The following is a 144179-nucleotide window of genomic DNA, read 5'->3' on the forward strand; positions in this document are numbered from 1 at the left end:
ACATGTGGGATGGGGGGCTGGGGAGTTGGGGGGGAGGGGGGAGGTATACTGTGATTCTTGGTGGTGGAATACGTGCACTGGTGAAGGGATGGGTGTTCGAGCATTGTATAACTGAGACTTAAACCTGAAAGCTTTGCAACTTTCTTTCCACATAGTGATTCAATATTAGAATAAATTTAAAAAATAAATTAAAAAAACGGAAGACTAACAAATCTTCTGGAACTTTGTATAGGTGAAATAAAAATCAAGAGTTCTGTTGCTGACTCTGAAAATTATCTTTTATTTCTTCTGAATTTTACTTTATCTCTAATATCTTAACAATACACTGATTCATGTCTCCGTTATATGCTGCTATGATTATAAAGTCTTTTTATAATCATATTAAAATCATATCTTATAAGTTGTTATAATTATGCTTATAAGTTATAAGATATAGTATCATTATTAGCCAGCCTTGATTGGTAGACCTTGGAGAGAAACATAAAAATTTCCTTCGATGGAAGCAAAATAAACCACACAATGCACTTTACCATAGTTTAAGATATTAGTCTGGAGTAACTGGTAAAGTATCATAAAATTCTATGGTTGTTTTGATTTGGTGAATAAATATTTGTTATAGAAAGAGCTAATAGGTTATTTCCTGATGTAAGTTAATAACTACATAATTCTTTATATTTATTCTTTTTGGTTGCAATTTAGTACATCACTAAAGAGGAAATTCAGAATATGTTTGTGACCTGACACAAGACCATTATCATCTGCTCTTGGATTCCTATAATAATGAGTTATTTCACAGCCTACAATAATTTCACAGTATTATCTCCTCATGTTTATGCTAAAAGATGTGCAGTTTCTTTAATGTGATATGCATTCTTGCTTTCAGCACCCCAATCTTTATTCCTTAAATTCATGCCATTTTTTAATTTGTAGCTCAAAATATAAATCTTACTTCCACTAGCAACTTTGAAAACCACGACTGTAGCTGAAAGAAATAAAAGGTTTATTATCCAAACAAAAAAAGTTATTTTGTCATATAGATAAAGTGAAAGATTAAGACACTTGGAGATTTATTTTGAGGTTTCTTTCTGTGAGTTTAGAGGAAACTAAAAAACAATAAACTAGGTTGACATTGGTGGAGGGAAGTTGACACTGGTGGTGGGACTGATATTCGAACATTGTGTGGCTGAATTTCTATTATGACTAACTCTGTAAATCATGGTGTCTTAGTGAAAAAAAGTAAGCTATTTGGACAATATAATTCAAATGGTATATTTATTGAGGACTCTACTTGGAATTCTCAGCCAAGAAGGCAGGTAATTCAATATGAGGACAGGAGGATGCTAGCAGAAACCCAAGCATCTCAGGGTTGCTTCTACTGCTGCTAGGGATATTGTGGTGCTGTCTGTTGAAATGGGGTCAGTGCATTCAAAGCACATGCCTTAACCCCTGTACTATCTCCCTACCACCTCTGGAAATTTTATAATTCCTAAAAAGTTTCATTGTATGTATTATATTATTGTTCATTTCATGTGGTCACTTTAAGCCTTATGTAAAAGTTTCCTGAGGAATTTGGCTTCTCTATACCCATATTATTTTGTTGTCTGAAGACCCTGGGTAATTTCCTCTGCTTTGACAGAAGTTCATTGATCAATGACCTTCATTGTCATTTATAATTCCGATCACTTATTCTTCAGGGGATCACTTTTGATTATGTATTTTATTATAGGTTATACTGGGAGGAAATAGTACTTCACAAACTCAAGACCTGGAGAGTTGATAATAACATGAGCATCATCACCAAAGCATCTCTATATTCCTCAGAAACACACGGAATACAAGGGAAAAAGAAATAGAAGACTTCTTTTAAAAGAATAAGTATTTTTGTTAGCACTTTTGTTTATTAATTTTACAAAGTAGTGCATAATACAAACTTCATACTGGTCATTCACTTAATCTGTGACACATAGCCATTAAACTAGCTTTGTATATAATGAAATAACCCTGCACATGGAAAATCACCCCCATTAAAGGTAGAAAAAAACAATTTTTTTTCCCCCCACCTCCCCAGCCCCTCACCCTGCATGTGTAACTGGTAAATTTCTTTCTTTTTTTTTTTTTTAATTTTATTGAATCACCATGTGGAGGGTTACATAGTTCTCAGGATTATGTCGGTTATACAGTTCTCAAACACCCTTCACTTCACCAGTGCCCATCTTCCATCACCAACCCCCCCAGTATACCTGCCGCCCCCTCCCACCTCCCCAGTCCCAACCCTTGCACATGATATGTTTCACTTCGTTTACGCCTTATTTCGATTACATTCCATGTTTCAACACACAACTCACTACCGTTGTTGGGGTTTCCCCCAAAAAAGAAAAGCAGTCCTATTGCCAAGGAGGCATTGGATAGTTCTCCATTGCTAAGAATATAGAGATATTAAGTCCCGCTGTTTGTTACATAGTTTTTCTTTTTCCCCCTTGCCCCGCGCCACCGAGTTCACGCCTCTTTTAGTAATCGCCACGCTGCCTGACAAGGGAAAAAGAAACCGAAAAGGATGGTTATTTCCCGTCATCAGCAGGCGTGGGGCTCTGGCTTAGTTGATAGACTTGTAGAGTATCTGCAAGCAGTCTCTGGAACCGACGGTCTTGCGCTGGTGTCGGCTCCGGCTCGAGATTCCACCAGCGTCCCGCTGTTCCTTGTACATAATTTTTCCCCTTATATCCCATTCCCACGCCACCAGGTCTGTTTGCTTAATGGACATCACACTGTAGTTGATGACACACCGCGTTTCTTCCCAAGAAAGAAGAAAATTTCTTCTCAGCCGGCATGGGGATATAGCTTAGTTCAGTCTAGTGAGATGGCTACCACTTTGATTGCCTTCAATATTTCAGCAACAGACTTACTATTAGGATCTCCCACAAAAGTCCGCCCCATTAGAAAGGAACCATTACATATTGCTCATACTAAGATGACATTAAGTTGCGCGGCCGCGGCAGCGGCCGCGCGGTTTTGGGTTTCTGTATAAAGTCCAGGGAAAGTACAACCAGAAATAACATCACTATAAACTTTTACCCTTTTATGGTGCTCATAAGATGGAGAAACCTAGAGAGAGGCTCGGCGTCTCCGTTTTGCGCTCAGGAAAACCGCGGCCCCCGCGCTGTGCTCAGGAGGGAGGAGTTGAGAGAGAGACAGGTTAAAAGAATTGGGGGATGCCCGGGTCCCACAGCTTCAGCACGCCGTGGGGTCTCTGGTCCCATGCCGGAATTAGTTCAGTGGGCTGCTTGGGGTCCGAGGGCGCTCCCTCGGGCCCCTCCATCATGCTCCTTCCACAGCCGGGTCCCGAAAAAAACAATTATTCAGCTTTATGGTTCATAATCTCCCATCTCAACTCCTGTTCCTCTCTCCCTCTCACATAAAATTATTTACCTCAGGGGCCAGAATGATAGGACAGCGATTGAGTCACTTGTCTGTTATATGGCTGACCCAGTTATGCACCCCATATGTCTCCCAGACCTACCAGGTCTAATGGAGTGTTCCTTAAGTCCAGAGCCAAGAATAAGCCATGAACATAGCAACATTGCAGGTATGGAAAAAATACAAACACACACATACACACAACACACACACATACACCACATGCACACCACACACACAGAACACATACACACAATAACTCAAATTGTTTACCTCAAAACCTATGTTCTCTGTAAATACTATAGTGGATGAAAAAAGCTTCAACCCCAATAAAGATTTTAACTGAATTATTTAAAGAACATAGATTTTATGAAGAACTCCACCAGGGTAGAAAGTCCTTCACATGTCCATAGCAAAAGACCCTTTTACCCAAAGAGATCTTGAAAAAAATGATCTCTAAAACCAGATTTGCAAAACACAAGCTCACATACTCTTACCTATGGATTAAGCCGCACCCCGTCTATTCATAGGGTGTAACTTTTCCTCTTAGTTTTATGACATATCCCAAAATGGGGTGTTAGATTCCATCATTTTATTTGATAGAGTTATTTTTTCCATTCTTATTTTGTATTTCCCAAATAAATCTATATATCTTTTAAAAGGTCACTAAATTTATACAAGATAGAAGTTTGACTCAGAACAAACTTTCTCAAAAAAGAAATCTGAATAGCTAAAAGACACATGAGACAGCCGCGCATGACACGGCCCCTCTGCTCCTTAAAGACTATGATCCGGGAGGGCTACTAACCCATTTTGGCACCCAGAGACTTATAGAAATGCATCTAGATTGTGAGCTGAGCTCTGACCCCATGCCACCTGGGGAGGGGGAGGATTTTCTCTCCCAATGCTTTTTTTCTACGGGGAAGATGGCAGCAGTAGCAGCACCAGCGCCCACGTGGCGTCCACCATTTTCTAGAACTCACAACCCAGAGGTACTTGCTTGTTGTGACATGGCGCTCAAGAGATCATGGGATGGGGGTGCTACTGACAGGCCCTCGGCCCAGATGAGATCCAGAGCAGCCACACATGACACGGCCCCTCTGCTCCTTAAAGACTATGATCTGGGAGGGCTACTAACCCATTTTGGCACCCAGAGACTTATAGAAATGAATCTAGACTGTAAACTGAGCTAAAACAATAGAAATCCAAAACCTATACTCCTATAATCTTTATTCTCAGCAATGGAAAACAAACTATCAAATGATGCCTTTTCAGCAGGTTTTATTGCTTGGGTAAAATTCCAAATAATAATAGTTCTCTGTTGAAATATTGAATGTATCCAAAATATAGAGAGAATAAAGTGAAGAACATTGGCCATTCAGGTGCAGTGAGTGGGGTGGGTGGGAGGGGGTATATTGGGGTTCTTGGTGGGGGAACAGGGTCACTGGTGAAGGGATGGGGGTTTGATCATTATATGACTGAGACTTAAACCTGAAAGCTTTGTAATTTTTGTCACGGTGATTCAATAAAATAAAATTAAAAATAAAATAAATAAAAGACACATGAGAAAATGCTCTACATCACTAATTATCAGGGAGATGCAGATGAAAACAACAATGAGATCTCATTTCACACCACAGAGGCTGGCCCATATCCAAAAGAACAAAAGCAAAAGTGTTGGCACAGATGTGGGGAGAAAGGAACTCTCCTTCACTGCTGGTGGGAATGCCAACTGGTTCAGCCCTTTTGGAAAACAATATGGACGATTCTCAAAAAATTAAAAATTGAGCTCCCATTTGACCCAGCAATACCACTTCTGGGAATATATCCCAGAGAGGCAAAAAGGTATAGTAGAAATGACATCTGCATTTGTATGTTCATTGCAGCACTGTTTACAATAGCCGAACTCTGGAAAAAACAGAGTGCCCAAAAACAAATGACTGGTTAAAGAAACTTTGGTACATCTACACTATGGAATACTATGCAGCTATTAGAAAAGATGAAGTCATAAAATTTGCTTTTAGGTGGATCAACATGTAAAATATCATGTTAAGTGAAATGAGTCAGAAAGAGAGGAACAGACATAGAAATATTGCACTCATCTGTGGAATATAAAGTAACAGAATGGGAGACTTACACCCAAGAGTAGTAGAGATAAGAACCAGGAGATCTGTCCTACTGTTTGGAAACTGGCCTCACATGCTGGGGGGAAAGGCAGCTGAGATAGAGCTGAGATAGAGAAGGGATCACCAAGTAGAGGATGTTGGGAGGACCCATTCAGGTTGAAAGCTTCATGCCAAAAGTAGACTATAGACCAAACATGATGGCCACTCAATACCTCTATTGCAAACTAAAACATCCAAAAAGAGAGAGAACAAAAGGATCTTCTTAGTCCCATCAGGAAAGATTATTTAGCCAGGAGTAATCCCTGAGGACCACCAAATGTGATTTATCCTCCCCAACACTACATGATAAAGTAAAGACTATGGCCAGAGAGTTAGGGTTGGGGTAAGGGACTTGACTTAAACATAGAAACCCTAATTGGATATTCTGCACCATATATGATCCCCTGAGCACTATCTAGATGATCTCTGAGCACAGAGCTCTATGCACAGCAGGGTGTGTCCCTCACCAAATACAAAATAAACTAAAAAAGCAAAGCAAAATAAAAAAAACATCACCAATATAAAATTCAATACCAGTGAAACTACTCTTCAAAGTGAAGAAATAAAGACTTTCTTAGAAAAATCAAAAATATAGTTGTCAGGGGTATGGTACCAACAGCAGGTGAACCTGTACCCGTGGAGCAAGTGCATCAGCAACTTGATGGTACCTTCAGGCTTCCTGATAAATTGTCACTGTGCCTACGGTCAGACCCCAACAACTTAGGACCATTTTACCAAGAACTCAAATCTCAAAAATTTAGGTATGTGGGAGCCACACCCACAAACCACCTCCAGCTCAGTTATAGAAGCCCATTTATTGGCCTTATTTCAGAGACCCATAGATAAATCTAGAAAGAGATCAAAAGCCATAGTTAATCTTGACCCGCACATGGCTGAACAGACTGGTGTAAATAGGAGGGGGTGAATTGGCCTGGTTTCCACCCAAGCAGAGCCCTCAGTAGTCTATTGCTTCCACAATCCAAAATCACTGCCATATCCCCAGCCTGACTTCACTATCTCAAGACGGACCTCACCAAGATAAAATCTGCTGAAAATTCTGGTATCCAGGTTTTGTGATGGAAATCTCCAGATTTTTTCAGTGTTGGGGTGGGCTACCTCCCCCCACTTCCCAATACACATGGAAGCACTGGCAGTCAACCCCGCGAACCAACTCCAGCACCACCCTGTAAGCTCTACTGTCCGCCTTGCTTCAGAGACCCATAAATAAATCTCAAAAGAGATCAAAAGCTGCAGAAAAGCTTGGGCCCATGCATGGCTGAACAGACTGGGTCAAATTGAAGGGGGCAGGTTGTACTGTGCCTGCCCAAGCAGAGCCCCTGGCAGCCACTTGCTTCCACAGTCCAAAATTGCTGCCATTCCCCAACCCTGACTCCGCTGTCTCAGAATGGACCTCACCAAGGTATAATCTGCTGAAAATTTTGTAATGTGGATCTTAGCGCACCAATAGCCCTGGCCCAGAGAAACAGTAATGAGTCCCAGAAGACAGAACAGTGCCAGGGATCTCTCCAGGCCCCATACTGAGCCAATGTCACTAGGGGCACCCCAGATGGAGCAGGTGCAGTCTCCCCATTTACTCCAGATGAAATCTTGGTGACCAAGAGCTTCCACAAGCAAGGCCCAGGTATGCGGGTTCCAGGACTGTTTCTTCAGGCCGCATGGGGGCAGAGGACCTGGACTGTCCCTCTCCAGATCTCTCTCGCCCAGCACACTGGCTGTTATGCCCACAATTTGCCTTTGGGTACCACCTTAGAGCACCGACAGCCTGGTCCATAGACACAGTAGTGAGTCCTGGAAGACACCACAGCACCAGAGATCTCTCTGGGCCCCATATTAGGCCAATATAACTGAGGCACCACAGATGGAGCAAGTGCAGTCTCCCCGCCAATTCCAGCTAGAATCCTGGTGACCAAGAGCTTCCACAAGCAAGGGTTCCAGGACTGAATCTCCTGGCTGCATGGCGGTAGAGGACCTGGGCTGTCCCTCTCTGGGTCCCAGCCCGCCCAGCAGATGGCTATCCTGCCCATAAATTGCCTCTGGGCACCATCTTAGTGCACCAACAGCCCTGGCCCAGAGACTCCCAACTGATCTTAAAATGGTTAGCGCCATACAGAGATGTCTCTGGAACCCAGCCATTTATAATCTAGAAATTTACAATTGTGACCATGTGAGCTCTCATGATATTCAAAATGAGTAATGGGGTTCCCGCCGGGGCCGGTGCTCGGCTCCGGCCGGGTTTAAGCCCGGGTGCCCATGCCTCTGCACAGACAGTGGATGTGGAACGAGCGGGAACCAGAGACAATTTAGGATTTGGGGTTCCAGCAAGTGCTTGCACCCATGTATGGAGACTGTGAATTAAGCTTTTGCCCCACGCTGGCTAACGGAGGAAATATCCTTCCTTCTTGGTCTCTCTCCCCTCTGGGAGAAGACGTGGTGTCCGACATTTTGTGGGTCCTTTGAGAAGGTATGAACTTTTGGCACGGGAAAAAAAAAAGTGCTTTGAACTTAAAACAGCTGCGGGATACCTGGGCAGTCCCCACCGGGGCCGGTGCTCGGCTCTGGCCGGGTTTCAGCCCGGGTGCCCATGCCTCTGCACAGCCAGTGGATGTGGAACGAGCAGGAACCAGAGACAATTTAGGATTTGGGGTTCCAGAAAGTGCTTGCACCCATGTATAGAGACTGTGAACTAAGATTTTGCTACATGCTGGTCCAGGAAGGGAAATGATTCATTTTCCAACTTAAATCTCCGCGGACTTAATTACTATAATACAGAAATTGTAAACCGCGCGTCCGCTACCACGGCCTCGCGACATTTTATCTCTTCATTCTCATCAGTGGAAAACTTATTATCAAATATTTCCTTGTTAATAGAGCTGTACTCTTGGGGGATAAATTCGAACAAAAATAGTGAGTCTGTTTTGAAACTCTAACAACAATAGTGAGTTGTGTGTTGAAATCTGAAATGTAATCAAGGTAAAGAGAAAAGGAAGTGAAATTATCACTCACGCACGGGGGGTGTTGGGGGGTGAGGGGTGGGATGATACTGTTTTTTTTGTTTTTGCTTTTGTTTTTGTTTTGTTTTTGTTTTTATTGGTGGTGGAATATGGCACTGGTGAAGGGATGGGTGTTTGAGCATTGTATAACGGAGATATAAGCCTGAGAACTTTGTAACTTTCCACTTGGTGATTCAATAAAATAAATTTAAAAAAATGAGTAATGGAAAATAAATTATCTAGCGTCTGTTAGCACAGCGGTTAGGGTGTTTGCCTTGCAAGCGGCCAACCTGGGTTCAATTCCTCCATCCCTCTTGGAGATCCCAGGAAGCTATTGAGAGTATCCTGCCTGCACAGCAGAGCCTGGCAAGCTACCTGTGGAGTATTCTATATGCCAAAAAGGGTAACAACAAGTCTCACAATGAAGACGTTACTGGTGCCCACTCGAGCAGATAGATGAACAATGGGACGACAATGTGACAGTGCGACAGTGTCTGCCCCTGTCAGATAGGCATGAATGGTGGTGGGAAATTTCAAGCAAAACTTAATGCCCAAAATTATAGAGAATATTGGGAACATTGTCTGCAATAAAAACAGGGTGAGGATGGGGATGTGGGTGGTGGAAAATGTGCACTGGTGGAGGGATGAGTGTTCCATCATTGTATGGCTGAATCTCAAACAAGAAAGCTTTGCAACTCTATCTGGCGGTGGTACAATTTAAAAAAAAAAAGGCAATATGGAGCTCATGACAATTCAATCAGCTTAACCAATGGCTGGACAAATAGCAGTATTTCTATATTATTTAAAAAAAGAAACAGAGTTGTAACTGAATTGCCAGTTTAACAAAAACCCCAGGCAAAGGGCTGGAGTGATGCTACAAAGGGAAACCACTCAGGGGTGGCCACAGTCTGATCAGCATATCATTCCCTGATCACTGGCAGGAATCATCCTGAGCACAGAGCTGAGGACACCATCAGATATGGCTCCAACTCACACGGAGCTTCCTTAGAAAATGGAAAATCACATAGATTAGAAAATTAGAGCTTCAATTCAAACTATGATCCCACTTATATATTATATGGAGAAATAAAAATTATGAAATTAATATAATGAAAATTTTTAATTGGTAGATATTTTTTCTACATGAAGAAAAGTGTCCATAGATTGGGTAAGTATTTTTAAAGGGCTGTTTGTATGGAGGCTATAGAACAGGTATTTCAATGTTAAACTTGGTGTTTGTTTATACACGAATTGACTTTTAATAGTGCACACTTGGGACATCATCATCCTCCCGTTGATCATCGATTTTCTCGAGTGGTTTCAGTAACATCTCCATTTGTCCTAGCCTGTAGACTTCAGCAGCCTCTCTTTACTCGTCCTTCCCAATAGTGCTGCATTGGAGGCTCTTTCAGGGTCAGGGGAATGAGACCCATCATTGTTACTGGTTTTGGCATATGAATACACGAGGAGCTTGCCAGGCTCTGCCATGTGGGCAGGATACTCTCAGTAGCTTGCTGGGTTCTCCTAGAGGGAGAACTAGACAATAAGAGGTCAAAGGGTAAACATGGCTGCTCTCTTCCAGGATTGTTGTTTTTATAGTCTTCAAATCTGAATCAGTTGATGGGATTACCTGGCCTGGGGGCAGTTTGTGGGTGTGACCACTTAGCTACTGGAAAATGGGGGATCTGGGTGGAGGAAGCCCAGTCATTATCCAAACAGACTTGGAGAGCTCAGCCCCGGGTCCTGCACACCTGGGTTTCTTTGCAGGTTCCTTCATGCGTGAGGTTCATCCAAGCATGTGGAGAGAGGCCTTGAGCATGGCTGTGGCTAGGTTCTGGAGATCTTCAGCTGCCAGGAAACTCAATCGCCCCCCTCAGAAGGGATCCTGGTGTGAAGACAGTCTGCCTAGGCTCACACATAGGAATCACCTTTTTGTACTTCAAATGTAGCTGGAAAAAATAAAATAAAGTAAAGGAGAGTAAGCTACCTGACAATTGAGAAACCAGCCAAACACTATTCAATACAATTCATCACTATCAATATAAACAATAAGTCTATTTTAAAGTTCTGAGCATTGCTATGGCATGATGATACTGAATAATAAACATCAGACAAGTCTCAGTAGAGGGGGACATCTTATACTGTGCACACAACCTGACGAGCATATTTCAAAAATATCAAGATACTTAAAAATAAAGACAATTTGAGAAACTTTTAGTACGGAAGCACTCTGAAAATATGACAAATAAATGTGATAAGATATCCAAGATAGGATCTAGATTAGAAATAGAAGATTAGATACAAGTAAAGAATATCTGAATAAAGTACTGATTTGTAATAATGTGTTAATATTGTTTAATTAATTGTGACAAATATATTATAATGGGTATGGACCATTACTATTATATATGTTCATATGGTAAACTGGTTTCAGGACTCTGGAAAATCATTGTCCCATCAGGATAATCTTTTTAAAAACCAAAAATAAACATTTTTAATGTTTAAAATGTTTAAAATTATTGAAATAAAAATAATTGGTGGAAAAAAATAATTGGTGTAGGGATATGTAAACTGGTGAAAAGATTGATCTTGGAATATTATATGGCTAATATCTGGTTATCAACAGCCTCAGAACCACGTATCTCATGGTGATTTAATAAAATTATAAGTAAATAAAATAATCCTAAATTTTTAATAAAATAAAATAAGTAGGACATAATTTCTGACAGATCTTAGGCTATAGTTGACACATATTGAAAACTGTCACTGTCGCTGTCATCGCATTGTTCACCTATTTACTTGAGCGGGAACCAGTAACGTCTCTATTACACTCAGCCCTGAGATTTTAGCAGCCTCTCCTTACTCGTCTTTCCCAACGATTGGAGGCTTTTTCAGGGTCAAGGGAATGAGACCCTTCATTAATGTTTTTGGAATATTGAATACACCATGGGTAGCTTGCCAGGCTCTCCAAGAGGTACATATATATCTTTTACTGTATTTGGTATATGCATACGCCAAGGGGAACTTGCAAGGCTCTCCTGTGCAGGCAATAGACTCTTGGTAGCTTGTCAGTTTCTCCAAGAAGGAGAACAAGGCTATTAGATGTAGGGAGCTTCTTAGAGCTTAGTCTTATAGTCTCTGGATGTTGGCCATTGGTGGGATTACATGGCACTGGGGATAGTTTGTGGGTGTGGCTGCCAAGCTACTGGAAAATGGGGGATCTGGGTGCAGAAGGCTCAGCCCCAATCCGAGCAGGCTTGGAGATCTCAGCCCTGGGTCCCGCACACCTGGGTTTCTCTGCCTGTCCCTTCATGCGTGACGCTCAGTCTGAACTTGTGGAGAGGGGCCTCCACAAGCCGTGGCTGTGGCTGGGTTCATGAAACATGTTCATGAAATGTTCAATGTTCAAAAAACGTTGTAAATATTTTTTATAGTATATATTTCTGCTACTCAAAGAACAAAATAAACAAAATATTTATTTTTTGCTTTGGACGCTGGGAGAAGGAGCAGCCCGCAGCCCCTGCACCAGGACAGGCCATCCCTGGGCCAGCACTGAGATGTCTCTGGGCCCAGGAGCTGGCACCCCCTGGCGGCGGTAATGAAATCAGCACCCTCAGCAGACAGTGCCAAACCCGCACGGAAGCAGTGTCTGCTCTCATTGCGATTCCTGCTGAGCCACCAAACTTAGGGGGTCGGGGATACCGACTCCAGTTCAGAGACCCGCGAACCTTGTCTCCCACGTGGCACAGGCTGCGGGCCCGGCGCCCCCTCGGCGGCCTCTGGGCCAGTCCCGTTGCTTGCTGGGCCTCAGCCGGGGATGGTCCTGCCGGACTGTGCAGCCCGGGCCTGGGGAAAGCACCCGCCGCGTTTGCTGGTCCACCCCAGTGACACGCTGTCGCTGATAAACGGGCTGGCGAGGCCGGAGCCCAGGGTGGATCTCCAGGGAACGGCCACTCACCGTCCCCTGGGACATCTCCAAAGAGCCCACAAGGATCCAGGAAGCAGCGAGAACATTGAAGCTGAGCCCCCGAAAGAGCCCCGAGATCTGCTTCCAAATGCCACGTCCAAGAAGACCCCTGTTCCCGGTCCTCTTGTACCCTCTATACTGTGACCTCTGAGGCAACATGGTCACTAGGGACAAGAGAGGAGGCAGGTGGTCGGGCCTGGGCAGGGGAGGGGGCAAGTGGTCCGCGCCTGGCAGGGGAGGGGGCAGGAGAGGGCAAGCTACTTTGCTGCAAAAGAGATGGATATTCTCATGCATGTTCACCAGTTCCGGCACTTTCTATGGAAGAATGAGATGGTGTAATAGTAACTGCTGGAGTCTGTGAGGGGACCAGGTGGGGGTCAGCATGGGGTGTGTCTCTGAGAGGTTACACTTGAGGTGCACAAATTAGAGACAGCAGGGAGAGAAAAAGGAAGTTATTGAATGCTACATTCCTGCCAATTTCCATTTATTTGATGGTTAAAGAGGGAAGGAAGGAAGGAAGGAAGGAAGGAAGGAAGGAAGGAAGGAAGGAAGGAAGGAAGGAAGGAAGGAAGGAAGGAAGGAAGGAAGGAAGGAAGGAAGGGAGGAAGGGAGGAAGGAAGGGAGGAAGGGAGGAAGGAAGGAAGGAAGGAAGGAAAGAAGGAAGGAAGGAAGGAAGGAAGGAAGGAAGGAAGGAAGGAAGGAGGGAGAGAAGGGAGGAAGGATGGAAGGAAGGAAGGAAGGAGGAAAGGAAGGAAGGAAGGAAGGAAGGAAGGAAGGAAGGAAGGAAGGAAGGAAGGAAGGAAGGAAGGGAGGGAGGAAGGGAGGAAGGAAAGAAGGGAGGAAGGGAAGAAGGAAGGAAGGAAGGAAGGAAGGCAGGAAGGAAGGAAGGAAGGAAGGAAGGAAGGGAGGAAGGGAGGGAGGAGGAAAGGAAGGAAGGAAGGAAGGAAGGAAGGAAGGAAGGAAGGAAGGAAGGAAGGAAGGAAGGAAGGGAGGAAGGGAGGAAGGAGGGAGGGAGGGAAGGGAGGAAGGGAGGAAGGAAGGAAGGAAAGAAGGAAGGAAGGAAGGAAGGAAGGAAGGAAGGAAGGAAGGAAGGGAGGAAAGAAGGGAGGAAGGGAAGAAGGAAGGAAGGAAGGCAGGAAGGAAGGAAGGCAGGCAGGAAGGAAGGAAGGAAGGAAGGAAGGAAGGAAGGAAGGAAGGAAGGGAGGAAGGGAGGAAGGGAGGGAGGAAGGGAGGAAGGGAAGAGAGAGGGAGAGAGAGAGAGAGAGAGTCATTCTGTGTTCTGGCCGCTGGGCTAAGCAGATGATCTCCTCTAGTCCTTGAATGAGGACTATTATTATCCCCTCTTTACAGATAAGGAAGTCAGGCTCAGAGAGGCCAATGTGCCCAAGGTTGCACAGCCTGCAGGCTGCATAGTGCCACCCCTGGCTCCGGCACCCTTTCAAAGGACCAAGGGCAGCCTGATAGGGTGGGCGCTGCAGCCGAGGAAGCCCTCCCTTGTAAGGCAGATGTCTGTCTTTCTGTGGCTACACATGGTCATCACTGCCCGTGTCCTCTTCCAAGATCTCTCCAGAAGAAACCAGCCGTCCCCCAGTACCTCTGCTGCCCCTCCCCTAGGCAACCTGGCATTTTCCCCCCAGAAGTACTAAAGAATTCAGTCCTCTCTCATGCTCTCAGAGGCCCAGGTACACTCCGCCCAGCTGTGAATTTCCGGGGTCCACTGGCCTTCTTGACAGGCACCCGAGGACACTTCCGTAATGGGACCTTTTGCCACCACCCCACTGACAGGACATTGTCCTCATATCCCCCGCTGGAGGACTCTTAGAGGCCAGCCTCAGGGGGGATATCTGGATGTAGGGGGCTTTCGCGGTAGATTCTGATGAGTGAAATCTTGCCAAGACAAAACCACCTTCTGCACCTCTTTATTCTATGGGGAGGGGGGCACCCAGAGGCAGTGCTAACAGAGCATTGAAAATCAACTCCCTTCTCCCATCCACTTATATCGTGAAAGGATAGAGAAAGGGGAAACAAACATCAGAGGTGGGGATCAGGACAGAGAGACAATGCACACAGCCAAATGTGAATAAAAAGCAACACTTCAGAAACTAGCAAAGTATACGAGGAAATATTAATTAAAAGATTCTTAAACACTTTTGATAAGCATCTGTGTATGCATGTGTGCATATTTCTGTGGAGTTGCATGTGGATTTTATGTTATTCAGATGAATAAGAATATTTTTCTATCAAATTTGGGAAATAATCCAAGTGATGAATCTCATTTTTAGAATATAAGGAAATGAATGAAGAAAGGATGCATTGATCAAGATTAATCGTTTTTGTACTGTTTTGTTCTTGGGCCATTTTGGATGATGCTCAGGGCTTACTTCTGGATCTGTGCTCGGGAATCACTCCTGGTAGGCCTGGGGGAGTATATGGGATTGCGTGCTGGGATCAAACCCAGTCAGCCACGTGAAACTACTCCCTTCCCCCCTCCACTTGTACTGTCTGTCTAGTTTAAAGATTAATCTTGAAATATAAATGTCAGTACCATTTTAGAGTACTGGCTTATGAATTAAAGCCACAGACCTGTATAAAGATGAATTAATAACAATCTGAATAATAATGCTGAAAGTAACATGTGAGCACTCATATTTACAATGCCACTTATTCTTTATAGTTTATAAGCTGCTAAGATGTAAGCAAGAGGGATTAAACAATTTAAATACAGTAAAAGGTACAAATTTTTTATTTGGAATGTGAAGATTTGACTATTGACTTGGTAAAAACCTTAAGTTCTGTCAACTACAAAACACAAGTATCTGTCAAATGCTTTCTAAGGATTAACAATAACAATGATAAGAAATTTAAAATACTGGAAAAGAAGACAATACATATAAATTATATTTTCCTATAGGCTGGAGCAATATCCCAGCAGGTAGGGCATTTGCCTTGTATGAACGACCCGGGTTCAATTTCTCCACCCCTCTTGGAGAGCCCAGCAAGCTACCAAGAATACTCGCCCACATGGCAGAGCCTGGCAAGCTACCCGTGGCATATTCGATATGCCAAAAACAGTAACATGTTTCACAATGGAAACGTTACTGGTGCTTGCTCAAGCAAATCGATTAACAACAGGAGGACAGTGCTACAGTGCTACAGTAATATTTATGTCTAGGTGTCTTGTATAAAGGATCAATTGAAAGCAAAAGCAGAGATCATTGCCCTGGCAAGAATACTCAATTTTATTTTTACTTCCTCTTCCTGCAATAAGCCTCCACACTAAAAATTCTTTGCATATATTTATTTAAGCATTCAACTTTCTGGTAGCACATTCATTTTCTTTACATACAATGCAGTACCTTTCATATATTTAACCACACATCAGTTTTAACTGCTAAACAGTTGTTACTTTAGTAAGCAATGACCTCTTTAGAACTTAAATATTTCCTGTGATATATATCCAAGAGTAGATTAGAGGTCAGAGAACAATGTACATGACTTTCAGCTAAATAATTCTACCTTATGCTACAAAATAACTTAAGCAACTTAAAATTCCACTAAAATACAATAAAATCCTCACATCCTAATTCATATTTTCTATTACCTAACCTAGAATCTGTACCAGTATTATGTGCATAAATTATCATATTGTTATTTTGATTTGCATTTGTGCAATTGCTGGGTTCAATCACATTTTCAAATACGTTTTAGACATGTCCTTTACTTTGAGCTCCGAGTGATACTAGGCAACTGATAACTGATATTGACACCGAAACTGATACTTATACTGAGTTTAATGCAAATACACAAGTTAGCGATGTTTCTGGTCCCTGTGGTATGATTACCTGGGCAATCCATGCCCTAGCAGTAATTGAGATTTCCAGTGCCATATCCAGTAATGTTAGATGGGGCCTCCAGGGCTGCAACAGGTATGCTCCGGGGACCATGTGATGTCAGAGTCAGAACCTGGGTGGAGTATATGCCTAGAATTAGGGTTAATCACTGTATCACCTTCCTTTCTTTCCTTTCTCTAGTCAAGTTACTAAATATTTCCCCAGCTTTTCTTGGTATTAGCAGGAGCTTTTTAAAAAATAAGATTTTTTTTGTATACCAATTATATACACTTCAAATAGTTTATCTCATTCTGCTATCTGTCAGTTAATTTAATATAGTTCTTCTGTCCATTGTGGAATAAACATTATTAATGTTTCATACATAAAATCTGACAGTTCTCTGAGTAATGATGGGTAGTTTGTCAAGTCTTAAGATTTTTTCCCCAAGTTTGTAAAATAATAAATAAATGTGTAAAACCCAAATAAAATCTTTTATCTTTCTTGAAATAAAGGCCAACTAGAAACTGAATTTAAGCAAATTAGAGAATTAAACAATACAGTAGACATTAGAATACCATTATATATCTTGATTTTCTAGGAGTGTCTGTACCAATCTTTTTCTATATAATTTTAGTGCTATTTAAAGCCAGTATCTGGGAACAATGCAAGTGCCCAATGACAGATGAATGTGGGGAAAAAATCATGTTATATATAAAAAATGTAACCACGGCTTATTCGATATGGCAAAAACAGTAACAACAAGTCTCACAATGGAGACGTTACTGGTGCCTGCTCGAGCAAATCGATGAGCAACGGGATGACAGTAACAGTGAATATTATTCAACTATAAAAGGAAAAAATCTTTAAGGTAGTTATAATTTAATTAGAATTGGAGACCGTAGTTTTAAACAAAATAAGTGAGAGGGCGATGGTCAAATACTGGATGGTATCACCATGAGTAGAGTACAAAGAAGCAAATTAAGTTATACAATGGCTAATGGAAAACTCCTGATACCCTGTTTATAGATCTGAACCTGCCATGGTCAGAGCTGAGGGAAGCAAAGAAATCACTCGCCTAGGACTGGAAGTGGAGAGATACTGGCACTTTATCATCACTATGGCATAGTAACGTTCATCATCATCATCATCATCCTGTTGATCCTCGAATTTCTCAAGCAGTCTCAGTAACATCTCTATTTGTCTAAGCCCTGAGATTTTAGAAACGTCTCTCTACTCGTCCTTCCAACGATGCTGTACTGGAGGCTCTTTCAGGGTCAGGTGACATTATATGTTGAAAACCTAAATTTCACTACTCCTGGCAATCATGGTACTTTGATATATACTAAGAGTCATCGTGTTTGTGGGCACAAGACTTCATTGTGGGTCCAAACAATATTCTAAAATTAAATCATGGAACTAATTTCACAACTTTTAAATATATTGAAAAAAATTTAAATGGTTTCTGTCAAATGTATAATTTAAATTTGATGTTCAATGGCAAGTTACACTACATGAAGAAATTCTATATGAAATTCCAAACCTACTGCTCGTTTCAATATGATCACTATGTTAAAGACATTAACTCTCTAAATTAATATAATTTATTCTAAGTGGAAGAAGAAAAACAAAAATACTTATTAATTCATTTTTAAGATGGTATGGACTACAATGTCACTTTTATATTTAGTAAACCATTACTAGATTTACTTACCTGATGCTTCTACTGTCTCTTTAATCAATTATCAAATCCCCAAATACTGTTTGTTTGCAAGTTGTATTATTTATTACAATTATCTATTTCTATTCCAGTACTATGCTCTTGTTATTTTTATTTTTAAATAAAAAATATATATCTTATTTTATGCTTTAACATCTGCTGGAGTTGACTAGTATCTTTGACTTTTCTTTTTCAGAATAGAAATTGCTATCATTAAGTATATTCTTTCCTTTGACCTCTAGAATTGGATTTTTCTCAAATGTCCAAAATATCTTAAATGGAATTTGATATGTACAACATGGAATTTGTAGATTAACTTGGAAACTCTAAATTCTTATTAATGTTTCTTTTATATTTAAATGCTTTATACACATGACTAATTATTCAAATAATGTTTTATCTGCATGCACAAATATTTTAATGGGAATACTATGGAGATTATTTTTCCATAAAATCTTAAATATTCTTGATCAGTCTGATAATCTATAATTGCCTCTATATCTTAGTCCTAGTTTTTCATATATAGCCTTTGCCATACCATCTTCTATATGTATATATATATATATTTACATATATGGAGTACATGCATATCATTTATATACTTGTAGCCAGTGCTAATTTTCCCCAAAGAAATTTTAGATTTGTCTATGATGGTTTGAGCTCGGCCTTCTATGACTTGGAATTGAGACTCCTGATTGAAATAGCACTGATAAATTACAGATTGTTGGTGGGCATCATTTTATATTTGTTATCTCATGTCTCTTACTGCTTCCAACTATTCTCTATTGTCCAGTTCCTTCCTAATTCTCCAGAACTCAATTCTCCAGAACATAAGGCATCACGTGGGTTACAAAGGTCCTTTCCTCTTTATATTCTTTCCAACAGTCTGTCCAACATCCTTAATGATTGAGACTGACTTTGCCCTTTCTTTTTAGATTATTATTTGTCTTTGATTTTTAATTTTATTTCATTCAAAATATTTTGAAAAAAATCTAATTGTTAATATCAGAAAAATTGTATCCTAATAAAGACACCTCATAGTCAGTTTATAGTCAGTGTGAAACTTCAGAAGATACAAATACTATTTAACAAGTACAATGAGAAATATTTCTGGGCTATGCTGTTTTCAGGTAAGCACAGTTCTGCATGTATGCATATAGCCTAAATGTTCAATGATCCCAAGTATTTTTATCTTATAGCTTCTATGTTAATTTTTGGTAAAATCTGAGCACACTTAGTTTATGAAACATATGCATTATTTGTTTTATTTTTCCTTATGCAATATTGTGACATTGCAATATGGCTATGTAATTCTATAAAAGAGGCAAAGGTTTATTCATCAAACTGTTTAAGTTCAGGACAGAATTAAGGTAAATGACAAGGATGTAAATGCCAAGCCCAGGTCATTTAAGCTCAGACATTAACCCTGCAAATCTCCAAATTCTAATTAGCTTTCTCTTTAACCTCATTTTGCTTCACTTTCCAATTTTCAGTATGTTAAATTTCAAGCTGTTAATGGGATAAAATTGCTTCTGCCTTTGTTTTCAATATATGTCATTTCAAAATCTAATATCTGAAAAGTGTCCAAGGGGAAATTTCATCAGTTACACTACACTATTAATGGAAAAATTATTAAGGTTCTCTAATATATATAATACACAGTAATAATACATTAGTAATTTTTGCTTTTTGTTCATTTTTTTACATTTGGAAAAGTATATTTAATACATGATGAATTTAAGAACACAACAATAGATTCTGTAATTACACAATCTGAAATATTTTTAACTTAAAGACTTGTAAATTAAACTTGTATTAAAGTGTGTACATACACTTGCTTACTGTGGTTTAACTAAATCAATGGGAAAATGATAACTATACTAGTTTTTTAGTAAATTAAAAAATTCATATTCATAATAGTTATTGCAATTTTCAGTTTGTATAATTTTGTTTTATACTTATCAATTATCTGCATTGTAAATATTCTCATTAGTAAGAACAGTACTCCAGATTTTGGATCAACACTGGTTATCATTATTTTTATAATCCTACTTAATAGAACATATGTTATTTTTTACTTTGGATATTATGAGTTTCAGTAGTTGTGAAAAATGCTTTTTATTTATTTTTTTAGCAAAGAAGAGACAATAAGTTTTGAAAGGTGGCTTCATAGTTCAGGGAAAATTAATTTGGTTTTGTTATTTTAGTTTATTTGCTTTACTCGAAAGTCCCTTTTTAACTGGTGAGTCCAAAGTGTCAGGTCTGTAAGCACAGAAAGAGCTTTACGAGGTGTGTGTATCGCCTGCATCACATAGATCAATGAGCTGTTTTATCTGCCTTGGTACAATCTCTTCTAAAGCCAGTCACTAAAGCTGCAGTCATAACCCCTGAAATGTATGGGTAAATACTGCTCCTTTATTGGAAATGTGTAACTTCTCATTCTCTTTTCTCAACAGACTCTTAAGGGCAAAATATGTAAAATGAACAAATTCTTGGCCTCCTTTACTTAGAAAACATTAAAACGTGGCCCTGATATCAAGATTTCTTCTCATGGCTCTCTAAGTTGGTTCCTAAGTTATGCACTGCTCCTTGTAAAGAATGTTTTCAAAAGAAATTTATTTAACTAACTGGCAATCAAGTTTTCTTCCCATGTGGTATTCCATTTCGACCACAGAAAGGCAACAGATACGACACATCTCATTTCTGAGATTATGTACAAATAAATTTCTATTCATTTTCTTTCACATAGTAATTAATATTAGTGAACAATTAATCCAGTTATTTCCTCTATGCTGAATAGTCTCAAGAGGATGTCTTATTTGTCTTTCCTTGTAGAATAGAATAGCTGTTTTATAATATTCAATCTGTTTTATAATATTCAATCATTTCCACACACAAAAAAAGGACAAATTATTGACTCAGTAGAAGCTTTTGTTTTGTTTTCTTTTATTTTGCAAAACTGGGACAAACTAGATAAAAAATTATTCTTTTTTACCATGAACGATAAAATTAAGGTAAATAATTGTGTTTTTCAGGGTTTGCCATACTTGATTCAATACTACTGGAAAAGAATCATAGGTTTGCAGAACGTAAGCAATTTAAAATCATTCTGAGAGCTTTCCTTCTTTTTCTTTTTTTCCATTATAAAGTTCTTTTTAAGCTTCCCATACAGATTTTAAAACTCATCATTTGTTTTGACCACTGCTGAAGGAACAGCAAATGAATGATTTTCTTCCTATTCTGAAATATTGTAGCTTTTTGGTCAATAACATTTTGATTTTCTTATACCTATATTTCAGAATTTTCTTACAACATTTTTAATTATTAAATATGATATAAAATATTAACAACATTTTTACATATTTTGCTTCTAGTAAGGATATAAGTGAAAGATCAAGAAATATATAGGCTGTACCATAGTTATATCATGGTTTTAGTAAAAGAATTCAAGATATTGGGAATGAAAGCAAAATAATTCATTCCTTGTTAGATAGATTTCCATTATAATTTTTGGATTTTTATTTTTAAAATTCTTAAATATGGCATTACTTACACAAAGTAGAATATTAGGAAAGGAATTGGTGTTTCTATTCAACATATCTGTAGTTTTATAGTTATTCATCATAGGAGACCCTCAATTTTCTCTCATTTGTTCTTTGTCTACCTATATTGCACTGTCCCAACGATCTGATTTTTTTTCTCAGGGGAATAAAAGCTTGCTAGAGAAGTTTTAATATCATACTATTAACCAAGCAATTTTGATAACTACTAAGTACATTTTAGTTGCATAGTGTTTACAAAAAAAGTTAAATTTTACTCTAATTTCATAAAATTTAAAAATTCCATAGTTTTATTATGAAATTTACATTGTGGAAAAGAGACCACTTTTGTGATCCAAATTTGATGAAAATGTGGATTCAACTAATACTAAAAATTATTTGCTGTTCTGTTGTTATTTTATCATTCAACCTCTGGAGTTCAATTTTTAAAACTGAAAAATAAAAACAATGAAAGGAACTGAGATATCATTAAAGCAAGTTGGGCACTTGCCTTGCATGCAATCCCCTGGCTGAGTCCTTGGCACTGCATATGTTACCCGGAGCATTGCCCAGACCTACCCGTAGACAGCTGTTAAAACCAGGGGTAGGTAGGAGGAACTGAAGAATTTCTGGAAAAAGCTACAAATTTCTCAATGAATGAACTTTAGTCTATTTAGTCTCAACATAAAACTTAAAATATATGCCATATAGCAAGTATCCTCTTCCCTCCACACATTTCAACATCATTGTTTCAACAATGATTTTTCCCTTAAAAAAATTTTGTTTCAAAAGTATTTCAGTGAACCATCACCAGTCTAAAAAAGTAATGTAAATTTCCTTCCACATTTAAACCATCAAAAATAACGAATATATTATTACCAAGAGTATTGAGCCCGCATGGCAGAGCATGGCAAGCTACCCGTGCATATTGGATATGCCAAAAACAGTAACAATAAGTCTCTCAGTGAGAGACGTTACTGGTGCCCGCTCCAACAAATCAATGAGCAATGGAATGACAGTGATTATTGCCCCATTTTTCTCTCCTCTTATTGCACTGAATATATCCTTAAACAGATTGTGCTACCCGATAAACTTGAGTTGTTAAATAGGTTGTGCTACCTATACCAACCATTTCATTATTCCTTAATTAAACTCTTACATCACTTCCTCCACATTTGCTCTTGTTTCCATTCTTTTCAATTATGTCTTTCATAAATAACAGCAGATATATTCCTTAAAAATATTTCAGATGAGAGACCTTCTATCTCCTTCATAGCAATGGTCAAGCCCTTATCCTGAGCTAACTCTTCAGCCACATCTAATTCCAAATAACTTTCTTGCTGTTCTCCTGCTATGTTTAATTCACTTATCCTTTTACTGAAAAGAAGCTAAACAGTTTTTCTTCAACACAGTATGTGTGCCTCTGTTTTATTCTCATAGCTTTTTATTAACATTTCTATTGAAAACACTTTCCAAATTATCTTTATGTTATGTCACTTCTCACCTTAGTCTCTCTAATTCAAGTATCAACTTATCAGAAAAATATTTCAAAGATACACCATCTAAAATATTACACAGTTTACTGTCCCATGACATTTTATACAGCACAAAGACAGATACACAGAAACACACACACACACATCTATTCACTAATGGATAATTTTTGGAGGAAATATTATTACAGGCACACTACTTTATTTTATGTTCCACTTCAATATAAATTAAAATGCTTATACATAGGTTAATTTTATACTTCCTTATACATTTTATACTTCCTAAAACTATAAAATAATAGTTCTGTACTTACAGACAAAATAATTTAAAGCAGTTTTAATTTTATAACTATTAGTTTAATCAATATAATGTGTCAAAACTGTGTTTTAGATTTAATTTATTCTGCACTTATTTACCTATTTACCCTACACTTAATAAGATAGTGAGAGGAAAGGTGACATTTAAAATATCTCTCAAAATTTACAATGAAAGGACCATATGACCTATGTTCCTACATAGATGGAAGCAAAAAAGATACCTCAGAGTAAATAAGATACTATGAATAAAGGGCCAGACCTATAGTACCGCAGCTAGTGTGTTTTTTTCTTTTTTTTATAAGAAGCAGACCTCCAGGAGTGATTTCTGAGTGCAGAGTCAGGAGTAATCCCAGATCATTGCTAGGTGTGGCTCCCAAGCAAACAAAAGTACTATGAATAAAGTTTAGAAACAACAAGCTGGGGAATTAGTCTTATGAAGTTTGAATCTATTAAAAGTATTAGATATAATTAAAAGTTTGTTTATCATAACTGAGGAAAATAAATATCATTGAATATGTGACTAATTCTAAAGATATACAACAGACAAATTTTATAAAAGCAAAGTATAATATCTAAAAATGAAAGAATATTGTAATAAACTCAATTCATAGTATTTATACCAGACACAAGTTAAAAAGGAAAATCATTCATAAGCAGGAAATTAGATACAATTGTGAACCTATAACAAAGCAGCTAAAAGCTAAAAGCTCTTCATCAGTAGTCGAGCCTTCCATATGATTGTTTTTGATTGTTGAATTTAGTTGACTTCTATGTTATTTTTTCACCTAAGTTAGACTTAATACTATGGTAAGATACAATTTTCACAAATGTTCTTTTATGGAAGTATTTTTGAAAATTCCTTTTGCTGATTGATTGTGACAAGCAATATAAAACAAATTAATGTAAGTCTGGTTATGGGCAGTCTTCAGGAATGGCTTGGAAAACGGAAACAATGGTGGAGGGAAGGTCACTTCAGTGGTGCAATTGGTGTTGGGGCATCAAAAGCCTGTAACCACTGTATTATGAAAAACTGTAAACCATGCTGTTTAAATAAAGTAAAGAATAATTTAAAAATAAGTTAAAGATGAGTTGATGGCTTAAAGGGATTAAACTTTGGTGATAAAACTATGGCTGGAGTGATAGCACAGCAGGTAGGGCGTTTGCCTTGCATGCTACTGATCCAGGTTCGATTTTTCCATCCCTCTCGGAGAGCCCGGCAAGCTACTGAAAGTATCTTGCCCACATGGTAGAGCCTGGCAAGTTACCCATGGTGTATTTGATATGCCAAAATAAACAGTAATAAGTCTCACAATAGAGATGTTACTGGTGCCCGCTCGAGCAAATCGATGAGCAATGGGATGACAGTGATACAGTGATACAATGATAAAACTATTATATATTAAAGTTCAAGCATTAACATCAAATATAAAAATATTTTATTTCCTTATCAATGTGGTTCATTAAATGAATTGGATCCATTTATTAGCCACTACAAATGACGATGCTTAAATTAATTTTTATCACTTCAATGATGTTCTATAAACAGACCCTCAGCTAACAACCTTTTCCAGACATCAGTCTTCAGCAAACTAAGTTGCTTTCAATTTAAAGAACATACTCTTTTATGAAGAAACTGTCCAAGATAATTTTTGTTTACATGTAATAAGACATATAATTCATAGTTTCAGTTTTATAAATTGAATTTAGGATAATCTTCTGTTGACATTTTAGCTTGTTGTAAATAAACATGGAAAATTTATACTTCCAGACCCACAATATTTCAAAGCAAAACTTAATAAGCTAAGCCATTTTCCCATTTTCCTGTTTGTTTTTGGTCCACACCCAGCAGTGGTAAAGATTTACTCCCTACTCTAAACTTAGGGATCACTCCTGATATAAACCATTTTAAATCTTACTAAAAGTGGGTGTCTGAAATGGATTTCTCATTGCAATCTAATTATACCATCAATGTTGTATGTTCCTCTCCATCAGGAAAATACTTAGGCATGTCTTTTTCTATTAATCCCTATTAAGAAATGATCATATTTTTTAAGCACCAAGCTTTACAATACAATTAAAGATAATGGTTTAAAACTTCACAACACAATTTACTCTGGCAGAGTGTCATCTCACTCAACAGATTACATTCTCCTATATGGTCAACTTATTTCTGTAGACCAGTTCTCAGATTCAGTAGCCTTTAGTTATTGTTATTTGGTTACTGTGTTTCTTTATATCCAGCATAAGGTAGAGATCATTTTGGATTTTTCCTCTCTTTTTATCTTTATTCAGATGACTTTATCCACATTTATAAACATGGCAGCACATTGTATGATTATGGTTTTTATTACCTAAGAAGTATTCCATTTTATCTATTGACCACAGTTTATTTTACCCAGTCACCTGTTCTTGGACACATAGATAATCTCCAGGGTCAATTTATTGTGGGTAGTGGTACAATAAACTTAGGGCAAAAAAACTGCAAATGTCTTCTTTAAGTTGAGTTTTTAGATTTGGGATATAAATGCCAAGAAGTGGAATTTCTTGGTCATATAGAAGATCAGTTCTTAGATTTTTGAGAACTATCCATATCATTTTCAAAAAAATGTTGAACCTGTGGATATTTTTGCTGGCAATGGATGAGGTTTATTTTATTCCTGTGTCCACACCTGTGCTGGATGTTTTAGTTCCTTGTGATGTGTGCAAGTTTCACTAATGTGAGGGGTTTTCTCATTCTTTTGATTTGCCTTTCCTCTTTGTTAAGGAACAGATAGCATTTTTGTCATGTACCATCTGCATGTCTTTTGTGCGAAAGTTCTGTTTATATCATTTTTTTTCTTTTTTCTTTTTGGGTCACACCTGGTGATGCACAGGGGTTACTTTTGACTCTGCGCCTCTGCACTCAGGAATTACTCCTGGCGGTGCTCAGGGGACAATATGGGATGTTGGGAATCGAACCCTGGTCGGCAGAATGCAAGGCAAGAGCCCTACCCACTGAGCTATTGCTCCAGCCCCTCTGTTTATATCTTGTCCCAAATTTTTGTTGGGGTTAGTTGTTTTTTTTTTCTTTTTTACTTACAAGTTCTTTATATATCTTTACTGTTTACTCTTTGTCAAATGAGCGGTGGGGAAATATGTCTACCAATTTTGGGGGTGTCTTTTTTTGTTTTGTTTTTAATTAATTTTTATTAAAACACTATGATATACACAGTTTTTCATTATACAGTTGTTTCAAGCATTTACTGTTCCAACACCACCAGTGTCACCTTTATTGAACCAGTGTCCCCAGTTTCCCTCCCAATCCCAACCTGCCCCCTTAGAAACATAACAGATTTACTTTATATTTCTCATTCCAACAAAATTGGGGGTGTCTTTTAAGGACTTTCTTTAGATCCTTCTTAGAGATATACATTCTCTCTTGAGTGATCAGCAACTGAATGAGGGTGATTTTACATGACAGTAGGGTATAATCACATAGCTTAACTGGGTGAAGGGAATTTAGCAGAATTGAACATGTTTGAGTTTCTGTCACTATCTTATTTCTGCCTTCGTTCACACACCCTTCATCCTGCATTGGAGTATCACTCTTTTTTTTTTCCTTACCATGTGATGTGTTCAACCGAAGCACCCACAGCTGGTACTGATCAGACCCAGCCAAATACTCAAAACTTGCATCAGTGAAGCAAGACCTGGGGTCATACTTTCTTGGCAAAACTCACTAAACATTTTTTCCACATAAAATTACTTACAGATTCATCTAGTTACAAGTAAATTTTTTTTTGCCTGAATAAGATCCAAAGAAATTTGTGTGGCTCTGGAAGTTCCCTTCAAAAATTAATTAAGGACTCAACTCATGTTATTAAAAATATGGTGTAAAATAAGTAGTTATAGAAAGGGAAACTTGAAGATTCACAAAGAGCAACTATATATTTTGATAAATTTAAAAAGAAAATGAACTTGGGAATTGGAAGTCTATCATAATTCAGGGTCATGGCCCAGAATTCATAAAAAATAGAAATGTCTATTTTTCTCATTTGTAATAAAGTTTATCATGTATTTAATTGTAGATTTTACTTTTTACTTTTCCTACTACTCTTATGGGAAAACTGAAAAAAAATTCTTTCTTTTTTTTTTTTTTTTCGCATTTTGGGTAACACCTGGCAATGCACAGCGGTTACTCCTGACTCTTCACTCAGGAATTATTCCTGGTGGTGCTCAGGGGACCATATGGGATGCTGGGTTTCAAACCCGGGTCTGCCGCGTGCAAGGCAAACGCCCTACCCGCTGTGTTATTGCTCCAGCCCCTGTTCTATTTTTTTCATGACAGTACATATTATTGAGATACAGATCATTGGCAAGAAATATTAGTTTGGCTGGGCAAAGGTAAGTTCAATGCTGAGACATTTTCAATAATTGTTTCTGCACAAAACTGCAAAAACAACTGTATGCCTTTTAACTATTAGGATAGTAATAATTCACGGAAAACTAGCATTTGATACATTTGTCAGATACTTTATTTATTGTTCCAGAGCAAACAAATCATGTTCACTTACTTTAGACATAAGCAAAAAAATTGTGAAAACTGTTTCAAAATTAAAGTTTAAAATCAGACAATTTGTCTTTTCATTGTTTCAACAGGTTGCTTGGTCTCTTCCTGGGAATGCTTGACCATTTTTCCTGTGCATTGCTCCCCTGTATCTCTTGTTGCTTATTTTGTCCTTAAAAAATTATAATTAGAGACCTTACTGGTGCCCACTCCAGCAAATAGATGAACAACAAGACAATAGTGCTACAGTGCTACTATTGGAATCTATCTTTTAGAGAAGGTACTATGCTTCTGCCTTTTTAAAAATCAGTGCCTGGGGTATTGTAATTGCTCTATAAATGTATGGACACAAAATCATTTGTTTACAACAACCAAGATCATGAAAAGAATACACATACAAAAAATGATGTCAATTAAGCTTAAGGTATTTTATTTATTTAGAATCTTTTCTCTGAAACTACATAAATCTGATGGGTTTGAATAAAATGTATCAAAGATTTCTGTGAACTGACTATCCTTGACAGGTACTGAATATTTTTTCTTTTGATCCAAAAGAGGAATAAACTGAGAACAACTACTTAGATATTCTTTAGGCAGTTCCTAAATTAATGCTGACTCACAGAAGGTATCACAGAAGATACTCAGAAATAAAATTGAAAAAATGGAAGGTGAAAGGGGAATGATGAAATTGGCTAATAAATGTACTGCTGTGTTTATTTAGGGTATACTTAGTTCTTATGTGATTGTAATTTGGTATGGAATTTTATTTTTGACATAGGCATCCTGTCTTACATAATTCTCAGAAATGTGTCAAAAAATATTCCTAGTTCACATTCCTTTTTGGTTCAGTTCAAGAACTTATTTCTACTCCTCAAGCTAAAGGCTCCGTATAATATCCAGTAAAACAACAGCGAGTGACATTTGCCATCTAATTTAAATCGTTTTATATTAAAAAAATTCCCAGATGCTCACAGTAACAAAAGATGGTTGGTGAATGTCAATTAGGAATTTTAAGAAGCAAAATAATCGTATTCACATTTTACTGACCTTGATGTTATAAATGTCCACAATTGGTAACAGCCTCTGAATCCGAGTCATTGCTAATCAGTAGTCAGGCATGAACCTCGGACATATCCATTTAAGACTAATATTCTAGCCTTCATAAGCAACTTTAACAGAGTTTACCCTGCCAGTAATTTTTGCTCACGGTGTATTTACATTATCAAAATTCAATTTTTAAAAACAAATTTGAAGGTTTGGAATCCCATAACTTTGAAAAGGGGCCACACCTGATGCTGCTCGGGGCTAACTCCTTTCTCTGCCCCCAAAGATTGCTCCGGGGACCATATAGATATAGGGAATCCAACCAAGGCTGACACACTCTCTCTCTCTTTGCTCTGTCATTACAAAACCATTTTCAGTTTTACAGTTGTAAACTTTATTGGCGTGTGCCCGGATGTTGTTGAGCAGCTGGCAGAACAGGACCCTATCGCAGAGAGTCTGTGCCAGCTTGAGCACCTGTGCCGAGTCCCTGGTCACCCCGTGGTTGGCTGACAGCACCCCACAATGGATGAGCCACTGCACACACTGCTGCCACAGTTCTATGATCGAAGGTGCTGAAACTTCTCCCAGCCAAGGCAGGCAGTGATGCTGTGGTCGATACCACAGTTTCTCTGTGCCTTTCCAATGCCATTCTGCCTGAATCTTGCAAAACAGTCTTTGATGTCCATTAGGAATCACGTGTACAGTTCCAGCAGGGATAACTCGTGGAGTTCCATGCCTGGTGTGCTGAGACGAGCGTTGTCTAAGGCAAGGTGGTGAGCTGGGTTTGGGAAAGTGAAAGGGTTTTGAATGGCATTGGCGCCATCTTGTCTCTAATGAAATATGGTGTGGTAATTATGGAAAATGAGTAGGGAGTGTTTTATGATGCTTTGGGAATATGTTCACTCATAACATGAAGCTTGGGCCGAGTGTGTGGAGAGCAGCCTGGAGCTCACAGACGATTGAGTTGTGGAGGTCAGCTGCTGGGGCTGGGTCTCTTGGGGCAGGGCGGGCTCTCACCTGTTCCCCTCTGGGGCACCCCAAGTGAAAACAGCCTAGTGCGGAATCCGGTTGCATGGGCATGGGGGCCCCATTCCATGCTCCCTTCCGGGAGAAACAGCCACCTCCTGGAGGTGCCTGTGACCCACCGCTAGTTTCACTCAGGTGGAAAATGCTCTCACCGACACCATTAGCAAAGCTCTCTGCCAGCTGCTAAACAACCTCCAGGTGCACTCCATCAACCTCAAGGAGATCAAGCTAAGGCTGCAGATATCCCAGGTGCTTCCCAGAGACACAGGCAGGTGCTTATTTGTCAGTGTGCAGATCGTTACAACATGCCAGTAGACCAAAAGCTTACATTCAGTAGACTGGGAACACCTGTAAAGGCAATCAGAGACTGCGCCAAAAGCCTCCATCCCTATCAGAGAACCCGGCAAGCTACTCAGAGTATCCCACCCATAGGGTAGAGTCTGGCAAGCTACCCGTGTTGTACTCAATATGCCAAAAATAGTAACAACAATGGTCCTCATTCCCATGATCCTGAAAGAGCTCCCAAAATACCATTGGGCTACACTAGCATGCGACAGGGACATGTCGCATGCTAGTGGAGATGTTACTGACACCCACTCAAGCAAATCAATGAACAACGGGATGACAGTGATACAGTGAAACTTTATTGAGAGCAACGATTTCATTTCCATTTTAATATCACTTATTTTCCAATTCACTTTTTTTTACATTTAACTATCTTTAGTACTTGTTTACAAATTATCAAGCAGTTCATTGCACACAGATGAAATGACTTAAAAATACATTAATTGAATCAAATGGAATGAATGCTACAATTCTGTCACAGCTATTACATGTTACTAGATTTTCTGCTAAATGACTGATTATACGAGATAGCCATATTTCTTTCTTAAACTCAACCTTACTTTTTTATCTAAGAAGTCTCATGTAGTATATTGTCACATGAGTATTTTTAATCTAGAATTTTGCTGATGCAATTGATTTCATTATCCCTCTAAATCACTAGATTTCTAAAACATGTTGCTGTCATAAATCACCTACCTCTCTCAAGTCTTTTCTCTTCCCATTGTAGGAAAATCTTGAGAAATTCTGAATTCTGTTAAAATTTTGAGAAAATCATGAGAAATTATGTTAAAAATTGTGCTAAGTAAAAACTGTAATTTGGCTACAAAGATGGTATTTATTGCCTTCATTATAGTTTCTCAAAAAAATAAAAAGACAGAACTGTTTAAGCAATGTTACAAGAAAATTGAAAGATGATGTAATTGTGACAATTTTAACATTTTATTATCCTTATTTTATTTTTATTACTAAATTTTAAGCATATCTGAGAATAAGTTGTGATAAAATAATTTCTTAGGATTATTAACTAGCAATGTGTCTCATAGTATATATGCAAAAGGAAAATCAGTAAGAACCATAATACATCTCAGATATATAAAAGTTTCTAATGTATTCAAATGATACTAACAAAATGAAATGAGCTAACTATAATTTAATTTCAGAACATGCATAGCTTCTTTTGTGCTTTAATAGAACATTAATATGCTAGAATATTATGCAACATCTCATGTGACTTTAAAAATGAGCTTCAGAGTCTAAAAGGTATTCAACTGATCTTTCAGATATATAGTGAATATGTTTTAATAGCAGAAGTAATAATACATAACCAAATCAAAAACATATTATCTATTCTCTTATTTCTATCATAGGAGTCAGCGCCAAGGTATTATGCTTTCATTTATTCATCGCAACTTTCTTTATAAATCCAATACAGCATCAGTTTTTCTCTGGATCAGTCCTGATGACTCTGATGCAGTTCACTGCCCCCAGAGTTGGAAGAGTGTGAAAATCTTGATTTGGTAAACAACTTGAGCTTTTGATCTGAAAATAAATAGCTTCCAGGGAAATAGGAACACAATATATTTTATTTTCCTGGCTAAGTCTGTCTCTCTTTTTTTTTTCCCTGGGAAACTCTAACTGCATACAAATCACTTTCCTCCAAGCTGTGAGAGCACCTAGCAGGTGACTCATATACAGTCAAGAAAGTATTTCTTTTCTACAGGTACAGTGTTGCTTGGCAGTGCTCCATTAAGAGTCTGATGCTCCAGGGGCCAGAAAGATAGTACAGTGGGTTGGGCATTTCATTTCATGCATTTGACCCTTGTTAGATGCCAACACTAGCTATAATAAAGAAGCGATTTACTATATAAGATAGGAGCGGTTTCTGTGACCAGACCCAGAAGTAAGAAAGGACTGCCTCTGATTGGACCTCCAAACAAACAAAGAAAAAAAAAAACCAAGCAAATGATAAGCTCTGATGGTCCTCACAATGGTTGCTGTTCAAGTGCTAAATATCTCTTTGTGATAAACAAAATGCTTCTTATGGGAGAATTCTATATCAGTTTAGGGTAGTAGTGCTACAAAAGACTGAAGAAATTTCTTTTTTTCTATGTAAAACTTGTTAAATAGATGAAACACTGTTTAGGTCCAAATATCTCAGAGCTCAGGTAAGTTCCCTCTCCAGAATGTATTCATAAGTCTCTTTCCTTCTCTGTTTGCCCCAGACAGGATTTCACTGTTTAGGTCCAAATATCTCAGAGCTCAGGTAAGTTCCCTCTCCAGAATGTATTCATAAGTCTCTTTCCTTCTCTGTTTGCCCCAGACAGGATTTCTTGGAGATAAATTCAGTTATTTCCCCCCTGAGGGTAAGTGAAATATCCATCTCCCAATTATTCTTCAGTTTTCTTAAGCACTGGCAGCTTTTCTTCAAGGTCCTTCCAAGTAAATTTCTGTCGTCTCCTTAATAAGTTAGTCAAATATGTTCACATAAATTTTATCAAAGCATGCTTTTCCACATTGTATACTCAAATAAAATACAAATCGAGGACTGGAGAAACAGATCTGACGGCATGCTTGGCAACTGCAAAGTCTTTGGTTCAATCGCTGGACCTAACAACAATTTAAAAAAGGAGAAAAGAAAGAAGTATAAATGCAATCCATATAGGGCCATCACAAAATTGCCAAATATGCAACAAGTTCTTTAAATGTAATGTTACAAAATAAAAAGAAATGTAATAAACTATAATTTTTCTATAACTAACTTAAAAATATTGCATTGCTTTTTGTTAATAAATGTTATACATGGAGCTGGATAAATAGTACCATATTTATGGCAATAGCCTCGCACCAGCCAACCTGGGTTCAATACTTGGCAGCCCATATAGCCCCAGCAGAATGATCTCTGTGCAGTCAGAAGTAATCCCTGAGCATGGGTGCGTGTGATCCTCAAAATAAATACATACAATAAATATGATATATTCTTATGTCAAAATTTGGAAAACAGCAAGATAAATGAAAAAATGTGAATTGTATCATCATATACTTTGGACTATGAATATGAGCTTGATAATGCAGGGACAGAGGAGAGAGAACATTTTATTCTTTAACTTAATTTATTAAGATTTTATGCCTTCATAATACTTTGGTTGACAGTTTCAAACATTAGAATAAAAATATTCATGTGAAATGTTACTTTTACAAGCTTCCATTACATTGTGAATTGAATTTGACATCTTTCCTTCAGTTTATATTTGGATATTTTTTATATTATAAAACATTTTTTAAAATGCTATTTTGATGGTTGTATAGACTAGTGTGTGCAAGAATACAATACATTTAACAAATCTATTGCTAATTAAAGTGCATCTAGTTTTTACTATTATAGAATAATACTATATATGTCTTTGTGTATAAATGTTGACTGCATATCTTATTATTATTTCCTTTTTTGGGGAAGTAAACCAGATTTTTTGAAGGTTTCTGGAAGGGGAGAAGAAAGGAAAAGTGAGATCGGGTAACGGTGCTCCAGGAAGAACGCAGGAATCTCCAAGGGCAGAGAGAGTCCCTACACACACCCCAGCATTAGATGTGGAAATATGAAAGTACACATATCATGAGGGGAGATGTGGACTGGTTCCGCATGTGCTCAGTCACCTGATCACAAGCAGCACATGTGCTCTGGCAGCATATTCATGCCTCATTATTATTTCTTTGATATGTACCTTTTTACAATAGAACTGCTAACTCAGAGTTTATGAATAATTTTAAACATCCTGCCGATTTGCAATCCAACTGGGCATATGCACTGTGTTTGTTAGATATCTACAAAACTATTGACTTTAAATCAAAAAATATTTTTGAAACTACCAACAGGTAGTTGGTAGTTAACTGAGATTGATAGTAATATCCAAATAATATCTCTTATTTATTATTATCATCATTTCTGTGATAGTGAAAATAATTAGTTTGCCACCAAGAAATTCTAGTTGGAGCATGTCTCCAAGGGGAGTAACATAACTTGAACTAATTAAATGATTTTTTTAAAAGTAAGATATTCCCAAGAATTACCTCTGGCACTATATAAGCTCATTAACTGGCCATAATATCAAAACTCGTAAATAAATTTCAAAAGAGATCAACAAGCTGCAGAGATGCTTCAGGACCCCAAAGTCATCATCCAGTTAAAAATTTTACTCCAATTGTATCACCCTATTTCAAACTTTAGAATTCCTGGAGTGACATCTCATATTCTACACCACTGAGATACCAGGAGTAGCACACCAGACTGGACAGGATGTAACATAGAACGCAACCAATCTCCATTAAGAAAATATTAACTTACAATGCTTAACATGTAGCAAGGTATTGATAATCTCTTATACAAGACTCAATTTCTCTACGGTGAGATACAACAATCTTCTCACATTTTCTTCTAAGGAAATATTTTGATCAATTTTAGGGGATTACTTATAATGAACAGTACAAAATAAATTATTTAGGACCTGCTACTGTGGCAGGCTTGGGTAGTGGTTGAAAAATTGGAAATAAAGATGATGGGAAGGTATAATGGTGGTGGCACTGGAGTTTGAATATTTGAATGTAATAAATCGTCATGAACAACTTTATAAAAATAAAATATTTTTAAAAGTGAGATATTATGCATCTTGTATAATTTCACTTATGTAAATATTATTTTCTTCCATTTTTGGATTTTTATCTTAAGCTAAGCAAAGTTACCTGTCCACAAATTCATGAAGTCTTGCCTCAGGTAACCATAAAATAATTTGTATAGCCATGATTCACAAATTCAGGTCTATCTGTTCATAGACTAATTGAACTCCCCTGTCAATGTTTTGATATATAATTGGCAAGTGAAGATTTTTGTGATGCAGATAAAGCTCTTGTGGTAGCTAACTCAGAAGAATTTGATATTTAGCCACACTGCAGTTTATTATTTCCTGTCTTCATTCAGTCACTCAAGTATTCAGTTCTATTTGATAACAGCTGTCTTGGGCTGGATCTAGTGCAAAACTTTTCTTTAGGATACTCGGGCTTTAACTCATGGAGATTTATTTTATTCTGGTCAAGGAATTTTTAATTTGATTTTTTAATTAATTAATTTTTTATTTTTTTAATTTTTTAATTTGACAATTTTTAATTGTCTCAGAGGCAGCCAGAAATCACAATGTACTGGTAAAGGAAAGTAGGCCCAAATAAACCCCAGGGTGCTGGTGACAAATTTGGCAGTATATTCTTTGATTGCTCTAGATTACGATGGTCAGTACTCAGAAAAATCCTTTGCTATTATTATTTGCCAGGCTGGGGCTATAGCACAGTGGGTAGGGCATTTGCCTTGCATAGGGCTGAACTGCGTTTTATTTCTCTGCCCCTCTCCAAGAGCCCAGCAAGCTACCGAGAGTATCCCGCCCACACAGCAAAGCCTGACAAGCTACCCGTGTCATATTCAATATGCTAAGAACAGTTAAAAGTCTCACAATGGAGACGTTACTGGTGCCCACTCGAGCAAATCAATGAGAAACAGGATGACAGTGATACACTGATTATTATTTGCCAATGTTCATTTCCCCCCTTTATTTCTTCCAAAAATTTTAGAAAAATAATATGACCTATTAAAAAAAATACTAAGATGAGAGTGAATCCATCTAACAACACTTTGTGTGACATTAATTTGTACCCAGAACCTTTTTAGTGATTTTAAGTGCTTAAGAGTATACTCATTTTCTTATGAAATAAAAACAAAAATTACCGAGTAATTCAATTCAATGAAGGCAACAGTTATATGCACACATCCATGCACAGACACATGTAAACTCACAAGTTTTTCTTTGCAGGTTCCCTGTGCTTGAACCAGGAAAGTTAGAAATACGTTTACACAACATGAAATGAGGAAGCAAATCAGCTATTGTTACTGTGATTTTCAGCTTTTTGGAATATCAAAATGATCCATCAAAAAGTTAGAACTAAATCGCTTGTGGCAGAATGTTTTCTGAGAAAGAGACAGATATCTAGCATGCAACACTGCAGTTTCCAGCAAGCATTACAAAGTATTGGTTTAGTGAATTATAAAATGAAAGAGAGTCAGAAAAACTTCAATCCACATGCATTCCTTTTTTTTTATTGTTTCCTTTATCTGCCTTTATTTCTCCTCCTGACAATTATTTCTTCTTTGAAATTACATCAGTCATTCTTAAGGTACCATTCGTATCCTTGTTTTATCCAGAAAGATAAGTAACAGTTGATTACTTACTGATCTGTTTGGTAGGAGATTGCTATCTGAAAAAAAAAAAAATCCTAGAGAAAGTAAACTGGTTTATGTACACAATTTTCAAATAGCCAACACCTTTTTCATATGAAAAGAAGATATTACCAGAAGTACATATGCTAAAAATAAGAGTGACCTTTGCTGGGAAATTGTTTTCATCTTTTATTCAGAACACATAGCTTTATAGCAAGGAAGAGACCTTTCTGTTGCTACTAAAACTTCTCTTATGTAGATTTTCCTTCCTTTTTTATCTTTCTTTCTTTCTTTCTTTCTTTCTTTCTTTCTTTCTTTCTTTCTTTCTTTCTTTCTTTCTTTCTTTCTTTCTTTCTTTCTTTCTTTCTTTCTTTCTTTCTCTCTTTCTTTCTCTTTTTCTCTTTCTCTCTCTTTCTCTTCCTTCCTTCCTTCCTTCCTTCCTTCCTTCCTTCCTTCCTTTCTTTCTTTCTTTCTTTCTTTCTTTCTTTCTTTCTTTCTTTCTTTCTTTTTCTCTCTCTTTCTTTCTTTCTTTCTTTCCATCTTTCTTTTTCTTTCTCTCTTTCTTTCCCTTTTTCTCTTTCTTTCTTTCCTTCTTTCTTTCTTTCTTTCTTTCTTTCTTCCTTCCTTCCTTCCTTCCTTCCTTCCTTCCTTCCTTCCTTCCTTCCTTCCTTCCTTCCTTTCTTTCTTTCTTTCTTTCTTTCTTTCTTTCTTTCTTTCTTTCTTTCTTTCTTTCTTTCTTTCTTCCTTCCTTCTTTCTTTTTCTTTCTCTCTTTCTTTCCCTTTTTCTCTTTCTTTCTTTCCTTCTTTCTTTCTTTCCTTCTTTCTCTTTCTTTCTTTCTTTCTTTCTTTCTTTCTTTCTTTCTTTCTTTCTTTCTTTCTTTCTTTCTTTTCTTTCTTTCTTTCTTTCTTTCTTTCTTTCCTTTCTCCCTTCTTTCTTTCTTTCTTTCTTTCTTTCTTTCTTTCTTTCTTTCTTTCTTTCTTTCTTTCTTTCTTTCTTTCTTTCTTTCTTTCTTTCTTTCTTTCTTTCTTTCTTTCTTTCTTTCTTTCTTTCTTTCCTCCTCCCTGCCTTTCTTTTTCTTTTTCTTTTTTTTTTTTTTTGCAAAAACAACCTCTACCTGAATTGTACAAAAGAACACTGCTCTCTAGTGGAATAAGGAAAAAGAAATCCATTACCTCATTCACTGACTTTGCCTTCTTGGGTGCCTTTTACAAAAGGCAGGGGAGCTTAGGTCCTGGACTTATGACATGTTATGATATATGGCTACAATTATTGTGATATTATACTCTGAAGTGGTTTTGCTCTTGTAATCAAGCAAAAATCTTTCCCCCTCAAACCTTCTTTTGTAAATGGAAACCAGTGGGTTCTCTTTGCTTTTTTCTCTGCTGCTGCTTATACCCGAAAGAAAAGCCTGCAACTAATAATGATTTAATTTACACAGGAACTTGCAATAATTTAACTTACATCAGGTTAATTTGAAAGTGATTAATGGCAGCATTTATGGTGCTGGAAATTTTTAATAATGCTTTACTTGTGAATGTATGGTCTTTGTGTTCCAGACCACAGGCAAAGTTTGTGCTGTGCTCATTCATTTAACTTCTCATCCCACACAGGATGTCCCTTGCCATCTTTGCTATCCTCTGTGACACAATAGGAGTGGAAAGTGACAGATATTCAAGGTCACATTTATCTATTCAAATGTGCTTGGAGTAGCTTTTTTGGATTTAATGCTATCCTCTCTCCTTTCCTTCTCTCTCTCTCTCTCTCTCTCTCTATATATATATATATATATATATATATATGTGTGTGTGTGTGTGTGTGTGTGTGTGTGTGTGTATGAAACAATGGCACTGTTGTCCTGTTGTTCATCAATTTTCTCAATAGGGAACCAGTAACATCTCCATTGTGGACTTGTTACTTGTTGTTACTGTTTTTGGCATATCCAATATGCCCCAGGCTCTGCTGTGTGGGCAGAATACTCTTGGTAGCTTACTGGGCTCTCCTAGAGGGATGAAGAAATCAAATCCTGGTCAGCTGCATGCAAGTCAAACGCCTTATCTGCTGTATTATCACTCCAGTTTATGTATGTATATATATATATGTATATATGTGTGTATGTATGTATGTATGCACACACATATATATATACACATGTATACACATATATACATGTGTATATATATATTTATATAAGTAAAGATAGAGAAACATCTCCAACTATATATTATGCATAGATTGAGATTATTGTGCCAGAGAACTACGATCGTAGGTAAAGAGCTTGGTCTTGCACTCAACTGACTCAGGTTCACTGCTCTTCCCCAGGTTCAACCCCCAGAACCACATATTTTGCAAGGAGCCTCAAGCCAGGAGCAGTATCTGAGAACAGAGTGAGGAGTAAGTCCTGAGCACCACCAGGTGTGGCCTCCTTCTATAAACCATGTAATTCCACATCTTTAGTAGCATATTATATTGCATGCTGATTCATCACTGACATAAAATTTATGGTGATAGAGTAATAAGGAGGAAGCCATTTATCACAGATTAAAACCACTTTCAACAAGAGTTTATCAGGAGTTTATCAGGTATTGGTATCTGGTCAGCAGGATAGGACAGAAAGAATGATGGAGGGCTGGAACGATAGCACAGTGGGTAGCGTGTTTGCCTTGCATGTGGCAGGCCCAGGTTCAATTCCCAGCATCCCAAATGGTCCCCTGAGCACTGCCAGGAGTAATTCCTGAGTGCAAAGTCAGGAATAACCCTTGTGCATTGCTAGGTGTGACCCAAAAAGCAATAAATAAAGGGAGAATGACACAGATTGTGTCTGGATGTCTGCAATTCATTTTTCTTACACACTGTTGTACAGGACCAGTCATAGCAGACTATCTACATGCAAACACCATGAGCAAGGCTATCTGGCTGATGATCTAGAGAAATGACACAAGGGTTAAACAGATGCCCTGCTGTAGTCAGTTCTGGAGTTTACCTTTGGCACTGCATGTGGTGCTTGGAACACTACCAGGAGTGATCCCTTAACACAAACACAAACAAGTGAATCGCTATGTCACTGTACCACTGTCATCCTGTTGTTCATCAATTTGCTTGAACGGTAGTCAGTATCATCTCCACTCATCCCTGTCATGTGCTAGTGTAGCCTGATGGCGTATTGGGGGCTCTTTCAGGGTCAGGGAATGAGGACCATTGTTGTAACTGTTTTTGGCATATTGAATACGCCACAGGTAGCTTGCCAGGCTCTGCCATATTAAGAAATCACAATATATAAAATACAAATCAGCTGCCTACATAGTTTCAGCAGTGATAGCACCCTGAGAACCACTGCTTGGTACTTTTTACTGAGACACAAATGCACGTCTCCCTCCTGCCAGGGCTCTGTTTTAAGTCCCGTAACTTATCACTGAGTGTTTAAGAAGTCAAACTTAGAAGGATAGGCAGGTGCCAGGGGGCATGTGAAAAAGTGCTCTTCAAAACTAATTATGGGGAAAATGCAAATCCAAGCAATGAAATATCCTCTCACCACTGTGAGCACAGCCTGTGTGTGAAGGAATGGAAAGCACCAGTGTTGGTGGGGATGCAGTGAGAAAGGAACCGTGGTGAGAATGCAGCCTGGGAGCTACTGTATACCCCACCAGAAGTCAGTGCTGGTGGGATTTATAAGCAAGTGAATAGGAAAACAAAAGAATACCCAGCTAGCAATCTCTATGGGAGTGCACTATGGAAGTCATACTTGAAATCATGGTTGCAAGAGTGGATTTTTCTGGCCTCCAGCTGCTAAAGCTATACCTTATGAACACACCACCAGCTATGCATCTCCCTAAAGTGGCAGTCCAGAGCTGGCCAGGATCTGCAGGTTCTTCCCAGTCTCTGCAATAATGTCCAGGGATGATGTGCCAAGGTCCAGTGCTCCAAAATCTAAAACAAAAATCTGGTGGGTGGAGAAATAGTGTAAATAATGGTGAGACGCCTAGAACGCACAAGTCCTCACATTCTATTGCTGGCATCACAGGGCCCCGCCTTCTCAGCATCCCTGTGTCTGGACTATGAGGCACAGGCACTGACTCACAGGTCAAGGGGACAACAGTGGGAGACTCTCTGTGTCACCTCCCCCCAAACACTGAGGATCGATAAAAAATAAACTATATGAAACTTTCTACAAATCTACCACAAAAAGAAGAATGAAGCAGATGTTAGATACTAACATCAACAACAAATCATTTTTTTACAGAGAAACTTTTGGTCCTAACAGCTGTGAAGGTACCCTTCCTTTAGAGCCTGGAAGTTATTTAAATATCCCAAGATTGTTTCATATGTCCTTTGCAAGTCATTTTTAAAAATTGAACTGATATTCTCTTTAGAATACAAAAAGGATTCACCACTTTTAGGGTCTCTGATTCAATGCCTCATACAGAATTCTGTATTTGAACAACCACAACAATACAACTTTTCTGAGATCCCTGTTTCAGAAAAAAACAATGATGGTTAACAGATCCCCCACCTTTGATGTTCTGTGAAAAAACTCAGTACAAAGAAACACCTTCATAAAACTTAGATAAACCTCCCAAATACTTAGGTGGGTACTTGTTCACTTAAGAAAACATAATCTGACAGTGACCTTCCAAATTCCTTTTTTCTTTTAATAAAGAGTTACAATCTTTGGATCCCAATGACCAATTTGGAAAAATACAAAGCCATTGAACTTAACCTATTCTAGCTTTCATGGATCCTCTTTTCTTTTTCCAGATGATAGGTTTGAAGACCTACCTGGCACAGATAGAAGGACAAAAACAAATGAAGTGAAGAAACAGGAGAAGCTTGTTGAAGTGCATTCCCAGGTGGACCCTACTGGCCTCTGGTGAAGCTGAAGTAGAGCTATGCCCTGGTAGAGGGTAAGCAGGATTTTAAGTTGTTGCGGACAGAAAAGGAACAGAGACCAGCGGGACCCTTTGTGCATGGTGAGCATGGAATGTAGCCTGGGAGCTACTAGGCTTGGGATGGGCCATAAGTCCTGTGTTTGGTGCAGGAGGGGGCAGGTGATCTTTGATTCTGGGAATGTCACTATCTCATCAGCCAGCCTCCACTCAGTCATGAGCAAACCTTAAACCAGGTGCTCCAGTCTGAGTGAACACTGAATTCCAGAGCAATCCTTCTATAGGGCTCTTCTGAAAACCAGTTGAATACTGAGGAAAACATTTTCTGCTCACCTTTATAATCACAGCAAAACTCATTCCGCATCCACTTCTTTCTAGCCTCCTCCACTCTTCTCTCCAAAACAAAAAATACAATCAGAAGCCTGGGCATCTATTCTCCCCCAAGAGTCAAGATGTTAATAGTAACTGTTTCTTGAAAAAGATACTTTGAACCTCTTCCCTCTCTCCACTTTTTGGTAGTTTCATAAGGCAAAAGAAAAGAAAAAAAAATTAAGTTGTTTTATCTGATAAACCATTCAGGTTTCCTTCATTCTATTTTCCTTTTTTCCACTTTTGGGATATTTTCAAATGATTTGACTGATTTCACAAATGGTTTCTGTAGTTTGATCAAGTTTACTTTTGATAACCTAAATCGCATTAGGGAAGGAGAGTATGTATTGTATTCTTTTCTTCTAGAATTTCTATTTTTTTTGGTCCCTCTTTACTCTGGCTACCTCTCTGTTAAACTTCTCACTTTATTTTTTTCTCACTTTATTTTTATATTGTTTCATAAATGATATTCAGTTGTACTATTATAGTTCTTGGTTTCCTGAAAAACACTTCACTTATTTTTTTTTGGTCAGAAAAAATCTTCAGCTTTCACTTGTTTAACATCTTTGAGAAGTTGTAGTGTTCCTTTGCTGAACCATGTGAAATGTGTGCCCAAGAAGACTGTGATTGATAAAAGTGTTCATGAAATGAGTCAGAGGGAGAGGGACAGCCATTGATTGATCACATTTGCAGAATATAAAAATACACGAAAATATTGCCCAAAGTTAGTAGAAATGAGGGAGAGGAGGACTGATCCGTGGTAGGAAGTTTTCAACTAAATGTGGTTCAGGGGCTACAGTTTGGACAGAGAAGAGACCACTATGACAATGATACTTGGAATTGATCACTCTGAACAAGAACTGAGAGCCTAAAAGGGGTATAGTGATATACATGATGAGCTTTAGTAACGTCATTGGAAACCTCAGTGCCTAAAAGGAAAACAGGAGAGAGAGAGAGAGAGAGAGAGAGAGAGAGAGAGAGAGAGAGAGAGAGAGAGAGGGAGGGAGAGAGGAATAGACAGAGTGATATTGATTAGAATATTGGGAGAAGACGAAATTAGTGAAGTAGAATTGTGTTTTAAAGAATTCTGAGATAGAAAAGAGAGAAACCACAAAGTGAAGTACAAGCCCAGACAGAGATGAGCTGCAAATGACTCCAGAATGGAGAATGCAAGGGTGGCTTCTTAAAGGGCATTTTTCAGGCTGCCTTTGCTTATGGCTTTCTTTACTCTGTGGCCAAGGCTTTGAAAGAAAAACAACAATGATTTGTTTATTTATATGAGTTTATATAATACTCAATTCATATAAAATCATAAAACATAAATATAAAATCCTACAGTAATTTGAAGATTTCTAATATTAGCTAATCCCCTTTAGTTATCTCAAATTATGTTCATTATTTTAACCTTTAATTAGAACTTTGTAAATTCAGCACTTTGAAGAATCTGAGGGCTATTAGTCAGAGAACACCATTTTAGCACTCAATACTTGATAAATGAAATGAGTATATACTTAAACCTATTAAAATATATGATGCATTTAAAAACTTTTAAATTAGAAAGTTGGATTATGAAGTTGAATGACTATGAAAGTGAAATAGGTTTATTTAAATATTAAACAACCCAAAGTTACCTATAGTGATAGTGCTCTTTACAGTTAATAGTACACAACTAACTATCCTTTCAAAGAATTACACTGATAGAAATACTGGCGATGAACAACAACAACAAGGCAATATGGTACCTAGCAATTAAAAATTAATAAAATTGCTTTTAAGGAAAATCTAACAAATAGATTTCATAGCTTTATAAATGGATAAAAGAGCCATAAAATTATGTGTACATATGAGACATTCAGAGTGACTCATTGATCATAACCAGATTATATCTCTTGGGGCTCCACCCCAGAAAGAAAACAATGCATACTCAAAAAGACTGAAAGTTGATGACTATAAATTCCATGGGTTTTGCAGTTTCAGTTTAGCATTATTATTCTATTATCCTGAAAATAATGGCAATCTTTATAATAAAATTTGCAATTTCTTAGTATTTTTTGTCAGATATATTTTAATTCCACACAGTAGAGAAATTTATTAGACCAATATAGGAATAAAATGTGTCTACTAACTCTGAGCTTGACTCATTAATATGCATTGTACTCCTGTTAGGAATTTCTGAGAAACTGCTTATTTAATTGCAAATATTTACCAGCTAAAACCGTTTAAACTCTATTCATTCTCATCAAACTTGAAAGCAAGGGAGTAAGATGGCCTTTTGGAGCACTGAAGTAACATAATAATCAAATATCACATTAGTCTCAACAAAGATACACAACCACTTTTATGCAATAGCTGAGCATAAAGGTATTTGTGCAAGAAAATGGAACAATATATACAAAGAGGGAAATGGAAGGAGTCCCAACCTAGAATCCTCTACTCTGACAAAATATCACTAAGATCTTAGAGACTAAGGAAAACATTCTGGACAAAATGGCACTTGCACATTGAAAACAACCTGAAAGAAGTACTGAAGGAACAAGTACTGAAGGAACTCCAATTAAAAAGCAAACAGTAAAGGAAATGGAAATAGCAACCAAAATCCTCTTGGAAAAGTAGCTACCATTTACTTCAGATCAGTAATTTCTCTAAATGCCAATGACTGAACTCTCCCACAAAAAGTACAGAAGAGTTGGATAGAAAAACAAACAAAATCAACCTTCTGCTGCTTAAACAGATGCACTAGAACTCTTATGAAAAATACAGAATTAGAGTGAAAAGTTGGCAAACAATCATAGAGGTTAATGGTGGACTAACCCATGACAGAAGTGTCATTGTTGTACCAGATCAAATAACTTCAAATTACAGAAAATAATAATTGATAGAGATGGATATTTTATACAAGTGTAGTGATCAAGAGCTCGAGGACTTAACTATTGTTAATGCATAATATGCATCAAATAAAGACTGGCAAGCATATGACACAACTGCTGATATATATATATATATACACACATATATGGAAACATCAATGGACAACACTATGTAGAGTGAGAAGTTAACACCCCACTTTTCCTATTAAACAGATCAAATGGACAGACATCAGTAAGGACACAAGAACCCTAGATGAATTGGAAAAACTGGGATTATTAGACATGTAGTGTGTTGGACACATTCTACAGGTATTAAGGTGACCACTTTGTATTTGACTGGTCCTGATTCAATCTATAATACTACAGGAGTCTCCTGCATACACTCAGGAGTGATCACCAAACACAACCAGAAGTAACCCCTGAACACCGTCAGGTTTGCCTCCTCAAACAAAAATATAAAAGACCCTTCATCCATATAAAGTCAAATATGCTTTCTTCTTGCTACACATAGAGCATTCTCCAGGCTAGATCACATTCTGAGCACAGTTTGTGTGTCCATAAAGTCAGAAAATAGAAATTAAATCAAAGATGCTTTCAGACCACAAGCTCTGCAATTATCTAGTGAAGAGTGCATTGGAACACTCTGACATTTGAAAGTGAGCAACATGTTGTTAAACTACCATTGGATCAAAGAGGAAATTACAGATGAAATAAGAATTTTCCTCAAAAATAGCAAGAATGAAGGCACACACTCTCAGTCCCTATGGACACTAGTGGTGAAATTTAGAGGATTACAGCAAAATAATATACAAAGACAACTTTAAATATTTCTTAAAAACTTAAAAAACTCTCCTTAAAGACTATGATCTAGGAGGTCTACTAACCCATTTTGGCACCCAGCGGCTTGTTATAGAAATGCATCTAGACTATGAACTGAGCTAAAATAACAGAAATCCAAAACGGCGTGGCCGCTGTTGTGACCACACAAACTCATATATTCTTTACTCTCAGCAATGGAAAACAAATTATCAAATGATGCCTTTTCAGCGGGTTTGATTGTTGGGAGAAAAATTCCAAATAATAATAGTGAGTTCATTGTTGAAATATTGAATGTATTCAAAGTATAGAGAGAATAAAATGAAGATCATTAGCCACTCAGTTGGGGGAGTGGGTGTGGGAGGGGGTATATTGGGGTTTTTGGTGGGAGTACATGTGCAATGGTGAAGGGATGGGGGTTTGATTGTTGTATTACTGAGACTTAAACCTGAAAGCTTTGTAACTTTTGTCACGGTGATTCAATACAATAAAATTTAAAAAAAATTAAAAAATTTTTAAAAATCCTTAAAAAACTTAGAAATATATCAAAACAGCAAAGAGTCAACTATATAATCAACACACAGAAAACACCAGTTTCCGTATTGTATCAGTTATCACATTTGCCTGACAAAAATAGGTTTTATGTATTTATTCAATCAATAAGCTAGAGGGAAAAAAAAAGCAAAAGGACAATTCCATTTAAAATGCTCTCAAAAATATATGTACCTAGACAGGAATCAACTTAGTAAAGGATGGTAAAGACTTGTATATGAAAATATGTATGTGTTACTATTAAAAGAAATAAAAGAGGATGTGAGGTAATTTTTTAAAAGTCATGGTCATACATGAGAAGAAATAAATTGTCAAAATACTATAATTCCCAAAGCATTATACATATTAAGAAAAATTTCCTTCAAAATCAAATGACATTCTTTAAAATCTTAGAGTAAATACTACAAAATTATAATGGATTTATATACTTTCCCAAAAGGCAAAGATGTTCTGAGAACAAAATAAGATGGAAGTTATTAGAATATTTGACTTTAAACTATACAATATAGGTATAGTAGTCAAAATAGAATGAATAAAATACACTCTCAGATCAATAGAATAGACTTGAGACTCCAAAGATAAACCTGCTGATCTATGAATAATTAATCTATGACAAAGGAGCTAGGTGTGTATAGCATAGCAAGGAAAGTCTCTTCAACAAATGGTGTTGGGAAAACTGGTTATCCAAATATAAACTATGAGAAAGACATATAGATAACTATAAGACATATGAAAAAGCATATTTATTGTTTATTGTTATTAGGAAATGTAAGTCAAAACAATAATGAGATATTATCTGAACTATGTGAGAATGGCATTTCAAAAAGACTGAAAACAAGTATGTCTGTGGGGATGCAGTAAATAAAAAGGGGACCATCATTCATTTCTGGTGGGAATGTTGTCTGGTTTAGTGTCTATGGAAAGCAGCATGGATATTTATCAAAAAAGTAATAAACACATTCTATATGGCACAGTGATTCCACTTCTTGACACCTACTCTCACACACAAAAATATTTAAATCAAAATGATATGTGCACACCTATATTTACTGTAGCACAGTGCAACAGTCAAGGTATGGAAACAAATGTCCAAGGACAGATGAATGAGTATTTTTAAAAGCTGATATATTTTTTAAAAGAAATACTATGAAGTGATTAGAAAAGAAATCATGCAGTTACAGCAATGGAACTTGAATGGAACTAGAAGGTATCTTATTGAGCAAAATAAGCCGGAGGGAGACAGACAAATACTGGATGATTTCACTCACCTTAGTTTAAAGAGCAACCAGACAAGAAAATAGAAGTTATCACATGATGTCAAACCCTAGCACGAATAGCAATAAAGAAAAAAAAAAAAAGGCAGGGTTGGGAGTTGATGAGCTGAAGTATCATAATTTAAGGACAGTAGTTGAAGTTTGGGGGCACTATAGTTGAGGTGAGATGAGGAAACTGTGTGCATGGGTCTCGTTCTCAATGGGGAGAAACTAAAAGCCTTTATTTAAGATTGGGCACAAGACATGGTTGCCCACTCTCACCACTCCTGTACAATATAATACTAGAAGTTCTGGCAATAGCAGTTAGGCAAGAAAAAAGATATCAAGGGCATAGATAGGAAAGGAAGAGGTCAGGCTATCACGATTTGCAGATGACATGATAGTCACTGGCACTGTCACTGTCACCCTGTTGCTCATCAATTTGCTTGAGCGGGCACCAGTAATGTCTCCATTGTGAGACTTGTTGTTACTGTTTTTGGCATATTGAATATGCCATGGGGAGCTTGCCAGGCTCTCCTCTGCAGATGAGATACTCTGGGTAGCTTGCCTGGTTCTCCGAGAGGGGCAGAGGAATCGGACCTGGGTCTGCCACATGCAAGGCAAATGCCCTACCCGCTGTGCTATCATTCTAGTCCAACATGATAATATACATAGAAAATCCTAAAGACTACAGAATAGCTCTTAGAAACAATATGTTTGTATAGTAAAGTGACAGGTTACAAAATCATATACTGAGAAGTCCATGGCTTTCCTATATATAAATAATGAAAGAGAAGAAAGAGACATTAAAAAACAATTCAATTCAGAATTGTACCTCAGAAAACCAAGTACCTCAGAATCAGCTTAACTAAAGAGGTGAAGGATACAAGGGAATATTGTCTGTCCTGGAGGCAGGGGGAGGTGGGAAAGGAGGGGTATACCGGGGATATCGGTGGTGAGGAATGTGCACTGGTGGGAGGATGAGTGATCATTGTGTGATTGTGACCCAAACATGAAAGCTTGTAACTATCTCATGATGATTCAATAATACAAAAAAAAGACATTAGAAAATGGAGACACATCCCCTGCTCATGGATACGGAGGATTAACATTATCAAAATGGCAATACTCCCAAAGCACTATAAAGATTTAATGAGATTTCCCATCAGGGTACCAATGACATTTTTTAAAGAAATAGACAAAACACTCCTGAAATTTATATGGAACAATAACCCCCCACATAAGTCTATAGCAGTCCTTTGGGAAAAGAAGATGGGTGGCATCACCTTCCCCAACTGCAAACTCTACTACAAAGCAGTAGTAATTAAAACAGCATGGTATTGGGCTATAAACAGACCTGCGGAGCAATGGAAAAGAATTTGATATTCAGTCACAGACTCTCAAATATATGACCACTTAATCTTTGACAAAGGAGCAAGAAATGTGAAGTGGAACAAGGAAAGCCTCTTCAACAAGTGGTGCTGGGAAAACTGGATAGCTACCTGCAAAAAAATGAACTCTGACCCTTGTCTAATACCAGGCACAAAATTCAGATCAAAGTGAATGAAAGACCTCAATATCAGACATGAATCTATAAGATACATGGAAAAAAAATGTAAGCAGAACTCCCCATGACATTGAAGCTAAAATCATCTTTAAGGATAAAACACTGCTGATCAAGCAAGTGGAAACAAAAACAAATGGGACTACATCAAACTAAGAAGCTTCTGCACCTCAAAATAAACAGTGACCAAACTACAAAGAATCCATGGATTGGGAAAGAATATTTATCCAATATTACCTTATCTGATAAGGGGTTATTAAATAGGATATACAAGACACTAGTAGAATTGTACAAGAAAAAAACCTCCAACCCCATCAAAAAATGGGGAGAAGAAATGAACAGAAGCTTCCTCAAAAAAGAAATACAAATACCCAAAAGCACATGAAAAAATGCCCACAATGCTAATCATCAGAGATATGAAAATCAAAACAACAATGAGATATCTCACACCACAGAGACTGGAAAACATCCAAAAAAACAAAAGCAACCCATGCTGGCATGGATGTTGGAAAAAAGGAATGCTCTTTCACTGTTGGTGGGAATGCCAACTAGTCCAGCCTTTTTGGGAAAACAATGTGGATGTTTCTTCAGAAACTAGAAATTGAGCTCCCATCACATGTATCACTTGTCATCCCGCTGCTCATCGATTTGCTCAAGTAGGCACCAGCAATGTCTTCATTTGTCCCTGTCATGTGCCAGTGTAGTCCAATGGTGTCTGCTCGCTCCAGGAACACAAAGAAACCCAAAGCATACGTTCAGGTTCTTGAAAAAGAAGTCTGACCATCTTGTAGGTGGGTGGGTGTAGGATAACATAGCCACAAGCTTAGGTTAATCGGGTCACACCCATCACAGTGCTCCTGAGTCACTCCCATTCCTTTGTTTAACTGTAACCACTTCTCTATGCTCTCTTCCCCAACCGGTTAATCAGCTTTTTCCCCTAATCAGACTCTGATTAATTAATCAGAGTTGCCTCCTGCTGGATGTTTTTTACAGGTGGGCAGGTTAATTTGTAAGGTCAGATCTTTCTAGGACACTGAACTTGTATTGTAAGTTAATATTGCCTTTCTCCTCTCCTTATGCCTTTTGAATAGTTTACTTTATAGCAATATCCCTTTAGGCGGACACAAGAAGACAATATTATGCTTTTGTAACTTGGGATTTAATTGACTTTGAATATTATTCATTCCTGGGCACCGGCTTTCTCAACTTAAGTCTCAGTTGCCCTCAGTTCCTAGCACCCCAAAAGCAGAGTCCCAACAAGGGACTGAAAGGACCCAGGGCAAGCACTGAGCTACCCTGGCATTGAAATGGGCCAGGCCAAAGCACCACAATTCTTTTTTTTTTTTTTTTATGTTTTAACATCTTAAAGATTTTAATTCATCAGACAGGGAGGGCTGAAATATTCATACAGACTATAGCAAAATCACATGACTACTTTTTAATTGGTATAACATTGCATTATAACATTATGTAACTTTCATGTGTACATCATTGAAAATAAGTATTTGTTTACATATTGAGTTTCCCACTGATATCTTTCCAATTGTATCTTTCACTATACAAATTTCCACATTTACTGATTTAACCTCTTTTCCTTTCCCCTCTGATAACTACGAATCCATTTCAGCGTTTTAAAATTTGCTTTGTTGGGCAACTCAGAGAAGCGATCACCAACTACATTGTAGTCGAAGGCCATGTGGGGGAAGGGAGTTGCGGGCTGAATGAGGGCTAGAGACTGAGCACAGCGGCCACTCAACACCTTTATTGCAAACCACAACAGCTAATTAGAGAGAGAAAACAGAAGGGAATGCCTTGCCACAGTGGCAGGGTGGGGTGGGGGGGAGATGGGATTGGGGAGGGTGGGAGGGACACTGGGTTTACGGGTGGTGGAGAATGGGCACTGGTGAAGGGATGGGTTCCCAAACTTTGTATGAGGGAAGTATAAGCACAAAAGTGTATAAATCTGTAACTGTACCCTCACGGTGATTCTCTAATTAAAAATAAATAAATTTAAAAAAAAAATAAATAAAAAAAATAATAAAAAAAAATAAAATTTGCTTTGTTTCTTTCATTTTTTACTTATTTATTTATTTATTTTTTAATTTATTTTATTGAGTCACCAAGTGGAAAGTTACAAAGTTCTCAGGCTTATATCTCAGTTATACAATGCTCAAACATCCACCCCTTCACCAGTGCCCATATTCCACCACCAATAAAAACAAAACAAACAAACAAACAAACAAACAAAAAACAGTATAATCCCACCCCTCACCCCCCAACCCTCCACCCCGTGCATGAGTGATAATTTCACTTCCTTTTCTCTTTACCTTGATTACATTCCAGATTTCAACACACAACTCACTATTGTTGTTAGAGTTTCAAAACAGACTCACTATTTTTGTTGGAATTTATCCCCCAAGAATACAGCTCTATTAACAAGGAAATATTTGATAATAAGTTTTCACTGATGAGAATGAAGAGATAAAATGTCGCGGCCGCGCGGTTTACAATTTCTGTATTATAGTGACTAAGTCCGCGGAGATTTAAGTTGGAAAATGAATCATTTCCCTTCCTGGAACAGCATGGAGCAAAAGCTTAGTTCACAGTCTCCATACATGGGTGCAAGCACTTGCTGGAACCCCAAATCCTAAAGCTGTCTCTGGTTCCTGCTCGTTCCACATCCACCGGCTGTGCAGAGGCAAGGGCACCCAGGCTGAAACTCGGCCAGAGCCAAGCACCGGCCCCGGCTAGGGCTTCCCCGGTATCCAGCACCACGATTCTTAACTATAAGTTAAGAGCTTGATCATGGACAAACGTTGTCATGATCCAAAAGTAACGATGAGACTAGGACCCTGCTAGGGATAGGAAAGACTAATCTGGCCTGGGCACTGTGGTCTGAGATCGAGATGACCCCAGGAGAACAATTCTATAAGCTTAATGTATCTCTTACTGTGTCCATACAAAATGATAGTATTATGAATGCTTATATGTTTTTTGGACAAGGAGAGGAGAAACACACCCATGGGATTCCGCCTTTGGGTGGGTCATCCTACTGAAAGAGAATCTGTCTTAGAAGCAGCATCCCCTGTGGGAAAGAACTTTTACCCTATTGATTGTGACCACACCTATGTGTAAGCCTGAACCCCTCATGCTTGGGGGATTTAACTAAGTTGTGAGTGGGCTGGGGTTCCAGATTAGAGCAGAGAGAGAAGCAGAGAGAGAAAGGAGTGAATGGGGATGAGAATGGAATAAATGGCAACTGATCAATCAACCAGCCTGGCCCTCATTTCCTCTTTGGTCTGCCCATGGCCTGGGCTGTCCTGCCTGGGCAAGCGGCCCAGGACCGACCCCCTGAACCCAGGGGTGGCTGACAGGGAGAGCTGCCAGGGCTCTACCCCAGTTGCCCCCTGCCGGGATGTTTTTTACAGGTGGTCAGGCATTCTTTAGATGTCCCGTAGAATCTAGTAGGTAACAGCTCTAGTCCAGTGGTTGCCTCCAAGTTGCATTATGTGTCCGGCCCATCTGATTTTCGATGCCTTGGCAAACGAGACAGCGTTGCTGATTCTCAATCACTGATGGAGGTTGGAACTCTGGATTCCTTCTCTAACTTGAGTCAAACATATACTCCAAGCATAGCTTTTCTGATTCCTTTTTGGGAGACCCGAATAGCATTCTCATCCTGTTTTTACGTAGGGCCCAGGTCTCTGAGGCATATGTTAGTGCAGGAAGAACAGTGGAGTTGAAAAGATGTGGCCAGAGCTAGAGATTCTTCATCCTCTTACCAACTTCTTTGATGCTCTTGAAGGCATTCCACAACACTCACTTCCTCCTGCACAGCTCAGGTGCAAGGGTCGTTTGTTATGTTGAGTTCTTGACCCAGGTACAAATAACTGCTGCATTTGGAGATGTTCATTCTGTCAAGAGCAAATGGAACATCAGGAATTTGTCGTTTCTCATGAACATTGTTTTTGTGAGATTCAGCTGCAGTCCGACCTTTCCACACTAAAGTTCGAAGTCGGCTAGCATTCCTGCATCTTGGCTAATGTTTGGTGTTATAAGAATGATATAGTCAGGGAGCTGGAGTGATAGCACAGCGGGTAGGGCGTTTGCCTTGCACGCGGCCGACCCGGGTTCGAATCCCAGCATCCCAGATGGTCCCTGAGCACCGCCAGGAGTGATTCCTGAGTGCAGAGCCAGGAGTAACCCCTGTGCATCGCCAGGTGTGACCCAAAAAGAAAAAAAAAAGAATGATATAGTCAGTAAAGCAGAGTTGGTGTAGTTGCCAACCATCTATCTTCACTCCCATTCCTTCCCATTCCAGCCATCATATGATGTTCTCGAGGGCTGCACTGAAGAGTTTCAGTGAAATGATATCATCTTGCCAAACACTTCTCTTAACGTCAATGATCACTTCCTTGTAGAATAATGCGATCCTGGTGGTGAATCCATAATACAGCTTTTGGAGGATCCTGATGTACTGAGTTTGAACACCCTGTATGGCTAGGGCTTCGATGACCGTTTCAGTCTCAACAGAATCAAAAGCCTTCTTTAAATCAATGAACCTTAGACAAAGTGGCATCTTGAACTCTCGCAAAGCCTCAGTGAGCTTGATCACTGTGTGGATATGTTTAATCATGCTGAATCCTTTTTGGAACCTGGCTTGCTTGTGTTATTGTCCTTCATCTAGTGTTCTGCCAATCCTATTCAGGACGACTTGAGTGAACAACTTGTAGACAACGGACAACAGGCAGATCATGTGATAGTTGCCAATGTCGTGGATGTCTCCTTATATAACAGAATGATCCCACTGGTTTTCCATTTGGATGGAACCTTGAATTCAGAGAGGTAGCGTGTGAAGAGCCGAGCCAGTGTATTGACGAGTACTGGTGGCAGATTCTTTAGGTGTTCAGGTTGACCTTGTCTGGACTGTGTGCTGTATGCTTCTTTACCAAACAAATGGCATGTCAGACTTTGAAAGGGAGAATGCTGGGAATGCAAAATTCCATCCTGTGGAATTTGGTATGTGGGCAGGTTGACATGGCTATTGAAGAGATCCAAGTAGAAGTCGTGGTTAACCTTTTCCATTGCCCTTCTGGAAGATTTGATAGATCTATCAGGACATCACAAGGCAGTCATCTTGGTCTTGTAGTTGCCAAAAATAGTAACAAGTCTCACAATGGAGACATTACTGGTGCCTGCTTGAGCAAATTGATGAACAATGGGATGACAGTGCTATACGGTGCTATTACAAAAATAATTATAATATTTAAAAATAATCACTTGAGTTATTTTAAAGTAATCATTAAAATAATAATTGTAAATAAAATGTAATTGTAAATAAAATAAAATGTAAAAATCCAATAATTGTAATGTGAGTGGTATTAAAGATAAACCCAGATAATAATAGTCAACCACATATTTAAGGTAGGTTTCTTACTGTTCATTGATATACATATATATATTATATGCACATATAACAGTTTCATTATTTTATATCTTTAAGATGTATGTGTATGCATATATATTACATATATATCTTAAACAGATTTTATTTTTAACAAAGCTGTCAGCAGTAGAATTTTGGGCACACACTACTACTACATCCTTAGTATATTCCATCTCTCCACCAATGTGCCGGGTTTCCCTCAACCAATTCCCCAACTTGCCTTCTTCATGAGCACATTTTAAACTATTGTAGTTTGGGTACCATGCTTACAGTTGTGATGATTCTCATGTTCATGTAAGTACAAATACCTTGCCTCTTTACCCTCAATACCTCCAAAGTCTCTGATCTTTGTTACCTCTTACCCACCCCTGCACAAAATAAGTCCAATTTCAGGTGACAGCCTGAATATACTCAACATATTTCTACTGATTGCACCGAAATGGAATATAGTGTTACTGATGTTATCCAAAGATGTAAGTCCTGTGACCTTGAGTTGTAACTGGTATAACCTTCTTCTTCTTTTTTTCAATCACAAGATGCAATGAGGGATGTCATTTGTGAAACCAGAAAGAAAAGCCTGAGATAGTCAGCATCCTACACCCCTATAGTCCCTCATTTCTATAAGTGGAATTCCAATTTTATTCAAAGATCAAGTATAAAGGACAACACTTAATTTCCTAGAAGTCATTGAAGCTGAGATTAGTGACTCATATCACTAATCAATGAGAGAGAAATGGAATATAGCTAAAGAATGGGATATCATATGTTTAAAAGCCAAAGGGATACAAACCATGATTTTTTTGTTTCTTTTTTTGTTTCTCTTTGGCTTTTACTCTTCTCCCTCTATGGAGTTTGAAGACAATAATGGTCGTAGTGTGAAGGTTTTCGAGGATGAAGGGTCACCAATTATTTTCTCTAACTCCAGGTACTGATTAATGTGGGAACAAACTAAATATCCCTATTTTATTTAGCAACTGGTATTGGATTTTTGCTATTTGCAACTGATAAACTCCTATGCAACATAATAGCCCATGGATCATTATAAATGTTTCTCATTAACCAACATTGCTATACTTTTACCAGTGGAAATAATTTGAGAAATATTAAGTTATATGGCTAGAAAAGTATTTTCCAGACATTATTCAGTCTTGATTATTTCAAGAAAGAGTTTCAGTTTAGTGTTTGTATGTCTTAAATAGTTCACTGTTTTCCACTCAAAACTAATGGAGATTTACTAGACTGAGCACTTTTGTTAAGCATGGTTGTCTAGCTAAGATATAGTAATACTATATTATTTATATTATATTTGGTTTACAATAACTTTCTTATCCTATAACATGGGTTATCAGTTTTCTGTTCATAAAAATTATTTTCTAATAAAATATATTTAATAAAATAGAGAATTGTTTTAGAGAAACCTATCAAGTAAATACCAAATAAAGTGATAAGAAGACAAAAGTGTTTTAAAAGCCAATGTATAAAAATGACTAAATTTTTATAAAGCGATTTCTAGATATATTCAATTTTGTCTTTAAAGACTTACAGCAGGGACTGGAGAGATAGTGAAATGGGTAAGTCATGTTAGCCTTGCATGTGGCTGACCCAGGCTCAATTCCCAGAAACACATATGTTCCCCTGAGCACAGCTGAGAGTGATGCCTAAGCACTGACCCAGAATTAAGTCCTGAGAATATAACACGTCACACTGTCATCCCGTTGTTCATCGATTTGCTCAAGCGGGCACTAGTAATGGCTTCATTGTGAGACTTGTTAATGTTTTTGGCATAATGAATACACCACGGGTAGCTTGCCAGGCTCTGCCATGCAGGCAGGATATGTACTTAGGGTTTTTGCCTTGCACGAGGCCAACCCGGGTTCAATTCCTCCATCTCTCTTGGAGAGCCCAGCAAGCTACCAAGAGTATCCCTCCTGCATGGCAGAGCAATGGGACGATGACAGAGAGTATAACATAAAATTAATAAATTAAAAAAATTAAGTTGTACAAGAAAAATTTTACTTTAGGCTACACTCAGTGATAGAGACTATACCTTGTGTATATGAAGCTATGGGTTGAAATCCCAACACGTGAAGAGGAGGTTAATGAGGAAGGTGGGGAAGAAAGAGCAGGAAGAGGAAGAATAATTTCTAGTCCACTAGTATTTCAAGGTCATATTTTATTTGCCAATTTAAAAGAATGCTAACAGAATTTAGTCTGTTGGATTATTTCCAGTTCTGAGAGTTAACCTAGTAATGAAAAAAAAACAAAAATAAATCATCCTCAGTTTCACTTATGGATATAAATAAGATGATTTATATTTATTATAACTTAATTCTGTTATCAAAATATTGATAAACAATTTATCCTTCATAATCTTGAAATATATTTCAGAACACCTTTTACATATACCATTAATCAATATTTATACAATTTTAGTAAGTGCACAAAGCGGCAAACCCATGTTGGATTCCTCCGCCCCTCTCGGAGAGCCCGGCGAGCTACTGAGAGTATGGAGCACGCATGGCAGAGCCTGGCAAGCTACCCGTGCGTATTGGATATGCCAAAAACAGTAATAATAAGTCTTTCAATGAGAGACGTTACTGGTGCCTGCTCGAACAAATTGATAAGCAACAAGATGACAGTAAGTGCACAAAAGAATAACTACAAAATTCTGTTGAGTTAAATAAAATTGTTGTTTTCTTACTTAGGGTCATTTATTAATTTCAAAGTTATTGAAACTTAATAGTAAATGCTCAATGACAATGAGCATCTTGGAATATCTTTACTTATTTGCTTTGGTAGCAAATTTGGCTATTTCTACAATTATATTTTGCTTCTTCATCTTTCTATTAGATAACTTTAAGAATTCAGTTACTGGGATAGTTAGCAAAAAATGAATGTGAATTGCATAAGAAAATTCAAATCTCAAGTTGCCTTAGTATGAAAAGGGAGAACTAATAATTTGAATTACTGATTCTTTTAAACTTTCTCCAAATATCTCTGCATCCATTGTAATGCACTGTTAGTTGATTAGCACAATAAATCTTCTATCTGAGACCTCCAAAGAGTAAACATTTTCAAGCAATTATTCATATTTAGTAATGTTCATACAGAATAAGAAATTTACCTGGATATAAGCTAAGTAAGCACTGGAGCGATAGCACAGCAGGTAGGGTGTTTGCCTTGCATGCAGCTGACCCGGGTTCGAGTCCTTCGTCTCTCTTGGAGAGACTGGCAAGCTACCGAGAGTATCCCGCCCACATGGCAGAGCCTGGCAAGCTACCCGTGGTGTATTCGATATGCCCAAAACAGTAACAACAAGTTTCATAATGGAGACATTACTGGTGCCCGCTCAAGCAAATTGATGAACAATGGGATGACAGTGATACAATGATAAAGTGATAATAAGTGTTTCTTCGTCTTAGTTATTCTAGTCATCCACCTTAAAAATAAGTATATGGGGCTGGATAGATAGCACAGGGCTAAGAAGTATAGACTTTGCTCATGCAGGACTCTGATTGTATCCCCAGAACCACATTTTCCACTCTAAGCACTGTCAGGTGTAGCCTTGGGACATTTAAGCACTGCTGGTATGGCGCTAGAGATCTCTGAGATTGCAGAGCCTGAGATGCAGTGCGTTTCCACTAAGTCCTACTGTGAACCATATAGTCTAGCAAGAAAATTACCACTGGAAACAGTCCTGATATCTTGCTCAAAATATGTGAATATATTTAAATGTATGAATAAACATATATATTATATAATGTTTGTATTGAAATACTAGCATAGAATGACCATCAGTCCCTATATAAACAAAATATATAAGAAAAGAATTAAGCAACAAAGAAATGTAAACGTGGTTGTCATACAGCAAGAGCTGAGGTGTAGAGCAACAGGTCACTTTAAATATACGTGCATGGAACAGGTACAGGTAGCCAGACTATTCAACACCAGCTACCCCTTTGCCCTTTTCTCTCTTTTTAGAACATGCATTCCCTGGACCCAACCCATCTCTCTCTCTCTCTCTCTGTCTCTCTCTCTCTGTCTCTCTCTCTCTCTCTCTGTCTCTCTCTCTCTCTCTCTCTCTCTCTCTCTCTCTCTCTCTCTCTCTCTCTCTCTCTCTCGGTACTCTGGACTCCCTCCTCTCCCTGGGTCAGGTAGGGCAAACCCATCTCTCTGTCTCTGTCTCCCTGTCTCTGTCTCTGCCTTTGTCTCTCTCTGTCTCTGTCTCTCAGCACATGCATTCTGGACTCTCTCCCTGGGTCAGGTAGGGCGAACCCATCACTCTGTCTCTCTGCTTCTCTGTCTCTGTCTCTCTCTCAGCACATGCACTCTGGACTCTCTCTTCTCCCTGGTTCAGGTAGGGCGGCACCCCCAGACAGGCAGGGTCCAATACAGGCAGCGCATTCAGGGCCAGGGCCAGGTGGGGACAGGAACTGGCAGGACTTAGATGCTGGGCACCCAGGTGGTGACAAGGTATTGAGCACAGTACTCTCACCCACATGCATTGGGTGTGGCTGGAGACTGGCGTGTAGGAAAACCAGGATTAGACGGCAGGAACTGCCCAGGTGGAGTGGGGAGGCCCAATGACAGGACTGAGCAGAGGGACCTTGCCCACTGGGCGGGTATGCGGGAGGCACAGATAGTATAGGACGCAGTGCAGGGACAGGACCCAGCAGTCATCCACAGCACAGGGCAGCATCAGTGACAGGACAATGTCATTGCTCACGGGTAAAGGAGAAGTCCGGATGCCTGGGGAGGGACCTGGAACCACCTACCTTTTCTGTACAATAAACCGACTTTCAATCTTTGGAGTTTCATATGCGAATCTTTCATACAATTCTCAAGAACTCTCCAGCACAGAAAAATCCTTTTTCACGCTAACAGTTGGCTCTGAGACAAGTAGATCCCCATAAGAAAAGGACCACACAGAGACTAATGTTGAATCAGTCATACGAATAAAGAAATAAATGCATAGACAGGGTAGGGGACATTTCAAGAAATTCAAAGTCTAATGGTGATGGGTATGATGGCACACTGGATACAGTCTCCATGGAGTTGTCTTATAAATAACATCTTAATTCTTATATATTGACTAAATATATCCCGTTGGCTTAGAAGTTTTCAGAAAAGCAAGACATTATGAGCTGAGTATAGGTGTGGATGTACTAGGGACAATCCCACTTGGAGTGTGCAGATTCACAATTATATAAAGGTTAGCGCTAATGACTTCATCAGAACTGTCTCTTGGGATTCAAACAACTTTGTGATATCTGACTAATATGTTCTAGGATAAAGACTATTGCTGGTCTACTATGATATAGTCCAACAGACCAAATTGTGACCTCATCTTTGCCCAAGATTATCAGAGTCCAGTTGTAGAATCGACGAAGGGTGGACATTTCCGCATTTTTCTTTGAAAGAAGGATAGCTGATATGTTGGTAGAGAGAAATGACTGTCCTGAAGGGAAATGAAAAATAGCTCAGGAAAAATCATCACTCACTAGCAGAAGGGAAGTGGAGCAATTAGGGTGAGAACGAGCAAGGAGAAATCACCACGGGCAACAGCAATGTCAAGTGGCTTCTCTTGGAGGTGACTTGTCATGTTTCCTCTAGGTTTGAAGTAGCTGCTTAGAGGATGACTGAAAAATAAGATGGATCTGTCTCTTCTGAACATAATACTCAATCTAGAGGTATTTATTATTCTTTTATATTTACACTGAAACAAATTAACAATCCAATTCCAACTTCCTTGTATCTGCTTCCCTGGGCATGAGAGTTTTAAATAGATAAAATACACGTGTTATAATGTAGGTCATACATGTAGGGTTTTTTTAAACCTCCATGTCACATAAAAGAAACATTTCTGAGTTCAAGTGTGTCTGGAGTCAGAGCCAGTTTTGAATAGTTATGCAGTGGTTGACACTGTCTTCAAAGCAGTGGATGACTCCCATGTTGAGACCTCGTATTGTTATGTTTGCTTAGGATCAGCTTTATGGTACATGCAAGGGCTAAATGAGAGTACCCAAAAGATATTTCCTACTAAAACTATTGTCAACAAGAGAGACACCAGTTCCTGGTGTCAAATTTACAGGTTTTTAAATCTTTGTGTAGAACTAGAGCTGCAATTTTTAACAGAAGAGTTGATTAGTATTGTCACTGTCACTGTCATCCTGTTGCTCATTGATTTGCTCAAGCAAGCACCAGTAACATATCCATTGTGAGACTTATTGTTACTGTTAATCACGTTTATTTGAAAACTGATTCAAAATCCAGAAATTTGGTCAGATCAATGTTACAGCTCAACAGGGACCAAAAATGTAAATGCTGGGATGAGAAAGTTCTGACATTCAGATAGCTTTCTTTTCCCTTTTAAATTATAATTTAAAATTATATGGCAAAAATCTTATTTATATCTTTAATTTTTATTTGTTAAGAAACAAGATATATAAAAATATGTTTCTTCTACTTAATTGTATTGTTTGGTCTAGAAATTGATCCAGGATTTTGATAAACACAGCTGTACAGAGAAATTTTGAAAATCGTGTCTGAGTGAAGCAGACAAATGCCCAGATTTTTAAAACCTGGGCATTTTTAGCTATTACTTGAACAATTTTTGAATACCATTCACTCTTCACTTTATTATTATTTATATACACTTTGCTATATATTTATTTTTATTATGTATAAAATTATTAATTCCAAAACTGTTAGACTCGATATTTAGACAAGCTAAGTATTCCTCTAAAAAATATAGTAATTAGCTAATAGAAATTGACAATTTAAATGCAAAATATTAAAATAAGTCAGATCTACTCATAGATACTGGAAGTCAAGAGGTCACAGCAGTGATTATCTGCTTTCTTCATTTCATAGTTGTAAATGGAGAAAAAGAAATGGAACACAACTTAAGTTTCAACTTTGATTTATCCAGGGAGAGAATCTGAGTATAAAAATCTGTGCTTGGATACCACTGCTGGGAATATATCCCAGAGAGGCAAAAAAGTACAATCGAAACAACATCTGCACATGTATGTTCATCGCAGCACTGTTTACAATAGCCAGAATCTGGAAAAAACCCGAATGCCCCAGAACGGATGACTGGTTGAGGAAACTTTGGTACATCTATACAATGGAATACTATGCAGCTGTTAGAAAAAAGGAGGTCAAGAATTTTGTAGTTAAGTGGATGGGCATGAAAAGTTTCATGCTGAGTGAAATGAGTCAGAAAGAGAGAGACAGACATAGAAAGATTGCACTCATCTATGGTATATAGAATAACAGAATGGGAGACTAACACCCAAGAACTGTAGAAATAAGTACCAGGAGGTTGACTCCATGGCTTCGAGGCTGGCCTCACGTTCCGGGGAAAGGTCAACTCAGAGAAGCGATCACCAACTACATTGTAGTCGAAGGCCATGTTGGGGAAGGGAGTTGCGGGCTGAATGAGGGCTAGAGACTGAGCACAGCGGCCACTCAACACCTTTATTGCAAACCACAACAGCTAATTAGAGAGAGAAAACAGAAGGGAATGCCTTGCCACAGTGGCAGGGTGGGGTGGGGGGGAGATGGGATTGGGGAGGGTGGGAGGGACACTGGGTTTACGGGTGGTGGAGAATGGGCACTGGTGAAGGGATGGGTTCCCAAACTTTGTATGAGGGAAGTATAAGCACAAAAGTGTATAAATCTGTAACTGTACCCTCACGGTGATTCTCTAATTAAAAATAAATAAATTTAAAAAAAATAAAATAAAATATGGGACCATTGTTCAAAATATAAAAAAAAATAAAATAAAATTTACCCTCTTTCCAATAAAAAAAAAAAATCTGTGCTTGGAATATTCTTCGAGTGCTTACTGACCCTCATTCTGCCCCTGGTTGTAATTCATTGGGTGTTGAGAATGTAACACATCAGAGCTCCCAAGTGTATCACCTACCTTTCAATAACTCATTTTGGCCATCTTACTCTCTCTGCTGAGATCATGAAGACGCTTTTAAACCTCTCTCATTTTAGAACACAAAGATATTTCACATCTGTTTAAAAATGTCCATATTTGTTTCACATGCAGCTCTGTCTTAATACATAGAGCTTCTTGTAGGCAAATAAAAGATAAGTGTGGGAGTCCCTGGACCAAAATAATATTTGAAGATTTTATACCAGTGGCATCAATTTGAAAGTATAATACATATAAAACATTCTGCTATTCATTCTCAAATAGGATGAGGGAATATTATATAATATCTATTGCCAGATTGCCAAAACATTCAACTAGCTGCAATAATAGAAACGAGGTTTCCGCATCACACTGTATAGCTCATTACAAACTAACTCAACAGAGATCTGGTTAGACAACTTTGCCCCAAATGTACAGAAATTATGATTTTACTCAATTGTTCTAGAAATAAGTGGATTTTTTTAGACTACATGACTCTATCCATCCATTATAACTTTCTCTTATTTTCTATGTTGTATTATCTTTCCATTGTTCTAATTCCAGTACTATAACTCAGCTATTAGTAGATTCTATCCTTACCCACTGAAAAAACAAACTATCATAATGGCTAGATAGTTAACGGATAAATATGGTTGTCGATAGTAAAGTAGCAATTATAGAGCTCCTCCTGATTATGAATGTGCATATAAATGCATATAGAAATCAAGACAATTGTTTCCATGTGGAAATTAAATGTAAATATGAAATTTAGTGAATGTCCCTTTGACAACTACATCTAAAACCAATTATTACTAAATATAACTGACACTTCATTATTATTCTCATTTTTTATGATTATATTATTTTATTAGTAAGAAGTGAACTTAATACTATCCACTCATTTATGAGAAATCAAGCAATGCAAAGATCTACACAGTAAAATGTAGCATTTATCTCCCATCACCACTTTTCACTCTTTCCCTTCACTCCTGAAGAAGTAGATTCTTCTTTTTCAGTCTCTCTGCTTATATAAGTAATACAGTGGAAGTGCAGTAATTTAATATACAAAAGTATAAATCTTAACACCTTTAATTACCATAAAATGATTACCATATCTGATTATTCAATTAACATAAAATGATTTTTGTTTTATTATTAAACTATAAAAGTGCTATATTTATTATTCCATTATAAAAATACATCTTTATGTAAAATAAATGTTACCCCCAAATAATCTATACATGGAGAGGTATTGTTAATGTCCTGTTGGACTTTTGTTTCAAAATGTATTCTTGAAATTCAAAATGTATTCTTTAAATTTCCAAACAGAATTTTATAATAGTCATTTGAGTTGGTAAAAAAAAAAAATCTTGGATAAAAAAGTCAAGCCATTTGAATAAGTTCAATAGAGAGGCAGAGTGATTAGGGACAGACTATTGAATTTATCCTGATCATTTTTTCTCATGTGTTTGAAGAAAATTGTATTTTCCTCCTCCTCATCATCATCATCCTCATCATCCAGTTGTTGGTTGAATTTCTTGAGTGGTCTCAGTAACATCTCCATTCATCCTACCCCTGAGATTTTAGAAGCCTCTCTTTACATGTCCTTTCCAATGGTGCCCCATTGGAGGCTCTTTCAGGGTCAGGGGAATGAGACATCATTGTAACTGGTTTTGGCATATGAATATGGGAGTTTTGAGGCTCTCCCATGTGGGCAGGAAATTCTCAGTAGCTTGCCAGGTTCTCCCAGAGGGAGAACTAAGCTATAAAATGTCTTCCAGGAGCTTGGTTTTATAGTCTCTGGATGTTGGCTGTTGGTGGGATTACACAGCACTGGGGGCCTTAAATGGTTAAATAAAGTTTAAATTATTTTCATGTGAACTTTCCTTGTAGATAGAAAATGGCTTGTGAACTTCGTTTTAATTCTTTCTATGTCCAGGAAAAGCCAACAGGTATTATTTTACATTTCAATGTACGTGAATATGTATTTGCACATTCATCTCATTACTATTGTTCCACACTCTAACAAAATTAGCACATCATTTATTTCTTGCATGACAGACCACCAACTATCAACATTAATTTTGTGAATAATTTTTATATCTGAGAACTTCTGGGAGCATATTTTACAAATGCAGTGAGAGAGGACTTGTCCTTTACTGTCGCCATCATTTGAAATGTGTTTCCTGCATTTGTGTATGATTTTCTCTAATAATAAAAACTCAGCCTTTCATGAATTGGCTTGTATAATGAAAGTGCCCTTTAAAATCTCTCCAAGGAAAATATGTTTATGTTCCTAAACATCCTACATTTCTATTTACTGAAATAGGGCAATCTTTTGTATAAAACCATCCATATTTTAGGTCCTTAATTTTTCATAATGGGGACATATAATTTTAAAAACTTAATATATTCCTTATAGTGTGTGAGTGCTATTTGAAAGAAAAACACGATACAAAGGGCTTGGGAATAACAGGAAATTAAAACTATATACTTAACAAGATATAACATTTTTACTCTTATGGGGGAAAAAAGCAAATTCTCTTTTTAATTGCAAATTTTATGCTTTCTTTTCTGTTTTCTTAAATGCATACCATATTTCTTCATTAAATATCGCCTTAGATTGGAAGTCTTTTGTCATTTAAATAAAACATAGATCATGGCACTGAACCTTTTCGAAATTTTTTATAGTAATATGTTTGCAAACAGATGTTTTTAAATGACTACATTTTAAAAAGTTTCTTTTGTGCTTTAAGTGTATTTAATCTCCAGTCCTTGGCTGAGTTAATTCAAAATGTCTATAAAAGCTATATTGCTAACTGAAAGTCACTTCATGTTAAATGAATATAAAAAGGAACGAAAAGGGGCAAGAATGGAAAAATAACTATTTCACAGAATTTTAAACTATTATGTTAAATTCATTCAGCAAAAAAAATACAGCATACAAACAAATCATTTGGATTGGCAGAGTGATCTTGCAAGCTCAATTAAAATCTTGGTATCAATGGCCAGTAGCTTTTTAGCATCCTCATCTGAATCTGGAAAGATGAACTATGAGCATATTTCTCATATATAAACTGCATCTCCAAGCCAACTTTATCAAATTGATACCTCAGAGTCTTTGCCTTACTTTTGGAATTAGTTGCCTACACATGAAATTGCAGACATATTCTAAAGAACAATGCAGCCAATAGTATTATTTGTGATTATGTAGACATTTGCTTTGGAAAGAGAAGGGGTTTTAACTGCTTGTAATCTCAGTACAGAAGATAAGAGAGGAGCCAATATGTTCAATAGACTCTCAAATAGAAATTATTCTTTAATCCTAAAAACATTCCATATAGTTTTAGGTTTATATTTTTCTAAACATTGGATGTATTCATATTCAAGAAGTTTAAAGTGAAAGAAAAACTTTAGAGGATTGTATCATTAGTTGATGAAAGGCACTATTAAGTAAAATGGTTACATCAAGCCCAGAGCCTGATCTAATTTGTTGATTACTCAGTTAGTGCTGAATTTCTTTACCTTGAACACCAATTCTAATTTAAAAGGAAGTTCTGTCTCTCTGTTATCAACAAAAACAAGGCTTGAGCATCAGACAATTAAAGTAATGAATGAAAATTAGATTAAAGTCTTTCCTGATAACTCTTATTAAATTTCAAAATTTGTTGATTACAGCAAAGTCATTACTGAATAGGAGACCCCTTCTTCCCAAACAAAATGGTAACTTTTAACCTTATCAGATTTGTGCAGTCATTTTTTTTCTATCAGTAAACTCTGACCATTTACATGATTTATAGAGAAATAGAGATATCATTTGTCTTTAATTGTCACTGTGTACATAATTTCACAGGGCCCTGATGTGAATAATAAGTATGATTAATAGAGAAAAAAAGACAAAATAAGAGTGCCTTCAATAGAAATTAGAGAAAATGTGTAAAATCTAGTTTTACTAAAGTGGTACAGAATTAGGGAAGGTAGGTATGTGTTAAAACCATGAGACAGAAAGACTTCATCGTTCTCACTTACTTCCCTTATTTAATATCTAAAAGAAAGATTATCATCTGTTTTTGTGTGTGTGTGTGTGTCAATATCTACCATTTTGTTAATATCTCCTCCTCTCTAAAAGAAGAAAGAAAAACACAGGATGATCTCACTTATATGTGGTATGTAGAATATTGGCTGAGGAAACGAATTTTAGTAAATACGTTTACTAAAGGGAAGTAGAGGGAAGATGCCTAGATCACACTTAGCCTGTGTTTAGAAAGGAGGACAAGGAGAAAAAGAAATTAATGGTGGAAGAAGATAACAGAAGTAATTCACGAACAGGCATCAGGGCTTCAGTTTTACCAGTAATATGAATGAAGGATATATTCATATATCCAAAACACAGACTCAACAATCAATCTAAACTGCAACCACTGGAACTTCATAATGTGCCTGTTAAGTTAACAGGTGGGAAGGGGTGAGGTTGGGGGTGGGGAAGGAATATGAAACACATCTGCAGGGAAGTTGACAGTGCTGGTGGAATTTGTGTTGAAATATTGTATGTCTAAAGCTCGACCATAAATAGCTTTGTAAATCACAATCCTTTAATAAAAAAAGGAAAAAATTAAATTAAAAAATAATATTTCCTCCTCTTTTACCAAATTTTTCAATTTTTGTATTCCTCCATAGCCCAAGAATTTTTTTTTTTTTGCAGAGACAAAGTTATGAGATCTATTGACTAATATTGTCATTAATTGTCATGATACCTACACAGGATAAAACAGATATGACTGTTATTATTACTTCAATTTTGCATATGTAAAATTCAAGCCACAATGAATAAAATATATTTTTGCCAGAATAAGGCAGAAAATAAAATAGCCAAGATCTGAGTTAATTAAACGCTAGAATTTTATCTATAACAAGCATTTCATATCATATAATCATCACAGTCTTTATTGGTAGACTGATATTTACAATAAAAAATGTCAGAGTTCATGATAAAGGTGTCATAAACACATTCCACTTCTACTACAGAGCTATAGAATATGCATTTAAATGTTATAATTCTAAACATTTTAGTCTGTAAAATTTTGTAGTGTTTTTTTAATATATCCATTGTTGTAACATGTAAAAAACTTCACACACCGAAGGGTGTGTGCTCAAGGTCTCTCTGGACAGCTGTCTTCGCTGCCCACCGTTCAGTGCTCTCAAGCCGCCGTGTATGGGCTGGATCAGGACAGCTGTTAGCCAAGGACAGGCGAAGGAAGAACAAGGACCAAGCTGGTTGCTGATTAGTTACTGCTTATTCAATCTTTCGCCTCTCTCATCTCACTCACGCACTCTTCCTCTCCTAGCTCCTCACTCCTCCATCCTAGTTCTCAGGATTCTCTCTCTCCACTAGTCTCCTCCTAGTTGTCTCTCTCCACCATGTCCTCTGGGCTACACACAGTCTGGTAGCAAAATCAACATAAGAAAGCCCTTCCTGAGGACCCGCAGGCAAAATATCTCTTCTTTTTTTTTCCTTTTTGGGTCACACCCAGCGATGCTCAGGTATTACTCCTGGCTTTTGCACTCAGGAATTGTTCCTGGCAGTGCTTGGGGGACCATATGGGATGCCGGGGATCGAACCCAGGTCGGCCACGTGCAAGGCAAACGCCCTACCCGCTGTGCTATCGCTCCGGCCCCCAAAATATCTCTTAAGGTGTTTTTCTCTTTTCCTCAGTCCAAAAACTCCATCAACATCTTAATATTAGTTATTTTTGTATGGACACAGTAAGAGACACATTGAGGCTTGTAGAGCAGCTCTCCTGGCAACATCTCGCCACAGACTCAGACTACAGCGCTCAGGCCAGATGAATTATTCCTATCCCTAGCAGGGTCCAAATCGAGTTATTACTTTTTGGATCATGACAGCATTTGTCCATGACCAAGCTCTTAACTTACATTTAAGCATTAGGGACTTTGGCCAGGCCCATCTCGATGCCAGGGTAGCACACAACTCACCACTTGTCCTGGGTCCATCCCGTCCCTTGTCAGGACCCTGCTTTTGGGGGTGTTAGGAAGAAAGGGAAGCTGAGGCTTAGGTAAAGAGAACAGATGCCCAGGAGGAAAATATCATGTAGAGTCAAGTGACTCCCAGGTTACAAAAGCACAGCATTTGCTACAGTCTTCCTGTGCCCATACAAAAAGACATGGCTCTGAATAATCTATGCAAAGGACTCAAGGAGAAGAGAAAAAACAATATTTACAAGTCAACAGAGCACAAAGAAAGAAGTTACAAATAAACATAGAGGAATGGGAGCCCTGTGATGGGAGTAACCCAATAAACCTAAACTACCTGACGCTAAGTTATCCTATAGTAACATAGTATGTAACATAGTAAAATAAAAAGAACATTCTTTGGTTGAAGCTGTGAATCTGTGAATTTGTATGTGTATGACATTCAGCCTGATTATGATAGTCTGAGTGTTTTCCTGTTCTATAGAAATTATAATTAACATGACAAACTGTCACTGTCACTGTCACTGTCATGCTGTTGCTCATTGATTTGCTCGAGCGGGCACCAGTAATGTCTCTCATTGTGAGACTTTTTGTTACTGTTTTGGCATATCGAATACACCACAGGTAGCTTGCCAGGCTCTGCCCTTGCAGGCACGATACTCTAGGTAGCTTGCCGGGCTCTCCGAGAGGGGCGGAGGAATCAAACAGGGGTTAACCACGTGAAAGGCGAACACCCTACTGTGTGCTATCGCTCCGGCCCTGGAGTGAACATCTTGAATAAGAAAATTTCCATTATGATGAAGCAGAGAAGTGAAAAATCTGAGTTGTATTAGAAGCCTGAAAAATCTGTCAAAATTTGGCAGTCAGAATTTTTACAGAAATTAGGAAGATGCATTCAGGAGGACAAATTAGGAGCATGAGAAGACATCAGAAAGAATGGGAAGAATACAACAGAAAACAGTTTTAATCATTAAATTTTGTCTGGGTGTATAGACTGCTCAGAAACACAATCCTTACAAAGATTTATCATGTTTTAAGTATCAATCTGCTTTTAAAAAAGAACTTTTCTTCTATATTCTTCCCCATGTATTGCAGACACTCAGTGAATTCCATTGGTTTTATAAGTACATGTCCTCTTTCCTTGTCTCCAAAATCCCCCTAACCTTGGTTATATTAAAACTATGGGAAAATTGCACAGGTATAAAAGTTAAAGGAAAGAAAATTTATCATCATGTTCAATCATGAAAAATTGTTTTCTCTCGACCTGTAAGGCTCAGGCTCTGTTTATCAGGGAAAGTTTAAAGTGAAAATTTCTCTGGGCTATTTATTCATCATGAATTATACTAAATCATGTGCTATTTTTGCTTCTAATATGCAGTGGTAATGTTATTTTAGCGTCATGCTCCTGCAGTCAAATGTCCACTTAGAGAAATGAACTTTTAGGTCATATTTATATGACTTTAAGAAGTGTAAAAATTTTATTATATCTGTGGGCTATCTAAATTAATATTCCACAAGTAGCAATAGTAGGCTACTATTCTTGGTAAAGTCAGAACTTTTCAAGAAAAGAAAACCAAACTTTAAAATATTTTTCTATTAGTCCTAAAGGCTATGATCCAAGAGGTCTTCTAACCCATTCTGGCACCCAGAGTGGCTTCTTACAGAAATGCATCTAGGCTGTGAGCTGTACTATGACTATGTGCTGCCCAGGGAGGGATTCTCCCTCTCCACCCTGTTTTTCTGTGTGGAAAGTGGAGGCGGCAGCAGCATCCACATGGCTAGAGCCAACCCCCTAAGACTTCCACCCAGAGGTATGAACTTTGCAATATTGTGGCTCATAGGCGATCATGGGAAGGGGGCGGTACCAGCACACCCTCGGCCCAGATAAGATGCAGAACTGCTGCTCGCAAAACAGACCCTCTGCTCCTAAAGACTGTGATCCAAGAGGTCTTCTAACCCATTTTGGCACCCAGAGCGGCTTCTTACAGAGATGCATCTAGACTATGAACTGAGCTAAACTATCAGAAATCCAAAACTGTGCGGCGATAGAAATAGAATCTTCATTATCAGCAATGAAAATAAATTATTAAATGATGTTTTTTCAGCAGGCCTGATTGTTGGGGGGAAATTCCAAACAATAATAGTGAGTTCTCTTGAAATATTGAATATATTCAAAGTATAGAGAGAATAAAATGAAGATTATTAGCTACTTAGGTGGGGGCTGGGTGGGAGGGGGGTATATTGGGGTTCTTGGTGGTAGAACATGTGCACTGGTGTAGAGATGGGATTCAACCATTGTATGACTGAGACTTAAACCTGAAAGCTTGAAAACTTTGTATTTTTTTTCACGGTGATTCAATATAATAAAATAAAATTTTAAAAATATTTTTCCATTAAATGATATTATGTTTACATAGACACAGCCAGACAAACTAATTCAGTAGGATGAGTGAAGTTATTTCAAACATAACACTTAATAGAAGAGAAGGTAATATTCTGGTGTTGCCAATCATTCTTTCATTCATTTATTTTGGGGCCATACCAAGGGGTTATTCCTGACTACTTACTCAATGCACTCTTCTGGCAGTGCTCAGGAGTCCACGTGTGCTGCCAGGGTCAGATGTGTGCAAAGCAATCACTTTACCCACTATATCATCTCTCCTCTTGAAAAAGTAACATATTACTTGAAATCAAACTAGTTGAGTTCCAATGCTTGTCATTAAGACTTGGTCTGTAGAGATAGTACAAGGGTTAAAGCAATTGCCTTGCAACCCCAAATCCCTGTTCCATTTCCCAGCACCATAGACAGTTCCCCCAAGATCTAGGAACAGATCAGGGTACTGTCAACATTCTCTCTCCCCAATAAAAAAGGACTGTCACTATGTGAGAAGTACTCAGAGACATACACAACTTCTTCTTTCCCTCCATAAATCTTTTCCCCTTCCTCCCCCTTCCTTATCTAGGAAAGACATATTGCCTACCTTCCATGTCCCTACCTTTGTCTTCTTATTTTTTCTTCTTTTCTCTTTTGCATTAAATAAGGGCCTCAGCAGAAGTGGCTAGGAGTCACAAGAGACTGCTGCAGTGTCCCAGTAGCTGTGCAGTGCCTGCCACAGAACCCAGGGATTCACACACAAGGCTAGGGTTTGCCCCATGACCTCTGAGTATTTTGCTGAAGTCTCACTACAATCATCAGACTGTTTCCTGAAGGAAGCATAAATTATAGCAAAGATTTAGTATCTGCTCAAAGTACAGTTTTAAGGTCTAGATTAGATTTATCAAATAGAAATTTTAGCAATTATAGGAATGTTCTGAACCTTCATTGTTCACAAATAATTACCAATACTGAGCCTCTGATGTGAGATAGGTGTTATTTAGGATTTGCATATCTAATTTTATACAATTTTATTTAGATGAATTTAAGGTTTAATTATTTGCATATAACTTGTGGTTGATATATTGAAGAGTACCAATTTCAGGTTTTCTTTTAGCCATAGATATAAATGTTAAATCACCTATTATATTATGTATAGCTGTATTGACAGATTTACACACACATGTATGCATATGAATATATTTCAACCGTATTGCCTTTCGCTCTTATGGTTAAGAGCTATTTTCTTCCTTCAGAAAAGTATTATTTATTAGAAAATAGGAAACTAAAGGAGGTTCTAGACTTTTGTTTTGAAGAACAGCATTTTCGTTATGAAACAGTAATAATTTGTTTTAAATCATAAATCACTAAGAGTTCATGTCTTTTATGGAAACTTAATATTTGTTCTAAGGACTAAAAAGTATTGGAGAAAAAAGGAGCAAAGGATATGGAACATAATGAAAAGGGAGTGAGCATAGCACTCCTGGAATTAAGGGATCCTACATGAATACTAAGTGGACGAGAATAGACGTGCTTGAAATGTACTGCAAAAGGCACTTTGGAAAAACTCCTGGAAACCAGAACTCAGAGGTTCAATTCCCATAAAAGATATGGTCCAGTGAATTGTCCAGTAAGTGCCCAGCAAATGAGCAGCGTCAAAGAGGTTAAAAGTAGTCTTTCTCATTGTGCACCATGAGAGATGTGCCAAGGGAGTTACAGCACATTTCTTGCTGGTCAAGAGCATGATGGCTATGTTGGAGAACCCCATTTCATTAAATTGCATGCTCAACTCCCTCTGAAATGTCTGGTGATGCTGTGTGCCCTTTCTACGAGTTTGAATTTTATTGGGGTGACCATGAAGAACAAATACTCAAATTTACCCCTAACCGATTCTACTCCCACAATTACCAATATGTTTAACTCTGACTTTGGAATTGATCTGGATTTCTTCCCAAATCCAACAGCAGTAAGACATATACAAAATACACCATTTAGATCCTTTGGAAAATGATGTGTTTGTTTATGGGCAACACTTGGTGTGGTCAGGGCTTACTCCTGACTCTGTTCTGAGGGATCATTCCTGGTTATCAGTAGATCATATATGGTGCTGGGACCAAACCAGGGTTTGCTACAAACGTGGTGAATGTCTTAACCACTGTACCATGCTCTCTGTCCATCTTTGGAAAATCTTATGTGTGATTTTTTCTGTTATTTTGTAGTCTCAAAGGTAAGGAGTATGCCTTTCTTTTGATTACTACTTCCATTATCTTTAGTATAAGTTTAGAGACAGTTAGGAACTCACTGAATGTTTATCTGACAGGTAGTTTGATTGGAGATCCCAAAAATTGGATAAAATGTGCTATTGGTAAAACATATTTCCCCATGGTTTCCCCATGACAGAAGCACTAAAAGAAACAGAAAATCTATAACACTGTAAGAAAGATGACAAAGAAAGCTTCTTTTAATAAATTGATACGATTTAGGAATGAGGGTTGTCCTCTGCACCCTTATCCCCAGTGTACCAAGTACACTAGAGGAAATTCTCAATTATCTTTACAAGGTAGTACTTACCAAGTAGAATGTGTAACTGTTTCCTGTTTCTCCTCTATTTTTCATATTCCCAGCTATTCTTGGTTCATCAATCCCCAACAGGTATATTTTTCTAAATAAAAAAGAAAAGAAAACTTTTAATATTACTGTTCTCAAGGCTTATGTTCGGGGATTTTATTTTGTGATCTTGTTATTTAACATTTTCAAAGCAGTTGGGATTATGTTTTGTAACAAGAGCTGTCAAGAATGACACAAATCTTATTTTAACTGCAGGAAGCTGGAAGATGTTACCTGACCTACAGAAGGCTGAAGATACTTAGTGTAAACACTCATACCAGCTAATTTTGCACAGCTTATAAATCTGAGTTATTCATGTTCCAAAGACTTTTGCCACTAACTTTCAAATCAGATTCCAGTTTTTAAAATTTATTAACTAAACTCCTATAGTTCTGTTGATTTACAAATCACAGAGAAAGCAATTATCAAACTCTCAATACTCTTACAAGTCTGATCTCACAAAAGCTAATATCTTTAAAAAAAGTTTATTATTGTTTAGCTACTTAAATATTCTTAAATGTCAATATGCAAAATTACTACATCCACCATCAACAAGTGTTTTTGGCCCTCTATCACTAGGTTTTTTTCAACCCATCTTCCAATATGGATGGCATGGAAGATATTATATTAAGTGAAACAAGTCAGAGTTAGAAAGACAAACATCAGCTCATCTCACTCAAATGTAGGAAAGTTCTGATTCCTAAATATTCAAGATTCCTATACACTTTCAAAATAGATTAAGATATTTATCATCAAGAATGCCATTCAGATATAGGTTAAAATTCTTAGTTGATATGAGAATTACCTAGAATTACCTTAATTTAAACTTTCTTTTAACTCTAGTACAAAGGGCTTAAACATGAGTTTAACACCTCTGGTAACATTTTCTCTGAGCATGTATTAATGCTATAGGCATATGAAGTTTAATTAAAAGCCTGGGAGAATCCAGTACTTCTGACAAATCAGGTTGAAGGATGTGTATTCATCCTTCTTACAACGCTAATTACGTTTGTAAAAACAATAATTGTCAACACAATAAGATATTTACTGAATAGTTGCAAATATGATATCTATTTTCATGTGCCAAAATAGATGCAATAAAATATTTAATTCACATCTACAAGGAAAGTTAATGTATGAAAGACAATATGCACATTCATTGACAGTAGACCCAGAAATTCTTTTTAAATTAAAATTTGAGAATGGAGATTTAAGCAAAGAGATGTAGTAAATACTTGTAGAAAACCATTAAAAAGATTTATTCTATACAGGACTAGGCTTGCATTATATGAAAAACAGTCATCTGTGCTTTTATGTTCATTGCAACACTATTTACAATAGTCAGAACCTGGAAAAACCGGTGTCAAAAAACAGATAACTAGGGGCGGGAGCGATAGCTGGTAGGGTGTTTGCCTTGTGTAAAAAACTAAAGCACCCCAGGGGTGTGTGCACTCTCTGGCTCTCCAGGCGGCTCTGTCTCACCGCCCACATTAGGTGCCCTGGAACTGCTGTGTGTGTTGCTGGTCAAGGGCAGGTGACGGAAGGAAGAAGGCCAAACTGGTTGCTTGATCAGTTTATTTCATTCTCCCTCTCTGCTTCTCTCCTGGCTCTGGATCTCTCCCTGGATCTGTGGATCTGGCCCCCCAACCCACTCTTACTGCCTAGTTAAATCCCCCCAGCATGAGGGGTTTGGGGCGGACACATAGGTGTGGTCACAATCAATAGGTAAGGTTCCTTTCCCTCAGGGGATGCTTCTCCTAGGATTGACTCTCTTTCAGCAGGAGGATCCACCCAAGGGTTGATCTTTGGGTGGGTCCTCACAAGGATCAACCAGTAAACATATAAGAATTCATAATACTAATCATTTTGTATGGACACAATAAGAAATGCATTAAAGCTTATAGAATTGCTCTCCTGGGGCCATCTCGGTCTCAGACTACAGTGCTCAGCCCAGATCAGTCTTTCCTATCCCTAGCAGGATCCTAGTCTCGTCATTACTTTTGGATAATGACAGCATTTGTCTATGATCAAGCTCTTAACTTATAGTTAAGAATTAGACACTTTGTCCAGGCCCATCTCAATGGCAGGGTAGCACATAACTCACTGCTTGCCCTGGATCCTTCCCTCGTCGGGACCCTGATTTTGGGGTGCTAGGAACTGAGAGCAACTGAGGCTTAAGTGGAGAAAGAAGATGCCCGGGAATGAATAATATTTGAAGCCAATTAAGTCCCAAGTTACAAAAGCATAATATTGTCTTCTCGTGTCTATACAAAAAGGACATTGCTTTAAAGTAAATTTTTCAAATGGCATAAGGGGAGGAGAAAGGCAATATTAACTTATAATATAAATTCAGAATCCTAGGAAGGTCTGACCTTACAAATTAGCAGAGTCAGATTAGGGGGAGAAGCTGATTAACTCTTTTTGGGGAAGAGAGCATAGAAGTGATTACAGCTAAACAAAGGGATGAGAGAGATTCAGGAACATCTTGATGGGTGAGACTGGGGTAAACCTAAACTCCGGGAAAAACCAGGACAAGCTCCTCATGGCAAGGGGGGAGAGGACAAAGTAATGTCATCCTACAGCCTTGCAAATGGCTGACCCGGGTTCAATTTCCAGCATCCCATAGGGTCCCCCGAGCACCTCCAGGAGTAATTTCTGAGTGCAGAGCCAGGAGTAACCCCAGAGCATCGCCGGGTGTGACCCAAAAAGCAAAAAAAGAACCCCCAAAATAAAAAACAGATAACTAGATGAAGAAATTATGGTGCATATACACAATAGAATACTACACAGTTAGTAGAAACCTTAAGTTACAAACTTTGCTTATACATGGATGGACATGAGAGTATCATGTGGAATAAAATGAGTCAGAGGGAGAGGGACAGACATAGAACGATCATACTCATGTGCAGAATATGAAAAACAGTATGAGACTAATATCCAAAGACATAGAAACAGTAATTAGGATGACTGGTCTATGGTTGGAAGCTTGCCATTTGTGGGGTAAGGAAAGTGCAGTTATAACAGAGAAGGAGCCACTATGACAATGACAATGATATTTAGAAATGATCACTCTGGACAGGAAGGTTCAGTGCTGAAAAGAGGTACATGAAACCTTTCAGAACCTGTACTGCAAACCACAATGCCTAAAGGACAAGGAAGGACATATATATATATATATATATATATATATATATATATATATATATATATATATATATATATGGGAAATGTATACTGGTGAGAAATGTATACTGGTGAGGGATGATGGATGGTGGGAAATGTATACTGGTGAGGGATGATGGATGATGGAACACCGTATGACTGAAACCCAAATATGAACAACATTGTATATCTTATGGAGATTCAATACCAAAAAAAAAGGAGGAGGGGCAAAAAAATAAAGAATATATCTACTTACCATTCTAAGTAATAGAATGGTAAGTTCTAGGTTTTATTTGTTACTTTCAGTTGTCCAAATGTGAAAGATTTGCCTGTCACTGTTATTTTTTTAGGTAATTTGGTTCAACAACCAAGGCATCTTTGATAGTCTCTTTGGTGGTGGTGGTGGTGGGGTGTTCTGGAAAGGTATGGAGCCAATTATCTCATCTATATGTACAGCACTGTTGAACATGAATTTCAATTTATAAATGAGGCAGCAGACTTACCTAGAGATGAAATGGCATATTCTTTCTTAATGAACACTTCAGTCAAATTTAACATTTACCCTCAAAAACCATATTAAGACACTTGAGAATTTACTCAAGTCCAGAACCCTAAAGTTAGACAAAAAAGCATCCACAGTTTACCAAAAACTTAACTGTATTCATTAGTGTTATTAATTATAAAACATTCAAAAACTTCAGAAAAGATGTTTTTGCCAAAAAATTGAAGTTTGTAGGAACATGGGGAGTTTATTTACTAAGTTTTTCAAAATCATGAATGAATAAAATGCGACTTTAGAACTCTGATAGTTTGGTTTTATTTTAATCATTCTCACATCGTAATCTGTTGAAAAATCATTATCATTTTTATCAGAGTGATATTTTTATCATTTTTCAATTTCAATTTGATCTTAAGTAAAGTAATTGTTAATGTTCAATAACAGTATGAGAGAAAACAATGTGATAATATTTTTGTAGTTAAGATTAGGTAACTTTAATTGTAAAATCATATGAGTTAAAATTTAGAGGAAACATGGCATTTTGTTACACTGTTAAAATTAGAATGGAATCCAATTAATAATTCTATTAGGTAGAGAAAAATTTATATCAATTTAGAAAGAAAAGGAACTTCCAACATTAATTAAAAGTTAAAAAAGCTATTTCATATTAAATATTTACCAAACAAATACAAATGAGAAAGTTATCTTTCATTAATATATTTTTAGCTAAATACAAATGATTCAGCTTTGTATTAATTCAAAGTCCTTAATATTAGATCAAACACAAAATAAGTGTTTTTTATTCAAACATTTAAAGTGTCAAAAAAAATGAAAGAATTTAATGTTTACATAACCCTTTAAATTTAGACTAATAGTAATATATCACACATAATCCATAAAGAACTAGTATCAAGACCTATAATTTTATATATATAATCACATCTATACTGAAATATTATTGGAACAAACAAACCAATAAAAACATACAAAGGTAAAAGCACATTTTTTGTGTGTGTAAAAATGTTTTTGCCATTACATATTTGAAACTATGCTCACTCCTGTCAGTAATTAAGGAGCTACTAATCAGGTATGCTCAACAAAAATCTTACAAATATATATGTAAGAAGTAATATCCATCAGTAGTTGAGATAACAGTGTGTATGATCAAAAATATTTAGGTATAACACAGGGCCAGGGAAAAGTAAATGTATAAATACATTCTATATTTTATTCATACAAAGGAATATTATATAATCCAATAAAAATGTGATAATCTTACATATATGATATTGAGTTCAAGACTAAGTACTAAAATACTTCAACAATATGATATTCACTAGGCAAACCACTATTTAAAAAATCAAATGAATAATCATATTTGGGGACAGAACCTTAGGTATAGAGGCAGAGGTTAAGAAAGTTTTGTTGTTAGGTAACATCAGGGTTCTAGTTTTATGTTATGTGATAATTTTCTTAGTTTCCCTTAGAAAAAATATATTCCATTATAATAATATACATATGATTTTTTTTCTTACACTGGTAAAGGGAATGCCTTTTAGAGTACTCACAGTAGACATATTTTAGGTAGTGGCTTAGCAGGTGAGAACATAATAATCCTTCCTATTATTTGATCTCCTTAAGTCTCAATTGTTCTCAAATAATGTCAAAGGTCTGGCATTTCAACTCACAAAATTTTAATTGGTACATGGTTTGGTAAACAAACTTCTAACACACTAAATAAAACAATAATCTCTGCTTTCTTAGCCCCTGTCACTGCATTGGTCGAAACAATGTAACTTTATTTTAACCCTCATGCCATACCTTAGGATCCATTACTTTATTTGCTTCTGTGTTTGCATTGACACTCAAATAAATGAAAATGGTACATGGTAGCAAATACTTGCTACCCAAAGCTTGGCATTTTGTGGATATTTTATTATAGGAATCTGCAAATTACATTTAACTGTTCTACCCTTCATTCCAGGGGTAATTAGTGTTCGCTCTGCATATTGAACTAATGCCTTTAAATTAAATCAGTTAAGCAAATTAGTAAATAATCCTGAACTAATTTTGGTAGCCCATGTTTAACTTCAATTTTATCTGGTATTACTTTTATTTCAGTGTGAATAAATCACTGGTCTTCAATACCACCAACAAGAAAGGAGAGTCCCTGTCTCCCACATCCACTCCAGAACTGGTTGCTCTTGTGCTCTTGGATGTATGCCAATCTCTCTATATAAAATGATATCTCATTGTTGTTTTGATTTTCATGTCCTTGATGATTAGTGATGAAGAACATTTGTATGTGACTTTCAGCCATTTGAATTTCTTCTTTGAGAAAGTTTCTGTTCATTTCTTCTCCCCATTTTTATGGGGTCGGACATGTACTCTTGTAAGAATTCAACCAGTGCCTTGTATCAGAACAGTATGAGTAAATAACCTTTTCCATTCCCTTGGCTGCTTTGTATCTTGGTCACTGTTTCTTTTGAAGTGCAGAAGCTTCTTAGTTTAATGTAGTCCCATTTGTTTATCTTTGCTTAGATTTGCTTGGTCAGTTGTGTTTCATTTCATATTTGAAGATATCTTAAGCTTCAATATCACAGAACATTTTGCCTACATTTTATTCCATGTGCCTCAGATTCTGATCTGATGTTGAGGTCTTTAATCCATTTTGACCTGACTTTTGTGCAAGGCATTAGAGAGAGATCTGAATCCATTCTTTTGCATGTAGCTATCAAGTTTTACCAGCACCACTTGTTAAAAAGACCTTCCTTGCTCCACTTCATATTTCTTATACTCTTACCAAAGATTAAATGATCATATATTTGAGGGTGTGTGTAAGGATGTTCAACCCTATTCCACTGTCTGTGGATCTGTCTTTATTCCAATATGATGCTGCTTTTATGACGACTGCTTTGTAGTACAGTTTGATATTGGTGAAGGTGATGCCGCCCATCATTTTTCCAAGACTTGCTTTAGCTATTAGTGGGGGCTTATTGTTGCATATCAATGTCAGGAGTGTTTGATCAATTTGTTTGAAAAATATCAGAAATATCCTTATAGGGAACACATTGAATATTATATAATACTTTAGGGAGTTTTGCAATTTTGACAAAGTTAATTCTTTCAACCCATGAGCAGGTAATGTGACTCCATTTCCTTATGTATTCTTTTATTTCTTGAAGAGAGTTTTGTAGTTTTCTTTATACAGGCTCTTTACCTCCTTAGTTAATATGATTCCAAGGTACTTGATTTTTTGAGGCACAACTATAAATGGGATTTATTTTTTTGCTTTTTGGGTCACAACCAGCGATGCACAGGGGTCACTCCTGGCTCTGCATTCAGGAATTACCCCTGGCGGTGCTCAGGGGACCATATGGAATGCTCAGAATCGAACCTGGGTCAGCCACATGCAAGGCAAATGCCCTACCCGCTGTGCTATCACTCCAGCCCCAAGAATGGGATTTTTTAAATATTGCTTTCTTCTCTCTCATTATTTGCATATAGGAAAGTCATAGGCTTTTGACTATTAATTTTATTACCTGCCACTTTACTACAGAAATATATTGTATCCAGGAGCTTAGTGGTAGAGGTTTATGGTTTTTCTAAGTATTATATTATGCCATCTGCAAGTAGTGAGAGCTTGACTTCTTCCTTTCCTATCTGGATGCCCTTAATATATTTTTCTTCCTTAACTGCTAGGGTAAGTACTTCCAGTACTATATTGAATAGAGGTGGTGAGAGTAGGCATTGTTGTCTTGTCTATGATCTTAGAGGGAAGGCTTTTAGTTTCTCCCAATTCAGATTAGTGCTTGCCATGGTCTCAAAGTAAATGGCTTTGAATATAGTGAGGAAATTTCCGTCCATTCTCATTTGGTTCAGAGTTTCATAATAAATGGGTACTAGATCTTGTCAAATGCTTTCTATGCATCTATTAATATGATCATATGTTTTTTTGACTGGAGCAATAGCACAGTGGGTAGGGCATTTGCCTTGCACACGGCCAACCTGGGTTTGATTCCTCTGTCCCTCTCAGAGAGCCCAGCAAGCTTCCGAGAATACACAATGGAGATGTTACTGGTGCCCGCTCGAGCAAATCGATGAGCAACCGGATGACAGTGATACAATGATACAGTGATTGATATGATGGATTATATTGATTGACTTATGAATGTAAAACCATCCTTGCAACTGGGTCTGAATCCCACTTGATAATTGATATATGATCTTTTTGCATTTTTTTGAGGATCTTTGCATATGTGTTCATCAGAGGTATTGGCCTATCATTTCTTTTTTTTTTTTTTTTGGTGGTGTCGTCTTCTTTGGGTATCGGGGGTAGTATGTACTTCTTAGAAACTATTTGGGAGTGCTTCTGTTTCTTCAATTTCCTGGGAAAGCTTGAAAAGTATGCAATAGATCCTCTTTATATTTTTTTAAATTTTATTGAATCAGTGAGATAGTTACAAGCTTTCATGTTTGGGTTACAATCACACAATGATCAAAAACCCATCGCTCCACCAGTGCAAATTTTCCACCACCAATATTCCAGGTATATCCTCCCTTGCCCATATTCCCCCTGCCTCATGGCAGACAGTATTCCCCATACTCTCTCTCTTCTTTTGGGCATTATGGCTTGCAACACAGACACTGAAAGTTCATAATGTTTGGTCTATTATCTACTTTCGGCACGCATCTCCCATCCCGACTGATGCACTTCAAAAGAAACAGTGATCAAAATAAACACAGAAAGAGCCCACAGAATGGGAAAGAATATTGTACAAGAAAAAAAAAACTCCAATCCCATCAAAAAATGGGGAGAAGAAATGAACAGAAGTTTCCTCAAAGAAGAAATACAAATGGCCAAAAGGCACATGAAATAAACACTCCACATTGCTAGTCTTTAGGGAGATGCAAATCAAAACAACAATGAGATATCATCTCACACCACAGAGACTGGCACGCATTCAAAAGAACAAAAGCAACCAGTGCTGGCGTGGATGTGGGGGAAAAGGGATGCTCTTTCACTGTTGGTGGGAATGCCGACTGGTCCAGCCTTTCTGGAAAACAACATGGACAGTACTTCAAAAACTAGAAATTGAGCTTCCATATGACCCTGCAATACCACTTCTGGGAATATACCCCAAGGATGCAACAAAGCACAAAATAATGACATTTGTACCTATATGTTCATTGCAGTACTGTTCACAATAGCCAAAATCTGGAAACAACCCAAGTGCCCTAGAACAGATGACTGGTTAAAGAAACTTTGGTACATCTACACAATGGAATACTATGCAGATGTTAGGAGAGATGAAGTCATGATATTTGTTTATAAATGGATAGACATGGAGAATACCATGCTAAGTGAAATGAGTCAGAAAGAGAGGGACAGGCATAGAAGGACTGCACTCATTTGTGGAGTATAGAATAACATCACATGAGGCTGACACCCAAAGACAGTAGGTACAAAGGCCAGGAAGATTACCTCAAAGCTGGAAGCCTGCTTCATGATCTGAAGGCAGATCAATCCTCTTTAAAGGTGTGGAATAATTAATTAGTGAATCCATCTAGACCTGGCCTTTTGCTTTTGGAAAGACTTCTGATTACCATTTCAATTTCCTCGATAGTGTTAGGTTAATTCAAGTATTCCAAATCTTGCTTCAGCCTCAGGAGGTTACAGGAATCCAGGAATTTATTTATTTCTTCCAGTTTCTCTTGTTCCATGGCATACAGACTCTCTACGTAATCTCTGATGCTCTTTTAAATTTCTGTGGTTTCTGTTGTGATGCCCCTTTCAATTTCTGGGTTCTCTTTCTCTGTGAGTCTTGCTTGTGGCTTATCAGTCTTGTTTATTTTTTTCCAAAGAACTAGCTCTTTGTTTCATTGATCTTTTGGATTGTTTTTTGAGAATCCAGCTTGTTGACTTCTGCCCTAAGGTTTATTATTTATTTCTTCCTGCCTGGTTTGGGCATTTTTTGTTGGTCATTTTCTAAGATCATAAGCTGTGAAGTGAAGTCATTTATGTGGGCCCTTTCTTCCTTCCTAATAAACACTTGCAGAGTTATAAACTTTCCCCTTTACACTGTGTTAGCTGTGTCCCACAAGTTCTGTTAGCTTGTGTCCTCATTTTCATTTGTTTCCAGGAATCTTTTGATTTCTTCCTTCATTTTTCCTCTAACCTACTGTTTATTCAGCTTTGAGCTGTCTAGTTTCCAAGTGTTTGCCTTATTTTTCTCCATTTCTGTGTGTGATTTTTTTTTTTTCTGCTTTTTGGGTCACACCTGGCGATGCACAGGGTTTACTCCTGGTTCTGCACTCAGGAATAATCCCTGGCGGTGCTCAGGGGACCATATGGGATGCTGGGAATCGAACCCGGGTCGGCCGCGTGCAAGGCAAACGCCCTACCCACTGTGCTATCGCTCCAGCCCCAATTTCTGTGTGTGATTAACTTCAATCTTCAATGCCTCATGTTTTAAAATGATAGTTGATAAAGTTTTTATCTTCTTGATAGAAATCTACAAGCCCTTTCTCTTCTATTTCTTCCTTTAGAAGCAGTACTTCCTTTGTTGAGTTTTAGTCTCCTTCATCTATCAAGAGGTGGCAAGGCAGTGTTGCAGTCAGCGACTACTATTGTGTTGCTACCAATATGCTCCTTGAAGTCTACTAGCAGTGTTTTAAGTATTTTGCAGACCTCTCATTAGATGTGCATATGTAATTTCTTCCTGATTTACATGTCACTTGATTATTTTAAAATGGCCTTTGCTGGCCCTTCTGATCTTTTTCAGCCTAAAATCTATGTTGTCAGATAATAATGTGGCCAGCTCAGCTTTTCTGAGGAAGTTGTTTGCTTGAAGGATTGTTTTCCATCCATTGATTTTGAGTCTGTGTTAGCTCTGCCTGTTCAAATATCTTTTTTGTAGGTATCAGAGTGTCCTACTGTCATTTAAATTTTAGCAGAACTCTGTCTTCTAACCTTCATTATACCCTAATCCAGAATAATCCTCCATCTCAAAGTTTATTGGTTTAAACACTATATCTGCAAAACCTTCTTACCATGCAAGTATAATATTTAAAGTTTCTGGGAAATGTGATGTCACCACTTTTGGGTGGAAGGGGAGAATTATTTTGTCCACCAAAATTTTCCTATATGTCAAATAATTTAATTGACTTAGAAGTGGACAGGATCACTTCAGATACCTAACAGAAAGTCTAGAAATATTCTCCTCTAGTTCATACGGTAAGATGGCCTAGGATTATAGTACAGTAGGTAAGGCACTTGCTTTGTACACTGAAGAAATAAGTTATATTGCTAGAACGACATATGATTCCTTAAGCCTTATCAAGAGAATTTCTCCTGTAAATCCTGGGCACCACAATAGGTGGGACAAAAAATAAAATAAATTATTTAATTAAAATAAAATATAGATCTTCCTAAAGGAACACAGATTAACTAATATATTTATAGTAGCCTATTATTATAGAAGTCTAATATCAGAACTATAAAAATAATTTGTATTGTTTAAAGCCATCAATTTGTGATACTTTGTTCTATAATCAACCACACACTAATACAGAGTTGCCTACTAAATATTGCAGTACAATTAAAATTAAATTCTAATAGAATTAAAAAATGAATTTGAGGTAAAAATACCTATGAACAGTTGGGGCCAGAGAGATCGACCAGCTTGCCTTGCTCATGGCTGACCTGCTGCAGTCCCCAGCTTCCCAAATGTCCCTCCAAGTTCACCAGAAGTGTTTACTGGGTGCAGAACCAGGAGTAATCCCTGAGTACTGCTGGGAGTCGCCACCCAAACTAAAAGCAAAACAAAACAAAAATCAACTTTGTGAGCTGCTCCCAGTATTTTCATATTATTCAATATAATCCTGGAGAAGTCATTTAATTTCTGCAGATTGAAGATAATAGCTGATTATTCCAAGCCCATGCATTCTTCAAATGTCTTTAATTTTCTGTTGCTACTACAATAAATTATTCCATTCTTTAAGATAAATGTAGGGAGCCATTTTATAGAGCCTGGCTCTTATCTTTTGATCAAACAGAGCCTTGTAACAAGGTTGCCACTACTGATCTTATCATTCGCCATTTGTTTCTCTTTTTTTAATTTTTTTTTAAATCACCATGTGGAAAGTTACAAAGTTTTCGGGTTTATGTCTTAGTTATACAATATTCAAACACCATCCCTTCACCAGTGCCCATATTCCACCACCAAAATCCCCATTATACCCACCGCCCCCGCCCCCGCACCCCAAACTGTATAACTGAAGAATTTCACTTCATTTTCTCTTTACCTTGATTACGTTCCATATTGCAACACAAAACTCACTATTGTTGTTGGAGTTTCCCCCAAAGAAAGACAGCCCTACTAAGGAAGCATTTGATAATTGGTTTTCCATTAAAAGATTGCATGTTTTCAGGTTTTAGAAAAGGTTGCGCGGCCGCATTAGCGGCCGTGCGGCTCGGATGTGTCCCAGTCCCACAAGCTGGAGCCGTGTTAGTTGCTGCTTAGTGTCGCCAGGGCTCCATCTGGAGAAGATGTTGTGGCTGCACCTCCTCCGTCCGTATCCCCAGTGTTGTTGGCCCCGGTTTTGGGTCCGGAGCATTTCTCCGGCAGCATTGCTCACCAGAATGCCTGGCCTCTTCTCTGTTGAGTGTGGCAAGATGGCGCCGAGGGTGGGTCGAGGGCGTGACTTCCGGTGGCCAGGACCACTTAGAGGTTGGGCTGGCGCTGCCCTACTCCAGAGCCCACCTCCCCCTCGGCTCGGATGTGTCCCAGTCCTGCAAGCCAGAACCGTGTTAGTTGCTGCTCAGTGTCGCCAGGGAGAAGGTGTTGTTTGCCATTTGTTTCTCAATAGCCTATGCCCATAACAAAAGGACATGTCACAATCTGCACTTGTATGGGGACCCAGACACGCATACCATACCACTTCCTCCCAGCAGAGAGGTATAAGTACTGTAGCTGCCAGTAGAATAAACTCTCTTCCTCCTTCTTACTGCTTTCTGGCTCTGTGTCTGTTCATTCGGCTGCTTTCCCTCCTCAGCCTCACAGAGAGTCCTCCCTGCTGGACAGGTCGGGACCCCCGCAGATAAAAATAATACACCTTTATTTTCTGGAATTCCTGGCATCTAAAAATTAATCTCAAGGTACTGGGAGATCACTGTACTTTGTGGAAACCCCAAGAAACTTTTTTCCTATCTTTTTCCAGTTTCTAAAAGCCACCTGAAATCTGGATCACAATTCTAGCCCCATTTGCGAATCTAGCAGCACACTGTTTTCAAATCTCTCTCTACATTTATTGTGATATTACCCTGCTAGCAATGATCTCTGAGCATGCACAGAGCAAGGGGTAAATGCTGAGCATGGCTGGATGTGGCCCGAAACTCAATAATAATAATAATAATAATAATAATAATAATAATAATATAATTAAATACTGAGATACTAAAAAATCCATTTTGAATGCATGTTTTCCTGTTTTACATTATAGCATTATTATTTTTTAAAAAATCTACTCCTTTTAACTGAGACTTTGTTTTTAATCACTCACCTTCATAATATAATATAAGGTTGAAGATAAAACACATAAGGTTTAAGGAGCTTGTATTGCATGTGGACCAACCTGGGTTTGATCCTTGACACCACATAAGGTCTGCTGATGTCCACCAGAAGTGATTCGTGAGAGAAGAGTCAGAAAGAAGACCTTATCACCACTGGATATGTACCCAAAGCAAAAAACTAAATAGCAAAATACAAAGATATGTTATGTATTAAAGCTTCTGCCATTCCATTGCTCATCAATTTGCTTGAGTGGGCACCACAGTAAAATGTCTCTGCTGTGAGACTTACTGTTACTGTTTTTGGCAAATTGAATATGCCACGGGTAGCTTGCCAGGCTCTGCCGTGTGGGCAAAATACTGTAGGTAGCTTGCTGGGCCCTCTGAGAGGGATGGAGGAATTGAACATGGATCGTCCTCCTGCAAGGCAAATGCCTAGAATGTCAGTGAAAATTTGTAAACAATATCTGTGATATCAATATTGAAAAAAATTGAATATTTTTGATGGTATCTCAATATGATGGTTTCTCTGTTGGAAAGATATCAACAATCTAATGCATGATACTTTTTTTCCTCAGTCTCCATTTTCTTTGCCAATACTCACTGATAGTTTAAGTCAGATAGAGGAGTAATAATTACACATTTTGCCCATCAATATCCAAGTATGTGGACATTTTCTGTGCTTAGTAAATATAAGAATTCTTTAGATTGTTTCAAAAGCACAAATCCAAAGGCAAATAAATATTCTGAATATTGTCCACTGGACAATATGCTGCTGTAGTTGGTAGGTAAAAAGTTATTCAGTGGAGAAATCAAAAGAAATTTGTGACTTACCAAACATTAAAAAAAATTAATTGTCAAGAATTATTTTCAAAAAATTTTAATTATTAAAAATATTTATTTTTATACTAACACGATTTGGTTATGTCTATGAAACATAACAACCAAAATAATCTTGAATTAAAAGAATTACTGGGAACATGATTAGAAGCAATGTTCTCTAGCTCAAAACCCTAGTGTCTGTCATCATGTCATGAAAATGGTTGGGAACTGGGGAATACAGCATTATATACTATACAAGTTTTTTATTTTAAATTACTTTTTGTCCATAGAATGTTAATATTCATTTTGCCGTGATTTCATACTATGTGTATGGGGGTTTGCATTTTAGTAGTTAAGAATTAAGTTATATATTATAAAAATTCCTTTATAAGATGAGGTCAGAGTATCTAGAAATATTTGAAAATAGTAATTTGCACTGAAGCTATAAAAGGAATATCTTTTCACAGGAATACTAAGGCATAGATAGTCTAAACTTTTATTAAAGAGAAAAATAAATGAGACTAGCATTTTTATTTGCACAGGAAGAGAGGAATGAGGAAAGGAAAAGAAGTCCAATATGAAATCACTCTCTTGAGATGCTTCAATTGAATTCTTCTGCCTTTTCCTTAATAAAAATAAAACACATATTTAGAACAGAAACTCTCCCAGGAATGAAGATGATGATGCTGTCTGGGCTGTGTCAGGATGACATGTGGCTCTTCATTTGGACTGTACTTAGCAGGAAAAAATCAGACTCCACCTTGACACAACTCCATGGAAAAAAAGAAATGGGGTGTCAGTTACAGTGATTTTGTAACAGAAAGAGCTTATAGTTTTAGAGATATCATGGAAGAGACATTAATAGGAAGAACTAATAGTAAAAGTACTCAAAGGCTTGAAGACATTTTTGAAAATATTAATTTCCTTATTTCTTTCTACTTCCTTCTCTGATTCACTTCTTCCATCTTTGATTCCTAATTTATTTTTATTCTTTTATTTTTACAGTAGAGGTGAACTATTAGAGAATATATTAAAACTAAACTAGTTATTTTTGATAAACTGAATATCATTCACAAATTGTATTAGTCAATTAATTCGATGTTTTTGAAAATAAAATATTATTAATCCTCATGCCTAAATGCATTCTACCTAAAATTTTGATTTACATAGGTAATTTCTGTATCTTTACAGAATTACAAGAGTAATTTTCTGATATAAAAAATATATCAAATATATTTGCTAACCAAATTTAAATAAGTAAGAATAGGCTGTCATGCATCTGCTAGAGGAATATACAAATTAAATCCACTAATCATTACACTGTATAGTGTTGGAAAATCTGAAGTTTTAACTCAAAGATGTTCTGGACATATTAATAAATGGGGGCTGAATTTCTCAAGGAATATCAAGTAAGTAGTTAGATGATGAATATACACAAATTGGGCTTCTTTATTAGATTCTATATGAAAACAGATTTCTCTACCTAAAATCATTTGGAAGAATAGTAAATAAATCTGTTATTTGAGAAAATGGAAATAGGAAAATTCAATAAAATTATTTTACTAAGGATTTCACTTTATTCCTAGTTGTGGAAGAATTTAAATCTGTAGAGATTGTTAATTTATAATACATGGATAATTATTTTCTTAATGAAGCCAGTGCACACAATATTTTTCTTTGCATCTTGAATTATTAGTCAGTTAGTGAAGGAATCATAGATATTCTCACCTCTGACAACAATTTGGTGACCCATCATAAGTGATAGCCCTGGGAACTTAAATCATCATATGAAAATGATTTAAAGACACCTAATATTGCAATAATCAAAATGAACATAATCAGCATTGATATTAATTTTAATCCCTCTGATATCGAAGATTAAAGATCACATATTAGCATCATGAATAAATACTAGAAAATGAGCATAGACAACCATACTGGAAAGGGTAGTTTTAATTTTTTAATTTTTAAACTTTAAAATTTTTTTATTTTAAATTTTTATTTCATTATTTTTAAATAGATGCCTCCCCAATGATGCTGAGGGGTTCTTTCCTAGAGATACTGAGGCTATGGTGCCCTCCTTGATAATCTGGTGTGCATATATATGTTTATATATATACATATAATATACATTATATATATATACATATATATATATATGAAATCTGGCCAATTCTTAGCTCTGTACTCAGTGACCACTCAGAGACCATAACGCGTGCTGGTATCAAACCCAGGTCAGGTGCATTCAGGAAAAGTCCCTTTCCTGCTGTATTATCTCTCTGGCCCCCATATTTTTAAGCAATATGTTGTTTGGACCAACCTGGTTTACAACACCATTTGTGTTTTAGGGACAAAGATATTTGTTTTCCAAATTTTAATAGTTACACTGTTACATTAAACTGAACAAATGCAAAAACAAAAAGTCCCCTTAAAAATTTGGGGGCTGGAAAGATAGTACAGTGAGCAAGGTGATTGCTTTCCATGTGACCAACCCAGATACAATTTCCAAGACACCATATGGCTCCTCCAGCACTGCCAGAAATAATTCCTGACTGCAGAGTCAGAAGTAACCCCTGAAAATCACGAGGTGTGGCTGGAAAATGAATAAAAAAATATAAAAAATCAGGGGTAAAGGTACCACCAGCATGTCAACCTGTACCTATGGGGTGAGTGCATCAGCAGCCTAATGGTGCCTTCAGGCTGTGCCTATGGCCGAACCCCAACAACTTGGGACCAAGTTTAGCAAGAAATTAAACAGTCAAAAGTTATGCGGGAGTCATGCCAACAAATCACCTCTGGCTCACTTATACAAGCTCCTTTATTGCCCTTATTTCAGAGTCTTATAGATAAATCTCAAAAGAGATCAAAAGCCAGTTAACCTCAGACCCACATATGGCTGAACAGACTGGGATCAATTGGGGGGGAGGGGTATCCGCCCAAGCAGAGCTCCTGGCAGCTGTTTGCTTTCACAATCCAGAATTGCCGCCATACTCCCAGCCTGACTCCACCATCTCAGGACAAATTTCACTGAGTCATATCTACTAACAATTCTGGTATGTGGATTTTGTGACTGAAATCTCCATGGGTTCCTGGAGTTGGGATGGGCTACCTCCCCCCCACCTCCCTGTACTTCCAGAAGCCTCGGCAGTCAAATCCACACCTCAAAGCAGCCACCCAATTGAAAAGCTACTCCAGCCTCACCGTCCCGATAAAAACACCAAATGCCCTGAACAAACACGATGACCTCTTAGAACCTGTATTGCAAACCATAATGCACAAAAAGAAAAGGAGAGAGAGAGAGCAAGAAAGAAAGTGCCTCGCATAGAGGGAGCTGGGGGTGGGGGGTGGAGGACGGGGAGGTGGGGAAATGGGGAACATTGGTGTTGGGAAATGTACAGTGGTGGAGGGATGGGTGCTGGATCATTGTATAACTGAAATCTAATTATGGACAGCTTTGTAATGCTCTATCTCACGGATATCCAATTAAAAAGTACTTTTTAAAACAGTAATGTGGAATTCATGTTCAACTCAATCAGCCTAATCAATGGCTGAATAAATAGCAGTACTCCCACAATAAAATAAAAAAAAATTAAAAATGTGATTTAAGCAGATGCTATTAATTGAAGCAAATGATTATACTTATATTTATTTAAATGCTGAACTTCTTATGGCTTAATAAATATAATAGTTTTAAAGTTCATGCTATCTAATGTACAAAATTACTTTGTTCCAACTCCAAAGAGCACACGACCCTCCACATTCCTATGCCACTTTAAGTACAATCTTCCCTCCTACCCCTTTCTACCCCTTCCTTCTCACCACTGCATACACATTTTTATTATAATGAATAGTGAAGGCTACTGCTAGATACTATATATTCTCTTTTGTTGTCTCTATATTCTATAGATAAGAGAGGTCAAGTATTTGTTCTTATCCTTCTTATTTTATTAAATATGATGTCCTACAGATCCATCCACATTGTTAGGAACTATTTGATTTCACCCAACAGTTGCTTAGTATTTCATTGTGTGTATTCACCACAGTTTATTTATTTGTATTTTGCTAAACTTTTGCATTGCTTCATATTTGAACATTGCACCTAGTACTGCAATTAACATAAGTGTGCAAACAGTTTTTCAAATTAATGCTTTTGCACTTTGTGTGTAGGTGACAAAAAGTAGAACAAATGTGTCTTTATGGGAGTTATATTCTTATTTGGAGGAATATATGCATTTACTGTAGTCAGGGAACACTCCTAGCTCAGTATTCAGGGGACCATACATGGTGCTCAGGATTCAAATTGTGGTTGAATGCATCCATCCAAAGCAAATAACTTACACACTGTACTATCTCTCCAATCCCTCTAATGTTTTTGAGAGACTTCCATCTGCCTTCTGTAAAGACTTAACCAGGCAACAATCCTACCAACAGTGAATAAGATTCTTATCTGTGTCACCTATCAAAAATCTTACCCACCTGTACTATGAGCATTTACATTTTTCATGGAAACCTCAAGAAATGGGCAAATATGGTCAGAACTTTAGATCCTAGATCCTAGGAAATATCCATCTATATAGGAAGAATGATGGAGGAAAATAGGAGAAGCATGAATTCTGGGATCCTAAAGACAAATGCTCCTCTTCTTGCCCCTACTTCGAATGCCTGTTTTTCTTCCTCTTTCTTAAATAGATGCTTACGTTAAACTTCTCATGCTTTCCATAATGTTTTTCTTGGAGAGAAACAAAAATTAAGGTCTGTGTCCACATATGCACTCACTCTGCAGCATTAAAATGCAAATATATGTTTTTACATTAATATATAATTCATAGATACATAATGAAGTACTATTGTGTAATACCTTATATTTCTCAAAAGATGTTCCTAAAATTATTGCTGAAGCAGTGCTAAAGTGAAGAAAAATTACCGGCTTTATCTTCAGCCTTTCTTGAATTAGGTCAAAAAGCCATATTACCTTTTATCTGTAATTTCAAAGAATGCAATAAATCAACTTAAAAGTGCCAAATACATTTTTCATTCTATTTTGGGAACATGCTCCAAAAATGAGCTTAAAAACTTTGTTTTTGACTATATGTTGAGAAGGAACAATTCAGAAAATGTAGTTTTATCTAAGTCTTATGTTTGTGGAAAAAGAGAAGAAAAAAATCAAGCAAATTCAAGTGCCTTAGGTAATAAATGTTCACTATGAGAACACATAAAGCAAAGGAAATTGGGAATCCTTATTATAGCCCCACTATTAGTCTTCATGGAGTGGTCACATCCTCAGTCTATGTCTAATAGAGAATAATACTAATACCCAAATAAGTATTCTAATAAGGACCCCTCAGAAAAGCTCATCTTGATAAATCAAGATCAACAACATGAGAAGTATCTTCTTTTTTAAAATTGATTTTTACTTTTACTATGTGCAACAATGATTTACAGTTCTTTTTATGGCAGGGCTTTATGCCTATAACACCCCAACATCACACACAGCACCAAAATACCCATCTCTTTCCCTTCACCATAGTTTCAGTGTCCCTCCATCACCTACACCATTATACCACCTCCATCATATTGTCCAGGTAAGCTACATTTTGCAGGCCATTCCTTAGAATCAGTTGATTTTAACCATTCAACCTTCCATTACTATAGGTTTTTGTATTCCACATGTGAGAGACATCAATGTATATATGTCTCTGTTCTTGATATAGAAGATATCATGCTGACTTCACTCAAATGATAACTTCCAGTTTCCTGCACTTTATTTCCTTACAGCAATCCTTTCTTTTTCTATATTGGTTAATCTACTTCTACACATGAAAGCTTTCCCCTAGTTAAGTACTGTTATTTACTGTTTCAAAAATATTGTCATGGGAATCTACCTCACATCCCATAAAACCCAGCAATTTCAAATGTAAAATTTAGCATGCTTAGAATATTATGAACCAGCAATATTTACCCATTAGCATTACCTTTGTATATATTTATGTATATGTTTTATATATGAAACTCAGAGAGTCTCTTGCCCGTACGCCTGGCTGTCTTCCCTGGGGCCCCTCGGAGGGGATGGGCTCCAGCTTCCCTCCCCACCCTGAGCAGAGCTCCCGGCAGCCAAAGACCACCGGAACCTAGCTACAGCCATGCTGGAGGTCCCTCTCCACACATTTGACAGGCCTTATGCATGAAGGTACTGGCAGAGGAACCCAGGTGTGTGTAATCCCATCAACAGCCAATATCCAGAGAGAGACTTAAAAGTGAGCTCCCAGAAGCGATATCTTTAGCCTACTTCTCCCTCTGGGAGAAATTGGCAATCTTCTGAGAGTTTCCTGCCCACATGGGACAGCCTTGCAAGCTTACCATGGTTTATTCATATGCAAAATCCAGTAACAAGCTGGATCTCATTCCCCTAACTCTGAAGAGCCCCCAGTGCAACATCGTTAGGAGGGCTGAGTCGAGATAGACTTCTAAGATCTCAGGGAAAGGACAAAATGAGATGTTACTGAGCCCACCTGAGAAATCGGTGATTAACTGGATTTTGTGATACGTGATTCGTGATATATTTTATATATATTGATATATGAATATCCCTTAAAAGTACACAATTTAGCAGTGCTATTTCTAAATGTATATATATATTCAGAAATATATAGTATGATAGTATATATGAAATAAATAATATATATAAAGTATAATAGTATATATATGAATAATGTATATGTTCATATACAGCACTGCTAAATCATGTTCTCTTTTGATGGACATTCATAGAATTAGCTGCAATAATCATATCAATCTGCTTTCTCACCTACTGTGCAGATATATTCCCTTTTCTCCACATGCTCAAAAACATTTATACTTTGGCATTTTGGGTTTTGCTTTTGGTGTTTGGGTCACACACCTGGATGCTCAGGGCTCAATCCTAGCTCTTCACTCAGGGATGACTTCTTGTGGGAAGGGACCATATGGTGTGCTAGTGATCCAATCTAAGTTCATTGCATGCACGGCAATTGCCTTACCCAGTATACTATTGCTCTGACCACTTTTGGTATTTTTATAACAGTCACTGGGGAAAGTATAAGCTGATATATCCTTGTGATTTTATTCAGAATTCCTTTATGACTAATATGTTAAACATTTTCATATAATTCTGGGTCATTTACACCTTCTTATGAAAAAAATTTGGAGTGCTTTGTTCATTGTTTAATTAAATATTTTTTCTTCGTAAATACATATGCAATTTTATTAACCTTTATTAGAAGGCTAACAAATATCTTTCCTCATTTTGTAGGTTGTCATTTGACTAGTATTTTTTTTATTTTACTAATTTAATATTCCTTTCCTGCTTAAGGGCATGAAACTATAAACTATTTAATTCATTAGAAAGCATAGGAAAATATTGACATTATTGTAGGAAATGACTGCTAGTATATGCTTTATACATATTTTGATTTCTGATTATTCTTTTTAATATTCCATAATATTGTTTAGAATATAAATTCATTAAGATTAGTTGCTATGTTTCCATAGGATACTTTTGGCAGAAATAGTTTCTGAGATTTTCCTTGTTTTAAGAGCAGTGTCATAATCACAGTGTACAATTAAAGGTTTGGTAACTATACTCCACCTTTTTTTAAAGGAAAGTATTACGTCAATTATTTGGTATTTGTCTGTATATTTTTATAATTTTTTTCTCATCATTGTATTTTCAAATCTTCAGATCAACTCCATATCATCAAATTGATTAAAAATACTTAGAACTAGAAGGTGTAATATTGTTGATATTGTTGATGTTTCTGTAATGGTAGAAAACGCCTTATGAAAATTCATATCAAATTTCAAGCTATTCCAAGTAACAAAGTATTCTTGTAAAACAGGACCAAAGAAGGTCTTATGATACCTGATTTGAATATTTGCTGCAAAGTTATAACAATATAATAATCAAAATACTGTGGTGCTGGAATATAGGAAAACATAAATTAATGGAATAGAATAGAAAGCAAAAAGGATGGGACTTACACGTATTATCCAATTAATTTTGATGTGAATCCCATACTCATACATGTCACTGAACAATTTTTTTCAATGAATAGTATTGACAAACCTGGATTTCTTTCACAAAAAATAATTTTAACTAATGCTCACACTCTCCTATATATGTATGTATGTATGCATATAGGTTTACAAAAAAGTAGGAAATGGAACATTACAGAATTGAAAAAATAATGGGTCAAAGAGAAAAACATACAAGTTAAAATTTTAAATCAGAAGAAAACATACAAAATTTTGTGATATTGAATTTGACAATTATTTCTTGGTTATGACAATAAAAACATAGGAAAGAAAATGAAAATTAATAGACAAATTAGACAATATAAAACAAGATTTTTATATAGTAAAGGTCACTTTCAACAATGATAAAAGATCCTTGGAATAGAAGAAAATATTTGCAAATCATGTCTCTCATCAAAAGAGCTTATTTGTAAATAACCTGTATATCCCAATATCATTAAAAATAAACAACCCTGCTGAAAATGAGCAAATGTTCAAAAATGTTTTGAGGACATATTTATTTGAAGATTTACAAATAGTGCATAATCCCTTAAAATGTAATAACTATACTAGCCATTAAAAATGTAAATCAAAACCACAATAAGATACCAATTCACAAATTGCCTATTACTAGCACACACATCAATAACAATAACTGTATCACTGTATCACTGTTGTCCCATTGCTCATCAATTTGCTCAAGCAGGCACCAGTAATGTCTCCATTTGTTCTTGTTACATTCAGGGTCAGGGGAAGGAGGCCCATTATTGTTACTGTTTTTGGCATATTGAATAGGCCATAGGTAGTTTGCCAGGCTCTGCTGTGTGAGATTCTGCATCACTCTCTTCTGGGAGCTTTGTTTTATAGTCCCTGGATGTTGGCCTTGATGAGATTACGCAGCACCAGGGCAGTTTGTGGGTGTGGCTGCCAAGCTACTGGAAAACTGGGGATCTGGGTGGAGAAGGCCCAGTCACGATCGATCGGGCTTGGAGATCTCAGCCTCGGATTCCACACACCTGGGTTCCTCTGCCTGTTCCTTCATGCGTGAGGCTCATCTGAACGTGTGGAGAGTGGCCATGAGCGTGGTTGCAGTTAGGTTCTGGAGATTTTCAACTGCCAGGGCTCTGCTTGGTTTGGGAAGGGAAACTCAATCCTCCCTGTAGGGACCTGGTAAAGACAGCCTGGTGTGGGGGCAGGAAATTCTGCATCACTCTCTTTTCTGGGAGCTTTGTTTTATATTCTCTTGATCTTGGCCATTGATGAGATTTCATGTCCCCGGGAGCAGTTTGTGGATACGGCTGCCAAGCTACTGGAAAACTGGGGATCTGGGTGGAGGCCAGGGTCTCTGCTTGGGGTGGGGAAGGAAACTCAACTTGCCCCACTCAGAGGAGACCCTGGTGAAGATAGTCTGGCACAGGGGCAGGATCTTCTGCAATAATAATAACACAAATTATGCAAATATATATACAGTGTTGTCACAGATGTACAGAAATTATAGCTTTGTGCAATGTTGGAAAGAATATGAAGATAAAACTGTTACAGAAAAAAATATGGTGGCTCCTCAAAATACTTTAAAATGTAACCAATCAATTTCATTTCTGTGTATATATAAAAAAAACTGAGGTTACAGAAGTGAACAAACATTATAGTAGCATTGCTTACATCAGTCGAAAGGAGAGAGCAAATTAATAAATCAGTGTTTTTTTTTCAATTTGAAAGCAGTCATTTATTAACTGACCAGATTATAAAAATATGGTAGATACCTTAGTTCATCGGTCTAATCAGCCGGTTGATCTGGTCTTCTCTGTGGCCAGCATCTTCACCTTCTACAAAATGGGTGGTCTTTTTCTTCATCCCACCCCGGCGAGAAGATAATTTGAAGGGCCAGAGGAAGTTGTTTGCCTCTTTGAAGCGTTTTCCAACAGTATAGATCTCATGAATCAGATCCTCCATGCAGACAATGCCGTATTTAGCCAGAGTTCGCGCTATTAGAGCAATTCGCTTCTTGTGGATTTTGCCATAACCATGCTTGTAGATCAATTCATTTACTGACTTCAGGTTTGGGTACCCCCATGCAACATACGGTTCCAAAATCCTCAGCATATTAATCGAAGCCTTGTTGAGTTTAACAAAGGTACCATTGAAGATCTGGCGAAGGCGGAGAAGCTGTAGCACCTTTCGGACCTTGGGGCTCACACCATTGATACCTATGATTCTGATGACGAAAGCCAACTTGGGTTCCGTAGGAACGTAAAAGTTGCCAACTTTTCTCGCCATCCTAACCATGCGAATCTCTGTCCTGTACATCTGCTTATACTCCTTGTGATAAAGCTTAGCTTTCTCGTAGATCAGCTTCCTCCTCGCCTTTCGAAGCATCTTCTGAGCAAACTTCTTTCTCAGGCACTTGATCTTCAGCTCTGCGAAATTCTTTCGCTTTTTCTTCAGGGTTTCTGGCACATCAGGAAACTTCTTTTTCTTCTCTGAGGTCGCTGCTGCTGGCTTAGCAGAGACCTTCTTTTTCTTCTCTTCTGTGCCCTTCATGGTTCCAGTCGGAAAAGATAAATCAGTGTTTTCTTAGGGTCTTTGTTTTATTAATTATATTATGGTCTCAATGGCTTATAAACAATAGAAATTTTTATTTTCATACTAGTATAAAGTGGAAAGTCTAAGATAAAGCACTGGCAGTTTTCATATCTAGTGACAACTGACTTTCTTGGTTCATAAGATGGCCTATGTCACCCACTCTCTGAGGAAGAGCTGTCTGCGCTCTTTTATAAAGAGATGAATCCTATACGTGAAGGCCCCACACTCACGGTCACATTATGACCCAATTTTTTCAGCTCCATACAGCAGCACAAGCGGTATTAGGTTTTTATCTGGAGGGAACAAAATCAACCAAGATGTACATAAACAAAATAATAAAAAGTCATTCAATCTTTTTTTTTTTTTTGCTTTTTGGGTCACACCCAGCGATGCTCAGGGGTTATTCCTGGCTTTGCACTCAGGAATTACTCCTGGCGGTGCTTGGGGGACCATATGGGATGCCGGGGATCGAACCCAGGTCGGCCGCGTGCAAGGCAAACGCCCTACCCACTGTGCTATCGCTCTGGCCCCAAGTCATTCAATCTTAAAAGAAAATAGAAAATTTTGACTGAAGTATAACAGAAGAAGGCAAAGATATTATGCTAAGTTGTATCATGCTAATAACAACCAATGATATTATGCTAAATTATATCAAGCTAACAACAAAAGGACAAGTATCACATGATTCTATTTTTATGAGGTACCTAGCATGGTCATATCATACAGATAGATAAAGAATAGTAGATAAGGGGTTCTGATTAGAGGGGGTAGGAAAAATTATTTTGAATAAACTTAGAATTTCAGTTTAGGAAGATGAGATGTGTAAAGGTACAACATGGTCACCCACAAACTGAAGTGTACTTAATGTATTGGGCTCACTAAAAATGGTTCAAATAGTACATTTTATGCTTAATTCACCCCAGTTTAAAAAGTAAAACTCAAAAATTGTCAATAATAATTTTTGATGTTTGGTTTTGGGGCATTTGTTTGATTGGGCCACACCCAGCAATACTGAGGGCTTAATCCTGGTTCTATGATCAGGGCTCACCCCTGGCAAGTCATTCTGGACCTTATGCAGTGCCAGGAATCAAACCTCACTTGGTTCCAAGAAAAGACATACCCTTACATGCTGCATTATCTCTCTAGACCCCAAATTCTATGTAGTTTTATGTATTCATATATGAAAGAAGCCACAAAAATACTAAGAAGCTTATTTATACGCCCTTTCCACACACATCAAATAAAGCTTAATTAAACAAGGTATAATGTATAACTCCAAAATAGAAAAGCATTTACTATTGGAAAAAGAGAAGGTTAAATGGAAAGACAGATGACAGTGATTCATATGATGAAAGTTTATTTTTGTATTTTTTCCACTTATTTCCAAAATAAATGCAACTCTTTTGGTAAACGTTTCTAAATAAATCACATAACAGGTAGGTACTAAAGTTCTGTATGCTGTTATTGATTTCTTTCCTAATTTTACCCACACATTAGTCATTAGGAGTATCTTCAGCTCTAGTTCCAGGATACAAGCATCTTTGTATCTCATTTTCATTATTTCTATTCCGTTTAAAGCAAAATCTTATTCTACCTAAAAATTCTTTCATATCTCACTACTGTCCTCTGTAGACTGGTAAAAGTTATAGGAGACACAACTCCTGAGCTAATGGCTGGGGTAACTTTTCCTACAGCTAGATAGTAGATAATTAGTACGTGTAGACCATAAGGATTTGTCACGAACACCAATTTTGCCTACTTAGCATGGAAACAAGCAAAGATAATATATACATGCATACATGTTTGTAACTGCATTTCAATAAAACTTTATTTCTTTATTCATGAGCAGTTACTTCCAAACTTGACAAAACACTGTTCTCAAGACTCACCAGATTTATCATTACATGACTCCTTTTTTTTAGTGTAATTGATTAATTTTTTTAAATTTTTAAGTCATTAACTGAATCATAAATGTCTATGGTTTCAAAATCTATACCAGAAATTATATTCTTTGAAAATTTTAGTTTGATTTCGTTTTAGGGTCACAGCAAGCAGAGCCTGAGGGCTACTCCTGAATTAAATAGTGCTCAAGGGCTGCTCCCTGGCAATTCTGAGTGGACCATGTAGTGTCGGGAATTGAACCCTGACCTCTCACATGCAAAAGATACATACCAGCCCTATGAGTTATCTCCCAGGACAATTTCTTAATCTTTTTTGCAAGTAGAACTTTGTATTCACAACAGCAGACACTCAAACATTTGAAACTAGGTGAACTTATGACATATATAAGAATTTTTCACATATAAACTTATGATATATATAAGAATTTTTGTTAACAGGTATTTTAGTTCTTCATGGACTTGATTTATTATCAATCATTCCCACTATTTAGCACACATATCATAAAAAAACATTTCGCCATCACCGTAGTATCCAGATTGCCATTTTTATTGATCTGCCCAAACTTTCTTATTAGCATCTGCATCATCTTCATTATTGAAAAGGAACATGACCTTGGATGCTTGAGAGATGGTGAAGCAGGTTGAGCTCTTACCATACCTGCTGCAGACCCAGGTCCAACACCCAGCATCCCACAGGCCTTTCCAGTCCTGCCTAGAGAGTGAGCACAGAGCCAGGAGTAAGCCCCGAACACTGCCAGGTGTGGCCCAAAAATCAAAACAAAAAGAATATTACCAGTGAAAACTTGTGAAGTATTTTAAACATTACTTTTAGCTATCAGATTAATAACCCATGAAAAGTTGATGTTTCTCAGTATCAGTGTTTATATTTTTTAGCTTTAATCTTATTACTGTCCTTCAAGTTGCTATATCTTAAATCTTGAAGGTAATTCAGAGCAAATGAAACTCCTCTCAGAAATTGTGCGGCATGTTTACAGAGGCATCACTGCCTAATTACAGCTGCATTGGTCCACAAGCCACAGCTCAGAAATATTCAGTATAAGGCAGTAACAGAAGCTTTGATGTAGAGCCCTTAACACAAGACAATGCAAATGACATTTACTAGCAATTTTTTTCCCCATTAATGAACAGTACTTCAGGGAGTATAAAGGCAAGAGGCATATAATTTCTGAACTATTTAAATTGCTAATTAGATCCGTACAGGAGGTGTATTCCTAATGCAGACAATTACAAGGGCTCCTAAGTGTTTGCCTTACAGTTGCTAATTACTGCAGAAGCCAATTAATTGCTGTTGACTTTTTGTATTCTTTTGCATATCACCAGTTAATATTTACATTTATAATGAAGACAAAATTGGCAAACACTGTGTCATTTTGTAATGAACAATTCCAGTGTCTAAACAATGAACACATTATCCTCATTTGCGCTTGAGAAGTGCAGCTGATTAGCATATGTTCTGTGCATGCTACAGCACTGCTCTTTCTTCTCAGGAGTAAAATACGTGACTTAGGTGTAGGACATACATCCAGGTGCACTGTCTCCAGGGCTCTTGGAATTGGCTCCCACCATATGTCATATAGCGAACAACCGAAACAGCAAAAGTCTATAAAGGCCCAAATTGAAGTGTTGCCACGTCTGCATAGAAGACAAGCATGAAAATAATCTTATGGCAAAATTTCAATTTTGAAAGCTTGTGTGACTATAACATCTACTTATCTTGGGGAAATTTCTTATAAGTTCTCTCATTATGGATGCTGAAACGGACAGATTCAACTCTTTTCAGTTTCTTTGTAAACCGTGATTGGGGGGGTGGGACGATAGCACAGCACAGACGGTAAGGCACTTGCCTTGAATGCGGCTGGCCTAGGTTTGATCCGATCATCCCATATGGTCCCCTGAGCACTGCCAGGAGTAAGTCCTGAGTGCAGAGCCAGGAATAATCCCTAAGCATCACCAGGTGTTACAAGCGAACAAATAAATAAACAAAACCCCACAATTTAGTCATTTAGACAACATAAATTAATGCATCAATTCCAGAACTATAATAAAGATCTTATAGAGAAATAGTCAAGGGTAAAATGGATTTTTCTAATCAGGATGCAGGTTTACAAGGATAGTGGTGGTACTACTAATTATAGAATGAACTGTGCATCTTTTGTGGTGTCTATAATGAAAAAAAGAAGCAAAAATTAGCATTTGCCTGAATACATGGACTTGCTTTTTCAGTCACTTGACCAACTTTTCAAGCCTGGTGATTCTAAGAAAAATTTATTTCATTTTTTCCCCACTTCAATAGGCCAGAGCTTCTTTTGTTGGCTGATGACAATTGTAAGTATCTCATGAAACTGACAGAGTGGGCTATGGCTCAAAATGTCATATTACCTGTCTTCATTGAATTTTACAGAATATTTTCTTCAGATGCCTTACATTAAAAACTAAAGAAAGGGAGAAATGAATCCTTCTCTAGCTTTGCACTATCACCCAAAGCAAATGAATACATCTCAATTACACAGCACATGAGAACACCCATGCCAACTCTCTGGTTTTTAACCTGCCAAAAGGAGGAAGTTGGAAATCCATTCTTTTTCTAGTCATCATATTTGTCAGACTGTATATTGTAAACAGCAGGGGCCTGAAGTGATTTTGTCAACCAGTTTTCCAACAGTGAAAACATAACTTTCATTCTCAACAACCTCTGGGCACTGCAAACAAAAAAGAAGTGGAATATGACTTCTTGAACAAGCAAAACTTCTTGTTGCCTCATCCAGGGTAGATTTCCTGCTCTATATCCTTCTTTATTATTTTCAGTGACACTGCCGTTGGGCACAAGGAATAGAGTTTGAACACAAGAACAAATAGCATATAAAGTAAATGATTTAGGTTTTGATTTTAAAAGTCAAACATGGACTGGGCTATTGAATATAAGCTACTATACACTTTCACAGTAAGTACTTTGAAAGGAATTGTAGGATAACATTGGCTCGTCCTTTCTCCCTGGCTGCAGGGAGCTTAAGTTTATTGGGTTGCACGCATCACAGTGCTCCTGAGGCATTTCCATTCCTCTGTGTTTATCTTTAACCTCTTCTCTGTACTCTGCTTCCCCAATCAATCATTCACCTTTATCCCCAAGTCAGACTCTGTTGATTTGTATTTGTAAGTGCTTTTCTCCTTCCTTTATGTCCTTTGCATAGTTAATTCAGAGCAATGCCTTTTTTGTATAGACACAGGAAGGCAGTTAATGCTATGCTTTTGTAACTTGGGAGTTAATTGACTCCAAATAATATTCATTCCTGGGCATCTGTTTTCTTGACTTAACCCTCAGTTGCCCTCTGTTCCTAGCACGCCAAAAGCAGGGACTGGATGGACCTAGGGCAAGGTGTGAGTTACCCTGGCATCGAAATGGGCCAGGTCAAGTGCCACAATAGTTAACTATAAATTAGTAACACAGTCATGGACAAATTCTGTCATGATCCAAAGACATCAACTGGATTGGGACCCTGCTTAGGTTAGAAAAGACTAATTTGGCTTGAGCACTGTAGTCTGGGATCTATAACGAGATGCCCCCAAGAGAGCCACTCTACAAGCTTAATGTATCTCTTACTGTAGGGATACAAGATGACTAGAAAGATTATTTTGAAGTATGAAAATCTAAGATGGTTGTTGGACTAAGGAAAGGAGAAACACACCCTTAGGTGGTATTTCACCTTTGAGTAGATCTCCTGGCTGCAGGAGACCATTGTTTTCCCGCTGAAGCTTTCATATCTTGATTGTGCTATTTGACCGAGGTGCACTTGCTACCCCTAGTGCTCGAAGGTTGAGCATGAGATGAAGGTGGCAAGATGGAGTGTGTAGAGACTAGCACGGCGGACAGGAGGAGAAGGGAATGAAGAGCAGGGTGAGACTGGAATCGGGACCTTAGTGAAACTGGAACAGGCATGTGGAGACAATGGAATAAATGGCAACTGATCACCAGCCAGCTTGATGGCCCTGTTCCCTCCTTCATGTCTCTTTTGATGACAGCTGCAGGCTGGGGTGAAGGAGATGATTCATGGCCATGGGACACATGTGGTGGGTGAGAGACCACATTGCCCACCACATCTCATTAATGTTGTGAACACACAAGGAATAGTGGTAAATGATGAACAACTTGATCTCCAAGATATTAAAATATAGAGACCTCTGATTTGTTCCATATACATCTTCCTAGTAGACTGAACAGTAAGGCAAATTTTAACCTGAAAACGGGAGTTCACTGAACACAAAATTGCAAAGCGCTGTTCAATACCACATATATATTTGATCATTTGAATACCAACATGTGCAGGCAAAACAAAAACCCCAGAGCATGTAGAATAGTAAAAAATGAAATGATATAATTTGTAACTGATATATTTTGAGAGTTTATTAGTTTGATAATTCATTTAATAAGTTTATATGACAAAATTTTTAGTAACTTTCAACATCCTTTAAAGAATTAATGTTGCCCCCAAAAGTTTGTCCAAACCAACAGTGGGACACAGATAGAAGTTATCTGTATATTGCTTGTTCATTAGAGTTGAATTTTATTTCAAAATTTGCTTGCTGGATGATGCTCAGATAGATAACCTTGAGAAGTTTATGATCAATGAACAATTAATGTCCTTTGACCTTTGACAAAATGCTTAAAAGAAGTTATACTCCTGTTAATAAATACAAGCATCTACAATTATCTTTTTAAGGCTATATAATTACAGAAAATTCACCAAAGATTAATACTATATTATTTTGCAAAGCGTTGATATCATGTTGATGAAAAAAAGAAACTTAAATTTACAGTAACTTTAGTTGAATTTTTTTAATAGTAGTTACCTTGCATTCCCCTCTCGGAGAGCCCAGTAAGCTACAGAGAGTGTCTCACCTGCATGGCAGAGCCTGGCAAGCTATCCGTGGTGTATTCGACATGCCAAAAACAGTAACAGCAAGTCTCACAATGGAGACGTTACTGGTGCCCGTTTGAGCAAATCGATGAACAATGGGATGACAGTGCTACAGTGCAGTGTTAGCTTGCATTCAGTATTGTATGTTCTACTGTAGATGGGATACATACTAAGCAGGAAACTAGCCATCAGGACTTAAGATTTCAATGCTGGGGCCCAGCAATGGTGCTGCACATACTCAAGGAACAAGGTTCAGATAATCTCTGCAGTGTTGCTTTGGAAGGTAACTGTACTACACCCTGATACTCTGGATAAAACTCAAGGGCTTGTGTATGCAACTCATGTGTGTCTGTCCTCTAAGCTATCTCCCTAGAACATTGTATCATTTGGGTGCAAGGATTGGGGTTTGGAGTCACACCTATTGATAGTCAAGGACTGCTCCTGGCTTAGTTTGAAAGGTTATGCAGTGCAGGAACCAAACCTCAGACTCCTACAAGCAAAGCATACCTAAGCCTTGCACTATCTCCTCAGTTCTATATTATATTCTTTGTTTGCTTATTCTTTGGACCACAAGCAACTCTACTCAGGGCTTATACCTGGCTGTATACTCAGGGATCAGTCCTGACACACTTGCAGGACCACATGAAGTGCTGGGGACCAAACTGTGTCGACCATGTCATTGTCATCCAGTTGCTCATCGATTTGCTCAAGCGGGCACCAGTAATGTCTTCATTGTGAGACTTGTTGTTACTGTTTTTGGCATATTGAATACACCATGGGTAGCTTGCCAGGCTCTGCCATGTAAGCGGTATCTTGCTGGGCTCTCCAAGAGGGGAGGAGGAATCGAATCGAGGTCGGTGGTGTACAAGGCAAATGCCCTATCTGCTGTGCTATTGCTCCAGCCCATGTCGACCATGTGCAAGGTAAAAATACCTTATCCACCATATTATCACTGTGCCCCCAATATCACACTATTAATGTTAATATATGTTAATATATTATCATTGAATGACTATTGCAATTAAAATGTTCATAGGCATTCAAACTAATACAACATTCAGCCTATGAAAAGAAAGCTAGATAAACACATATCCTTCAGTAGACAATTCTATCTAATCATTCCATCATTGTATTTAAGTTTACAGTGTGTTTTCATAAGCACATACATGTGTATTGTGTACATATTTTCTGCTGGACTTCAGCTTTATTTTTCAAGCATAAATGATTAATAATTTTAATATGGTGTTACTTGTGTAATAATTTGCAATATTGTTTATATATTTGTCACAATCATATATAAAAAACTATTGATTTAGCTTTATTGCTGATTCCTTGAAGAGTATATCAATCTCCTAATACAACGAATGATTGAAAACAACAAAGACCAGGCATTCTTGTCTTATTGAGGCCAAGAAAAATCAGGAAATATTGTAAGTATATTTATTCTGGTACCAGGAGTAAACATATGCCAGATAGGAAAGCCCCGTGTATATTAAAAGAGTGACAGAATGAATGCTTTGTTTTTAAGTTAAGCAAAACCAATCTCAGAAACATTTGCACAGTGTTTTGATTCTCAAGGTTGTTGAGCATTCCATATTGTACTTGAATCTTTCTCTTCCTTCTCCTTCATTTTATGTTTAATTTCATGCATTAATTGTGTTGAAAGTTCTCAGAATATCATCAGCATTGTGTTCTCATCGTTTCCAGCTTGTAAAGCGAGAGTTTCAGAAAAACAATTTCCCCTCTTGGGCCACACATGTGTCTTGCTCCCGATGTTTCACTGATGCAAGAACACTTATATAAATCAACTTCCCATGTAATTACAAAACCTAAATACATAACATCCGTCAAATAACTGGTCCTGTTTTCTTTCTGCTCTCTGTGGCCCCTTCTGTTTAGGAATTAAAACAAGTAAACCAGATGTACACATCTTCTTATAGCTTCCAGTTTTGAATTATATGTTCAGCTGTATTGCACACCTGCTCTGAGTGCCTCTTTCTTTTGTCTTTAAGTTTTTCACCCTTCCAACTTTATTTGACAAGGCACAGAGACATTAGGGGGAAAGTTTAATTGTGATCCTCATTTAATTTCATTATTAAAACTGAAGGAAAATTTTCAAATGGACTATTTTAATGAAAACATTAAGATATTTAAATAGGAGAAATAAATTGCAAACTTAATTGACTCCAACTCACTTCCTGCAAACAAGACAGGTTTCTTGCTAATCTGAATATTTTTTTTTTCCATTTCACTCCTTTGCTCTGGATTCTCTGAGCGCAAAATAGATGACATAATTTAAATTGAGCTAAAGGTCATTTGGAGGGCCTCCAGCTGTCTAGTTAAATTAAGCTATAGGAATAAAGGACATGATACTCCCTCTTAAATTTTATTTTCCATATTATCACGAAAGCGTCATTATCAATGTGTAAATTTCTTAATGAATATCCTTGGCCTCATCCCCAGTAGAGTGAACCTCTAAACAGCTCATCTGTGCTTTGTTCTCACCCAGAACACACTTTGCTTGGAGTTGGTGATGATAGATGCATGTGGCATAAAAAAAAAATTTAAAAAAAGATAACAACCCTTATGATATCACTCAAACAGAAGGAACAGGAGAGGATTAGAGGAATCCAGCTGGCTGGAATGAAATTGGCAGGGATCAGCCAATGAAAGTCAACTTGGCAAGATTTAGTCTTCTGTTAGGTCATCTGTTTCCTTCTGACTAAACAACTCTTGGATATTTATAGACATAAATGAATTTTTATTCTCTACAATAGCCAATAACTTGTCATTTCTGGTATTTGAATGTCAGTCATGGGGAAAAACAAGAACTTGTATATAGAACATTCAGTATAGTCGCCTTCAAGTGGAAAACAAGGAACAGATATATTATTTTTCTTCACTGAATGCCAAACCCAAACAAAATTTGCAGAAACATCATATAGTTGGCAGACATTGTACATTTGCTGGACAGTTTTATAGACTTTGGAAACTTGAAGTACTTTCATTAATATGTACATTTCCAGTCTTCTAATTTCTGGCTTCCTAAATAGTATATAACCAATTTAGATGCCAATGGGTTTTCTCACCTAATTTCAATATAGGTCTGAATACCAGGAAAAAAATGCTTAGTAATTAAATTCTCACTTTACCTATGAGGACAGCAAGTATTTTTATTTGTATATTCTTTAATACATAAATTTATTCCTCCATCCCTCTCAGAAGCCCAGTAAGCTACTGAGAGTATCCTGCCCACATGGCAGAACCTGGCAAGCTAACTGTGGCATATTCAGTATGACAAAAACAGTAACAGCAAGTCTCACAATGGAGACGTTACTGGTGCCCGCTCGAGGAAATCGATGAACAACAGGATGAGAGTGCTATTTTTTAATATCTCATCATCACTGTCATCATCACTGTCATTCCATTGCTCATCGATTTTCTCGAGCGGGCACCAGTAACGTCTCCATTGTGAGACTTGCTGTTACTGTTTTTGGCATATTGAATATGCCATGAGTAGCTTGCCAACTCTGCCATGCGGGTGAGATACTCTTGGTAGTTTGCTGGGCTTTCCGAGAGGGGTGGAAGAATTAAACCTGGGTCCGCGGCATGCAAGGCAAATGCCCTACCCACTGTGCTAAATTGTGCCTGATTTATATAGCAACTTGATTGGAGATTTTATTTCTTGCAAACCCAGAGAGCCAAAAATGCCTCTTAGATTATTGCCACATCCAAATGAGTTGCAGGTATAGGAAGAGGGTGTAAAAACAGCAGAAGTGTCTGTACGTATCTGTATGTGTATATATGTGTGATGCATGATGTGTTTATGTTCATAAATGTATGTAAGGAAACAGCAATGACCTAGACAGCAGAACCAGAAAACTTCTCTTCAGAACTGAGTTTACCAAAGGCAGAGGTGGGGACGGTGGCAAACAGGATGGGACCCTGGAATTAAGGGAAACAGACATGCTGGTAGAGGTGAAATATTGGAGCATGGTATATTATGAACATTACTGTAAGTCATAATGCTTTGATTGTTTTTAAGTGTAGAAATTCTTCCCCCTAAAATATACATGTAGCACTGTCTGTCGCACTGTATGTCTTCCCATAGTTCATTGATTTGCTCGAGCGGGCACCAGTAACATTTCCATTGTGAGACTTGTTGGGACTGGAACGATAGCACAGCATGTAGGGTGTTTGCCTTGCACATGGCCAACCTGGGTTCGATTCCTCTGTCTCTCTCGGAGAGCCTGGCAAGCTACCGAGAGTATCCCGCCTGAATGGCAGAGCCTGGCAAGCTACCCAAGTCATATTCAACATGCCAAAACAGTAAAATATACATATAAACATAAAATAACTTTTGTAATTCAACTGTTTCACTTTTGTTTGCTTTCCAGTAAAAAGGGATGTGTATAGCCATTTACATTTTTTTTGAACCACAAATTTAAGTAACATGGGCTATATTTGTGACAGACAGGAGTGACCAGGTAAATATGTCACTCACAATTGCTCGAACTGATGCATAATTTGGTATTTAGGTGTTACTCATTTCATAGTGTGCACTAGAGTATTTGTAAAAAATTGCTGAAGTTTTCCTTGACATAAAAATAAATATGTGACAAATAAAGAGAGTTCTTAGGTGAGGGAGATGGGTAAAAATGTTTTAGAATTATGAATTAATATTAGGTCTTTGGAAATGAAAAAATATATAGATGTCAAAGTATAAGCTAAATGTTTGAAATTTATATGGTTTTAAAAACAGTGACTTCAGGCTAGAGTAATGGTATAGTGTGTAGGGGGCTTGCCTTGCACACAGATAAACTGTGTTAAATTCCAAGAACCTCAAGCCTTTCTATGTTGTTCTCAAGTTATATCCAGTGTAGCAAACTGTGAGACTTCATTTTTCTTATCACTGCATAGTATCTAGTGTATGTGTGTATGTATTACAACTTAGATATTTATTTCTCATTGAACAACTGAGACAAATACATTCTTTGTCGCTTAGTAACTATATGATTCTAATTAAGAACTATATTTTTATAGCTCTACAACTATATGATTCTAATTTACAACAACTATTTTCTAATTCATCTGAGAAATTTATTTGGCCAAACACTATTTCCATCCCAATCTAGTATTTAGGATAAATATACATATTCACACATACTATTTGTAATTTGGTTATTAGTCACATTATATATTCCTTAAGAAGGTTTTAGGGCTGGAGTGATATCACAGCAGGTACAGCGTTTGCTTTACACGCGGCTGACCCGGGTTCAATTCCCAGAATCCCATATGGTCCCCTGAGCACCGCCAGGAGTGATTCCTGAGTGCAAAGCCAGGATTAACCCCTATGCAACATTAGGTGTGACCCAAAAAGAAAAAAAAGTTTTTAGTATAAGGGAAGGGTGGCTAAGGTAACCTTTGGAAAAACTGAAGGAGCAAATGGGAATCACCTTTTATTGACGCTCTGAACAATCTCCTTCTTAAGAATGCCCCAAGCAACTGCTGAATTTAAGAATTTCTAGAAATTCCTACCAATGATTTCAGTTTGAGCTAGCAAAAATTTGTTTGTCAAGTATTTAATCAAGAAACCTATCCATAGGAAGACTGATTCCATATGTCAATGGCCTAAGGAAAGGATAGATAGTACAGCTGTTAAGACTGCTTAGCAAGCAGCTGACCCACATGGCCCCCAATGTCACCAGGAGTGATCCCTGAGCACAGAGTCGGGAATAAGTCTGAGCATCGCTGGGAGCTCAGCATTTATAGTTGCTTAGTCTCCTCCATGTCAACTGATTCTTAATTTTAGCATTTTTATTATTTTTAAAATGATTTATTTTAAATTATTTATTTAACAAACATTTAATGAAAATTAACTAAGTCATTACTTAGGATAATTTGGATTAAAAACTTAAAGGTGTCTATGTCTTTGTGACTTTCTATTCTGAAGGGGAAATATATAATTTAACAAAGGAAGACAAAGATACATAAATAATTAGCATTGTAAGAAATTCAAGAGGCATAAAACTTACTGTCTCAGATTGGATAGTTGAGTAGAAACTAGGAAAATTTATTCAATAGTATAAAGAGCAGAGAATCATTGTGAAAACAAAGGTGCTGCTTGATAAAAGATGAAGATTGAAAAGTAGTAGAATTCAAGATCCTATTGTACAAAGCCAGTTGATTATGTTTTATTCTGAAAAGAAAATTGTTGAAGGATTGTGTGCAAAGTAATAATATTATATGCTTTTAAAATGTGATCAATTCTATTACTGCAGCCATAGCACAGCAGGTAGAGCGTTTGCCTTGGACATGGAGGATGCAGGTTTGATTCCTCCATCTTTCTTGGAGAGCCCAGCAAGCTATGGAGAGTATCCCGCCACTCGGCAGAGCCTGGCAAGCTACCCATGGAGTATTCAATATGCCAACAAGTCTCACAATGGAGACATTACTGGCACCCACTCAAGCAAATCAATGAACAATGGGATGACAGTGCTACAGTGCTACAGTGCTTTTTAAATATAAGCCCTCTGGAAAGTTCTGTGAAGATCTGAGTTACCAATCAAGAGTACAAATTTATAAAATGAAAACCAAAATGCTCCCTTAACAGCACCTTACAGTTTTTTCATCTGTAAAAGGTCCAGGTTTATTAAGACTCACTTTGCAGATAAGCTCAAGGAGCAAAGACATTAAGTCATGCAGAGTCTCACCTTGTTGATGCTAAGCATCAGAGATTGCGAATATATGTCAACAACATCAACAGCAGTAGAGAGCACCCCAACTCTGTACCATATGGCATGTCCCAGATTTATTGCCATACATATGCCAACTCATGCACACACTGAAAAATAATGTAAAAGGAAAAAAGCAAATTTGGAAACACAAGTCTGGGTCAAAGCCAAAAAGACTTGTGAGTCACTTGTGGCTTAGACACCAGACATGCAAAGAAAACTTACACGTTCAAACTCCTTTAACTGAAAAGCAAACCAACAATGAAACTTCAGGGACAAGGAAAAATTTTCTAGGATTGAAATATGACTAGTTGCCACTTGACCAATCAGTATTACATTGTCAGAAAACCCTGTAAACCAGAGCTGCATAGTCCTGCCACTAGCTCTTTTATTCTGTTAATGGTCCCCTTGCCCAAGATAACTGAGACATACAACTCATGTGCATCTTAAACCTGCCAGAAGCTATAGTGCAAGACCTGCCACAGAGCTGCTTTGACAGTTGAACTGTAAAAGTTTAAGTTCATCGAACTGGTCCATAGCACTACTCTGCTGTTTTTAGAAGTGGAATTAAATGCATTTGTGCTCCAAATATTTTATCATTTTTGCCTAATAATATTTATTGGCATCCTACTTAATTAATTCATATAGGGATACATAAATTATTTTAATGAAAATTTCATTTCAGGATTGGGACTGGGCCTCTTCTGCCCAGATTTTCCATTTTCCAGTAGCTAGGCGGTCACACCCAAGGACTGCCCCCGGTGCCATGTAATCCCACCAATGGCCATATCCAGAGACTATAAAACCAAGCTTCAGGAAGCGAGCGACATCTTATAGCCTAGTTCTCAATCTGGGAGAACCTGGCAAGCTACTGAGAGCTTCCTGCCCACATGGGAGAGCCTTGCAAACTCCCCATGGTGCATTCATAAGCCCAAACCAGTAACAATGCTGGGTCTCATTCCCCTGACCCTGAAAGAGTCTCCAATGCGTCATTGTTGGGAAGGACAAGTAAAGAAAGGCTTCTAAAATCTCAGGGCTAGGACAATAGAGACATTACTGAGACCGCTTGAGAAATTAAATGATCAATGGAATGATGATGATGATGATGATGATGATGAATGAAAATGTTTCCTAAAATAGAGATAATATAATTTATAAACAGTTCCTGTTCTTTATTTAATTTTTCTATGTTTTTATTTCATTGCTTATAAGGTATGCAAATATGAGGTTACTAAGTGCCATCATGCACCTTTTGTGCATGAGTTCCTATGAACTGAATTCTTCGAGGGAGACTGATGGCTTAAAGTTTAGCACTGTCACTGTCACTGTCCTGTTGTTCATCGATTTGCTCAAGCAGGCACCAGTAACAACTCCATTGTGAGACTTGTTGTTACTGTTTTTGGCATATTGAATATGCCACCGGTATGCTTGCCAGGCTCTGCCGTGTGGGCAGGATACTCCCTGTAGCTTGCTGGGCTCTCTGAGAGGGGTGGAGGAATCAAACCTGGATTTGCTGTATGCAAGTGCCCTACTTGCTTTGCTATCGCTCCAGTTCTTAAAGTTTAGATGCATTTTAAATTTTGATTATCAGACTCCACTACCCTTTCAAAAGATACTACTGATTTGTAGTCTTATCAGTTATCTATCTTAGAGTTTTCAATGCAAATTAGAAATCATACTGTTTAAACATTGTTGGTATTCTGAAACTGATAAATTGTTTTAATCTGCAAAGCTCTATAGAAATACTAGACATAGTTTCTCATTATTTTTCTAACTAGATTGACTTTTATGCTCTTTTTCTATTTGTTTAATGTCTTCCCATTAATCTTTGAAAAAGACTTCTTTTGAGAGCAGTATTACTTGTTTTTAAAACATTTTATTTAGAAATAATTGATGCATTTGATGACTCACATATAATGAATTTACATATTCACACAGTAGCAAGAAATAAAAGTATAATGCCTTATTTGTCATTTTGCCAATTATTCCCATTAGTCAATTTTACCCAATGGTAATATATTTATTTACTAAAATATTAACATATTTAAAAAACTGACAATATACAATATACCCAGTTGCATTAATTTTGGTGTTTAGTTGAGGTGACATTTTACTGTGGTTTTGACTTTATTTCCCTACTGAGTGATGATGCACATATTTTTGTATATCTATTAGTCATTCGAAAGTCTTCTTTGAATAAGGATATGTTCAGGCACCTCCCAGTTTTAAGAGTTTCGAATTAAGATGTTTTGAATGTTGGGACCAAAATGCTAGTACAGTGGAGGGTGTTTGCCTTGCACAGGACTGACCTGGATTTGATCCCTGGCACCCTATATGGTGTCCTGAAAACCCTACTAGGAGTGATTCAAAATTAGAGCCAGAAGTCAGCTCTGAACACTGCTGAGTGTGTTCCTTCAAAGAAGATATTTTAAATATAAATCATGTACTATTAAAGACAATATAAATATAAATACATCAATAATTTTGTATTAAAATATAGGACGGGGCTGGAGAGATAGCACAGCGGGTAGGGCATTTGCCTTGCACGCGGCCGACCCGGGTTCTAATCCCAGCATCCCATATGGTCCCCTGAGCATGGCCAGGGGTGGTTCCTGAGTGCAGAACCAGGAGTAACCCCTGTGCATCGCCAGGTGTGACCCAAAAAGCAAAAAAAAAGAAAAAAAAAATAAAATATAGGACTTACATACAAGGAAGAAAGGAACGGAGGGAGGGAGGCAATTTTAAATCTAAATCTTCAAACCATAGTTCACTTTCTCTAAGGGCTACTCCTGGCATTAAGCTATGCATCTTGACTTCCTTCTTCCTCATTCTGGTAAACACTGTCACTGTCACTGTCATCCCCTTGCTCATCGATTTACTCAAGCGGGCACCAGTAACGTAACTTGAGGAAAAAAATCTAACAGATTTCAAGATTCAAAAGTGACCTGGAGCCAGAAGTAAGTGCTGGCCATTTTGGGTGTGGATCAAAAACAAAAAAAAAAATAAAAAGAAAGGAGGAGAAGAAAAATAAAAAGTGCCCTTTGGAATAAGTAGAAACCTGAGGGATTTCACCAGGATTTGAGTGGCTTCCGGTGACCTTGAAAGACAGGCAGAGAGGAAAGCAATCTAGCCCTTCCATAAACAGGCCCACCTGGGAAGAATTCTTTTTCCTCAGATTTGCCTTTAGTCTAAAAAAGGAAACCACATATAAACTAAACCCCAGCTTGCTGCTGCCATTTATTATAACAAAGTTTCAGAAAAGCAGAAACTTCACCATGTCAGTGATTTATTGCCCAGGAGAGTTCAAAGAAACTCCCTCATGTGAGTTATTCATTTTCTTGTTCTGAACATCCCAAATCATCTCAGCAGGAGGGAGCATGTGCCCTTGACCTTGGCCCATCTCGAGTTTTCATTTTCATTTGCTAAAATAGGTCACAGAGCTCTGTTTATTCTGGCCCACAGCGCCAGCCACTCTGGGATTCCCTTAACACAACCTACCCTCAGAGTTCCCCTCCCTTCACAGTCCCACCCTCTGGAACTTGTACAACCACTTAAGCAACCTCAATTGTGCCTGTGTCCACAGGAACAGCCCATTCCGCTATTTGAACTGAAGGAGAGTCTATGATTCTATTCAGTGTACCCGGAAGGGATAGAAATGGAAAATAGACAGGTTGGAAGTTTCCCATTGAAAAATAAATAACTAGCTTGACTAAATGAGGTTTTCATTTTCTAACGAAAGATGTATTTTCTTCTTTGTAGCTTTCATATTGTAGCGCTTCAGCCTTCTCTGAACTTTCTCAGTGTTTTGGTCTCTGTTCTCCTCTTCCCTCACTTCACTCCCCGCACACCAGTCACTGCTTTAAAGTAGTGCCACTTTGGTTACATGGGGTATAGGTCCAATGATCACAAATTATCTTTGAGAGAATGAGCGTTATATGCCAGCATTAGAGCAAGGGAAAAATAAAGAGAAATGACTGTAACTTATCATGTGAACCTCAAAATTGTATAAACATATATAATATATTTTAGGTACACATTATATATACATTGTTATTTTGCATGATTTTCTTTTTCTATAATTTTATGACTTGTGTTTATTTTACTTAAACTATTACAGTTTTCAAGTTTCCGTATGTATAAATTGAATTCTCCCCTTATTGCTTTCTTTGAGAACTTTATTTGATTCTACTTTAACTGCTCTCACTGCATCAATCATACATTTAAAATATTGAATAATCACCCTAGACTTACAACATGCCTCTCCATATTTTTCTGTAAGTTAGAAAAGGAAGACAGACTTTCATACCTATTGCAAATCAATATAACTTGATTATAAAACAGAAAGAAAGGAGTGGTACAAGAACCAAAACTAGAGACAGTATTCTGAATAACATGCATTAAAACATCCTAACACAGTACTAACAAACTCAATTCAATAATAGAGTGAAACAATGATACACAAGGAGGAAGTGGCATCAATTTCAGGGATGTAGAGTCGGTAAACATATACTTATTCATACATGGATACCTCTCAAGACATTTTGGTAGCCTTAAGTATGAGATTTAAATGTGCCTAAAATTCTGTATTAAAATTAAGCATAAAGTTAAAACTGTCTCAAATCTACTTAGTTAATTTTAGATACACCTCTGAATTTCATGAAAGCAATTATATTCTTTTAAATCCTCTACTTTAAAATTATTATTACAATGTTATTTTCAGAATAGTTTCTTGTTTTGTATCCTTTTTTCATTGTTATTTGAAAACACCATGGAAACTGGTTTCCCTTTCATTCCTCTTATTATAATTTCTCTGTCATATGCAAAGTTGTCTGTCTTATAACAAGTGTTCAAATATTGGAATTCCTGAGAACTTGATCTTAATATCTCCACTTCTCATCTATTATTTTTTTTCTTGAAATCTCACTCAAATCTATTTCTTTAATTAGTAATTATATGTAGATGACTCATATTTTTCAATAGTTGCTAACTTCAGATTTCTTTTTCAGTCACTCATTAAAAATCACTTAACTAATTTATGGGGGCTGGAGCAATAGCAAAGCGGGTAGGGCATTTGCCTTGCAAGTGGCCAACCCGGGTTTGATTCCCAGCATCCCATATGGTCCCCCAAGCACCGCCAAGAGTAATTCCTGAGTGCATGAGCCAGGAGTAACCCCTGTGCATCGCCGGGTGTGACCCAAAAAGCAAAAACAAAACAAAACAAAGCAAATCACTTAACTAATTTAAATGAATTTGTAAGTTCTCCTCTCTTTGTAAACATGAACAATCATGTGAACACACACTCATGCATACACACACACTACACAGACACAGACACACACACATACATAGACACACACACACACACACACACACACACACACTTAGGCCTTCGTATATGCTCTGTATCTCAGTGAATAGCACCACCACATCCTCTGAGACTACCTGGAAGTTTAGGGCGAAGTTATTTTTTCATTATGGTCTAAAGCTTATATTATTGCTAGTGTTATGGTGGAAGTGGGGGGGGGGGAGTACAGCAGGTAATGAAGTTAATTTAATGGATCTAGTTACATCTTGGTGTCCTAAAAGATTTCCAGTTAAAATAGATAATGGGATATTTGTAGATGGATGGGAAATAGTACAAGACAGAAGGAAACTACCAGGCCAGAGTGTCTTACCGTGGGTAGAGTACTTGGCCTTGTATGTGGCCAACCTGGATTCAATTTCGGCAAAAAGCACCACCAGAAATGATCCCTGAGCACAGAGGCAGGAGTAACCCCTCAATACTGTCAGGTGTGACCCCAAACAAAACATAGAAGGGAACACCCTGCTAGCCAACACCCTGTTTTGCTGAAAGTCAGGATCTCTTTGCAGCCTCAGCTATGTTCATGCATACTGAGAATAATAGGGTATCAATATGCATGGCCATTGGCCAAAGAACTAAGGAAAACTAAAGAGGCAGACCACTGGGCTACAGATCTTAAGGAATAGACTGAGCAATCCCTAAAACAGACTACAGAGCACCAGGACTGAGCAACCAGAGACCAGCAGTTAAGTTTGAGAAAAAGAACTAATGATGAATCCAGAACCATCTTCTAAAAGCTGTTAAATAATTTATTTTAGCATCTGGACTTTTGCATGCCAATGTTTCATCCACCACTGAAGAATTCTCTCAAAAGTGGATCAATTTTTGTGGTAGCAATATTATAGTCCTATAGTCTAAATCTCAAGTATAAACACTTTTCTCTCCTCCAAAATCCTGTTTTCAATCCCTGTCACCTCTCCAATGGTGTACCTGTACATTTGCTGTTATTTTTTTCAAGTTTGTTGTCTCAGAGTGATTAATAAGAAACACAGAACTGACTTAGCACTACCCTGCTTAGAAATCAGCAGAGACTTTCTATTTCTCTTAGGAAAATAATCAAAGATCTATAGAAATGTCTGTCTAAAGTCTTGAATTTATTTCTCTCATCCTGGCATATCACATTCTCCTCACCTCTCTCATCCAAGTCTTTGGCCTTCTGTCAGAACCATGTATTCATCTTCCAACTCGAGATTTTAGAACTCATTAGCCTTTTCTCCAGAACCAACCTTTTAAGTCTGACTTATTATTTGCCTTTCAGCAGTTATTTATCCAGGCATCTTTAACTCAACAATATCCCAACTTTCTCTTTTTGGTACAGTGGAATGTCTACCCTCTATGACTCATAGTTTGGATATATCATAGTTGTATTTCATAGTGGGGTTGTTTTGACTTTTCCTGTCTCAAAACAAAATATGTAGCAACAGAAACCTTAACTGACTTGTTTTCTTCATTTAAACCAAGGAACTAATACACTTTTACCGTGGTGATGTATGGATACAAGTGAAGAACACATGGATAAAGTGTTCTGAATTGGTACTACTGATACAGAAGATATGAATCAGAGTTATGGTTTATGATACATATTGTCACATATTGTCCTGAAAGGTTGTATCCCTTTACTGTTCAATTTTCTAAAAAGATATTAGTAGAATTATCTGGTTAAACATAAGAAACCATATAAAGTGTTAAGAGGATGAACATCTACTCTGGCAAATGATTTTGGTTAATGCCTCTTATTATACTTTTATCATAGGCCCCCAAAGATATTAATATAACAATTTAAGGTTTGAGGATAGCGCAAAAGTCTTAACAGCATAATTTGGATACTTCAGTGTTGGGTTCAATCACTAGCACCTCATGGTTCCTTGAGCACACATCCAAAAATTGAATTATAATTTATTGTGAACAATGAAAAGTGTAATAAGCACATTTACAAGTGAGTATTATCTGTGAACACATTGAATTCTATTGCATTTTATAGACATTTTTAAACTGTGATACCTAGTTGAATTTTAGTGAGATCAATGCAATCAATACACTTCTTTTCACAATGTTAATGATCATGATTGAGTCATCCTACAGTCATCTGTTTGGCACTAGGAATGCTGAAGTGATCAGTGTATATTCCAATTATGTGTGTGTGTGTGTGTGTTTGTGTAGGTACACATGTGGGTGGGTTTGTATTGTATGATCTCAGCTCTTAACCAAAGACTACTGATGAAAGAAGAAAAAAAGAGAGAGAGACTGCCTTAAATTACATGTGCCATAGATTTTGTGTGTATGTGTGTGTGTGTCTATGTATGTGAATTAACATTGAAATAGTTTGAGAGTTTAATAAAAAGTACCTCTGTCTCACTTCTCTTCATTTACTAGCACTGTAGAAGTCAGTCTCTTCTTTTGACATGAATTTGTTTCTTTGTTCATGTGGCAGTGGTGTTTTTTTGTTAGATGCACATGTCAGTGTAAAGAATAGAGATCACACTTTGCAGTTTGCAGAGAATGGAAAAATATCCTGCTGACATTCTACCAGACAGGCAGGTTACATGGTGTTTGTGGGTGTTTGTGGCCCTGCAATGCTTGGGGCCCCACAGAATTACCCTTAGAAGGCACGAATTGGGGCTAGATATACTCAGTGGTGCTGTCACTACAATATGGGATCCAACTCAGTTTCATATATGCCTTGTAGTTTGAGTTCTTGCCACAACAGTAGGAATTGAATTTTTTTTTTGGGGGGGAAAGCATGATCTCTTGATTCAATGGATGATTTTTATCTGAAATTTGTCTTTCACAGCAAATTTCCAGTCTCATCAGAGATCAATTAACACCTCATGATAAAACACTGTGTACAGTTGCTTACATTATACTCCCTAAATATTACCTCTATTAGCCAGGATAATTTTGGCAATATGGGACTTTATTTTATTATTAGCTTTGTTTACTAAAACCTATGTATTCATCCTTTACATAAATCATCAAGGCAACTTTGGGCTAAATATGGAGGGGAAAGAAAGCCAAGAGCAGCCCTTGGCATCTTGGTCAATTCTCACATGGTGATAGTGATGTTAGTGTAGGAGAGGTTGTGGTGGAGGTGTCTTTTCTTCAGAATAAATATAAGTGCAGTGATTCTGGAAATAATATTTTCATAATAATTCAAAGATTTAGACTCTAGCTCAGACTTTGCTTTAAGTGCATTGTTACTAGGTAAGTCTCATGACAGTTTCTCATACATAGATTGCAATTGAGATTTGTCAAAATTGGCCTCACATATATTTTGTCCTATCATATGTGTAGTAGGAACAATGAAAATATCTTTCACTCTCTTAGACTATTCTATTGCTGATCTAAAATACCTGAGGGAAAGTCTATTTAAATCTAACCATCTAATCTAAGTGAAGATTGGTCTCTTTTACTAGTTTAATAAGGATCGTTCATTGTTCACTGATGTTAAGCTTCTCTAACGATGTTAAATGAGGTATATGATACCCATAGGAAAATCACAACTATTCTTACACTTACATATTCACACATATGTATAATCTCAGCTACTTGAAATTTTCCATCTTTTTAGAAAATGACTCTTTTGTGGCAGATGATAGAGAAAATATGCCATGACTGGTGTGTACATTACAATGAGGTATTTTGTATATTATACAGATATGTATACATTTTATGCATATAAATATACTCACATATGCATATATACAAATATATAACACCTAATTTTAGTGATATAAATACATATTATGATATATATGTTTATATGTCTGCATATGTATGTACTTGAATATTCTGTAATTTATTATTTCTGTCGATGGCAAGATGACATTTGTAACCTTTTCTATAATATGTTTAAAAACCAATGAATTTCAAAGTGAGAGAATTGACTATGAAACTGAGAGGGTGAGTTGTTTTTGTAACTTTGTATTTGCAAAGCTGTGAATCAGTATGTTTACTACTTTTGACCTGTATCTTTATTTTTCTGAAAACATATGCAAAATACTGCTTCTTTTGACACATGCTCATACTTATAATTTAGACAAAAAATTCTATTGTTTATCAAGTGTGTGATTTGAATTTTCCCACCACAGATGCTGCCCCAAGAGGCTGAAGTGATTTAATGTCATCACCTGTTTCGATGTCCATACAGCCACGAGAAATGATTTGGTTTGATACCTTAGAGATTATTTGATGAGAAATTATTGGAACCGAACAGTTCATTAAATTCCCCAGAGTGAACTTCAGCTCCCATTGACTTCGAAGCCGTCCTGAAGCAGAGAAAATTCCTCTAATATGGATAATTACTCTGATGGCTGGCATGAGAAAATAGGCCACTGAAATGGGCTTTGTGTGATTCTGTTAATTGCTGCGATAGACAAGTAGTCTGGCCCTTTATTCATGCTTTGCAAACCTTTCATCAAATGAGTAGATTATTTCTAATGCATATTAGAAAGGATGAACTCATCTTCCAAGAAGGGCATTAGTATATCTGCTGTCTCTCTCTCTCTCTCTCTCTCTCTCTCTCTCTCTCTCTCTCTCTCTCTCTCTCTCTCTCTCCTTTCTCCCTCTCCCTAATAGAAACTTGTTTCAAATTCAACTTCAGCTTCATATTGGTTTTGTGAGAAATGTGTGTGAGTATTCTTAATATTCTGCTAACAGTCAAGTTGCAAAACAATTTATTGGTTTAGGGATTCTGATTTGATCCTGGGTACAGTGATGCCATGTCAAACAAACAATATATTAATATGGCTGTGCATGTGTTTTACCATGTTATTTTTATCTACACATAAACATATAGTTCTGCTTTAATATCTAAAGACACTGTAGTGGGTAAAAAATCTGAACTCTCAAGTGAGAAGTCATGATCAGAATTATAAAAAAATTTAAAAAGCATCTTAAAGCTTGGGAGCACATATTATACGACTTCCTGCTCTAGGGAGGACTGAGCAAGCATGACAATGGAATGATCTTTCTAACTCAGAAAATACGACTCTTTGGAAGATAGCAAGTGACTAACAAAATGGAACTGATGGCAATGGGGATAGCAGAGGTTATAAGGTCAGCAGCTCTTGTGCTCTTGTGATTTTCTAAACTGAAGTGAAAGGTTATTTTTGTGCTCTGGGCTTCTCTTGATAAGATAGAGTTACACATTTGTTTGTTCAACTATACACTTTTGACCCAGTAGTACACAAAGCAGCTGTCTGCAGCAGCTGGAATTTGATTTCTCCCTTCGCTCTATATAACAGAATGCAGCTGTTAAAGGCACAACACATGAGAAGATAAACTATTCTACTCAATAATAATTCATTTGAATTTTAAAATTGGAAACATCCACATCTTAATTACATCATCAAATTTTTATATGTCTAGCTTTTCAAATATACAGATTTTACATTTTTCTCCAAATATGGGATTTTGAAGTGATGGCTTAGAATTTAATTTTGCAGGGAGGGTCAGGGTCAAGAGGAAGGAAGAGGTAAAGAAGTGGAGAAGAAAATTACTGGTGAATTTTGGGATTCTGCTGACACTGGGGGTAGTGTTCAACTCTTGTAAAGCTTTAAAATATGAAAGACAACTGAATTGCATATTGTCTATTTATATTAGCAGTGTGTGTTTGTGTGTGTATTTGTAACATTGTGTTGAAATACAAGTAATGTGGGTAAACTTATAGATTTCCATCTATATGTTGATAAATACATCTCATTTACCAAAAAACATTAGAGTTTATATATATATTTCAGTAAAACAGTAAATATAAAAACATTTTTATTTACAAAGTTGCCATGTGTTTAACAAAATAATTTTTATAAATCAGTATATTTGTTGAAATATGTATTATACTATAAGTCAATAATTTGTGGAAATATTAAAATTTTGCAGGTTTATCTTCAATAATTTGTTCAAGGAAAAGTGATCTTTTAAACTTCCTAAGTAGAAAGGGCTTATTTTATACTCAATAACTATAAAGATATTCAAAAGCTATAAACAATGAAGATTTTAGATTTTCAGTACAGGTATTTGTTAATAAAGAACTTAGCAATCAGAGTAGTAATGTACAATAAGAAAATTTTAATTAGATGTTGCATTTCAATGGGTCATCTTAACATTTTCAGGGATTTAAAATTCTCAAGTGAGAATTTTAATTGAAAGTTCTTCCAATGTTTAAGTGGGAGTAAGTTTTGTGGATTGATATTATGTCCAGTCTTATAATAACCACTGTTTTATCTTTCACAACATTCAGCTATCATATAGGACATTTTATCTACAGTCTCTTATGCCTTTAAAATTTTACTTGAGAAAACTGAAGTATCTTGCTAGTATTTTCCTAAATAATAGAATCTAAAAAATAATACAAATTAGCTTTAAACTAATTGTATAACTTAGTGGACCATAATATAGAACTCAGAAATGAACTCAAATACAACTGGAGGGTTTTAAAATCAGTAACAAATAAATACCATTTAAAATACCAATTATTCATAAAGCAAAACATCAATTATTTATAAAGCACAGTAGGAACTAATTCCAATGCCCTAGAAGAGTTGGATGGCAAATAAGTGTTCCACAACTTACAGCATGAAACATTTTTATCCAGATAAAAATTGAAAAAGTATTGCAAAGTTTAAAAAATTGAAAGGGTTACACTGTAGCAGGTGTTTTGCACAAGAGTTATTTGGGTTTAACTCCTGGCACTACACTACATGTAATTCCCCATTACAACCAAGAGTGATTCTTGAGCACAGAGCCACGAGTGACCCCTGAACACTCCTGGGCCCCCAAACTTCAAATACAAATAAATAAATAAATAAATAAATAAATAAATTAATAAAAAATACACAAGCAAAAAGGGAAATTATTTAAAAGTCTTGCAGGGTTGGTGTTTGTTGCACTAAATAACAATAAACTAAAACTGTAAGCCAAAAAACTATAATTAAATAAAAAAATGCTAATTTTTCTGACCTCTTTAAAGAACTCTATTATAGTAAATAAACCTATCTAAGTCCTTGAATTAGCATGAAAAGTGAAAATACCACAAATCTTAAATGCACTACTTTTAAATATCAATTAAGACTGACGTAGAAGGACAGCAGGGACAAGGGCCAGGAAGATTGCTCCATGGTTGGCAGCCTGCCTCATGGGCTGGGGGAGAAGGCAGTTGGGATAAAGAAGGGATCACTAAGTCAATGATGGTTGGAGGGATCACTCAGATAGGAGATGTGTGCTGAAAGTAGAAAAAGAACCAAACATGACAGCCCCTCATATATATATATATATATATATATATATATATATATATATATATATATATATTGCAAACCATGATTCCCAAAGGGGAGAGAGAGAGAGAGAGAGAGAGAGAGAGAGAGAGAGAGAGAGAGAGAGAGAGAGAGAGAGAGAGAGAGAGAGAAAGAGTAAGAGGGAAATTGTCTGCCATGGAGGCAGGGGAACGGGTGGGATGCGGTGTCAGAAGGAATACTGGGAACATTAGTGGTGGGAAATGTATACTGGTGGAGGGATGGGTATTCGATCATTTTATGACTGAAACTCAATCATGAAAATTTATAACTGTATCTCACAGTGCTTCAATAAACAAAACACAAAAATCAAATAAACAAACCAACGAACCCAAAGACAGGAAGGTGCAAAGATGTGGGGGCTCACCAGCAAGTGCCAGAGCAACAGTAGCTCTCGTGTTCTCAGCCATCGATGGCACCACAAATTTTTTGTCTGAGTGAATGAGGGTGCCCCTTGGATACTCTGCCTCAGGCAGAGTGCCATTAAATAGAGCCAGATGGTCGCCCACCATGTCCTGCCAGCCGGAAGTGGGAGGCGTAAGGATGGCAGCGGCACTGCTACCAGCGGATGGAGGTCCCACTGCTCTCAGTACTATGGGTGGCAGCAGAATTTTAACAGGCCTGAATGGGGTTCTTCGGGTCCAGCTCAGCACCTCTGCAGAGAGCATGTATTAAGGCCCCAGATTTGAGGAGGTGCTCCAGGTCCCCACCATGGGGTCCCAGCAATTTGCCACCAGTGCAGCGGTCCTATCCCCATTTCCTCCCTAGAGCAGCCCATGCTGTCGGCAGCATATGATGGAGGAAAACCTCCCTGAGCAGCGACTGTCTGGAGAGCAAAGATAGGAGCAGGTGTCTCATTCAGGTTCTGCTGGGCTGGTGGCTGCAGCCCACCCAGAGTGCCCAAGCACGTACTGTAGCAGCCCTGGACCTGCTCCTGGTCCCTGCCAAGCCCACTGATGCTGTAGCTACTGGAGCCCAAGGGTCAGAGTGCTGACAGTAGGTCAACCTGGATCTTTTAGTGAATGTATCAGCGCTTTTTGATGCCCTCAGGCTTCCTGATACCCCGAAATTGCCACTCTGCCTCTGGCTATACACTCAGTACTGAGATTCCTAAGAAACTGAACGTCCCAAAATAGGTATATGGGAGACACACCCACAAACCACAACTGGCTCAATCATAAAATTTCTTTTATCAGCTTTGCTTCAGAGATCCATAGTTAAATCTCAAAAGAGATCAGAAGCCACAGTTAATAATCTTGGTCACACACACACACACACACACACACACACACACACTTCCCTATACTCCTGGAAGCATGAGCAGTCACTCCTAAGAAGCAACTCTAGCCACCATTGAAACTCTTCCACTAGCTGGGCGTCAGAGGTCTGTAGATAACTAGAAAGATCAGACGCCACAGTTAATCTCAGACCCATGCAAGGCTACACTGAAGGGGTACATTGAAGGGGGGAAGGTTTGTCACTGTCTGCCCGAACAGAGCCCCCAGCAGCCACTTGCCCCCACAATCCAAAATCTCCACTATGAACACAGCTGGACTCCACCATCTCGGGACAGACTTCACCAAGATATTAGCTCTGTCACACTGTCATTCTGTTGTTCATCGATTTGCTTGAGCGGGCTCCAGGAATGTCTTCATTGGAGTCTGCTGAAAATTTGGGTATGAGTGTTTTGTGACTAAAATCTCTAGGCTCTCTTAGGGTCTAGATGGGCTACCTCCACCCACCTCCCTAATTTTTCTTTCTTTCTTTCTTTCTTTCTTTCTTTCTTTCTTTCTTTCTTTCTTTCTTTCTTTCTTTCTTTCTTTCTTTCTTTCTTTCTTTCTTTCTTTCTTTCTGTCTTTCTGTCTTTCTTTCTTTCTTTCTTTCATTTATTTATTTATTTTTAATAAGTGAATCACCATGAGCATACAGTTATAGATTTATACATTTTTGTGCTCATGTTTCCCTCATACAAAGTTCAAGAACCCATCCCTTCACCAGTGCCCATTCTCCACCACAAATAAACCCAGCATCCGTCCCACCCTCCCCAATCCCATCTCCCTCCCACCCCACCCTGTCACTGTGGCAGGGTATTCCCTTTTCTTCTCTCTCTCTAATTAGGTGTTGTGGTTTGCAATAAAGATGTTGAGTGGCCATTGTGTTCAGTCTCTAGTCTACATTCAGCACGCATCACCCTTCCCCCGCATGGCTTCCAACCACATTTTACTTTGTGTTCCCTTCTCTATCTGAGTTGCCCTCTCCCCAGAATGTGAGGCCAGCTTCCAAGCCATGGAGTCAACCTTCTAGTACTTATTTCTACTATTCTTGGGTATTAGTCTCCTACTCTGTTATTCTATAGTCCACAAATGAGTGCAATCTTTCTATGTCTGTCTCTCTCTTTCTGACTCATTTCCCTTAGCATGATACTTTCCATGCTGATCCACTTATATTCAAAGTTCATGACCTCATTTTTTCTAACAGCTGCATAGTATTCCATTGTATATATGTACCAAAGTTTCTTCAACCAGTCATCTGTTCTAGGGCACTCGGGTTTTTTCCAGATTCTGCATTGTAAACAGTGCTGCGATGAACATATAAGTGCAGATCTCATTTCGACTATACTTTTTTGCTTCTCTGGGATATATTCTCAGCAGTGGTATTGCTGGGTCAAATGGGAGCTCAATTTCTAATTTTTTGAGAATCGTCCATATTGTTTTCCAAAAGGGCTGAACTAGTTGGCATTCGCACCAGCAGTGTAGAAGGGTCCCTTTCTCCCCACATCCTCTTCAACAGTGGTTGCTTTTGTTATTTTGGATGTGTGCCAGTCTCTATGGTGTGAGGTGGTATCTCATGGTTGTTTTGATCTGCATCTCCCTGATGATTAGTGATGTAGAACACTTTTTCATGTGCCTTGTGGCCAGTCATATCTCTTCCTTGGGAAAGTTTCTGTTCATTTCTTCTCCCCATTTTCTGATGGGGTTGGACGTTTTCTTGAGTCATTCAGAGTTCAACCAGTGCTTTATATACCCTTGATATCAACCTCTTATCTGATGGGTACTGTGTAAATATCTTTTCTCATTCTGTAGATTGTCTTTGTATTCTGGTCACTGTATCTTTTGCGGTGCAGAAGCTTTTTAGTTTAATGTAGTCCCATTTGTTGATCTCTGTTTCCACTTGGTTGGCCAGTTGCATGTCATCTTTGAAGATAACTTTATCTTCAATATTGTGGAGGGTTTTGCCAACCTTGTCTTCAATGTACTTTATGGTTTGTGGTCTGATATTGAGGTCTTTAATCCATTTTGGTATGAGTTTTGTGCATGATGTCAGGTCGAGGTCTAAGCCCATTCTTTTGCATGTGGTTGTCCAGTTGTTCCAGCACCATTAGTTAAAGAGGCTTTCCTTGCTCCACTTCACATCTATTGCTCCCTTATGAAAGATTAGATGATCATTCATTTGGGGTTGTTTGTAAGGATATTCCACTAAATTCCATTGGTCTGTGACTCTGCCTTTTTTCCATTACCATGCTGTTTTAATTGTTACCACTTCGTAGTAAAGTTTGAGGTAGGGAGGATGATGCCTCCCATCGTCTTTTTCACAAGAATTGTTATAGCTATCCATGGGCATTTGTTGTTCCATATGAATTTTAGGATTGCTTGATCCGTTTCTTTGAAGGATGTCATGGATATCCTTATAGGGATTGCGTTGAAAATGTATAATGCTTTGGGGAGTATTGCCATTTTGACAATATTGATTCTCCGTATCCATGAGCAGGGTATGTTTCCATTTCCTCATGTCCTCTTTTATTTCATGGAGTAGCGTTTTATAGTTTTCTTTGTAAAGGTCTTTTACTTCCTTGGTTAAGCTGATTCCGAGGTACTTGATTTCTGGAGCACGATTGTGAATGGAATTGTTTTTTTCTCATGTCCCTTTCTTCTTCCTTATTGTTTGTATATAAGAAGGCCATGGATTTTTGGGTATTGATTTTGTAGCCCGCAACTTTACTGTATAAGTCTATTGTTTCTAAGAGTTTCTTAGTAGAGGCTTTAGGCTTCTCTAGATATAGTATCATATCATCTGCAAATAGTGAGAGTTTGATTTCTTCCTTTCCTATCTGGATGCCCTTAATCTCTTTTTCTTTTCTAACAGCTATCGCAATTACTTCCACTACTATATTGAAGAGAAGTGGTGAGACTGGGCATCACTGTCTTAGAGGAAAGGCCCTTAGTTTTTCCTCATTGAGGATAATGCTTGCTGTAGGCTTGTGGTAGATGGCTTCGACCATCTTGAGGAAAGTTCCTCCAAAACCCATTTTGGTGAAGGTTTTCATCAGGAAATGATGTTGGATCTTGTCAAATGCTTTCTCTGCATCTATTGATATGATCATATGGTTTTTATCTTTACTTTTGTTGATATGATGGATTATGTTGATTGATTTCTGAATGTTAAACCATCCTTGCATCCCCGGGATGAATCCCACTTGGTCATGATGTATGATCTTCTTGATGCGTTGTTGGATCCTATTTGTTAATATTTTGTTGAGAATCTTCGCATCCGTATTCATCAGGGATATTGGTCTATAATTTTCTTTCTTAGTGGTGTCTTTGTCTTCTTTTGGTATTAGGGAGATGTGTGCTTCATAGAAACTGTTTGGGAGAGTTCCTGTTTCTTCAATTTCCTGGAAAAGCTTGAGGAGAACTGGAAACTGGTCTTCTTTAAATGTTTGGAAGAATTTGCAAGTGAATCCATCTGGGCCTGGGCTTTTGTTTTGGGGGAGATTTTTGATTACAGTTTCAAATTCCTTAATATTAATGGGTCTCTTCAGGTATTCCAAATCTTCTTTGTTCAGTCTTGGGAGATTGTAGGAATCAAGGAATTCATCCATTTCTTTTAGATTCTCTTGTTTTGTGGTGTATAGACCTTCAAAGTAGTCTCTAATGATCATTTTTTTTTAAACTTTTTATTAAATCACCATGTGGAAAGTTACAAAGTTCTCAGGTTTATATGTCAGTTATATAATATTCAAACACCCATCCCTTCACCAGTGCCCATATTCCACCACCAAAAACCCCAGTATACCCCCCGCCCCACCCCCTACCCCCTACTGTATAAGTAACAAATTTCACTTCATTTTTTCTTTACCTTGATTACATTCCATAATTCAACACAAAACTCACTATAGTTGGAGTTTCCACCCAAGAGAGACAGACCTACTACATTTGATAATTAGTTTTTCATTGCTGGAAATGAAGAGATATGTAGCCCCACTGCTATAAGTACATAACTCTCTCTCTTTTTTTTTTCCTTTTTCCTTTTCCCTTTTTTTCTTTTTTCTTTTCCCCCCTCACCCCCCTTCCCGCACCTCATAGTATGGTGTATGCCACGCTGCGTCGGCCAGCGTGGGGCTTTTGCTAAGTTCACAGTCCAGAGAGGTGGCTGCTACATTAGAAACCTTCAATATTTCAACAAAAACTTACTGTTATTATTTGGAGTTTTCCCCCCAAGTCAGACCTGTTCAAAAGGAACCGTTTCACATTGCTGACAATTATAAATGTTAAGTCGCACAGACACGGCAGTGTCCGTGCGGTTTTGGATTTCTGTATAAAGTCCAGGGAAAATTCTGCCAGAAATTACATAGCCCAGCTCACAGTCCCAGTGCATTGCTGTAAGAAGTCTCTGAATTCAAAGTCTTTAGGCACAGAGTGTCCGATTCGCGCTCAGCGGCTCCGGATTTATCTGGGCCGAGGGCGTGCCGGTTACGCCCCCTTCCCATGAGTTCCTGGGAGTCCCAAAAGTAAAAACCGAATACCTCTGGGTTTGGAGTCATAGAAGATGGCACCTGCCACGTGGGTGCCGCCAGCCCGCCGCTTTCCATGCAGGAAGACAGGGTGGGGAGGAAGAAAATCCACCCCCGGCGGCACAGAGTTGTAGCCCAGTTCGCAGTCCCAGTGCATTGCTATCGGATGCTGCGCTGGATGCCCGAATGTGTTAGATCTCTGGAATCAAAGTCTTTAGGCGCAGAGCTCTAATGATCTTTTGAATCTCACTGGTTTCTGTTATGATGTCCCCCTTTTCATTTCTGATTCGATTTATTAGGGTTCTGTCTCTCTCTTTCTTTGTGAGTCTTGCTAGTGCTTTATCAATCTCATTTATTTTCTCGAAGAACCAGCTCTTTGTTTCATTGATCTTTAGGATTGTTTTTTTTGGTTTCCATTTCATTAATTTCTGCTCAAATTTTTATTATTTCTTTCCTTCATTCTGGTTTGGGTTCTTTTTCTGGTCCTTTTTCTAAGGTCTTGAGCCGTGAAGTCAAGCTATCTATGAGGGCCCTTTCTTCCTTCCTGAGGAATGCTTGGAGAGCTATAAATTTTCCCCTTAACACAGCTTTAGCTGTGTCCCATATGTTTTGGTAGCTCATGTCTTCATTCTCATTTATTTCTAAGTATCTTTTGATTTCTTCTTTGATTTCCTTCCTTACCCGCTCACTGTTCAACATTGAGTTGTTTAATTTCCAGGTGTTTGATTTGGTTATCTGTGTCTGTGTCTGGTTAACTTCTATCTTCACCACCTCCCTATATTTTAGGAAGCCCTTGTTGTCATGTTCACAACACAAAGCCACCACCCAGTTTTAAGCCATAATGCACAGAAGAGAGAGAGAGAGCAAGAAGAAAGGTGACTGCCACAGAGGCAGACCTCAGAGTTATCCCACCAAGGGTTTGGAAACCTGCTGCAGGAGAAAGTCTACTGAGAAGAAGATGTCCGAAGTCTTACTTCTTTATGCAAAGAGCACGAAAGTCAACTATAGATCTCTTATAGGTGCTGAGATACATAGCTGAGCAAAGCAGAGTAGCATCAGCAGAGACTTTTCTGCAATATTTAGTATTCTATGATCATGCTTAAGTGCAAAGATAAAGTTTCCCATTCTGAGGGTCCAGCGCTCGATACCATGGCAATGCTATGTGATATTTTGTTCCCTTAGATAAAATCATGGTGGAAACTTCTTAGGAACTAGGGAAAAGTCCCCTCAGCTGGATATGGGGACTAACACAATGTCTTTTCCATGCCCCTCACCCCAATATAAATCTTTACATCTGTGATGTCTCACTGACAAATCTCTTGAGTCAAGCTAGCACACAAGATTACAAATGAAATAAGAAATTTGTATGTATTAATAATTTTGAGTGTATATGTTTATGTGTATTGTTCACCTATAAACAACATATAATATCACATATAAGTAGAATAAACCATATTCTGCATTATCATTAATAATAGAGAGTAATTCAAATTATAATCTGACACAATTCATTTTTATAATGTTAATGCACTAAAAGTGATGCTTTTTTAGTTGGGAGAATTTTTTTTTTTATTTTTAAAAAATATTTATTAAAGAGGCATGATTTACAAAGTTACAGGTAGCTTAATTTAGGCATACAATACTTCAATACCAATCCCTCCACCAGTGTCAACGTCCCTCCACCAATGTTCCCAGGTTTCCTCCTCACCCCTCCTAGTTGGGAGAATTTTTGATAATAATTTTTAAATGGTAACCATGCCAGAGAGATATTACAGGAGCTATAGCTCTTTAACTTGTAGACTATCTTTTGGGGTTTGATCTCTGGTGCCTTATTTGTCCCCTAAGCACCTTTAGGAGCAATACCTAACCCAAAGTAAGGCCTAAATACTTCTGGGAGTATCCCCATATAAAAAATAAATAAATAACTAAGAACCTTGGTAGTTGATTGCCGTGTAATAGTTTGATTTCAAAGTCAGTTACACCCGGAAGTATAGTCAGTTAAAGTAACAGTAACAGAAAAACAACGTTTACATCCAAGCCTAGCTAGGCCTGAGATTATGGGATGTTGTACACCTACAGTATTCTCTGAGAAAAGCAACTTCAAAAAAGCAGTAGCTGAACACACTCCACAAAAACAGATATACAGCCACTCAATATTATCAGAACATCACATTTATCTGCCTTTCTTTTGGAAGCAATTAACCCAACAGACAATCAGATTTTCCACCTGAGACAGAACTCATTGTTAAAAATGTCATGCTGTGACCCTGAATTCAAAATTTGTTTCAGAAGCAAAATTAACAACTTCATGTCATTCCCAGAGAGAAAAAAATATTGAAAACTCGAGTTTATAACCCAGGCAGATATAATACATTGTCTATAGATCATGTAACAAATTAAATGTTGAGTTCCTATAACTTAATTTTCTAAAAGGTCAACAGCAATTAATTTTGCTATAATTTCTAAGATGTCTTTTGATTTTACTGGTTCATCCCACTTGTTTTTGTCTCATTTTTCAATCTTATTTTTAAAGAAAACTCAATATTTCATTTTTTTATCTTATACTGTATCTTACTATCCTGTAGAGGAGTATTATGTAGATTCCATAAATAAATTTTCACACTTTACTAGTAATGTTTTCTTTTGATGGGATATGTTTTTCTATTCCTCAGTTAGTACATTGCTCAGTTGAAATATTACTTTCTCAAAGAGGCTTCTTTAATCAACAATAGCATACTCTTAACAACTATATTACATTTAGCACTGTTTCTTCATTGCATTTATTAGTGTTTTATTGTATGTTTTTCAGAATACTCATTTGTATTCAGTCTCCTGCATTACATCATGAGCTCTAGAAAGCAAGGTCCATGCTTAACTAATTTTGCATCATCATGAAGAGTCCACATAAGTACATAAGTGGAGTAAGAAAAGTAAAAAATAATTCCTTCAACAAATGGCATTGGGAATCCTGAATAGCCAATGTGTAAAAAAATGACACTGGATCCATAACTTATATCTTATACAAAAACAATTCAAAATAGAATAAAAACCTTGAGATTAGACTAGATTCTATAAAATACATTGGAGAAAATCTAGGTGGAACTCTACAGAAAATAAACCTCAGAACTGTCTTTAATAAACTGATCACAGAGGTAAAGACCACAAAAATAAATAAATAGGAATGCATAAAATCAAAAGGGTTCTAAAAAACATTAAAGTGAAAATACACCTCATTGAGTGGGAGAAAATATTTACACACTAATCCTCAAATAAAGAGAGCCAATATCCAAGATCTATAAGGCACAAAGCTCAACAACATAAAAACTGGACAACCTTATTCAGAAATGAGGAAAGGAGATGACAAGACACTTCCCCAAAGAGGCTATATGTAGCCAATAGACAAGTGAAAGAGTGCTCATTGTTTCTTGTAATCAGAAAAATGCTGATGAAAACAACAATTAGATACCATCACATACGAGTGAGAATGGCATATATTATTAAAAGTTTGGAGATACCCGATGTTGATTGGGAAGTTGTTGGAAAGAGATTCTTATGCATTGTGGGAAGGAAAGTCATCTGGTTCAACCTCTATGGAAATCAATAGGAGAGTTCTAAAAAACTAGTAAAAAGTCAACTAGAACTCTCCTTTTAACTATCAATACTAATTCTTGATATATAACCCCAAACACATGCAAAAAGAATAATTTCAACGGGTATATGAATAGCTATGTTCATTGCAGCCCTTAGTACAATAGCCAAGATATAAAAATAACCCAAACGCCCAATCTATGGATGAGTGGATCAAGAAGTTGTGGTACATATGCACAGCAGAATACTATGCAGCTCTAAGAAAGGACAAAATTTGCAGCACCATGGATGTAGCAAGAGGACATCATGCTGAGAAAAGCATGTCAGAAGAAAGGGATAAAGAATTTCTCATGTGTGAAATTAAAAGATAGGCAACAAAAGAGCAACAAATGTCCATGGTATGGACTAACTGACACAGTTAGTTAGAACTAAGCTTAGTTAGAACTAAGCTTACATGGAAAGGGAGACAGAGGACTGAAATGGCGGAGTTGTTTGGACCTTGCAAAGGAGGTGAGCACTCTAGAAGTGGTTGTGGCATTGAAATGATGGATGTGCAAAAGCACCAAAGCAGCATTGGAAATCATAGTAACGATGAAAGTTGGTTATTACTGTTTCTTAAGTCAGCTAGTGTCTAGTATATGCTCAACTATTAAAAAACAAAATTTCAGGGTATGAAAATAATTCAAAGTACTAGATCTCATGTTAAGTTCTGGATTCAATCCACAGCATCTCATGATTTCCCAAGCACAGCCACCAGGAATAACTGAGCACTGGCAGTTGTTAGCCAAGACTGGAGTAAATAAATTTAAATAATAATGTATGAAATTTAAGATATATATGTGTGTATATATACATATGCATATATATATATAATCACCATGAGACACAGTTACAAAGCTTTCATGTTTGAAAGCTTACAAAGTTACAAAGCATTCAGTCATACAATGATAAAACACCCATCCCTCCACTAGTGCACATATTCCGCCACCAATGTCCCCAGTATTCCTGCTCCCCCATCCCAACCCTCCCTCTGCCTCTATGGCAGAAAATTTCCACCATACTCTCTCTCTACTTGGAGGCATTATGATTTGTAACATAGATACTGAAAGTCTATCATATTTGGTCCTTTATCTACATTCAGCACACATGCCCCATCCCGAATGACTCTTTCAACCATCATTGACCCAGAGATCCCTTCTCTGTTCCAGCTGCCTTCTCCCCAGCTCATGAGGCAGGCTTCCAACTATGAAGCAATATTCCTGGCCCTTGATAATTAAAGAATAGATCTAGAAAAATAGATCTAGAAAATAGTTACCCACAAATAATTAAGGCCATTCTTAGGAATTTGGTTCTTTATGACAATTGGAAATGAAATCACTTCTTTAATTTATTCCTGTTCTTATCCACTGATTGATTAGAAATGAAGCAAAGCACACACTCCAGTACTTTTATCTCTCTAACACTTCATTTTTTTATATTGACATAGTATGTTTAATGACTGGATAGTGTTTGTTCAACCATTTTTGTATGCTGGTAATCAGTCTCTATTAGTCATGATGATATTTTTTATGCATTGTTAAATTCAGCTTGTTATTTTTTTATTGGCAGCATTTTTATAGTCAAGATAAGCAGAGATAAGAGCCCATAGCTTACACTTGCTTACACTTATTATGATACATTTGTCTTATTTTGAACTAAGGACAATATTGGTTACATGAAATTTGAATGTTTTTCTTTCCTTAATTCACTTGTATCACTGTATCACTATTATCCCGTTGTTCATCGATTTACTTGAGTGGGCGCCAGTAACGTCTCCATTCGTCCCAGCCCTGAGATTTTAGCAGTCTCTCCTTACTCGTCTTTCCCAATGATTGGAGGCTCTTTCAGGGTCAGGGGAATGAGACTGTTATTGCTACTTTATTTGGCATATTGAATATGTCACGGGGATCTTGCCAGGTTCTCTGAGAGGTATATATGTATATATATTTCCCATTATGATTTATTTGAACTTTAAAAAATCTATCCCTCAGGTTCATTGATATTGGTGGTTCTATTTTTTATTCTTAGATTTATTATTTAGTTTCTTCACTTTATTACTGTTTTACTTTGACCAGTTGCTTTATTAGTACTTTATTTGTGAATTTTTTCTAGTTTCTTTGTAAACACCATATCACTATTAAATTTTGCTTTCAGTACTGAATTAACTGTTTCCATAAGTTGTTATAACTTTTATATTCATTTTCATTTATATTCAGGTGTTCTTAAAGTTCTGCTTTATTTTTCTTGTTGATATAGTTATTACTAATAAGCATATTATTTATTGCCCATGTGCCTGTGGATTTTCCAATATTCCTTTTGTGTCTTTGTTCTATCAGAGAGCATTTTTGTCATGATGTGATTTTAATTTTCATGAGTTTGTTAATACTTACTTTGTGTGCTTGCATAAGATCTATACTTAAAAAATACACGTGTATTTAAAAAATTCTATTTTAAATTTTCTATTGTCTATTAAATCCATTTGTTTAGTTTTCATTTGAGACTTATTTTCATGTATTTAATAAGTTGGATAATATTGGTATGAATATAGGAGTGCGGGTATCCTTTCAAATACTATTATAATATCCTTTTCAGAAACTCATAGGTGTGATATTGGTGGATTGCATAGAATTTCCACCTTTGTGAAGCTTTTAAAAATATTATAGTCTAGACAATTTGCTTACATGTCGTTAACAGTTACAGTTGTGCCACCACTACCATGCTGGAAACCTCCCTGTGTTCCTATGTTACAGATAGTTCACCTATACTACCCCTAATCTTTTTACAATTTCCAGGCCTATTTTACAAATCTTGTCTTGTTATTTTTAATTTTCCAATTCCACTAAATATTGTTTTAAAGCCTGTTGTGGGCTCTTGAAGAAGCTTGATCAATTTCACTACATTTTCAGTTTTAGCTGGGTTTTTGTTTCTCTCTATAATTTGCGACAAATTCCTTCTTTGCGTCATTTTGTTAATATTATGTATTTGCTACCTGCCTGTTAAGATGAATCGCTATATCCCCTTGACTTTCTGTATAGGTCTTCTATTAGATTTTTAAACCACAGGATGTAATTCGAGGATATTCACCCAAAATACAAGTGTATCTGTTGTTTTATTTACTGACCTCACTGCACCTGTTTATTTGATAGGAGGTACAGTGCAACATAGGTTAACATCCAGGCAGCTGAAAGCAGAGGTTTCAAATGCACTATGAAATCAAACCCTCTCAAGTAGGCAGGTAGGTAAGGGTGCACCTGGCAGTAAGTTTTAGGGAAGTAATAAAACCATGATAAAACCTTTGGATCCGGCTGCGGAGCGAGCATGATGGAAGAGCCCAAGGGAGCGCCCTTGGACTCCAGGCAGCCCAATGAACTAATTCCGGCATGGGACCAGAGACCCCACGGTGCGCTGAAACAGTGGGAACCGGGCATCCCCCAATTCTTTTAACCTCTCTCTCTCTCTCTCAACTCCTCCCTCCTGAGCACAGCGCAGGACTTCTCCATCTTATGAGCACCATAAAAGGGTAAAAGTTTGTAGTGATGTTATTTCTGGTTGTACTTTCCCTGGACTTTATACAGAAACCCAAAACCTAATGTCATCTTAGCATCAGCAATATGTAATGGTTCGCTTTTAATGGGTCGGACTTCTGTGGGAGATCCTAACAAGAATAGTAAGTCTGTTGCTGAAATATTGAAGGCAATCAAAACGGTAGCCATCTCTCTAGACTAAACTAAGCTATATCCCCACGCCAGCTGAGAAGAAATTTTCTTCTTTCTCGGGAAGAAACGCGGCGTGTCGTCAACTACAGTGTGATGTCCATTAAGCAAACAGACCTGGTGGCATGGGAATGGGATATAAGGGGAAAAATTATGTACATGGAACAGTGGGACGCTGGTGGAATCTCGAGCCGGAGCCGATACCAGCGCAAGACCTTCGGTTCCAGAAACTGCTTGCAGACACTCTACTAGTCTATCAACTAAGCCAGAGCCCCACGCCTGCTGATGACGGGAAATAACCATCCTTTTCGTTTTTTTTTTTCCCTTGTCAGGCAGCGTGGCAATTACTAAACAGGCGTGAACTCGGTGGCGCGGGGCAAGGGGGAAAAAGAAAAGTTATGTAACAAACAGCGGGACTTAATATCTCTATATTCTTAGTAGTGGAGAACTATCAAATGCCTCCTTGGCAATAGGACTGCTTTTCTTTTTTGGGGGAAACCCCAACAATGGTAGTGAGTTGTGTGTTGAAACATGGAATGTAATCGAGATAAGGCATAAACGAAGTGAAACTTATCAAGTACAAGGGTGGGGACTGGGGAGGTGGGAGGGGGCGGCAGGTATACTGGGGGGGTTGGTGATGGAAGAAGGGCACTGGTGAAGGGAAGGGTGTTTGAGAATTGTATAACCGACATAATCCTGAGAACTATGTAACCCTCCACATGGTGATTCAATAAAATTAAAAAAAAAAAAACCATGATACGATCACTAAAAAAGTTTCTCTGTAGCCAAACCCCAATCATCTTCAAGGGTTCACAATATCAATTTCCACCTTGTACAAGAACTGCTCAGCAGCCACATAAGCCTAGTCATGTTCTCTGGGACCCGGTGGCAAGGTTTTAAGGTACCAGCCCCTAAAGTGCCAGTTCCTTGAATATTTGCTGGTGTCTGCCATGGCTGATTTCCCCCACAATTGGCCACAGAAGCCTTCTTCTCTGTGCTTGGCTGTTCCCGCAGGAGAGCCTCTCTATTTTGGTCCTCTTCCTGACTTTCACCGTGCCAGGTGATCATGTTTAAGTTGTCCCTGTCCTCTGTGAGATTTTCCTCCTCCTCCTCCTCTCTCTTTCTGACCACGCTGTTCATTCAGACAGTTTGCCATTTTCAGGGTCAATATTGTCCTTTATGAATCATTTACTTGGGAAATTGAAGAGAATCCGGCCTCGTTTTCTGTCTTACCTGCATCTGTAAGATGCCTGAATTTCCTGATTCAGTCATCTTACAGATGCAGGTAAGACAGAAAGGCCACTGATGATATTTGTGGACCCCATTTCAGTTGAATGATAGTGCTAGCAAGTATATAATAAGGGAGCAGTTGGAAAACATGGAAAGATGACACATTGGAGACAGTCATTATTTAAAAATCATTTACAGTGTATGAAAAGCAAGTAAGAAAAAAGCAGCACGGACATAATCACTAAGGATATTGGAGGCACTGTCCCTCTTCTCTGTGTTTTCCATGATAATAAATGAGTGTGTGTGTGTGTGTGCGTGTGTGTGTGTGTAATCACAACATAAAATGGGTGTGCGCTCTCTCTCTCTCCATGTGTGTTTGGTGGTGGTAAGGCCATTTTCCCACTCCAGTTGACTGATGGTAATGGATGAAAGAAAGCTAACACAGGAGCTAGGCTGATTGGTGATCAATAGTAGATCATTCTTCCTCAGCCTCCTTCCAGCCTCACTGCCCATATCCTTCCCCTTAGCCAGCCTAGTTATCGCCCCTCTCCAAAGGTTGGGGTAGCAATTAGACACAGGTGAGGTGGCACATTCAACATATGTAAAGGCCCTTCCTTCTGAGTATGCTTTTCTAATATAAGAGAAAGATCTCCTGCAGCCAGGAGATCTGTTCAAGGGCAAACTACCATCTAGGGGTCTGTTTCTCCTTCCCTTATTCCAACAACTATATATCATCTCAATTCTACTTCTTAATATTAGTCATTTTGTATAGACACAGTAAGAGATATATTAAGCTTGTAGGGTGGTTTTCCTGAAGACATCTAGCTATAGATCCCAGATTACAGTGCTCAAGCCAGAATAGTTTTTACTAAACCTAGAAGGGTCCTGATCTAGTTGTTACTTTTTGGATCATGACAGAGTTTGTCCATGACCATGCCCTAACTTATAGTTCAGTATTATCGTGCTTGACCTGGCTTGTTTCGATGCCAGAGTAGTTTACAGCTTGCCTGGGTCCATGCAGTCCCTCATTGGGACCCTGCTTTATGGGTGCTAGGAAGTAAGGGCATTTGAGGCTTAAATTGAGAGAACAGATGCCCAGTAGTGAATATTTTTCAGAGTAAATTAACTCTCAACTTACAAAAGCATAGCATTAACTATCTTCCTGTGTCTATAGGAAAAGGACATTGAAGTTAACTATGCAAAGAACATTAGGGAAGGAGAAAAGCAATATTTCACTTACAAATGCAAAATCAGAGATTTCTGAAGAATTTGACTTTACAAGTCACTTTTCAAGTCACTTCTTAAGAAAATGAGTGATTAACAGATGGGGGAAGCAGAACAAAGGAGAAGTTAAATATGAATACCAAGGAAATGGGAGTGTATCTGGAGCATTGTGATGGATGTTAGGCAGTAAATCTAAGCTTCTTGTTGTGGAGGAGAAAGGTCAGAGGAAAAATGGTAAACCAATGTTAAACCTGAAATGTTTAGAACTATAATCCAACATCCAACATACATATCTTCATTTTTATGAAAAACACAGAAGAACATATATATATACATATATATATATGTGTGTGTGTGTGAATATATATGTAGTGAGAGATTTATGATTTAGATATGTATAACATACATATAGATTGATTTATATTATTTTCTAGTTTCAGGAGTGCTTAATCACATATCATTAAAAATGGTTATACTAATGTCATCACCAGAATTTTAAAATCTCTCCACCACTATCTTATTTGACCACAACCAACATTTATGCCCTTTGCAATCTCAGGCTGTGGCACTTCAGCTCTCCATTCTGAACACAAGGATCTGTTCTTATTGTCTCCATCTATTTGCTTTGGCTGTTTCCTTATATCCCATATGTGAGTGGTATCATGCAGTATTTGTCTTTCTCTTTTTGACTTATTTATTTCATTCCATTCTGAATGCAAAGATCTGTTTTTGTTGTCTTGGTCTATTGTGAATGTTTCTTTATATCCACATATAAGTGGTATCTTGCAGGATTTTTCTCTATTTTGACTTATTTTACATAGCATAGCCTCCAAATATAGATGTGTAAATATGGGCAGTAAGATTTTAACATTTTTTTTTTTGCTTTTTGAGTCACACCCAGTGATGCTTAGGGGTCACTCCTGGCTCTGCACTCAGGAATTACCCCTGGTCGTGCTCAGGGGACCATATGGAATGCTGGGAACCAACCCGGGTAGCCTCGTGCAAGGCAAATGCCCTACCCGCTGTGCTTATCACTCCTAAGATTTTAACTCTTTAGAACTTAATAGTATTGGGTTTTGTAAATCATACTTTTAACCATTTATCACCTATAGTTGGCCCTTAGGTTATTTTTATAACTTGATGATTACAAAGAATACAGGAGTGTATATCTTTTTGAAGTAGTATTAGATTACATAGTCTTTGAATAGATAACTAGGAGTTAAATTGTTTCATCATATTTTGGAGAAATAGTACAGCAGGTAGGGCATTTGCCTTGCATGCGGCCAACCCTGGCTTGATTCCCAGCATCCCATATGGTCCTCTGAGCACCGCCAGGGGTGATTCCTGAGTACAGAGCCAAGAGTAATCCCTGTGCATTGCCAGGTGTTATTCTCTCCCCCCCAAAAAGCTTATTTTTTATATTGTGAGATAACTCCATACAGTTTCCATCTATGTGGTAGACCCAGTTTACACTCCTATCAATAATGTATGAAGGTTTCTTTTTTTAAGAGCTTCCCCAATAATTATTATTAATTTTCTTTATTATAGGTTATACTTACAGGTGTGATATGGGAATGTTTCCTTATATTTTATGTGCATTTTTTGGTTAATAAGTTATAATGATCATTTTATATCTGCCTTATGGATGGTCTTCTTTGAGGAAGAATCAATATCTATACACATTTTTAAAACCATATAATCGTATTTTGCATGCCAGAGAGATATAATAGATATTACTAGGTTAATTAACATTAATATTGACCCATTTTAGTTTACATAAATTTGTTGATCAAGTTCAATTAAAGGCTAATGGATGATAAAAGGACAACCTCGGAGACATCTTTCCTGAGAAATTTCTGAACAAAAAGAATGGTTCACATAAAACCTTTGCTACTTAACAGCACTTAAAAAAAGGTTAAATAAATCTCAGCTTCTGTATCAGTAAAATAATGAAAAACAGAACCATTTTTTATAGGGAATGAGAATTAGATATATTAATGCAACTTAAAATATTCTTTTCAAATGACTGGAAAATGTTGACATATAGAATTTTCTTTATAGAAGTACTTTTGAAACTCCAAATATCTCCCAGTTGCATTTGTCTCACATTAATAGAAATCTAAAATCATGCTGACTGCAATGTAGGACACAGAGGTCAACCTAACTTCTACCCAGTGGATTTACAATCTGCCATGGCACTAGCCAAGTTTTATAATTTTATGCTCAATTAACATCTGGTTAGAACTTGTTCAGTTAACAGAGTGCTTGTCTCTAAAAATAAATCATGGAACAGTTTTACTACAGCTTGTAATCTTTCTGATTTGGGATGCCTTCTGAACATAAAGACATTTTTCCCCTCCTAGTTTGTATCATCCAACTGGTTTCCTGGTGTGAAGTGTCATTAGCACGCCAGCTCCCACTGAGAAGAACACCAGTCCCACTCAGCGAACGGGGTGATTGAAGCAGAGAAAGATTTTTGATAACCACTTTTAAATGAGACTTATGTAAAATCCAAGAGTGCAACTTCATGTAATTAATGTGTTTAATCACAGCAATATGTTTTATGAAATATATCCTTATAGGTTATTTGCAAGTGTAAGAATCCCAAGAAAACTCTTTGTGTGTGTGTGTTTACATTTTTTATTAGTGAATCACCATAAGGCACAGTTACAAACTTATGAACTTCCGTGTTTGCATTTCAGTCACACAGTGATTATTTACCCATCCCTCTACCAGTGCCCATTCTCCTCCACCAACACTCCCAGTATCCATCCCACCACCCCCACCCCATCCCCCACCACCCCACCCTGCCTCTGAGGCAGGGCTTTTCCTTTTGTTCTCTCTCCTTTTGGGTGTTGTAGTTTGCAATAGAGGTAAAAGTAGACTGTAGACCAAACATGATGGCCACTCAAGAAAACTCTTAAACATTATTTTCTGGGAGGCCTGTGGAGATCGTACAGTGGTTAGGGCACTGCCTTGCATTCTAGCTGACCTGAATTTGACCCCAGGAGCACATATCTTTCCTGAAGGACTACCAGGAGTGATTCCTGGGAACAGAACCAAGTTATTCCTGATCACCACCAATTGTAGTCCCTAAACAAAAACAAAACCAAAATGAAAAATATATTTTTGGGAAATATCCTCCCAAAGTAACACCTAGGTAATTTTCATGAAAATATAAAACCAAGGGAGGAAAATGTTACTTGACATTCTGAAATATAGAAAAATCAGCTAATGGGTTATATTACATTTTTAGATTAATCTCACATCTGGAAGACTGATATTTTTACTACTTTTAATATCAAATAAATGTAATTTATATAAAATACATATTCCTTTATTTCAAAGTCTTTGTGATCTGAATCATGTCAAATAGGGACACATAAAGAAAACTATATGCAAAATGAAGACATAATTTTAAAGTCTGATAAATTATCTTATCATAATAATGTCTAGAATTATTTTTAAAAACTTATAGTAAGAATAAAATTCATCAAGAAAATATGAGCTCTATCAGACAATGTAGATCCGAGTGGCAATTTGTTAACCTTATATTATATTAGGAAACAATATTACTTTAGAACTTTTTAATTAGCAATGACAGCATTTCTGTCTTCTGTTTTTAATTTATGGAAATATCATAGGATTCATTATTGATGCAAGTTTCTGCCTTAGCTTTTGTGGTTTATATCTTCTGTTTGTGAAAATATTACTAAATGTGACCGGTAGTAAAACTTTTTTTTGTTACTTTTGGGATTTATATTGTGAAGTATTTTTTTCTTATTATATAGCTACTTTGTTCTTTTTAGTGCTGTATAATCTACATTTTTTATTCATTATGATTTTGATTATGTCATAAAACTAGAACAATGTCAAGAAATGGTTGATTATATCAAAAGCATTTGGATGTTTGCCCCATCCATTACTCATGTTGCTTTATAAATATTCACTGCTGATGAATCAAACATTTCAAAAGCACTAATCAGAATAGCCATAAAACACCTTTACTTTATGAAAGCAAGATTATTATTTTTATATTTTTCTGTTTGTTGCTTTCTCTCATGTTATGTTCTCTTTGGTTAGTCCCATAAAAGTCAAGTATTGCCAACCAAATTGTGTTATTTGCTCTCTACTATGTATATATTTCCCCCTGTAACTAATGCTTGTCTCCATATGGAGAGCAATAAGATGGAGTGAAAGTAGATAAAAAATAAGACTGGGTGTTATCATGACCAGATGGGCATAGGCAGGGCCATGGTCTAGCATGCAATACACTTGTCTTCACTTTGTCACTGTATTCAACAGTTTCATGTGGCAAAGTGAAGACAGGGTCATCTTGATTCACTGCTAATTAAATGTTTTGGCTG

At 37.4% G+C, this 144179-nt stretch overlaps 1 protein-coding gene across 3 annotated transcripts; it reads right to left on the reverse strand.

The window, feature by feature from the left end:
• Positions 1-97185: 97185 nt before the first annotated feature.
• LOC101558795 (60S ribosomal protein L7-like) lies at positions 97186-97962 on the reverse strand. 3 transcript variants are annotated; one of them, XM_004612967.2, is made up of 2 exons: positions 97933-97962; positions 97186-97887 (listed from the first exon to the last, which is right to left on the reverse strand). In XM_004612967.2, exons 1-2 carry the CDS (start codon positions 97960-97962, stop codon positions 97186-97188), a joined length of 732 nt encoding a protein of 243 aa, XP_004613024.2. The 3 variants fall into 3 exon arrangements, with proteins under 3 accessions (XP_004613024.2, XP_054978419.1, XP_012789179.2); XM_055122444.1 differs by having other exon boundaries at positions 97186-97890; XM_012933725.2 differs by having other exon boundaries at positions 97186-97962.
• Between the last annotated feature and the right edge of the window lie 46217 nt (positions 97963-144179).

This window comes from Sorex araneus, chromosome 1, assembly GCF_027595985.1.
Source record: "Sorex araneus isolate mSorAra2 chromosome 1, mSorAra2.pri, whole genome shotgun sequence".
NCBI classification, from domain to species: domain Eukaryota; kingdom Metazoa; phylum Chordata; class Mammalia; order Eulipotyphla; family Soricidae; genus Sorex; species Sorex araneus.

Excerpts from the sequence above, each read along its gene's own strand:
- LOC101558795 (XM_012933725.2), bottom strand. The coding sequence starts at position 97,962 with ATGAAGGGCACAGAAGAGAAGAAAAAGAAGGTCTCTGCTAAGCCAGCA.